General features: G+C 33.4%; 16 protein-coding genes and 1 pseudogene across 18 annotated transcripts; 16 read left to right on the top strand and 1 right to left on the bottom strand.

The window, feature by feature from the left end:
- Window positions 1–798: 798 nt before the first annotated feature.
- Window positions 799–4,460, top strand: LOC113495164 (collagen alpha-1(II) chain-like). The gene is made up of 3 exons (XM_026873773.1): window positions 799–822; window positions 2,458–3,071; window positions 4,111–4,460. The coding sequence occupies exons 1-3, from the start codon at window positions 799–801 to the stop codon at window positions 4,265–4,267; spliced, it is 795 nt and encodes a 264-aa protein (XP_026729574.1). The 3' UTR covers window positions 4,268–4,460.
- A 2,917-nt stretch (window positions 4,461–7,377) lies between these two features.
- LOC113495426 (larval cuticle protein LCP-30-like) lies at window positions 7,378–9,890 on the top strand. The gene is made up of 3 exons (XM_026874138.1): window positions 7,378–7,718; window positions 8,301–8,500; window positions 9,409–9,890. Exons 1-3 carry the CDS (start codon window positions 7,704–7,706, stop codon window positions 9,818–9,820), a joined length of 627 nt encoding a protein of 208 aa, XP_026729939.1. The 5' UTR covers window positions 7,378–7,703; the 3' UTR covers window positions 9,821–9,890.
- A 2,272-nt stretch (window positions 9,891–12,162) lies between these two features.
- On the top strand, window positions 12,163–13,574 carry LOC113494947 (larval cuticle protein LCP-22-like). Its single transcript, XM_026873487.1, has 4 exons — window positions 12,163–12,342; window positions 12,423–12,619; window positions 12,808–12,979; window positions 13,394–13,574. Exons 1-4 carry the CDS (start codon window positions 12,331–12,333, stop codon window positions 13,478–13,480), a joined length of 468 nt encoding a protein of 155 aa, XP_026729288.1. The 5' UTR covers window positions 12,163–12,330; the 3' UTR covers window positions 13,481–13,574.
- A 4,616-nt stretch (window positions 13,575–18,190) lies between these two features.
- Window positions 18,191–19,241, top strand: LOC113494944 (larval cuticle protein LCP-22-like). Its single transcript, XM_026873482.1, has 4 exons — window positions 18,191–18,276; window positions 18,390–18,661; window positions 18,744–18,915; window positions 19,037–19,241. The coding sequence occupies exons 1-4, from the start codon at window positions 18,265–18,267 to the stop codon at window positions 19,121–19,123; spliced, it is 543 nt and encodes a 180-aa protein (XP_026729283.1). The 5' UTR covers window positions 18,191–18,264; the 3' UTR covers window positions 19,124–19,241.
- Window positions 19,242–33,814: 14,573 nt separating this feature from the next.
- Window positions 33,815–43,443, top strand: LOC113494948 (endocuticle structural glycoprotein ABD-4-like). Its single transcript, XM_026873488.1, has 4 exons — window positions 33,815–34,078; window positions 39,713–39,837; window positions 41,454–41,628; window positions 43,198–43,443. The coding sequence occupies exons 1-4, from the start codon at window positions 34,070–34,072 to the stop codon at window positions 43,294–43,296; spliced, it is 408 nt and encodes a 135-aa protein (XP_026729289.1). The 5' UTR covers window positions 33,815–34,069; the 3' UTR covers window positions 43,297–43,443.
- A 1,932-nt stretch (window positions 43,444–45,375) lies between these two features.
- On the bottom strand, window positions 45,376–46,971 carry LOC113494941. Its single transcript, XM_026873480.1, has 3 exons — window positions 46,161–46,971; window positions 45,975–46,074; window positions 45,376–45,711 (listed from the first exon to the last, which is right to left on the bottom strand). Exons 1-3 carry the CDS (start codon window positions 46,838–46,840, stop codon window positions 45,517–45,519), a joined length of 975 nt encoding a protein of 324 aa, XP_026729281.1. The 5' UTR covers window positions 46,841–46,971; the 3' UTR covers window positions 45,376–45,516.
- A 274-nt stretch (window positions 46,972–47,245) lies between these two features.
- Window positions 47,246–51,407, top strand: LOC113494940 (putative uncharacterized protein DDB_G0282133). The gene is made up of 3 exons (XM_026873479.1): window positions 47,246–47,645; window positions 47,794–47,973; window positions 48,319–51,407. The coding sequence occupies exons 1-3, from the start codon at window positions 47,491–47,493 to the stop codon at window positions 51,221–51,223; spliced, it is 3,240 nt and encodes a 1,079-aa protein (XP_026729280.1). The 5' UTR covers window positions 47,246–47,490; the 3' UTR covers window positions 51,224–51,407.
- A 7,594-nt stretch (window positions 51,408–59,001) lies between these two features.
- LOC113494942 (endocuticle structural glycoprotein SgAbd-2-like) lies at window positions 59,002–63,778 on the top strand. The gene is made up of 4 exons (XM_026873481.1): window positions 59,002–59,211; window positions 60,944–61,227; window positions 61,839–62,091; window positions 63,075–63,778. The coding sequence occupies exons 1-4, from the start codon at window positions 59,200–59,202 to the stop codon at window positions 63,174–63,176; spliced, it is 651 nt and encodes a 216-aa protein (XP_026729282.1). The 5' UTR covers window positions 59,002–59,199; the 3' UTR covers window positions 63,177–63,778.
- Window positions 63,779–69,386: 5,608 nt separating this feature from the next.
- LOC113494945 (endocuticle structural glycoprotein ABD-4-like) lies at window positions 69,387–79,234 on the top strand. 2 transcript variants are annotated; one of them, XM_026873484.1, is made up of 4 exons: window positions 69,387–69,749; window positions 74,660–74,787; window positions 76,111–76,282; window positions 78,595–79,234. In XM_026873484.1, exons 1-4 carry the CDS (start codon window positions 69,747–69,749, stop codon window positions 78,745–78,747), a joined length of 456 nt encoding a protein of 151 aa, XP_026729285.1. In that variant the 5' UTR covers window positions 69,387–69,746; the 3' UTR covers window positions 78,748–79,234. The 2 variants fall into 2 exon arrangements, with proteins under 2 accessions (XP_026729285.1, XP_026729284.1); XM_026873483.1 differs by lacking the exon at window positions 69,387–69,749 and having other exon boundaries at window positions 74,578–74,787.
- A 10,512-nt stretch (window positions 79,235–89,746) lies between these two features.
- Window positions 89,747–93,445, top strand: LOC113494946 (endocuticle structural glycoprotein SgAbd-2-like). The gene is made up of 4 exons (XM_026873486.1): window positions 89,747–89,915; window positions 90,884–91,029; window positions 92,162–92,316; window positions 93,124–93,445. Exons 1-4 carry the CDS (start codon window positions 89,907–89,909, stop codon window positions 93,285–93,287), a joined length of 474 nt encoding a protein of 157 aa, XP_026729287.1. The 5' UTR covers window positions 89,747–89,906; the 3' UTR covers window positions 93,288–93,445.
- Window positions 93,446–97,992: 4,547 nt separating this feature from the next.
- LOC113495396 (endocuticle structural glycoprotein SgAbd-5-like) lies at window positions 97,993–99,868 on the top strand. Its single transcript, XM_026874095.1, has 4 exons — window positions 97,993–98,028; window positions 98,097–98,234; window positions 98,612–98,792; window positions 99,791–99,868. Exons 1-4 carry the CDS (start codon window positions 98,009–98,011, stop codon window positions 99,842–99,844), a joined length of 393 nt encoding a protein of 130 aa, XP_026729896.1. The 5' UTR covers window positions 97,993–98,008; the 3' UTR covers window positions 99,845–99,868.
- Window positions 99,869–103,596: 3,728 nt separating this feature from the next.
- Window positions 103,597–108,399, top strand: LOC113495166 (endocuticle structural glycoprotein ABD-5-like). The gene is made up of 3 exons (XM_026873774.1): window positions 103,597–103,704; window positions 106,147–106,277; window positions 108,192–108,399. Exons 1-3 carry the CDS (start codon window positions 103,597–103,599, stop codon window positions 108,397–108,399), a joined length of 447 nt encoding a protein of 148 aa, XP_026729575.1.
- Window positions 108,400–109,682: 1,283 nt separating this feature from the next.
- Window positions 109,683–118,755, top strand: LOC113495395 (cuticle protein CP14.6-like). 2 transcript variants are annotated; one of them, XM_026874094.1, is made up of 5 exons: window positions 109,683–109,834; window positions 110,587–110,691; window positions 111,198–111,287; window positions 118,217–118,329; window positions 118,409–118,755. In XM_026874094.1, the coding sequence occupies exons 1-5, from the start codon at window positions 109,739–109,741 to the stop codon at window positions 118,635–118,637; spliced, it is 633 nt and encodes a 210-aa protein (XP_026729895.1). In that variant the 5' UTR covers window positions 109,683–109,738; the 3' UTR covers window positions 118,638–118,755. The 2 variants fall into 2 exon arrangements, with proteins under 2 accessions (XP_026729895.1, XP_026729894.1); XM_026874093.1 differs by lacking the exons at window positions 109,683–109,834; window positions 110,587–110,691; window positions 111,198–111,287 and adding an exon at window positions 117,781–118,140.
- Window positions 118,756–120,947: 2,192 nt separating this feature from the next.
- LOC113495314 (endocuticle structural glycoprotein SgAbd-5-like) lies at window positions 120,948–122,020 on the top strand. The gene is made up of 3 exons (XM_026873985.1): window positions 120,948–120,993; window positions 121,324–121,448; window positions 121,728–122,020. The coding sequence occupies exons 1-3, from the start codon at window positions 120,985–120,987 to the stop codon at window positions 121,951–121,953; spliced, it is 360 nt and encodes a 119-aa protein (XP_026729786.1). The 5' UTR covers window positions 120,948–120,984; the 3' UTR covers window positions 121,954–122,020.
- A 4,275-nt stretch (window positions 122,021–126,295) lies between these two features.
- LOC113495441 (endocuticle structural glycoprotein ABD-5-like) lies at window positions 126,296–127,141 on the top strand. Its single transcript, XM_026874160.1, has 3 exons — window positions 126,296–126,350; window positions 126,462–126,574; window positions 126,860–127,141. Exons 1-3 carry the CDS (start codon window positions 126,342–126,344, stop codon window positions 127,083–127,085), a joined length of 348 nt encoding a protein of 115 aa, XP_026729961.1. The 5' UTR covers window positions 126,296–126,341; the 3' UTR covers window positions 127,086–127,141.
- Window positions 127,142–131,990: 4,849 nt separating this feature from the next.
- LOC113495409 lies at window positions 131,991–134,406 on the top strand. The gene is made up of 4 exons (XM_026874115.1): window positions 131,991–132,317; window positions 132,713–132,849; window positions 132,947–133,430; window positions 133,873–134,406. Exons 1-4 carry the CDS (start codon window positions 132,297–132,299, stop codon window positions 133,930–133,932), a joined length of 702 nt encoding a protein of 233 aa, XP_026729916.1. The 5' UTR covers window positions 131,991–132,296; the 3' UTR covers window positions 133,933–134,406.
- A 7,757-nt stretch (window positions 134,407–142,163) lies between these two features.
- The window catches only part of LOC113495365, a 10,281-nt pseudogene continuing 8,265 nt past the window's right edge, over window positions 142,164–144,179 (top strand).

Below are 144,179 nucleotides of genomic sequence, written 5' to 3' on the forward strand. Positions count from 1 at the left end.
TAAAAAAAGCCCATATTTTTTTTTCTTTATGCGGCGTTGTTATAGCTGCAACCTCATCTGTAAACCCTACAACTGTTTAGCTGCTTAGCAATATTGTATTATTTTACTCTCTGGTCTTGGACAAGTAAGAATATAAGAATAATTGTGATAGGTACGTGACACACTCATCAAATTAAACTTATTATTATCCAACATACTTGAGTTTGTCAAATAGGGATTACTATGTTCATTGCTCCTTATAATTCCTTTAGCGCATTTTTAACATAAGGCTTTACGTAAGCTTTAAAAAAATTAAAAGATAATAACTTAAGGTAAATAATGATACGGCTAAATAGGGTATGTTCGCCCACTTGTAAGTAACCGTGTCAGGGACAAGCCTAGATCTTTTTTCAATCCAAAAACATTCAGGTTGCAAGGATTATATTACAAAGCAATTATTAACGGTTAAATGTAACCAAAAAATATGTTAAATTAAGAAAAATTTAAGGCTTAAAACCTAAAGTTACATTTTACTAGTGTTAAACTTTTGCAAAACAAGGAAATCTATTAAACTATGAATTTATTAAACTAAAATATCGTATGAAAACTTTAAGACATTGCCAGTAAGAGTGAGACAATTTTTTTTTACATTTACCTAATCTTGAATGAAATGTGTTAAACTACAATTTAAGAAAACTAGTAATTCCAAAGGTTTCATTTGTATAATTTATTTTTCGAACAAAGAAAAAAGACAATCTCATTTTTATAGAGCTCCGATATACATTTGCCGTTATAAAGCATGGATATAAAAATAATAAAATGTATTTCGATACTGTGTCGAAGGTGAGTGCTCTCAGCATGAGGCCCTTGACCTAAGTAAAGAAAGGAGATGTCACCACGTATCGTATCTCTTCTTACCATTTGGAGAATCCTGTCGCCATCATTTAGCCAAGACAGTTTTATTAAATTTGTAATAATCTCTGAAAGTATGACGATAACTCTCTATTTTTATTTGGAACTCTCAATATATATCACGCCGGTATTGATATTAACTCAATGTACGGCCTTTCGAATCTGAGTGCGCAACGATTTTTCTTGAGTGTAATTTAAAACAAAAGTTTTCGTCAAATAGTCGGGTATAATAGTTTCCATTTATTGTAAAATTATAGGTCACGCAAGGCAGATTGTTAGACCATTTCTAAGGTTTTTTAATGCCAATTAATCGATTTTGAAATCGGTTAATTGGCACTAATCGATTTCAAAATTGATTATTTTAAATTAAATATATGATAAAACCAGCTGAAATAATGTGTAATGCAAATAAACATACTATATAAATTGCACTTTAATATTTAAAGCTGCAGAACTATGTTGATAATAAACATAACAAAGTAGGCAAACAGCTGGGCATTCACTAAAAGATATGAGAATTTTCACCAAATAAGGAAATAATCCAGATAAATAGTGAATAAGGTGTTAGGAACGCGCAGGGAACCATATTGTTGCGTTTTAATAATTTTTGTTTTATGCAAATCGATGTGTGAAGTGGATCTTCAAACATTCCATAAGAGAATTACGACTCTCTTGCAAGTCGGTCGTCTCGAAACTGCACGGGTATTGCTCAGTTAGAGACTAAATATATTTAATAAAAAAACGTAACACAAAGTGCAAAAGTGAATGATTAATATAGCTCATCCAAGCCGCATCGGAACTATTATAAATCTATAATCTATGCAAATTTGTATCTGACCTCGTCACACCTCGATTTAAGGATTGTGTTCTACTTTTGGTACGTTTATACAAAATTTATTATACATTTAAATGTTAATTAAATGTCAATGAAGAATTAAATGATTTAGACAATATAAATCTCTTTCCTGCAAGGTGCTAACCTATGACACGTTTCTGATCTAGTTTCAGATCAATAACATAATTTGTGGAGTAAGCAAGCCAGGTGGACGAAGTATTGGTATTTTTTGTCCGTGATTTTTTGCTTATCATGGGGAGTGCTTTCAAGTTCGTGAGTACCTATTTACTATTTATTTATGCAATTTAATTAATATGCGAAGTGATTTTTTGCTGAATAATGCTCATTGAGTTGTTATTTGGTGATTAATAATGGCGTGAAGCAGAACAATTTGTATTTTTTGTCATTGTGTAAGTGCACGGTGACAATATGGGCTTGGAATGTTGTAATGTAAAAGGTATTTTGATTTTATAGCCCTTTGAGCCCTAAAGTTGGGTTTAGGATTTATATATACCCAATTCAAACTTCAATTTCTATTCTTATTTTTACAAAGTGTGTTTCCGATCTCAAAATACCTGCATATTACTTTTATATTATTCAGAGTTTTATTTAAGTTTCATTCAAAGCAATAAAAATGACATTTAAAAGAAACTTTAATGTAAAATTTAAGGACTTAATAAAAATTATGTTTTAATCAATGCTTTAGTATATAAATATTTATAATATTCCAGGTATTTGCACTCTCGTTGTACGCGTTAGTACGATGCTCACCTTACGACGATGGGAAGTACAGTCCCGAGAAGTACAGAGTCTATGATGATGGAAAGTATTACAGACCGCTAGATGAAGGAAAATATATTCCTGGTGACGAAGGAAAGTACACGTATATATACCAGCAAGGGTTATATCCAGAAGATGACGGAGACTACAGATATATCCATCAGGTTGGACCCAACGGTGGAAATGGTGGGTTCGGCGGGAATGGTGGGTTCGGCGGCAATGGTGGATACGGCGGAAATGGGGGTTATGGAGGAAATGGAGGCTATGGTCCGAATGGGCCTCCGGGACCCAACGGACCTCCAGGACCCAACGGACCTCCGGGCTCCGATCAGCGTGCTCCTCACAAGATCGACTACATTGGCTCCAAAACTTACGCACACCGATACCCCTACGTTCACAAAGTGATTAAAGCATTGGTTGATAAATATGTGTCGCCGGACATTGTTGACTTCGGTGACGAATTCGACGGCTCGACAAACCATTATAAGAAAGTGTTCGCTGATAAGGAGATAGCTGTCAAATGCAAATACTTGGAACCTACCAACCAAACGGAGTTTGTGACGCAGTAAGTAGACAATATTGCAAATAACAAATTGGGCTAAGCAACACATATTTATAATAGGCGTTTGGAAACTACATTACAAAACGCCATGACTTCAAACTCTTGAAGATTAAATATAGAACTTTAAACGTCCTTTCTTTCTAAATAATATGCCTTTTGTAATTGCAAATTATGTATTTTATAATTTACTGACCAACCTCAACAAGAAAGGTAAGGTGGTTTAAATCCCTTTAGTACAGTCAGCTAAAAACAGTAGCTGCTATTGGTACTAAGTTTTATTGAACCGTAAAACTTTTACGTATACATTCAAATCATTAAAATATCCGTAAAATTTATATCTTTTAAGTGACAATACGATGTCGAGTAACCCGATCGAATTTTCATAGATAATAAAACTTTTTATGAGTCCGTAAATCTTTACGACATGATGAGAAGGTCAATTAAAGGTTATTTTATTGTTGATTCATAAGTTAATGAAGTTAAAGTTATTCTTTATTAATATTCTTTCCTAAATTGTGGTAATATGAGATGATGCCTCGCTGAGAATGATAATTGAATCTAACGATAATTTAGGGAAAAGTTAAATAAGGGACTGGTATATTTGGAATCAGGAACACGAAATAGATCCATAATTTAACTGGCCGGTTTGTCTAGTGGTTAGTGCCTCTTACTATTATACGAGAGGTCGTCGGGTTCGATTCCCATCCAGGACAAATGTTTGTTTTTGTATGTTATGTTGGTGCCATTATCTACTTTTTTTTTGTATCCAGAAATATTTATATACCTCAGTGTTATCAGTTGTCTCGTACTCTTAATACAAGCTTTGCTTAGTTTGTGACTATATGGTGTGTGAATATTATTTATACAATGCCTACAGCGCTAAAAATGGAAAAGATTCAATATTTTTTGGATTCATTTTCATAAACATAATGAAAAAATAAATATTGTGGTTCAACATGAGGTTATTTTTTGTAGAGCTAGTTTAATTGGCCTATGAATATACTTACACTATTTAAGCTAATTAACTTTTTTCTCTCTCCAGGTATCCTCCAACTGTGAAGCTTCCTCACGGAGAAAAGTTCGGGTCTTACTACAGTTTTAGAGGAACTAAAGTTCTAAATACAATTGAAAACTCTTTAACGCATAAGATAAAGCTGGAGTATGAAGTATTTGTAAGAGTCGTAGATACGTCAGAGTAGATTATATTAATGTATATTTTAACCGTGATATTTATATTAACGATCTGGCAATAATGTTATTTATATTTTTGTATAATAAAAGTATTATGAAACAATGTGTAGATTATTTAATTGATTATTGTGCTCTTCTGACTAAGTTTTGGGATTAGTTTATTTGATTATTTACTTTTTAACAAACAACTAAATTATAATAGGGATGATGACTGGGTATAAAAAGGAAAAAATCTCATTAGTCCTTCAGTTAGATAATTGAAAAGTATGTTTATTAGTATTGTTATGATGCTGTCTTCAAAAATAAAGTTGATCTTATTTAAACGACTTGTGACACGTTTAACTCTATTAGCGTAATATTTGACCTTGACTAGGAATAATAAGTGACAAGGAAGGAAGATTATAAAATTAATATTAATGACTATTCAATGGGAAAACAAAATGAAAAAACAGAAAATAAATCGGTAATGTGAGAAGCCCATAGGTAACTTTGACAGTTAGCTTGGACATCATTTATGACATAGTAATGACACTAATATGATAAATATGAAATTATGTGAATTTGTGTGTGTATCTTAATTTGTAAACTAATCACGCCTAGATTTAGTGTCTATGTGGCTGACATCTTATATTTACACATAGGTTAGTACTTTTATCCGAAGTCATCAAAGGAGCAAAACAATCTTGCCGCTCTATCCAAGAGGGCGAAGCCCAAAGCAACTGCTAGTTTTTCATAAACACTTAAAAGTGCTTCAATGAATGAAAGACGACTTTTCCTTTAATAGTCACAAATAGAGGATAACCAATTAGTGCTATACTTATTCTTTCATAGTGCAAGGAATTTTGCAAATAATCAAACTTTCACTAAAAATAAGGCTTAGCCACTATCTAAACGGATCAAAAATAACAAAAAAAAAATTGGCCGTATCTAAGCCACTCATTTAATACTATTATTTAGCCCTCTAAGTTATTGGTATAGCTAAGTAATAGGCAGTGTCAAGTTAACCAAATAATTTCTATTTTTTTTAATCAAGTGTTATCGTCGTAGATTCGCGCCTCCAGCTGTTCGCCGGAAGTACTTGTGACATCAAAGCTAACATATCTATGCATTTAATGTATTTGACCCTGTCCATATGACCCCGCCTCGTATAATCCTATTCATAAAGATCGCAGATCTTAATCATATGTATCTGTAACATTTTGGTACGAACTCGTTTATAAGGAATTTATTTTACGGCTTGGTTGCTTAAAGTTCAAGCTTAATCCTGTTTTTTTAAAAGTGAATCATATTTCCTAAGAAAATGTTTACCTAACCTTTTTAAATTAAGACTCCTTTGTGGTTGGCAGTTGTTTTTAACGATCTTTTTTGTTTCCATGAAAATGCACAAAGGTATTAGAGACACGTCACCCACTTAGTACCTTCCATCTAATGAGTATGCTGCTAAAGTTTGTTCTGTTTTGAAATCGTTTTGACAGTATTGAGACTAATGGCCTCATCTCAAATCGGTAGCAAAAAAAGCTATGACATATCGTGTTACAAAGTGAGTAAAGAGGGTTGTCTAATATTTTTTGACGCACTAAATTTCTAAACCAAAGGCGAAGACGTGGTCACCGGATGACAGTCTTGTTACTGACTCAAAATAACCAAAAAAAACTTTTATTGAAATATTTTTTTTAACATGCTTTACGTCAGGATACCGGCCTAAGGTACCAAAAGTATTCGTTTAAGAGGATAATTATTATAAATATATTGTGTCAGCAAATAAAATTACGGATTTATTACTATTTTGGTAAACTTTTGTTATTTTGAAATAACTTAGTGTATTGTTTTGATAGGTAGAAAACATTTATAATGTTGTTTAATGATGTTTAGCACTTATAACGCTTTTAAGCTGATTGTTATATCTTTATTAAAGCAATTTTATTAGTTTATGCACATTTGAAGTACACATAAAGATCACTATCAGTATTTTATTTAAGTTTTATTATTTAATGTTATAACTGATTATCGTTTAAGCGATTTGCCTTAGAGCTTTATTTACGGTAGAGCTTTTTAATGGGATAATGCAAGCCTTTGATATCCAGAGACATTTGTTTTGAACTACGCTAGTCAACAAGGAAACAATAAACAAACCTCTTTTTATTAAGTTTTAATTTCAACTGTGTGTTCTAGCCTAATACTTTAAACGGCTTCACACTAAACTTTGTAAGCGCCAATACCTGTGGCTAATATTTATGATCTAGAACGATTGGTATGGTAAAAGGAGTCTGAAATCTCCACAGATTTGAAAGCAACGCAATAGTTGAGGCATTTAAAAATAATTGGAGGGTTGTAATGAATGGCGTGATGAACAGTAGAATATTACAATTTACAATTGTCAATGTAATTTTGACATTCTATTTTCAAAGCTAAAATAAATACGTATATATATATAGGCCAAATTATATTTTATTCAATCTTTTAGGCCCACGCTATTTTTTAAGGCGCATCTATAATGGTGTTTTTTGTTTACCTTAGACTACTTTGAAATGGATATCACCATAACTGAGGTACAAGGTAAAGATAAAAAAATATATCTAATGTTATTAAAATCCTCTAATAAATATTTATACTTCTCCTTAAAACAGGAGTTCGAGATACCTTGTGCTCTATTAAACAGATATTTGATCTATATATTGTTCTGTTCTATGTAAAGTTACGACACCGGATACCGAACACCACGCTGCGTTTCAAAATTCGTACGATAGACGTCGGCAAAAAGGCTGCTAGGCTAAAATGGGATTGGGCGGGTCATGTCAGCCGCATGGACAGCGATCGTTGGGCCAAAGGCACCACACTATGGGAGCCAGCGGATGGACGGCGTCGCCGTGGGAGACCTAGGTAGCGGTGGCGAGACGATCCATGACGGTCAGAATAGAGAATCGTGGAAGGATTTGGGGGAGGCCTTTGCCCAGCAGTGGGACACAGTGGGCTAGATAAAAAAAATGTTCTGGTGTTTCTTTTTATTATTTTTTAAGACTACCACTATTACTACTTATTCTAAGACTTTTGCCGTTGTTGAAGCGAGAGGTTAGTTGTTGGAGCGGGAGTAATATAACCCTGATTTACTCAATTATTAACTCCATACTTATAGTTTATCATCTACGTAATATACTCAAAATAGCCATTGTTCCCAAGTTCCTTGCTAAGTGTTTACTGTAGGTGTTTTGCTCTTCGCGTGATCTAAGTATTCTAGTTTTGGGCGCGGTCAGTTGTTTCGTACATATATCACAAGGCGGCCCAAATAAGCCGCCTTAAACGACGCCTTCACAACTAAAATTAACATTTTTGCAATTCAAACCAAGCTATTGTTCAATAAATACTCCATTTTCGATTTTGACGACCGTATATAAAGAAACGTTGAACGGTTAGACTTTATTCCATTGTGAGTTAGCTGAAGGAAACATGAAAACGATCACTGTAAGTAATGAATAGGTTTATGAATTTAATAGATAACATATTTTATTCACATAAATTATTGTTTAACACTTAATATATCAAATTAATTTACTTACTAAACAAGATAATTTTCGAATTTCAGTTTTAAGTATCGTTTAAGTTTCCTTGTCCTTTAATTAATTTTACGTTTTTGTATTTGTATAATAGTTTTAAGTTTGGTTTTTGACAAGAGTTTTTTTTTATTACGATTAACGCAGTCAGAAAATTATTGACAGATTATGTTCGACTGATTTTTTTTATAAGTACCTACAAACATTCAAAGTTTGCATAGCAATTTGTTTTCTAGCGACAACCGACTTCGCACTAGGCACTTCTATGATTTAAAAGTAACTTTTCATATTAACAAGATAGGATTAGTAAGTAAAAGCTAAAATATTTTAACTAAAATAAAAAGTACAATCACTTTTATTTAATTTCTTCAACATTTATCGCCTCAGAAAATAACACCTATTAGCTCTATTCGGAGGTTAACCTTTTGACTAGGCGCTTTTATCTCAGCAAGTATTAATTATAATGTGCTTTAAATAATTGATTTTCATTTAGTTCGTAGTCTTGGCCCTGGCCGCTGTCAGCTTCTGTCAAGCTGAAGACGATGGGCAGTACCACCCTGAACTGTACGGTAATGGTAAATACCAAAGCCTTCTACAAAGGCATGGCAAATACTACAACTACCAACCGTACCAACCTTACTACCAGGCGTTGAGCAGGGACCTGTTGACGCCTTTGGTGAAATACGGCGACGGGTAAGAACCTTCTTTTATTTTCTTATTTTTTATGACCCTTTTTGTCTTAGTTGCCAGTTACGAAAGCTGTTAAATATTTTGAATGTTGTTTTTAAAGTTTCCTTCTACTAATTTAATAGGTAAACTTATTTCTCATGATTTGAAATTATGCTATTTGTTAATAATAGGACTGTTAAATACGCCTATAATGTAAAAAAGGAGTTGTGATTCTTTTTGAAGTAATGAATGTGTCATTGAATTATAATTAAAACCCAGATCTTACTAATGAATATTTCACCGTTTTTTAATAGTGACTTGTTTAATTATGGATTCTTAGTAATTGTTTTCGATGTTCAGTGTTTAGAGTAATAGTCATAGTTTTCCTACTAATACCTTGTTGGTTTTACAATTCTCATATTATTTATTAAATTTCTCGCTAAGATATTTGTTACTATTTCTGTGTACTGGCTAAAGACACGTAAACTCCATCTACAAGACCTGTTGTTGTTTCCATCTCATATTTTACCATTTTTTCAAACCACAAACTGCTTCCTTGAACAAAACTGAATCCTGGACCTATAAATTAAGAGATTTAAAGCTTTAGGCTTCCAGTTGGTACTGTTTATGTTAAACGATATTATCATGATGAATGGCAGATGTGATTACATCCGCGTCGCTTCCAGTCACACCTAATGTGGCCGTCCAAATTACCGATTATAGCTCAAGGACACCACTAGTTAAGAATGTTAAACTAAGGCGTGGGATTTTCCACAAATTAATCATTTTTATTCTTGATTAACCCAATTTATGATAGGATTAATCCCGTTTTATAAATTTATATAATACTTACTTCAAAAAAAACGAACTTTTAAATAATCTGAAGAACAAAGGTCGAATATTTATTGACCTGGTGTTGTTTTTTTTTCTAGTGTGGAGCAAGTTACCGCGCTCCCTTCCACCGCTGTCACTTACCGCACTCCGGTTCCTGTAGTGTCAACTTTTGCTCCACTTGTATACTCTACGCCTAAACCATTTGTGGCTAGCACGAGGGCTCCAGTCGCCGTCTACCACAAAACAATCGCTGACGGCGCCGCCAGCATCCTCCGTGACGACAGAGCCTTCGACGATAACTCTTACCGTTATGCATACGAAACAAACAATGGAATTGCTGCTGAAGAATCAGGAGTCGTTGATTCCTCAGTAAACGGTGTAGGAGGTGGTACCAGGGTACAAGGATTCTACGAATACATAGGCGACGATGGTCTTAAATACAGGGTGGACTACATCGCCGACGAAAACGGTTTCAGAGCGAGCGGGGCGCATCTGCCCAAAGCTCCCTAAACCAAATTAGACCAATTTAAGTTATCGATGTAAAATATTACGAAATCTGAAATACAATATTTTTATAGCATCCTGTATTTTTATTAAACTGGCCTTGCTCGCAAGCTTACTTTACTTTTACGGTTGCGTAGGTAGAGCTACAACATCTTCCCTAATCAGTGCCCAAATGTATTTAAACGAATCCTCTTATGAGTCATAAATTTAGCCGAATACGTTCAAATACATTCTACGTGTGCACATGTATGTAGTCTTTATTCGATTGAAGTGATTCTGCAGGAAAATAAATCTTTGTGAATCATAGCCTATCAGTTAGGTAGGTATCTAAATTTACGAACAGAGCACCTAATTAAGATCAGAAATTTATTATTCTAGGATTCCTATTCTCTGATTCATAGATATGCCATTTATAGCCTTCTTTTTGCATTCAGACAAACTGGAACCAGATATCATATGACGTAATGGTGTGCACGTGTGTCAAAACCTGCCTATGTTGTCAAAGTAGAGAAATGTGTAATTGTCATAGAATATATGAATTATGAAGTTACTGTTTATATTTTATCTTAAAATCAATCACAATCAATTGGATTAAAGCCTTTTTGTTTCTTAACCGCACGGTGCTTAAAGGTCACATAATGTTTCACCTACGCAGCCACAACACAATATTTCTATACCAGAGCAACATCTTTGAAGTAAATGATTTTGTAATATATGCTCTACAAAGGTTTATTTATACATAGCCTTGTTTGAATCTTAAGGTACGATGTAAAACAAATGACCGTAAATATACACCCACTTGGAAGCATCTTGTTTCGCTAGCACCAATATAACCGAACTGAAAAATAAGCAGAAGTCGATGCGTTGGTAATTTTAAGGGCTGAAAGGCTTCCAGAACCAAAGTATGAAATCAAATCAAAAAGTGGTACAAAAACTTAAGCGCTACAATTATCTCAAAACATTGTTGTAAAATCACAGCATGCAAAAACCAGCAAACAATTAAACAATAGTTTATCAGCTTAACTATTATGGACTAAAAACTGAAAAAAAGAAGTTGTCTTACGTCTTAATATAATAATAATACTAAGCGTCGGTTTAATTAAAAGGTAAAATAAATATGTGAAGAAAAATAAATGACACAAAATTACTTTGTAAAATAACAGTTATTGTATGGTATTATTGCTGCATTTGTGGAAAAGAGATACCAGTTTGACGACCTCCGTGGTCGAGTGGCGTACGCACCGGTTTCAAGGTGTCGCTAGCTCTGAGGTCCCGGGTTCGATCCCCGGTCGAATCAATGTAAAAATTCACATTTCTACATTGTCTCGGGTCTGGGTGTTTGTGGTACCTTCGTTGTATCTGAATTCCATAACACAAGTGCTTTAGCAACTTATTTTGGGTTCAGAACAATGTATGTGATGTTGTCCGCATTTATTTATTAATTATTATTTATTAGTTTATGCCCCGTCACGCTCGCACAACTCTTGCAGGCACAACTCTGGCAAGCTCTTGTAGCGTGTCTTGTAGGCCTCGTGTAGCAGATGGCTGTTAACAAAGTTGAGATTAATTATTCAATAGGATAATAAATTTTTTGCTACCTACCTATCTTTAGACATCCGTGATGAAAACAAGGAGTTCTTGAGTAAGTCATATAATATAGATGTACTTATAAATCATATTAATTTAAAAATCAATAGCTTCTTTAGATTACTTGTCAACCTTCATCATCTTCATTCGTTATATTGAAATTAATGTATTTATCTTGTCCAGCCAAAGTTCAAAAACTAGCTAACAGACTGTTTTAGGAACGTGTTTAGTAGGTACCTAAAAAGATGAAGATTAATTATTGTCTTCTGAGAATTAGAATATGCTCAGTAGACAATGACTCAGCACCAAATAGTTAACAAAAAAATGTTTTTTTTTCAGGTCAATGCCCTGTGCTATGGCTAGAAATAAAACCATGCTGTTCCATAACATTTTAATCTACACACAAAGAGAAGATAATAAAAGAACAGCTTGCTTTATTTTGTTAAGTTTAAAACCCATACGGTGAAATAAGCTAGTAATATTATAAAATCTTCAGAAGCTACACTGACGTACCTACTAATTTTATTCAAACATGCTCAAACTATTTTTATGAGATCAATTAATTATATTTTTAAGTATTCACCTAACGCAAGACTATTTCTATCTAAAAATGTAAACTCAAACACATTTTTTGTGTAGTTTTAGATAAATGGGATTAACTGGGGATTTAACTGTTTCTCTGAATTTTACGGTTTTATTTTTACAACGGTCATTAAAATATATTTGTGATTCTGTTCCTTTCGTTGACAGCAAAATGTTGCATCTTTTGGTAATTAATATACATATGCAAACATAATGACAATATCAATGCCGTCTTGCGTAAATGCGCTCGCTTGAATAGTATAAAACTAAAAAAAATCTCATCAATAGACATCAGTTACCAAACAGATCTAGTCTTCTAACAATCTGCAACAACAAATCAAATCAAAATGAAATTCGCCGTAAGTTTTCAACCTATATCACATAACCATATTCAGCCTTTTTTGTGTTGGACTTTCTTGATATGTTTTACTTTTTTTAGGTTGCTTTCGCCGCCGTCTTGGCCGTCGCTGCTGCCCAGTTCCCTGGCTTCACCCCCTACAAACAAGTGCCCCGTCCCAGTGCTCCGGCCCCCCGTCCCCAGGCTGTCGTGGTGAACCGCGTCGCCAACAACGACCAGGCCGCTAACATCATCCGCTACGACAATGATGTAGGACCCGACGGCAGCTACAGCTACGCGTAAGTAATCATACTTGAAATAAATTGGTTAATAACTCTTTAAAGTGTTAGGAGTAATCTTATTCTATACGAATAATTTTTTCATTGTTCATGGCCAGAAATAAGACACTGCCACTACCGCACTCCAAAAGGAAATCGTTCGCTTAAGCCAGGAATCAAAGCCTCATAACAAAATTTTTATTCTTCAGTGTGGAGACCGACAACGGTATCGCTGCCCAGGCTCAGGGTACCCCCCGTGACTTCGGAGGCAACCCTCCCATCGTCCCCGTCGTCGCCCAAGGATCCTTCTCCTGGGTTGCTCCCGATGGCCAGAACATCGCTATCAGCTACATCGCTGACGAGAACGGATACCAACCCTCCGTAAGTCATTACTATAAAAATATTCAAATCATAATTGGATAGTCACTGGGAGAACATTAGCAATAAATTAATAATTGAACTTAAAACGGATACATCTTGAACAAAATCCGAACTCAAACGTCAGAGCTTCCTCAATTAGCACTAAAAACGTAGAAGCCAAATTGATTAGTACGAGTTTGAGTACTATGTTCAAGAACAAGTTGATGACAAGAAGATTATCCAGTCAGAAATATGTTTCCAGGATTAAAACCAGTTGCTCAGAGTATCAATATTGTAAAATTTTCTGAAATTCGTTTTAATGTTGTTACATTTGCCTTAGCTTAGTTTCAAAAACCTCAACATCATAAAACACCAGATGACAAAGAGCGATGATGATCATATCCATAATTTACTAATTGTTGTTGTAACTTCCAGGGTGACGCCATCCCCACCCCTCCCCCGGTCCCCGCCCAGATCGCCCGCGCTCTGGAGTACCTCGCCAGGCTCCCCCAGAAGAAGTAAACGACCCAACGACCTTTGTTAATTCTGATCTTCTGTAAATAAAAACATACTTTAATCCTTCTATGTCTATCAAAAGAAATAATTGAATAAACTATTTAAAAAACCTGTGGTTTTTCTTTTTCAATGAGAGCGATTTATTTATTTATGTTCATTAAAAGAGCCTCTTAAAATAATAATAATAGACATCAAATCAATGGACTACTTACCGATATAGTGTAGTGATAATGATCTAAAACAGTCTGCATCATGATCTTTAATCAATTTTAAAGGCCAAAATTGTACAAATAACTAACCTTCGGATACCATAACAATTTAATAATTTATATTAATGTTCATAAATATGGGCAAACTAATTTGGACCGAATTATAATAAACATCGTATCGACAGACACCAAACTGTGATGATGTTCGACATTGCTGAATATAAATAGTTGACAATATTTTTTAAATTGTTTTAAATTAATAATTTATCGAGACTATCCTATTCACGCCTATTAGTTACATAATTATTTATTATAATTTGATTTTCTGGTAAATATCTTTTGTTTTGTTTAGACCTTAAAGTTTGTGGATATTCTAAATATCTATACTGATTATTCCTATATTCTGAATTAGCTTGGGCCGAATAGACACAAGGAAAGTTTTTAGACTTTAAATTTTCAGTTTTTTAAATTTAATAATTTCTTCATAAAAATAGATATAAATTATTAAAATTACTTAAAATTAAAACAACAGTATTTTAAACAACAATATATATCAGAACAAGACATCTGCATGGAGATAAATCATCTCTTGTTTCTTTTTTGCTTTGAAAAGCTTAGAGCTTTTCGTAATTAATCTCTCACAATTAAATTAATATAACTGTTAGACGTGGCTGTATGTCCTGTGCACTCGACAGGAGTCAAACTTCGGCGATGATGCTGCAATTAATCTAGCAAACTAGGATTTAAAGAAAGTATCTTGGACCAGGAAAGAAGATATAGGCGTTGTATCTTATAAATACAAGCGACACAACAACAACATTTTCTAAATATCAATAAGCGAATACTGTATTTCAAGAACCGTTAAACGTCTCAGGTCTCACAGATTACAAGCTTTTTTAAAAGAGGTTAAAAAGGTCAATATAAAATCATTAAAACGGTAAGACTAGTCTTAAAAAAGACGAACCAGAATAATGCAATAAAATAATATTTTTAGACCCAAAATTCTAGTTCACAAATTAATTAAGGACATTATCATTTAAATTTAGTGTCAAATGAAATCTAAAATACTAAAAATAGCTTAAAATGATTGTGATAAAAGGAAACCTGTTAATCGACTGTATTTTTTTTATAATTGAAACATTATGTTTCTAGTTACTTTTTAAATTATTTTGTCTGTAAATAAACAAATGACACTGGAGCGCAGAAATTAAACAAAATCTTGCTTTAAATTATTGTTAGGCTGGAGAAATTGACTATTTTGTTACTGCTATTAAATTTATGTTGGTAGTGTTGGTAGATTATATCGATACCTACATGTTAATTTATTTTAAGTAGGTACGCAAGCTTTTTTATTTGATAGCTGACTGATGGATGCGAGTCAATGATCAGCGCTGCCTATTGACATCCCAACAAAAAACGTCTATATGAAGCTTTAAAAACTTTTTAGGTATTGAGTTTCGGAATCTCCAAAACATCAATCTAATTACTTCCATAAAAAAATGCAATGAGGGTCCATTGTGTCGATATGGTACATAAATACAGATATTAAATTAAATAATTTTTTTTTTTTCTGAAAATATCTAGTTATAATTAATCCAGTTCAATCACTTTTAGCAAGCTGCACAACTCGACTGAATACAATACCCAGTGGCCCAGCAAAATAAAACTTTTCGTATTCTATTCGAAAACATACATGAAAGAGCCAGATATGACTAGACTCAGCATGTTTTAATCAGTTTCCTTGGAAACACAAGCATTACAATAACTTCATACATAATTTACAGAAATAAAATAAAAATCCGAAACCTATTGCGTAAACAAATCTGACAAGTGTGTGTAATTTGTGAATTCGATTAGCATTACAAAAGTTACTGAATATAGATCGATTTTATACTCTCATGTATATTCAATTTGGCTTCTTTACATGCGTTCGGTTTGATAGAATGACATAAATCACCGCGCAACAGACGGGTCTAGAAGAATTATATGATGGCCTCATCGCCAATGTAGCCCGAAGCGTTCGGTACCAATTATTATTTCATTATTGAAATCTTAGGTCATCCAGTTTAAAACCAATAAAAAGTAAGGTTCGTAATTGTTTAATGATTGATGACGATTCTGAAGTGTCTGATAACTCGCAAATCGCTAAATCAAATTGATTATTAATATGCCTATTAGTAAGTTTATGTACGCGTCTAACTCTTCATGGTGATTATTTTAAAGAGCTGTGTATTTATGATAGTGTTACGCGTAGATAAAAGGAAGATGCTATATATTTTTAAAGCTTGAATGATAAACTCACGAATGCATCTCTAAGATCGTTATTATTTCCTCTTATTCTCATTACTTTTCACGGCTATGTCACCGGCCGTCAATAAAGAGCCACGGTAACTTCATTTAATCTTTTTAAACCCCGTATTATAAGCGTGTCGTTGAAATTATTCCATGTATTTTTTTAGTGATTAGTAGAGGCCCAAAAACATCCTCTAAAATATTGCGGGAATCTATAATTACGGAATGTAATTTCCTAAGTTGCATTAAAAATCAAACGAATCGAGCAATTATTGCAAATTATATTAAAAAAGATGTTTAATGATATAGTTATCATGAAAATTTGACTAAGTTCTTGATTTATTATTTAAAAATTAATTGATTTCGATGTTTCCGCAACGGAGTTAAATATTAATTTAAATTTGAAACTTATATACCTACAGTTGTTCTGTATTCACTTGCAATGTTTAATAAATAAATAATTACTTCTGTTTTCACTATTTACGAAATACGATAAAAAAACTCATTTATTTTGTACTAAATACAACAAGATCTAGTTCCCTTCAATTTCACGATTTCAATTCCCGATTAGCTATGGAAATTATCGCATGTAAAATTTAAACTTTATCAAACAAGCTTGTGTTGGTTGCAATTTTAAGGCTGGTAATATGCTCATTTAGGTATGTTTATATAGATTGACATTCTCGTGTTTAAATCATGATAATGGTAACAATCAGAGGTTAACCAGGCATTGTATCAATTAGCCACTCTTGGTAAGTTGGTGCTCACTGAAGCTTCAAATTGCAATTAGACACAGCCATCGATATGACAAGCCACAATACAATTAGAGCGAACCCAAATGTTGCTTCTGACATGAATTATACAATTCAATAAATCATTTTAAATTAAAGTAATCATATTTTAATTTTATTTTATATTTGCGTATTCCAGATTACTTTAATATTATTTCATTGTTACTTATTGCAATTAAGATGGTTTGTCATCTTGAGAACCTTGAAGAAATTGAATACATGATAATAATTGTAATACCAGTAATTGTACAGCTTCAAATACGCATCTTAATTGCAAAGTCGGATATCTTTTTATAAAATACCATAGCTTACCAATGAACAACATTATTTTTTTTCCCCTTTTATACCTAAATAAACGTGGATAAAAAAATAAGCTATTAGTTCATTAGTAATAAAAGATAGTTACCTTATATATTTAATAAGTAATGAATGGTACAATATTTAAGATCCCGGTTATATTTTAAATTGGTTTCTATCGATAATCGTTAAAAATACAGGAAAACTATAGTCACTTGATCAACATTTGTATTATAACAAGCAATTGCTTTACTCAAAAATTTTATTCCGGTTCACGCTCTGAATTGCCAAGTTAAATAATTCCAGTGTCTGTTTTAACATCATATGCCCTTTTGCCTAAAGAAACAAAGCAGAAGGGGTTTCTGATCCATCTTTGTATAAATACCTAATCCTTTTTATTTCAGCGTAATTTTATTTTAACGGAATACTAACACTACAGATTTTGGTATTTATTGTAAATGTTTTTTTTTTATATTTCCTCCTTATGTATCACAGAACTTTAAATATTTTGGGCAAAACAACAATAAACTTACATACCTCTATAAACAAAATAAATAACTATGCTGCTACGTAACTACTTAAAGGTAACAGCTCCGTACTTTACCTTAGGTTAGTTTTCATTCCACCCCAACGTAATTCGTCACTACATTCAATAAATACATAAAAATAAACTAATATCTGTCACGGTAAAGGGATAGTACGCGTATATGTTAGAAAAACATTGGATAAAGTTCAATTTAAGAATAAACATCATCTACACTCATTCACTTTAAATAAAAAAATAGATATACGAAATAATCATGACTTAAAAATAAATCACTAACATTTTATCAGAAATATGTAAGTATCAAAATAACAGTCTAAACAAAAACTTAATAAGGAAATAAATGGTAACGGAAAAGTTCTAAAACCAATTAAAATAACGTTGAATCTGTAACACTCATTCAAGTTATATTAAAAGATCCTTTATGATTCCTAATTCTTGAAGATGACATTAACATGTTTATGGCGATTACGATGGATAGCCCAAGTGTTATTTATAAAAAAACGGTATCTCGTCTCACGTCAAATTATTTAAATGTTATTGCAGTTTGGCGTCTTAAGTGGGTGGTTCCTAGAGCGATATATAAGCCTGCGCGGATTTTTTATCCGCACACACAAACTAGTTCAACGTAGCTAGACAATCTTAGCATTTTCAAAAATGAAATTCGCAGTAAGTAAATCAAATATTAAAAATACAAATAAAATAAATAATTTGGCAAAATAAAATAGTGGTGATAATGTTAAAGTGAAATATTCAGTGATATAAGCTTTTTGCTAATTCAGGTGGTGATCTTGGCGTGTGTGGCTGCCGTGAGCGCCCAATACAGACCGGGACAGTACCAACAGTACCAACCCTACCGTGTCAACCAGTACTCGACCCCCAAGCCCTTCAGATACAACCCCGTCGTGTACAACCCCACCCCCGCCCCTGTCCCCGTCGCCATTGCCCCCGTAGCTCCCGTCGTCCCCGTGGCCAGGGCTGTCGCTGACGCCAGGAACGCTCAGACCCTCAAGTACGGAAACGAAGTCAACCCCGACGGCAGCTACTCTTACTTGTAAGTGTAAAGCATAATCTCGAGTTTGGACCTTATTGAAAATACTAAAGTGCACATTATAATAAATCACTTAATATTTCAGCTTCGAGACTGACAACGGTATCGCCGCTCAGGCCCAGGGTACCCCCCGCAACTTCGGAGGCAACCCCCCAGTAGTCCCTGACGTCGCCCAGGGATCCTTCTCCTGGACCGCCCCTGACGGTACCCCCGTCGTCATCAGCTACGTAGCTGACGAGAACGGATACCAGCCCTCTGTAAGTATCTACCTTATAAGTGATCTAAATCATTAAGATATAAAAATCATTTTTAGTGGATAATGTTCAAAGCGATGCGTTATAGTCATGGATTATTAAATTAATATGTATCTTGTTACAGGGTAACGCTATCCCCACCCCTCCTCCCGTGCCCGCCCAGATCGCCCGCGCTCTCGAATACATCGCCAAATACGGACAAAAGAAGTAAGAAGTTCAGCGAACACCGAGACTTACGCAATTACAATATAGGTGCATGCCTATAATAGTAATGAGATAGTACAACTTAGTAGTATTTGAAAATATAATAAATGTGATATATATTTTAACAATAACTTTCATTGAACAATCCTGCCACGAGTCCCTATTGTCATCATCAAAAGATTAATTTCATTTTGTATGGTGACGTGTTTGTAAACGTACTTGCAAAATAATCATAATTCGACATCGACATCTCGCAAGCTAACCAATCCAAAACTCAGAATAAGATTTTTCCAACTACTTAACATGGGCGGTAATTTGGGCGGAGTTGCGGAACTCCTAAGTAAATACATTTATGGGCCTCATACATATTTAAATGATCATAAAAAAGGCGTGTTTTTTAATAAACTGTGCCTTCTATATGCTTGGTGATATAACTCATGTGGGCCCAAGAAGTACTTCTTAAATTACCTAAAATAATTAATTTTAGAACATAGTAAGTGTCTAAGAGTTTATGGGTATGGGAGTTATAGTGAAACGTTGTGCTAAATCAAATTTAAAATAGAATTAATTATATTATTATCTGGAGTAAGGAAATTTAATGTGATAATTGAGTCTGCCTTATCTTACCTTTAATATTTCAAAACGATGAGTTATAATAAGGAGTTAATGGCGTGAACTTTTAAATCGATTATTTCGAAATTAACATTAAATAGATATCATTTTGGATTATTTATTGCTAAAGTTATTCGTAATTTTCAATGCCAGTGCGGCTACTATCATCGTTACGATATTTAATCGACAGATATTCGATTTAATATCGATTTTAATGTTTTTGTCTTGGGAAATCCTGTAACATCGTGTGTTGTAAGTCCGGAGTGGTTGTTGAAGTGCAATAGGAACTGGATAATTACAGGTTGTAATGTAAACACAACTTAAATGTTACGTAGTTTTAAAGGGCATTCGATGTTACATCTGGCCGGCCGTCAACGAGCTTGGGTTAAAATAATGTGCGGTTTTCAAAATAATAAAAGCCAACTAAATGGAGAGATTATATTGGTTCAAATAAACAGTTTGTTGGCTCAAAATCCGTAAAACGTAGTTTTATACCTGCAGCCCCAAATATCCCCAATTCAAAGTGATACAAAAAAATGATTATTGATTGGTTAAATGTGTTCTAATTTTCTGTTCACGCAATTAAGCGTACGGTAGTAGTTAATCCATTCATGACGCACGGGAAAATTTGAGATTTATGTCAGCTATTCAATCTAAGTGTGCCCTTTCAAGTTTTGCTGTAAAAATGTATTTAATAATAATATCTGTATTCAAGTAACATGTTCCTTCGCCTATTTCAAGCAGGCCTATATTTCTCATTTGATTTTAGGCCGAATTAGCGTGAGAATTAAAAATATATTACAGCAAATGTCACCTAGACACCCTTATTTGAATACGAGACGGTTATGGCTAGCGAGCGGTGATTTGTCTGCTAATGAGGCTATAAATCGATGAGAAGTCGATCGCATTGTCCCTCTGTAGTAGCGTCCTTGATTTTTATAGACGTACGAGTAACATCAGTTTACCACAGAAGGCAGGTGAGCCCACACGATTGCGGCGACCATCCATCTAACCATTACGAAATAACTTTGAATCCGATAACAGGTTTTGGAAGATTTATTTCTATTGCGACCACAGAGGATTCTTCAAACAGAGCTTTTTAACATCGCTCTTATTTTTATTGAGTCACCGCCTATCGTTGAACTTTATTAAGTGATCATTTACATTTCGCATATCAAAGTGACAGCGTGACTTAAAATACTGATGAAATTGATAGTTTTTTAATGATTTATGGTTATGAAAGTCTTGTTTTATTATATTTTTTGGAGACATGTTTAGTAGCAGGTATTTTTTGACATATTTTTTACGCATTTACGATGTTGATTTTGTTATTTATTTTTCATTGTATTATTCCACAATTCACGTAGAATTATTTCAAATAACGATTATGACCAATGCTTACGCATACTTCTCATTCATTAATGAATCCTGTATTTAAAAGTTATGGTGTCACACGGTTTTAAATCACACAAATGACCAAATTAGAAACTGGTTCGCTTCCGCAAATAAAATCTAATGGGTTTTACATAAATTGGTCCAATTTTTTTAATTAATTCGATTTAAAAATCATCGTTAAATTCCCTTCTTTATTAATCAGTTCGGCTAAATTAGGTTTATTTCCCTGACTTGATATATCATTTTAAGTGATATAATAATGTGTTCACTATTATTGACTTGACACTTGAGATCAATGAAATTAATTTCAGATCTCTTTGTGAAATGTGAAACACTTCTGTGTAAATATTATATTCATACACATAAATAATATTTATAGTATGTAACAATTTAACCGCAATTAACGATAACATTGACCAGTATAAATTGGAACACTGTCAATCAAAAATACATCAATTGCGACTTTAGACGCAGATATCAGTATATATTAGTCAGTTGACATTTGCCGTAACATTTTTAGACACTTAACTTATAATGATTGTATAATAACCGTTTGTTAGATAAAGGTATGGCATGTGATGCGCCAGGTGTGATCTTCACCTCTGTAAGGCTCTATCGTGATGTTATGCGGTCCGTTCGATCCCGACCTTAGCATTTGGCATGACGTACCAACGCTTCATAACAATACAAGCTGTTGTCTGCAGTTTTACTAGCTTATTTTGTGTTACGACCTCATTTCATGTAAAAAAATCTTCTATTATTGAAATAGGTAAAGTTTGTAAGTCTGTACGATGTAGTCTCTGGATTTATTAAAGTGATTTAAAAAGGGTTTAATAATGGAAGCATGGCTTTTGACGATGAAAGTGACGTGCGCTTAGGGGACTTCTAATACTTATTCAGCTCTTACGAGATTATGCCCATGGGAAACAACGATTTTCGTTTGCAGAGGTTTAAGCATCCAGTGTTTTGCATGCCTACACGTCCCTTATTTTGGCTATCGGGAAAATAAATTTCTAAGGGCGACATTTAACTTAGTTATGTTTTCAATTAGGACTGTGTTCTTTATACTGAAAACTAACAAATTAGGGCCAGAAGATTTCTTGTTTTTGAATGACATGCAAAGAGCATTCGTTCAAACATCAAGTTTTTTGCTTGTTAGTGGTAATTATAAGATTGCTATTTTGTAAGACATCATTAACAACGATGCCTTATTTGGATTGACGTTCTGTATACTGATGAACTAATTTTATATGTTTGTTTTTGGTCTGGATCATTCTGGCTTGTGATGTAAATGTAAGTAAATGTATGTTTTATTTTGATAAAAATACAAGTCCGTGATTACAGATCTTAAAACTTCATACCATACTACTGTTGTAGTCATATTTGTCGATGTACAAACAGACATTTCTTGCAGATGGGCTGATATATTAGTTTTATAGTTCACAGTCTCTTGATTAATATTTACTCGTTTAACCTACCTTCGCCCAGTGCTCGAGCTCAGCCGTCTTGCCCTTTGTTTTTATCGTCATAACTTCAATAATATGTTTTATAAATACTTTAACTGACACATTTTTTATGTATGTGACTTGAAACTCGTTTTGAATGAAAGTTGCATAGACACATATTGCGAAAAAAAAAACCATTCCAATTATGTATAAAATTTGTAAAGCATAAGTTATAATTGCATAGGTCCTGAAAGAACACATAGGTCAATTTTACAATGATACATATTGTAATCCAGTGTTTTAAATATTTGCACACTCAGTAAATAACAGGTCTGGTGCATAGTCATGAGGTATTCAATAAATTAAGTCTTTTAGTAAAATCCTAATTGATTTTACTAAAAGACTACGGTTTTAGAAGACAAAATATAATTTGTCTCAACATCAGCAAAGAACAATGTTTTTGATTTATCTTTACTTCATAATAGATATGCAAAGTGATGAATGAAATCTATCATATTATCATACGTGACGCACTTTACCTAGTCTGGTTTTTTTTTTGTATTCACGTGTCAATAAGGATCTTCTTCACTATTAGTATCCAATTTCGTCGCCTTAATAATCAATTGATTTTAACATAATATGTCTATTGAATAATGTTTCACATTGACGCGAAAATAAACATTTTTGATTTACATAATTAAGATATGTTTAGATTTTCTAGAGCTCTTATCATTACTTTATTTAAAAAAAAATTAGGCCTATCTGGTTTTAGACCGTAGACAAGTATGTTGGAATTAAGTTTTGAGCAAAGTGAGACAATTTGGCAATGCTCATCTGTAACGTTACTAGTTTTAAAACGTAAAGTTCACGGCTAAATAGATTACGCCTATTATTTATGAGATTATCGGACCGCCAATAAAGCCTTCTCAACGCCTCACCTCACACGTGGACACAGGGCGTGGCATCAAAGCTTCTTATTTCGTAATTGTATCATCATACAAATGGCACTATATTAAAATCTTTACTCCAAATAACTATGGATTGCATAAATACGAACATTCGATCATTCAAAAGGTCAGCTTGTATGGCCTATTGATCTCCTTCTGTTAGACGTTCGTAATGACATTGTACTGGGCTACATCTGTCGGTAATGTCACTTCTAGGTCGAGAAGATACTCAGGCTAAATGTATTTATTACTGGCAACATTCTATTGAAATGAGCCTATTAGTAAAGCTATTAAAGGTTTACTAATACGCGTTTCTTGAGAAATTGAGCTTGAAAATCAAAGTTGTAAATGGACGCATTTAAATTATTGAAAAAGAATTACAAGTTATATAAAAAAGGTTTTGTTTGTATAAGGTAACGGATTTTAACAACAAAACAGGAATCGAATTTCACCAAACATGGTTAAATGGTCTTTAAGCTCACCCACGCCCTCATCTTCTTAACTTTAAAATCAAACCCACAAATAACATCAACAGGCATTGTAATAACCATGATGGTTGAGAGTTGGTTAAGAAAGGGGAAGGTTCTTATTAAGTACATGCAATACTTGGTTTACCACATTCAATAGTAAATAGTAAGGCGCTTAAAACAATAATCTTGGCCCGTAAACACATTCTCGAAATTCTTTAAAGGCGGTTTTTTAAGGATTTAAATACACTGGGAAGTTTAGGATTTTCACCTCACTAAAACAGTTGGCTATCATCCGCACTAAGTGAGGGTTCCTGTTACCTGTTATAAGAACAAACAAAAAAGACTCTACACCTTCAATATTAATACCTAGATGGTGCAACAAACATTTTCATTAATTCAACTTTTAATGGCCCCCTAAAAGCTTACAGTCAAAAGTATTCGTTTGTAATTACGATCAACATGTGTCTGTATCAATATAACTTTGAAATCCCTTTTTATGAGATCGGTGTGGCGCCAATATTGCCTACCTACAGAACATTAACATTCTTTCGTTTATTCGGATATTTATAGCATTAGGGATTCCTTACAAGGATGTACCCAAATCCGGGTACAGTTCATTTAACTTTCATCAGGTAGACAAAGCAAAAATACTTGCACAATGTGTTTTATATTCAAGCAATTCGGCAATTCTATTTTATATGGATTGAAATTGTAAATAGGATCGTTCCGAATTCAATATTTCTCCTAATGTCAATGTTTTCATATTTGACATTTATTACTGAATCGAGGACGTCGAACATTAATTCAAGTTTAAGTAATTTAGGATTGTTTTTGGCATTCGTAAATGTTTAAATGTAGATTTTTTTATCTCGAATATTACAAGTTGGGTTCATCATTTGGCGATGACATGGTAATATCCTGACCAAGTTGGCCTAGAGGAAGCTAATACTATAAAATAAATGCTTTACTGATTTCTACATTATGCTAAAATAGCTTATTTTCGGAATGGCCATCGGATGGAGTGGTTTACTTCAAGATAGAGATTATAGCAATTGTAAAGAATATTTATATTTGTTTTATAAACTCTTTAAAAAGCTACTGGCATCAGTTCAAAATGATTAAGATTTTAAACGTGTATGATATTTTTTTTTTTATGGAAACCACAATATAAATAACAGTTTTATATGAGGACAAAAATAGCTCTACATTATTTCATTCAACTTTAGATGCTAGGAGGAAAACTTGATGAAATAAATATGGATCAATTAAAATATACGGTCTGGTACGAGCTTAGGGTTACGTATAAGAGGGCGAAAGAAAAACAAACACAACCATAGCTTTACCTCGATTTTTATTATTTGTTGTTGTAGCGGCAACAGCTATACCCAAACCATGTATGAAAATACTGTCTAGCCATCACAGAACTGAGATACAGCCTGGTAACACACCAACGGACAGTATACAGAACTATAACTAAATATTCTTCCTTCCCCTATGGGTACGGAACCCCACAAGTTTATGACGATCCCATTTGAATATCTAATTAGTTTCTCGTTTTGTTTTACTTTTGTTTAGGTTATTTTTGGGTAATTTGTTCATTTGAACGATATATTATTGATTACTTTATAGCTACTGGATTAATGGGCATGTATTTTTCTCCAGTTGTTTTTTAGATAAGTAGTTGGCAAAAAACGCAGACGTTAATAATAGTCTGATTGACTGATATCAGATCTATCTCGTAGCAATAAATTTATAATATATCTGACATATTGAAATTGACTTGTATTTATTGTTGTTTGATAAAAGAAGAATACAAATTATCTGTTTGTCTCGATTTAACAAATGTGCAATCAAAAAAACGCAACATGAAAAAAATACATTTTATTTTTTAAGAATAACTCGTAAAAATACTTACATCACACTTTGTAATTGAATGTTTTATTCAAAATCTAGTTCATATTTCAAACTATATTTTATACATAGCTACTATTTCTTGTTTAGAAGAAAAGTTATCCAAATTTAAAAAAAAACTTACGTGTCAAGATCAGTCATAAAAATATCGTAAAAAATAATCCAATGGATTTTTAATAAACCTCAATTCACACCTTAGAGGTCATAAAATATTTTGGTTTTTATTTCACGACTTAACATAACAATAATTAAACAGAAGGCTTTAAATTGCGAATGAAATCATTAACGGAATTCTATGGCTAAAGATTTGCGAATCAAGGTTTCTAGCTCATAACGTGACCGTAGACATGTAAGTAATTGTATAGGTAGATAACTGTGGTACAGTGTACGTATGTATATTGTTTAAATTAGCGTGAATACGTCAATCTTCTTTCTGGGTCGACCGTGTTTAGCACTTCTCGAACTGACCAAAACGGACTTATTCGAAACAAAAGCGCATCGCATGTTATGCTTTGGTAGATTATATTATGAAACGCTATAATTTATTTGAAATGTTAGTCTAGGGCATACAGTTCAATTCAGCAATAATAACCGTGGAACCGCTCTGAGGACACGTCGCAGTTGCATCCACGACGGGGCCCGGCGCCACACCACTACCATTAAACAAATGGTTTTGTAGACAAACGTAGTTCAAAGTTCACTTGCACCACACTTCATTTGATTTACTTAAAACGCCAAACACGAATCGCTAATAATACCCACACCATAAAATCGCCGAGAATATAATCCTCGGAACTCTCGAAGGGATACGCGAAAGAAGGTGGTTTCATTCCGGTAATGACGGTATTTATGACCCACTGTTGTAGGGCAACTTCATAAATTATACAATGATCGTAAAATCATCTTCAATCGCAATACCTTAGAGGTCGTGTTTTATGGGAATATAGTCAATATACGTACCTGCCTAATGTCTTTGAAGCTCGATGTAGGTTATACCTACTGTTAATGCTATTAAATATTACATATTATTGCAGCAGTAATCGTTAGCTAGTCATATCAAAATGTCAGTCGACTATTAAACTTTGTTGTTTGAGCCTATTAAATTTTGAGTAACGGAAAAATATCCTCTTGCCTTTGGTTTTCGAAAAAGTGAGGAAACTTATGGGAACCTATACAAATATATCTAGTTATTTTGTTTTCTAATAACTTTGTATTCTTATTTTTGTATTTATTATCCTCATTTATAATAAAACGCGGAATTAAAGGGCTAGTTAAATACAATTTTAAATCAATATTTCTAAACCTGTCACAATTTTGACATAAATATATTTAATAGTCAAGGTGCAGATTTCAGTTAATAAACTTTTTGTTAGGACTAAAGAATAAAAAAAGAATCACGATTAAAACTCTTTTTCTTATGCGCTACCGATTCCTACAGGCGCTAGACATTTAAAGTATTTAAGGCGCGGTTCGAATTCCTAAGACTGGATAACATATAAGTTTGTCACCAAGTGATGTCATTTGTAAAAACTTACTTCAGAAATGTCATAAACTGTGTGTAGTTTGTTACCTACAGACGAAGCATCCGCTTAGGACAGGTTCTCTAAAACTTGGAATATAACGACATTATCTAAATGACATATAACATTAATAAGGAACTGGGGATTAAGCGTATGAAAGATTGAATTTATTGGCTGTAATTCAAAAAGTACTCGAGCGATCCTGTCGCTGTGAACGGCGAGTGGCGACTATACAAAGTTCATTTAATAAGTAGGTATTTTTTGCTGTATGTTAATCGAATGTCTCTTTGATGTCACCCTTGTACTTAATGATGGTTTGATTGAATAAGAGTAGGCGCAGAGTCGTGCTGATAGTGTATGTGATTGCAATTTATAGTTTAATACACATTTGCTAATAATGTTCGAGCATGTAATGTGGCTCGCGTATAAATAACTCAGATCGCGGTTGATTTGTTTATTAATAGAAAAAAAAACTGGCAAAATGTAGCGTCTATATAAGCTTAACAACTTCGTATCAGAAACTCTAATCTGAGATAAGATTAGTGAATTTTAAAAAGATGTCACGTTAAATAAAAATTAGATAAGAAATCGGTGTCCCAGAAATAATAATAAAAATAGAAATTCGACATTTATTTTAAGTTCTTATCAGGTCTTCTCTGCATGTTGGACTAGTGTCTCCTATTTACTTTTCCCGTAAATGAAGAGGTACCAATGAATATAATTATGAATGTGCCCTGACTTATTTTCGCTACGACAGCTGGTGTTGTAACATCTAGTTTGTTGTCAGATGAGTAGAACATAATATAGTGCACAAGTACTGTCCAGACCAAGACTTTCCCTTACGCTCTTAGTCCGACACTACAGGAGAAAGGACAGGCGAAGGATCCACACTTGTACGTGCCTTCCAAAACGCGAAAGCTCAGATATTATTTACTATAGACACAACATTCCAAAAGTCAGTGCGTGACTCGGGATCGAACTCGAGACCTTTGTCTTGCCAGTCCTGCGATCTTACCACTAGCCTATCACAGCTGCAATTTAAACTAAGAATAGATACTTGTATACCACCGTATACTAATATTAATAGTCATTACGTTAATACATGTGTCAAGATCTGTCATGTCTTTCATTGTCTTGTCTTTTTTACTTCGTTAGAAAATGATTTGTTTCTAAGTTGCATTGTAAGAATAAGTCGTGTTCTAATTACAACAATCTCGATGAAAGCAATAATCGTGTTCGCAACATTCTTACTTCCATACTTAAAAAACAAGAATTTTGTTACAAAGATACCATTGTTACGGTTTTTATTGGAATCTGTCGGGTTTCAACGTAACTCCAAAATTGACGAGCGGTGGTTGTTAATTTCATTTATATATTATGCCTTCTGTTCTTTATAAGGGAAAAGGTATTTTTTGAAATGAGATTTTTTTCAACTGCCATAGAAATCACACTGCACATCATAATGTAACATGTTATAACATTACTACTACTCTTAACATTTTACGGACAATTTAGCAGAAAGTTTGAATCGTGTTAGCTTCTAGTTTGTGCATCAACTATTATGAAATTACAAGCCGAAAAGTTTAACATATGTATAATTAAAATTAAAATTAAAATTAATAAAAATAATATGAATTTATTACTCAAGGCCACTTTTAAATAAACGAAAAAATGATTTAACATCTACATCTGAATCCAAGGTTGAAAATTTTGGTTTTTTACCCACCTGAGTGCAATTCTTTGCATGTTATACTGTTCGTTTCGACACTCGGAGACTTTTTAATGGCCTGTGTGCTGGTGGGAGCGTGCGACACTGCCACTGCCGAAACATAAGGTGTGAGAAACTGTCCCACACAAATGATCCTTCTAATCGCCCATCTACTAAAGTAATGAGATTAACCTCCACCGGAATTCGCATACACGCTTACTATAATTGGCTTTTGTGCACGAAAACAATACTATAATAGTTTTATTGTTTTAATTTGGTCCGATGACCTGTTAATTTAATTCACAAGTCTTAAGCGGACTTTTATCATTAAGACATTAGTATGTGGGGCTATAATTAGCAGTGTTATGCTACTTTATTCACATAAGTATCATACAAATTGTGTTGAATTATCTAGTTATTAAGATGATTATATTTATAATCAAAGGGTTAATCAGCGAGAAGTTTGTTTCTTATTTTAAATATATTGAAGTATTGAACAATAGCAAGTTGTGTAGGAACATCTTTATATAAATATTGGTTCCCGCTGTAGCAACATTGAGAGTGGGCATGCCACAATAGTTCAGCTGGATAGGATTTGAACTCCCGACCCCTCGCCGCTTACTTGTTTTGCTATTGCCGCCTTTTAAGTCCTGTACTTATTTGATATTCAAGATAAAGTAACAAAAACATAACCCTACCTTTCTACCATAATAACCTCTAAGAGATATATTGACGAAGATAATATAAGATTGTAATGGGTATGCTCACTGCGACAGATGACTAGTTTGAAGCTGAACCAACTCCTCTAGCAAAACAAATTTTGAAGATCTTTAGCATTCATAAAAATAATAAGGTATGTACTGTATGTAGTCAAAGGTATAGAGGTGACAGACCACACATCACACACGTAATTTCAATACATCTAGCCATTTTCTAATAGTTCTGATAATTATTGAAGAGCTTGGGCTTAAGGAGCTGGTGGACTTATAATCATGATTTTCTGAATTTTCATTCATCATTCATGAATCTATACTAATATATAAAGCTGAAGCGCTAATCTCAAGAACTACTGGTTCAAATTGAAAAAATCTTTTTGTGTTAAATAGGTCATTGAGGAAGGTTTTATTCTATATAACATCACGCTGCAACTGATAGGTGCGAAGATACAGTGGAAAATGTGGCAAAAACGGGGAGAAATATTCATCTTCGAGGGCTTCCGTTCAATAATTCTTAACTTATAACTTCTAACCACGTGGACGCAGTCGGGGGCAACAGCTAGTGTATTTATAAATGTGCGGTACGGTTACTGTATCATTGTTTCCAGGTACAATACTCCGATCTATTTCATGTCAGGGGCAATTTAAATACGTAATACGTAGGGTCATATTATACCTGATAGGTCCGACGAGTTTATTATTATTATTTCAACGTTGTTATAGTAATCGATAGTTTGAAAGGAATTTTAAATATGTTCACATTGAAAAAGCCTAATAGGACCTAATCGCGTTAACCTCGAAATTGTTTAGTGGATAATGATTGATGATGTTTATAAGAATTTTATTTGCTTTACAAAATTTATTGAAAGATTTTGATGTGTCTAAAATTTACCATTAAAGGAGTTAAAATTATTTATTTATATTTTGTCTACGGCTTCGCCCGCATAGGATTCAATTAGTCAATTACCACGTCAACCTTTTTTAGGGATTAAAGCAAGGAGCAGGTTCGTGAATCTCCAAAAAAGGTTTAGAACATCAAGAACAGTACAGTATAAATAATTTCATACTCTACAATTAACCAAGTTTCATAAAAAGTGAAATAAACAAAGTTGCCTATGAATTCCAATCACCAGTGACAAAAACAACAATTAACAAGTCTTAAAACGAAGTATCAATTGAAACAGTAGGTAATGTACAATCTCTTACAGCCTTAACTACGTTGACACTATCTGGATTTCATTTCAAATCACTTAATAAGCTTGTTACTGCAACATTAATGAACATGTTTTGTACTTCAGAAGTGTTAAAGTTATGTAATGAACTTCTTCTTTAACACGTGACCATATACGTGAAGGTTAAGGAAACTTATTATACCTACTTATTTCAAAAAATAAACTAAATATCATATATGCATTCAGCACAATACCGTGTTTACCATACAGCTAACTGAGAAAGCTCAAATAATGTGGCCAGACATATTGAAAAGAATATTATTGACCTTTTGACTCCTACTCTCTTCTACTATTTTTACTCCTTCTATAAATTTAACAATGGATTTTTTTCAAAATTTTTGTAGGACAAAAGGGACAAGCACGAACATTTCTTGAGGCTCCTGACTTGACTAGTATGAACACAAAAAGTCACTCATCCTCATTCCGACCGCGGCGAGCGCTGTGTAACCTTTCTGTTAGGTTAAATTATATGGCATACACTTCGCCACGAGCCCCTCCCAAATTCAGATAAGTATACGACCTGTTTAAGCATCTTAAATTAGCATTTGTCACTATAACAAAGCTGTAAAATGACTATAAAAAGCTCATGAAAGTTGAACCTAATATTAATGACACGGAAATAGACATGTATCAGAATATTATGTGTTTCATAATGTCTATGTATTATGTAGCCGTATCGAGAGATAACCATTTAATTGTGTTTTGTAATAACACAATTCATGAATCAGATCTAAATTGTTATAATAATGTTAAGTTATGGATAGTTAATTCAAGTAATGGATAAAAAATGATCCCGATTTCAGTCAGACAACTTAAAATGCGTGCTCTAATTTATTTGCTAATGAAAGCCACAAAGCTTTCATTTGCAAATAAATTAATGACTGAAATATATTGTAAGAGAACCTGCTGGCGATCTTTAGGCAACCCAACTTATGCATTAGCCGCAGGTAAATGCGTAAATGTTGGCGAATAACGATCAAATGTCTTTGCATATTATTTAGTTAACGTATGTATGTGTGTTGGTGTGTCAAAGTAGTTAATAAGTTCCAAGTTGGAATAAAATTGTAAAATGCCAAGCGCAGTGGCATCTTCGCGGCGCAATTTGCAATGCATTTGACATAAAGCGTGCGTACCATTTAAGTGTCGGGTTGGCCGTCGTTTTACGAGGCTCATGATAGTTATTCTATTGTACGTGAACGAGATAATGTTACAAGGGGACGGACTTTAGGTGACACGCGTCATGTTATAAACGCATAGTTATAATTAGAGACCCACTTAAAATTATGAGTATTACAGCCAAATAATGAAGCGTCGGCCTGTTTGCTGTTAAATACCATAGTAAAACTACACATTATGTACGTGTCTTTGAAAGTTATCTGTTTCAGTTTTTAGTAGATTTTTGGGGTTTAGGGCAAGGGTAGTTCAGAACTTCTTCTCAGTAGTTTTAACCGGTCAAAGTCCGGCCATAGGAGGTAGCACGAGGATTTTCCTGTTCAAAAAAGATTTTATAAAGGCTCATCTAAACAAAGCATCTCTGAAAGCTATATGTAATAATGGTTTTGGCTTTTAACTAATTAAATAATAGAGAAGAAGTGTGTCAAATATTTAATGATATCAAATCAATCCTTACCAATTTTATTGTCCGTTAAGTACACCTTGTAAAATTTAATAGCTTAGAATTTAATGTTTTATTGCACCAATATAACTATAAAATTAAGTAAAGCCCTTTGTAAATAGCCGATAAAATATTGATATGCTCTTCGATGAACTTTAAACAATAAAATCAATGCCACTCAATAATTTATAGCTTATTTAAACAATAAAGACTAGCGAACCGTAAAAATCAAATTTATAATGACACTTTAAAAATAAAAATGTTACAGCGTCACCAAAATTGAGCAAACAACGTCAACATTGAATAAACGCCAGGAGACTCAGCGGGTGGCTTCAAACTCTATTATTTAAGATTTTTAATAACCCGTTATTATACATTAAAACATAACCACTGATTTTTTTATTATAATGCATATTATTAAGTCTTTAAAATTAGCCTTTAATGGCAATTAAGATGAGCAAGCATGTGTTAATTTATTAATTACGGCACCATTTGAAGATAGTATCAATTTCCTATTTTTAACAATATTTTTACTGAATTATGTTTATTTTTTTAACAATGCATAAATTAAAATACGATATTGAAACTTCGTCCAATTATATCATTTGGTAAAGAAACTGTTTAGTGAAGAAACTTGGACATTCAGTTTATCTACTTCTTGCTAAAGATGAAAGTATATTACATCTTAAACATCTCCTGTTTTTTCATTTCTTTAACACTTTACAGAAGCATCCAACTGATGGCGGTTATCTTTGGAGTGTAAAGGGCAAATGTGAAAAGGGCGTGTATTAGGCTATTGCCACTTTCGCACTATGGAGATCGTGTGTAGCAGAACTATATTGAAAACGAGTTTATTACTCATTAGATTGATCAGAGTCGAGGATTAAGAATTATCATCGTTTTGTTTAGCTTTATTTAGCTAAATTTCTTTACCAAAATAAACGAGGACCTTGATCTTCAAAATCATTATTTCCTTTATTTTGATGAAATATGACAATATCTCTATAAAGTAATAACGCCTATGGTGATTTAAAGGAACATGGTTTGATTGATCTAAATAAAATTCACCTTTCCAGGAAACGGGACCAACTGGTCATGCAAAAAACTTAAATAAATGTCCTTTAACATTTTAAAGTTCACTTCAACCATAATTGTTAACTATAAGTTATTTTAGTAATAAAATTGAAAGGTCCAAGTACAGCCCTGTACTGTGCAGCCAGTGCAGGCTCCCCCGGCCGCGTGCAATGGCTAGACAAATCTGCGTCTCTATAAAAGGGACAGGTGATTAGACGAGTAAGTACAATCGGGCGCACACGCCGCCTACCGACACATGGGATATTATCACAGTTGCTTATCCTGAATTATCAAGTGTTACCTACAAAATGAAAATGGTGAGTTTATATCTAACTAGTATTTTGTTTTTACTGAAACTTATATAAACCTGTAATTTTTTTTTTACTAAATTTTAATAGTAGTCCTTGTTTTTTTACTGAAACTTAAATAAGTTTGTATTTTTTTTTTCCAAATTTTAATAGTGTTCCTATAGGTCATGGTTTTCCTTGCACCTAGAATTCCTATATGTGTGCTATTTTGAGTAACTTTAGTTTTAACTTTTAGTTATAATTATGCCAAATATTGCATTTAGGAGTTAAGGTACATAAATTTTGAAACTTAAAATTTCTCTAAGTTCAGTTAAGGGATGCAGTAGAATAAGCACCTAGACATTATATGGTTTTTTATAATTATATATATAATTGCTACAAGATAAGATTTTTAACTACATACGTTTGGTATTTACTGAAGTAATTCAAGTTATCCACTTTATTTTAGCGTTTAACTTTTTATGTACATCGTAATATGTTAATCACATGTGCAGGGTATTTACAAGGGCTGCTTAGCAATAACCAAATGGTATCTTCTCATATTTGTAAAGCGTGTAGACGTATGTCGTAGGTCTTATAAGCTCTTCTTATAAACCTCTCTATCAATCTTGGGCAATTCAGCTTTTTATGAAGCCGGTAAGTGCTAGAATCAATTTAGCCTATCCTTAAACGGACGTAAATTATTCTCTCAATAATAACCCATGCTGGGATGTGAACTCCTGACCCCCGCTGTGTAGGATGTTGCATCTTAACATTTAAAGCAGAAGGGCATCTTCGCCTTGATAAATACTTGTTTTTTTTTCATTTGAATATTATAATAATTTCAATAAATCATTATTTCCTTATTTCGGTGACTTAAATACGATTATTTATTAATAATAGGCCCATTAATCTTGATTGTTCTTCCGCTAAATATTTAGCGTTATATTGTCACAGATTTATTTCAATTTTATTTGAAAATAATAAATCGGTTTCTAGTAGAATCGGCAATGTTCTTACTACTAAAATTTAACTCCTTTTACAACTCAGCTGATCTTAACCCTTGCTAGTTAAATCTTGAATACATTTCAGATATACCTACAGTATCATCTCTAAATGAAAATGACAAAATAAAGATAGGCCTTTTATTATACATAAGCTATCCACCTATAAATATTGATAGTCAAACGCCTACGTAGACATTTCGAACTGCTCAAAGTGAACAAGGCTATCAATAAGTACTTAAATCAGAGATTTATAGGGAGACAACGTACAATAACTCCTTTAGATGAGTATAAGCAATATGTGGCCAGCCCAGCTATAAACTTAATACCTACCCTTATATCAAGAACGAATACAAATGAAGTATAGATGTAATATTTAAACGGTTCTGATCAAAGCTTTAGCGTGTTATTACACCCAGGTCAAGATACGAACTTTGACTCTACCTAAAAACCAAATTAATTATAGTATTTCTTACCAAAAGACCAATGACATAGTAAGATAGATACTAAATATCTGTGATTAGCATAATTTAGACTTGAAGCCGCCAGATACATGGGATTGCTTGCTAAACTCAGGCAATTAGGCAAATTATTCCTGTTCAAAAGTTGTTTGACCGCTTAATTAGTATCAAGACATCTTTTAGCCTTTATCTCGGTAAGGACGTGACCAAAGTGGGTGCATAGGGCATAGGTTCACTGACTACTTATGCAATGCGCCGTGCATTTATTGCACCCACAATACATTACCTTTGCCGACAACTGCGCTGCTAAATTTATTAACGTAACTGGTTTTACTGTCAATTATTGTCTTGCTTTAAATTAGTCTTTGAAGTCGTAAAGGTGCACATACATAGAACAATTAGTAACGCGATAACTGTAGACTGAAAATTGCAAAAATCTGAAAAGGTTGATAGTGAGCGGAGACATACAAACCTTTTAATGGAAAATATCAATTACGTAGATATCACTAGTTAATTTAATGTGAAAATAAAAATTATGAATAGAATAAATTAACATTTGTCAAGCCATTCTTAGCCATTATAAGAAAAGTATCTGACAGATCGTTCATAGATAATCAGTATTATTAATTTATAAATAACAGTAGATATTTAAATTTAATTACCCACATAGATTAAGTTCAGACAAGGTCATTTGTTCGGTTCACGCTATATTTTAAAATTTAATATCTTTATTTGCACGGCTGAGTTGTCATCGGATTTTTTCTCGTACTGTAATTTAAATTAATATTGGTGTCAAAAATGTTCTGATAATAAAAGAAAAAGGTGATTTAGTTGAAAGATGAATAAGTTCAGATGAAAGGTTGTTGACTTTTAAATAATTGCTTATTTTATTAATGTTAAGAGTTGCAGCTTAATTAACAATTTACTTGTACATTATAAATTGTTTTGAATATTTTTAAATATTTAGTAAACAAATCATTCCCAGAATTTAAGTATTAGTAAGAGTCATGGGTACAGATTTTATAGGTGCAAAATGATTAAGTAACACTCAATTACGTAATAATATTAAGTAAATACATAACATAAAAAAAAATGTTGTAGTCTGCTAAGCAAAATCTGAAATGATAACTATACTTTTATTTCCATTCTAACAATCAAAGTAGTGAAACAAAAACGAAAAAATATTCAAATCCGTCCCTGGATTTCTTTGGAGGCGTGCGAGCGGTTAATTAGGTGCACACCTTTTGTTTTTGCACGCAGTACATTGTGTTTTCGAGGCAACTCTCGAATTCTACGACATATTCCCACAACTCAATACACTTGCAAAATAGCAATGCCGAAATCTGCATACTGACAGCATCCATGGTACAGGTATTTAGGCGGCGCTAATAATAGTTTGTGGGTGAGACACGGTGACATGGAAATCTTTTGTGCGTGGTAGCTTGTGTGTGGCCGGCTTTTGCATTAACGTTATAATAATAATGTATTTATTATGTTTTGATGTTTTAATTCAATTGCTTTTTAAATTCCACCGTTTCATACGTTACGTAATGGGTAAATATGCTGTTTATTACAGTATTTGTCCACAAAACGAAACTAAGTGAAATTACAATGAAAAATTAACTTGTAGTCTTTCTTGATAAAAGTAGTAATTTTAATGATGACCTGGGCTTTACTGTTGGATCAAAAAGTACAAAATTGATTAAACTTCAGATTCTAAACGCATATTTACCAATCACAATCGTCATCGGTGCATGAAACTTAATAGATTAGGATTTTGAAAACGATTTAATTATGTATTTTAAAATATATGATCTTTTACATGCAAAACACTTGAAAAGCCTTAGGATGGACTAAATTAATTCTTATTTTACAAGTTCTTTAGGCATTTGTTACAGTTCCGATATTATTTTGTCTAGTTCCCGACATATGCAATAAAATATAATATATCATGTCAACGTCAATTAGTTGGGTTTCATGTGACGATATAACTTACCTACTAACAAGGCGACGTTAATGGTGCGTGAAGCGTATCAACCTTCGTAACACTAGCTCACAGGTAATCCACACGCAACGGTTAAGTAACAATGACGGACATTGATTTTGGTACTGATCGTTCTTTGAAAGAGGCCATCTTGAAATGTCCACTTTTGATGTTAAAATTAAGTTGGACTGTGTTCAAACTATTTGGAAGGTTTACTTTTTAAGGAGCAAGAAAAGGATAATTTGGCACATTACCAAGGAAAAAGGAAAATGCTTTTTTAATATTTTTAGGACTCAGATTTGTTTCCTAAATAGAGAAATATAAGTTAAATAAGAAGAGAATTTAACTCATAGCTTTACATATATGCAGGCATTTTTTCTAAGCCTTAATTTACCAAGCAATGTGATACGTTTTGATTTAAATCAAAGGCAAAGCTACAAAATCCTTATAAATCTTTATCGAAACCGGTCTAATTAATTACTTCAGGTAATTAAACACAAGCTGCGCTTACAAAATTTATCATGTCGGTCCGATTTAAAACTGTAAAAATTTACATATCTAATAAAATTTTTGATGATTTTTTACATAATAGACGTTTTATTTTGACATCGGTCAAGAGGTAAAACTGTTTAAAATAAGTTAATTAATTGTTATTAATCAAAATTCAATATTTGTGCATTGACATGCCAATTGATTTAAGATATTTATTTGACCTTTTAGCCTGGTTATCAAATTCAAGTCTGGTTTCTTGCTAACCGAGTGGGAGAGACCTGGAATCCCAGAGACCAGGGATTCAACGTACGGGAGGATTGAACAAGTAGTGTTAACGGTATATAGATAATGTAGCCCAACACGCATCCCATCCGTTCCAATACAAGATACTGTGAAACGATGTTCTAGCAAAACATCATGTTTCGGGAAGCTGTATACCTACTACACCCGGTCAGCTGTGAAACAAGCCTTGTAACTGTGTGCGAATATCTATTTTTCTATACTTACCTATGTTACAAGGAATTTTTGATAATAACTTTCATTTGTTGTTTACTCTCACGTACATATTTATCGGGATAGCCCTACTAATTTCGGATCTAAACGGAATCCTTAATCATGAGCTGTCGGGGGGCGAGTCGAAAGCGTTCGAGAGTAAACAGTTATCAAATAAACAATTATAAGAATAGTTTGATTTTTTTGTTGGTGATGAATATTCTCTCTAACTAATAAATCTATTTAAAAATTTAAGGTATTATGGTAAATTCCCTTTGTATTTCCAAATAACGAATTATCTCAACCATTTTAATGTATTATTTTAACTATCACGTTATGATTAGTAGTTCTGTTCTTATAGTGGAAGTGCTTACTATATGGTGTGTTATTTAATATCCATTATTATTTCTGCGAGGTGCGTGTGTCATTTGCGTGATGAGATCATGAAGGCTATGTGCCAGTGACATCGACTGAGATTCTAAGTTAATTGTATTCATTCCTTCATAAATACAATTAGCAGGTGTATTTACATTACTTACATGTTTATTGCTTGTACTTTTGACCTGAAAAAACATAGCAGATGATGGTTTGCGAATTACGAATGAAGGTTGTAATCGACTATAAATAATATTGCACAGATCTGAAAACTTGATTTGTAATAAAGTATGCATCAATAATATTTTATACATATCACACATTTTTTAATTACTGACATTTAAATTTTAGATGTTGTCAGTCTTACCGCTAAATTACAAGCCAGAGCCAATCTAATAGCGCATACAATAAATTATTTAATTAAAATAATATTCATCTTACCCATATCTTTTTTCATTAGCACAAGTTGTTGTTCGGCTATAAATCTTAGTACGAAGACGAACTATAGACTAATAAGGTCTTATGCGTTGACGTCCTTGTGCCTCTAGGCCGACATATAAATTTAATAACCTCGTTGCATCTTTTGATTATTGACATTTTACAACATGTGTCCAAGTAAATTATAGCTTGTTTATTACAAAACTGAGCAGCTAAGAAGGAAAATTGCGATAGAAGTGCCTGTTAATTTTCTTAGAGCTGCTCTTTTATATTTGAATTTGGTTTTCACATTGAGCAGGCGTTATAAATTACCAATACTAACGTTGACTACCCAAAAGGGTGTCCTTACAGTGACTTGATATATTTTTTTAAATGTTTTTATTTCACTTGCAATCAGGTCAATATGTTAATGTTTCAGAGGGTGTTAGTACTGTTGGGAGTGGTGGCTGTAGCATTATCAGCGCCACAACAGCCTGGTGAAAAAGTCATAGCAATCATCGCACAAGATTTCGACCAGCAACCGGATGGATCCTACCGATACAGGTAATTATAACCCGTCTAACTTAAAAAATACAATTTCGTTTTCTTAGATTGAAAAATACAGTCCTTTTGATGCAGTCGGATAAAAAGAGTATTTACTAGATACTTTTAAGCGGCCGTTAACTTAGTAGGTGCGATATTCAGATTTTACGCCACCTTTTAACAGGCGATTTTTTGTTCTGAAACCGATCTTCATAATTATAAAACACTAAACCTGCCTAGTATGTGTAGTATTGCTTAATTCAAGATCTTAAATTACAGTTATGTCGTCTTGTTTGTGGCACTAGAGAGAACGATATGGCCCGAATTAATCTAATTATAACAATTGAATAAGCAAACATATATCAAGAAGAATATATTGACGTTTTATGTTACGAAGCAAATATTTGACATTGGCACCAACAATACCCAGTCTTTAGGTGTTAATCTGTAATATGAATATTTTTATGCAAAATATTGTGTCTATAGAGTGCGCAAGGTCCCGTTTGCCAAAACCTTTGCTATGTTTACTACGTTACCAATTTTAGGCCTATAGAATGCAATTTTAAGGTTTAATTTGTTTTATATAGTCTAAATAAATTACTTTGAAAATAATTGATGATACCATAAAACTTAAGGTAATTAAAGTTCAAAATTATAAATGAGTAAATAAGTAGCCGTCAATTGATATTGTTAACAAATTTAGGTAAATTAATTGTTAAAAATCTTCATTTGTTGACATTTTATTAATTGTTCAAATTTAACAGTGCTCTTTAAAATTACGTCTAAATAATATAATTAAATGAACACGAACACAGTTGATAATTAAGAATACAGTATTACATATTTACGTCAAATTCAAAGGCATATTACATTAGCAAGTTTGTTATTGATTTGACCGCCTATAGGTCAGCCGCAAATAAAGGTCAAGAACTAAAAATAATTATGTGAGAAACATTTATCAAATACAGCTACACCTTAAATAGAATGTGTTATGTCATGTTTACGTATTGGAAACTTAGGTCTTCTTTCTTTATACTGTACTATTAAAACGAAGTACATATTGATAAATATTGCAATGAAAATCTTATATTTACTTTCGGTATAACAATAATTCTTTTATTTAATAAACCTTTGACGAAGCCTATCCAACCTACATAATATCTGAAACATCATGTTATCTTTAGATACGTGCATTTAATAATATAAGGGAATGCATTCAGTGACCTTCAATTAAAACTGCAATTAAAATTCTTCTCGTACACATCTTCAAAACAAAATCATGGAAGAAGTTCCATGTTTTTGTGTAAACTTTTTTATTTGAAATGCACTTGATTCCGGTATTTTTGGATTTATATATTATGTATTTTTTGACAAATTGTTGTATTGTTAAATTAAATCCCTCTGCGTTTTAGCCCTCGTTTAATGTTACAGTCATTTCTTTAACTTAACGCCATTATTATAAGAATACCCAGCCGTCATGTGCAATAATTGCAAATATTTTTACTAACGGGTTCATATTTTAAATTTATGCGTCAAATTCGTCTCTTGCAAATAGCATCTGGCAATTAGATAATCCACAATTGGGTCTCTATTCGTTAGTAATTCTGTATAATCAATTTGTATCTTTTGTTGTCCAGCTACGAGACCGAGAATGGCATCAAAGCTGAGGAAACGGGCTCAATAAAGAAGGCCAGTAGTCCTGAAGCGAGTGACGTCATCGTAGCGCAGGGCGGGTTCAGCTACACGGCGCCAGATGGCACTGTTATCAACCTGAATTACATCGCCGATGACGACAACGGTTTCAAACCTGAGGTAAACATTTTTTCATTTAGTTACTAAGTAAGTACATATCTGCACTTTTACTCAAGTAGGTTCTATAGTACAGGAGTCCAGGAGTCTTACATGGATTATAGCTGTGTGTCTCTTCCACAACTGCCGCTGTTTTAGCTTAAAGGGTGGCAATAGGCTCCCTAGAAGGTTAATAGGTATTTTCATTAATCAACTTTATGGTACACTGATTCATCTGAATTGTAGGATCTTGGTATTCGAAACCAAGTTGCCAGTATATGCCAGGTTGTCGCCGTCGACGGACACGTCTAGGAGGACATCATCATCTGAATTATAGCAATGTTGGGAATTGTTGGAATAAGATCAATAAATTAACAATAAGCTTAACAATCTACAAGTATAGTCTTAATATTTGTTTCTTACTACAAGTTGCATTGAATTCGGTTTCGAATAATTTTCTTTATAGGATCCTGCATACTTTGTGATGTTCGGTCCGCGACGCAGGTCACAGGTTAAATATTTTAATTGGATGATTCTGCTCAGCCTTGATACAAGTAAAGACGTTTCTGAGCTTGAAATAAACGCATTTTATTACATGTTAATATTAACGTTAGCGAGCTCCTCCGTGTTTCGGAAGGCACGTTAAATTGTATGTCCCGGCTGTTATTCCTGCATCTTTGACAGTCGTTACAGGTAGTCAGAAGTTTGAAAAAGTCTGACAGCCAGTCTAACCAAGGGGTGTCGTGTTGCCCAGGTAACTGGGTTGAGGAGGTCAGACAGGCAGTCGCTTCTTGTAAAACACAGGTACTCAGCTGAAACCGGTTGGACTGGTAGCCGACCCCAACATAGTTGGGAAAAGGCTAGGCCGATGATGATTTATATAATACAGCAGTAACAAATTGGAAGACCGTACCTGAACAAAGGGTTGGTACTTTTAATGAAATAGAAATGAAGATATTTAATACAAACTTCCACTTATTTCGATTTGAAAATACAAACCAAGTGTAAATTATGTGTTTTTCTTAGGTGAGGAATAAAATTATTCATAAGAATAGGTTGGGATTCATTTAACCTTTGTTTTTTTGTGTTAATTCGGTCATCGCTTTAAAATAGCCTACGAATACATGTCATACGGGTGATGTCATTAAGATAATATTATTATCTACCTATTATAAATTTTTGTTTTAATTCTCTTAGTGCCATATATTAACTTATAAATCTTGAAGATATACCCAACTTAACAGAGGTGCAAATGTAGAAAAATTGATTAAGTTGTTACATTTATTTAAAATTGATACAAAACGTGAAGATATCTTAAAAAAAAAATTTAGACAGATTCCCCAACATTTATAATTGTGCAATCATGGGTTCGGAAAGTAATTCATTAAGGCTTAGAATATGTGGTTCTTATAATTATAACTAATCACAATTTCCTCTTTGCTGTGGAGTTACTGTTAGATCACTTAGAAAGCGATGAAATGTCGGCGAAACAGAACGCTGTAAAATATAATTTTGACATCAGAAGTACTACTTAGTAACCTATGAAATGGTGAATTTTAATTTGATTTTCATTGTTTGTTGTTTATGTTTCAGGGCGCACATCTGCCGACTCCTCCTCCGATCCCGCCAGCAATCCAGAAGGCTTTGGATTACCTAGCGACCCTCCCCCCTCCGCCCCCATCCAGAACCTAATAACTTGAGACGAGCCCGACGACCTGATCATCTGAACATCCAACGTACCTGTTACCCTACGAATACTCCATGCTATTCCGAAAACAGAATTTAATCATGCTCCAAATACGAAAATAAAGTATCTGAACCAAAAAGTATTTACTCGAATACTTGTTTTTAAATCATCTAGAACTTCTTTATAGTAAAGGAGATCTTGTTATGCATCCTGCAATACTAGTCTCTTTTAGATAAGGAAGCGTCAATTAAATATCATGAGCATGTTTAAATTCTGTTTACGAAACAGCAACTAATTACATTAAACCAATATAATATATTAAGCAAAGAAAAATATATAAAAAAGAATGTACAATGACTGAACTGTGATAGAAATGATTGAACAATGTAAAATGTTTGTATATTTATTAAAATAAAAGCAAAATCAGTGCCAAAGATGCATTGCAAAATGTAATTTGTATTTTTTCTATAAAAACTGATTTCCAAATAATGACCTTTCCTAACTTTTATTAAACCAAATAGATAAAACTTCCGTAGGTAAGTACCTGTTTGTCAACACTGCGGTAATAACATAAATGACTTGGCCAGCAGTTATAATGAATTCGTAAAAATATAGGTAGCGCGATAGGTATACAAGCTACATCCTTCTAGGTTTTTATCATACACATAGAACATTAAAATATCAAGGTTTCAATCTACGTTGAGATAAAACAACAGGCTGTAACGAGAATTCTATTTAGCATGTCATTTTAAAACAATCTGTCACTCAAGTGTTAAAAAATGTTGATGTCATTTACCATATAAATATTATTCAATTTTATGGTATGATTTTACCAAAGACTTAGTGGTTTCTTACAAGTTGCGAGGGTTTTGTCTTAAGAACTAATGGAATGACGTTATTTTTTTTATATTTTTACTATTGATAGTCTTCGGTGGAAATGTGTCACGACGCACGTCGTTTAGAAAACTAGTAAATTTAGAGGTAGAATAGATTCATGTTGGTACTCTGCGAGTATACAAACTCTCTATCGCTTCTTATCAATCCTTTAGAGAAGATTTTGGTGATTGAAAAATGTTTCAGTAGCAATTCGCAAGTTTGATTTTATTTTGACGACAGTAAATTTAATAACGATACCAATAAATAACAAACAAAACTTGAAAACAAAAAGTAGGTTACGAAAAATAAATTTGAATAATGCGTCAAACTGAAGTACTGTGTAAACAAGGAAATTAAATGTACAGACACTTAAATATTTTCAAGAAGTCCTTTAACACAAACATAGTTATTATAATGAATGCTCGCAAGTAGATGACTTGTTTTAGCTTTATCATGCAACTGAATTTTTGTTTGAATATTTACAGTGGCGCCGTGCAATTACAATAAACAGTAAACTGGTATTTTAAAATACAAAAGAAAGAACGAAACCAAGAATTTTAAACCAAATACCATTGTTCATACGATCCAAATTCATAAAACACTTTCATAAATATGCCGCGAAACAATATTATTGAAAACGTTAGTGAAAACATAAGTTTCAATAGAAAGCAAAAGTGGTTTCAACTGTACTTGGAGTACAACATTCTTCAATAACCTGTTAGATAGTGAGCGTGATCTCAAGGTCAATGATGAGAACGTAGAACAATGCGTCGTATAGACATAGATCTATAACTTACTAGATATGCCATATGAGTCTACTAAGATTAAATTATTTTGTGACAATATGATCAACTTAATAGTCATGTATGATTTAGTTCGAGACTATTTTTTGTTAATCACTTATAGCTTGATTTTATTTCTGTGGCTTGGGTAATTATTTTTATTTTGCAGGATCACGTTTCGGTCTAGATCTGTTTACGGAACTAAAATAAGATAACTCCGATGTTAAATGTCAACCAGTGGCTTTACGTACAGACGGACATCGTAGTCCTTTGTTCCTTTCCATTTGCGATACAACGTACTTTTTAGTTTTATTATGTTTTTGGATATTCAGTTCTATTTGAACGAAACATAATCATTGGGAATCAAGAAACGTTTCTACTATTGATGTTCTTTTGGTTTCAATTGTTAGAGATTTACCGGACTTGGTAAAATGAAAACTCATCTTTAAAATTGTCCGGCTCTGTTAAGCTTCGGATAGAGGCGTATAGTTTATTATATTTACAAATTGAAGAATACAGCATGGATTCCTTAAAATCTAAAATTATATCGACGAACAGTCATCGATTTTAAATGAAATAGCCTTGTTTTAACAAGTTGATTCTCTCAGTATTTGGCTCAGGGGTGGTCTTGGTGGCGAGGTACTCCAGGGCTCGTTTGATCGCTGGTGGAATAGGAGGGGGAGTCGGTAAATGAGCTCCTACAGGCCTGTACCCATTTTCATCTGCTGTATATGTCAGGCTGTAGTCGTTGCCGTCTTTACCCTGGAAATGTTTCAAATATGCAATTAGTTTCTACAAATTTTCAAAAATTATGTCATTGCATTGATTTATGTATTGAAAGTCTTGATAGATAGATATAATAAGAAATTATTAGACTTATCTCTAAATCATAAAATTATAATAGAAGAACTGAAGTGGTACTCAAAGAATAACCCACAGTTTTAATATTTACTGTATAGCATATTTCTTAAATAATAATATCCAGATGAATTCATTAAAGAGTTGACGCAAAAACTTATACTTACGATGTAGGAATAACTTCCTTCAACAGCATTACCGGCACCCCCATTGGAAGTTTTCAATTCCCCTCGTTCCGCAGCTTTAGTGCCGTCACCGCCTTCGTAGCTGTAAAACATTTAACAACACTGCCTTAGTACTATAGGGATTTTTAAATTTGTCTATATTATATAAATAACGGATAGCTATGGTACCTGTAATGAAAGTCTCCTGAGTGAGAGAAAACATAATTTTCTGATTCAACTATTGGCACTACGGGTTCACGTAACCCCTTCCTTCTGTTAATACTGGGTTGGTTATTTGTTCTTGTATGAGCTTGATTAACTGTTTGTGTCTTGACTCTCTGGACACCTTCTTTTACGACACTTTCAGTTTCATTCAAAGCACTTTCGGTCTTGTTCACATATTCATTAAGTTTATTTTTACTTACTTTAACTCTTCTAATTTGGGACCTTCTTCGATGTGTCTTAGGTGCTGTATCTATGTCAGAGCTGGAAGGTACTCTTTTAGTATTTTTCAAGTTATCAATATCCTTTAGATTGGAAACGGTCTTTTTCTTACCATTCACAGATCGTGCTTTTTGTGGTAATATTATTTCTGATTCGTAATCGTTCATTGACATAATAAGGAAAGGGTCGAATTCAACAGATAACTGCGGATGGTTTATCTTTGTATCTCTGGAAATTGATTGTTTTTCTTGTTCATCGAATCCCGAAAGGTTGTCATTACTATCCTTTAATGGTGGATGGTTCGATTTAATGCTTCTTATCACTTCAGTACGTCGTCGTGGAAAACGTTTATCTCTATGTTGGTCAACACTAATAACACACGGTACTAGTAACACTATGGGTACTATCGATAACGAAAATAGCATTTTTCCAAAAATCGTAATTTACAACTAATATGATCCTCCTCAGACGCGATTAAAATAGCGAATGAAGATGACTCAATAGCTTAAGTCATGTTGATATTCTTCGTAATCTATTCACTGGTTTGACAAGAATAATATTTTTTTCTTGGTTATATAATTGTACATTTAACAATCATCTCTACGTAGGCACATTATTACGAATGTCAATATTTACAACAAAAGTTTATTCAATTGAATATTAATTTAATGATAGTTAATTTATGTAAGAAAGTATAACAATTCGTCACACTGTTTTAAAACATTAGAATTTTTCTTGTATTATGAAACCCATCATGTAAAAAACACTCATTCTTTGGAATAGGAATTCATGGGAATTTATTGTTATCGTTAATTCACGGTTTATAGTCAATCGTTCAGTAGATTAAGCACCCAATTGTCGTCGATCATGTCTGATGGTTGACACCTAGGCTATTGTGCAATTTCAGTTTCAAAGAACATTTCAGTCAACCGTTAAGGTTGAAGCATTTAGCGTCTCGTGAGGTTCGCTCTACTGAGAGGCGGGGGGAGTCGATAGTGTAAATAAATCAGTATTACATATAAGTGGTCCGAAAATCTGGAGTATCACTCATCTCTTAGGAGTGCTTTGAATAGATATGTTATTAAAATTAGTTTATTTCGGTTGTGTAGCAACATGCGTGTTTTCCGCACCAACCACAGATAAGGTTCCATCGGAAAGACCACAGCCTAAAGTGATACGCATTGTATCGCAATCTGAAGAGCTTGAACCGAACGGAACTTATAAGTTTAGGTAATTAATTACCTTTAAATAAAAATTGATTTAAAATAAACATTGAATTGGTTTTTATCCTTAATTTTATGTTTTAAATTCAGTTTCATCAAAATGAAATGAATCAGTTGCATTGGTTGTTAATAAATAAACACCTAATTGATTTCAGTTATGAAACGGGTAACGGAATCCATCGTGAAGAAACGTCATTCGACAAAGTGTTGGATGGGAAAACAAAGCATAGTGACTGCAGCAATGAAGGAGGTGAAGACGATGACAGTGGAGAAATTCATGTGCAGAAAGGATCATATTCTTACACAGCACCTGACGGAACTCTTGTTAGTGTGAGGTAAGAAATGTTAACAATTAAGTTGATCATTTACAGTGCCTGACCGAATGCATTAGACTGATAGCAAAGTATTAAAGGTTTTACTGCTTGCCACGACTGGAATTATAGTTTTTTCTATTTGAGTTTTCAAAGTAGGTATATTTGTCGCCATTTCAATATTTTATTTAAATTCATTAGTGAACTTCCGTCCGGCTGGTAAAGTAATATAGAAACTTGGTCAATGAATTCCTGTTCGTTCTATGCCAACTATGTATATCTATTTAGATTAATTTCTTGCTTGGTGTTGTGAATAAATATATTTCTGTCTTCTTATCTAAATTATTGACTTACATTATTTTTCATCAGTTACATTGCAGATGAAAATGGCTTTAGACCTTTTGGAGAAGGTATCAATATTGGACAGCCTCCAGCAAGTACTACTAAATCTTCACGAAAACCTAAATCGAATGAAAAAAAATCTAGAACCGATTCATCAGAAAGTTCTGAATCAGATGAAGTAATCACTCCAAACGATGAAGAATATGCGAAGAAAATTCCAAAACTTGATCAACGTATAGGTTCAGACGATCATAGTACCAATAACAAAAACAACGAAAAAAACAAAACAAACATCTCTTTGAAACCAGCAAAGTCTCCTGAGAACAAAAAGAGTACTCAGAAAACAAAGAAGCCATCAGAAGAATCCAGAACTGAGTCTGAGCAAACTGAGAATAGAAAAAAAGATAAAAATGAAAAAAAAGATAAAGAAGCTATAGTTGGGCAAAACGAATCAGAAAAATTGACAAATGTCACGTCTGCTGACGGAAACAAAAAAAGTTTACAAAATGAGAAGAGTCTTCCCTCAACTGAACAAAATGACACTGAAGCTGTTGGAGCGATAAAAGGGAATGAAAAAGCAGCTGCAGAAGATGAGCACGTGGCTAATGATGGTAAAACTCTCAATAGAAACCAGGTCAATCCTCCGGAAGAAATGAAGGATAAAGCAAAAAATCCTGATAATAAAAAATCTGACCTAATAAACAACCCAAAAGCAAAAGATAATGAACTAACTAAATCTATCAGTGAACCTTTAAATGCTGATATTGTCGAGAAGGGAAAAAGTCCTACCACAGACCTAAACAAAAACGACGAAAAGGCAGAAAAAATATCGGAAAAGCTTATTGAAAAAGAGGAACCTATTAAAAGTGATGACAAATTAGCTAATAGTAATTCAACTTCCCCTAAGGAAAGTAACAATTCTGCTGAAAAAGACAAAAAGGATAAAAAGGGAAAGAACAACATTTCTGAACCTGTTAAAGACCAAAACCAGACAGAGACAACTGGAGATGAAAGTAAAGAACCACAAACTACAGATTTAAAATCACCTCAAGATACAGAAAAAGACCAGAGTGAAATCAATCCAGCAGAGAAATCTGACCAGAAACTCAATGATAAGAAAACAGAATTAACAAATGGTAACAAAACTGTTGCAACTAACATTCCTTTCAACGATTCTGAAAAGCCGTCAAACGAAACCGCAACTAGAGCGAATACAGCTGAAAGTCTTAACAAAGAAAATGAGAACTCCACAGATGGCACTAAAAGTGCAAAGGAAGATGAAAATAAAACAATTAACATTCCAAACAAACAGGAAGCAGAAAATAGTTCACTTGCTAACAGTTTAAATGTACCTCAAACGAACAAAAGTGAAAACGAGGCCGATAAACATCCCAATAATAACGACAGAGAACCTAATACCAAAGATGTCAAAGAAGCAAGCGATCTTCATCAGAATCCACAAACGAAAAATGATAGTGTAAGTAAAAACATTGAAGGTCTAAATAAAAATGTTAGTATACCAACAATATCAAGTGAAAAAATAGAAAATAAAGAAAATTTAACCAAAGACGCAGAGAAGAAAGAATCGCTGGAGGAAATGCCAAGCAGTGACAATCAAAATACAAATAAAAATGATAGTTCTGATAAAGATAATAAAAGTTCTGATGAAAACGACAGCAAACCAGTTAAAGAGACTAAAACGATAGGAAATAACGTTAACTTAACCAAAAACGCCAAAGACGACAAGAAAGATATATCAAGTAGTGCCAATCAAGATCTAAACAAAAATGTCAGTGCAACCAAGCCTAATGAAAATTCTGGTCAAAATGTCAGTAAATCACTTTCAGAAGGTAAACTATTAGACACTAAAGATAACACTACCAAGAGCATAAAAGAAGAGGCAAATACGCGAGAAATAGTACCCAGTAGTGACAGTAATAAATCAAATACAAATGATAGTGTGACTGAAGATAGTAAAAATACTGATAAAAATATCAGTAAACCGAATGTACAAGGTGAAGCAAAAGACGGCAAAGACAACTCTAACAAAAACATCAAAGATGAAAAGAAAAACCAAACAGAAATACCAAGTGACGGCCACCAAAATGCAACTTCACTTAATGACAGTGAAAGTTCTGCTAAAAATGACAGTAAACCGTTTGTGCAAGATGATGAAATAGCCAAAAAAGATAACGTTACTAAAAATACCGAAATTTCAAATACAAAAGTAGATGACAAAAATTCTACATTAGCAAAACCAAAAGATTCCGTGAATTCTATTAAACAAGCCGAGAAATTAACGAAACAAGCTAAAAGCGATGCCAGTCATGCGTTAAAATCCGCCAAAGATGCGGTTCAGCCGGCAAAAGATGCTCTTAAAATAGCTATGGACGTTGTTAAACGTATTACAGAACAAAGGAAAACTCAATCTAAAACTCCCGTAGCAGATGCTGTTAAACATGCAAAACTAGCTGAAGATGCAGCTAGAGAAGCTTTAGAGGCAGTTCAAATTGCTGGTGATGCTGTAGCAGAAGCTCAAAAGGCTGCAAAAGAAGCAGGCAAAGCAGTTCAGCTTGCACAACTTTTACCGAATGCAGTAAATGGAAGTGATTCACAGAAAAAGCTAGATAATCTAAACCAAAATCAGTCTAAAATGCAAATGGATACAGATAATGCAACAAAGCCCGATAGTCACGCTGAAGTAAATAGTAAACCTGAATCTGAAGATGATGATAAGGTAAAAAATGAAAGTGATAAAACTGGAATGAGAAAAGATGCCAAAAAATCTGAAGGTGCAGATGAAAAAGTCGACGAACCGAAGAGTGTAAAGCCTGAAGACTCTGGCAAATCCTCGAAGAAGGATGATGAATCGAATGAGAAAACGGGGCAAAAAACAGAAGCACCTACTGAAAAATCTGAAAAGCAGGTCTAGAAACTCATTTGACTTATGATGAAAGTGAGTTCTGAGTTTCTAATAAAAAAGATCTACTTTTGATTCTTGATGAGACGAATAATACTTACATAGGGATAATTAGTGCAATTTATTTAATAGATTAACAATGTGTGATATGAGTCTGATGTATGTTTTAGAAAAATAAATGTAAGTTATTTTCAAACCATTTATTTCCGTCTTCCAACACAAAAATAAATGTAAAACTGTAAACAATGAATGAGCATATGTAAATATAAATTAGTAACAAATATATTCAGTTATGTTATATACAAATTATATTATAATACCTCTTTGTTACTACGCAAAGCAGTTTTTGTACCATAAGAAAGTAACAGGCTGTAAAAAGTGTCAGTAGGTACATAATATGCTCGTAGATTACCTGAACCCTGCTACTTTTTTCTTGAATATTTAAAAACCGTTTTCTTTTTTGTGTGTTCAATGCCACAATGAGTTTACTGTAATATACCTAAGTCTCAAATAAGACCTGATTCCGATTCCAAAATTTGCTTGTGTTGTGCTGCACTTAAACAGGTTTATTATCACAGGCTTATTGTTGTTAATCATAACGCCTACACATTTATCATTTGAACGCAAATTCTGTGTGCCTAAAAATATTTTACACTATAACTCTATCGTCAGGCGCTGATTATATCACCTTAAGTTTCTATACTCATTTTAAGCTAATTATGAAATGAAGAAGTTGACTGAAACGAACTTACCCATAGAAAAAAAGTGTTTCTCTAACTATAATGAAGTTTTTAAGTACATGTTGAAAATGGACAATAGCTATTATGCTACGTAGAATCTACATTACACGATTCAATGGCTTACGTGGTCATTGACCTGCACGTGAGAGCCTGCCAACTATGTCCAGTAGATGCAAAGATTAAGTAAAATATTAAATTTGATATTCATTAAATAGGTATTTAAGCGATATGAGGGTAATTAAGCGACAATTAGCTTAGCGATGTTCTAAAATAGCTATTGGTGTTCAATTAGATTAGAGATTTTTGTTTTTTTAATCTGAGATATCTTTCTATACTTACAGTCCGCTGTTTTGTTGCGATAAAACAGCATTAAAACTACCCGTATACAAAAATCAACATTTTATACTCATTCTACAATTGGTGTCTACAAAACGCTTGACAAAGTCAAACATACAATCGTGGGCTACTTCCGCTACTTTTTGCTAGGCGTCGATCTAGAAACTGTTACCTATTCGATTTGATATCTCTATCTGATAGATATCTGGGCAAAAAGTAAAGCATTTAAAATATTTGGAACGAGTTCGCATCAATTTATCTCGAATACATTTTGCTCAGAGTTATACCACACGTCATGAATTTGTATCTCACGCAACAAATCACAATTAAATTGTAACGAAACAAATGTTATGGAATATCAAACTCAAGCAACGTAACCGATGCACATTTATATAATCGTGATCATAAAACAAAAAAGAAAGTACATGAGTAAGTCTAATACACCTTGCATATCGTACTGAGCGATGCAAATTGAAATATCAGTTTGATTAAATGTCAAGATCAGTTCAAGTGTTTGACGCATGGCAGGAGAAGCCCTCCTCTCACTTTTGTTGTGAAACCAGTGACGTTTATCTCAGTATTAGGTCCTACTGATCTGATTTTGACTGTGATTTCTATTCAAAGTTACAGAATAAATTGAATGATGTGTAGATTGAAACGAGGAACGTGATGTAAGTGGTAAGATAATTAGAAATGAAATTTGACTAAATTAAATGAATAATAGGTAAACAATTAAATAAAAAGCACCACCTATCAAATCAATTAAGATATTGGACTGGTAATACAAGTTTGTAGTTGCTAGACTTGCTAGAGCTTGTAATTGAATGTATCAAATGTAAGTACCTACCTAAACGAGACATGTTTGGGTGCACTGCCAACGTTTTTGGTAAGTAGGCAACAAGCTCGCAAGTCGCATGCCACTTGTTTTTTACCATATTAAGGTCAAACAGATTCTCCTTCTAAATATTTAATTGATCGCATTATACCCGATTACGGTGATGCTATACGAGAATTATGAAATTGACCTTGTTTGCATTGATATCAATATGGGAGTTTTTAAATGAAGATAAATTTGCTTAATTTGTTTAATTGATTGGATCTTTAAGTAATCACAACTTTTGCTACAAACAAACTCTGAAAAAACTTCATTTAAGTATTCATTTAATTTAATAAAGTCTTAATCTTAATAAGCGCAGTATTTTATAACGGCAGGCAACGAACCGAGGAGCCTTGCATGTGCTCTCCTTTAATAATTATCGGATACGTCACAAAGTAAATATAATAATGATTATCCGATGAGCATCGAACTTAATTGTCTAGAATTAAAGCCTTCAGTCGATTGATCTGTGTTATTAAGTTTATTTAAAGTACGTGCTCTAATTTAACGTCACTCAGTACGTCAACAGCGGTCATTCTCCTACTTTTTGAAGCAATTCAGTTGCAGTTGTGGAAGGGAGATGACTCTTCAAAGTGTCATGCTTTGTCTAGGTTCAACATCTGCAAAATCATAATTATAATAATTATGAATTTAGGCAACCTATGCTATCGGCTAAAACCAGTCTTAGCTTATTCACGTGGAAAAGTGACAGGTTAGAATATCGGAAATATAGCTTCTGAACCTTTTTTTGGTTATGAGGTTTTCAGAATACTCTAAACTTTCTTAACTATGTACAAATTGCCATGGAATAAATCAACATGTTAGGTTATGCTTTACCCTAAAACATCAAACAAATATTGACGTGGTATATGAATAGGACAAGCCTTTGCTGAACAAACGCAAGGACATAAAAAACAAAACATCTTTAATATTTGATTTTATTAAATGCTTAGGTGTAGCAGTAAGTCGTATGACAATGAGTAAGAACCAATAACGACAACAAAAGTACAATATTGAAGCTTATATATCTAGATACCTGCATACAACATAAACAGTACTTACATGCACGGTTGTAAAGAAGTTCGTAAACAACACGTTGCACTGCTTCAACTTTCTAATAACACAGGATAACAAGCGAACCATTTGTGAAGCTAAGACTGCAAGGTCGCACTTGAATGAGCGAAGTACAAGTCTTGAATGCATCTGAACAGATAGTCTAGATACTGATGAGATATTTAAGTTGATTGTAGTTTTTAGAATTAACTTAAACATAAGATCAAGATTCGTCCATGTGCGTACCTATAGCATTTGTAGTTATACAGCTGCAGTAGTTAATATAGAACACAGTTTTATAGCATAAGGGATATTTATATTGTGAAACAAGTAACATTTCTATACTTTTATATTAAAGAGTAAAATTAAAAAAAAATGCGAGGTTTTCTCGTTCCCTCAATTTTATTACAATTATGTATAATCTTAGTTGAAAAGTTAGCTCGAAGAAAGCCGACAGTAAAATGCTCAACTCATTACCAACTACAGTTAGGAGCAAGTATACTTAAATGGTGTACATATCTACTCTTAGCTTGCCAAGGAAACATGAATGGGAACTAACTATTTGTACTATAGTGTTGTAGTTTACTACTATTTTACAGTCTAGCCTTAAGGTTTTTGCAATAAATGTGCGAAATAAATAAATACATTCCTGTGCCAGTCTATCGTTGGAATTGAGGTTATGTCGTAAGCTCAGGCGCGTCAAATCTAACCTATGGCCCCTAGTCGATAAAACAGTCGTATATGTTGATAAAAAATGTTAATTATGTTGCGAATACCTGGCTCATTGTTAAGGTCGTCAGATTATTACTTAACACAAGATATATCGAAAATGAAAACCAATGAATCGGTGTTACTCCAAGGGCGTTCCTTTATACCCATAAAACAGTGCATATTTTGTTATAACTTAGATCAAGTATTAAATAATTAGACTCTTAAAACTAGAAATCAAAGCCCAAATAGCTTGAAACAAGAAACGAAAAGTATTGCACATTTTTTATAAAGTTTTTGTAACCTGAGAAAGTGTAATTTTGATGGGTAGATAGAGCTAGATAAAGTCAATCAAGCATTTTATTAAAATGCTCCTATTAGCATAACATATTATGTGATAATTGTTATATAATACTAAATATGTAGTAATCATATTTCTAGTTTTAAGTTTCTGCATAACAGTAAACACGACTGTTGGAATTTAATCTCACGCAAGAATGGCTCTTCAATGAAAACGTTCAGTGTCTATGCTATTTTATTGTTTTGTATTGTTCTACTATGTACTATGGTATATATGTATATCTAATAGATACTTATTTCAAATATGTACCAACTTACCGCGTCATATTAAGACTATCATGATTATAATTGATATTTTTTTCATTTGCCATAAAGCTATTTACCAAAGTAAGATTTAGGTGTCACAAAATGTACTTTCATCGTATCGTATCGCTAATCCTCCTATTGGCCATATTTTATTATAAACTTTGAACCGCAACAAACATGATATAATTGATATAACAATTATGAATTATGCATTTGAACAAAATAATTTATGGTAAGCTCAATCGGCGCGAGAAGCTTGAATTGTAAATTTTCTTTAGCATTGACTTGATGTCACTGTCAAGTAAACAAGGCGAAGACATGAACTACGCTTGAACTGACGTTGATGAATACTTAATTAACAGACTTCCTTGCAACACTCGGATGAATAGCTATTGTGTTTTATTCCTAGACAAGCACAGACAGTATAGGTTCAAATAAGATGCCTATAGTGTGAGGCAACACTGACAAAATACCTTGACACAGAAAATGTAACAAACAAAAAGAAATTCTATGTTATGTCGTTATCCAATGATGTAATGTAAATTATATGGTTGACGTAAAAATCTTAGATAATGCTAGCGTTATTTCTGTTTACAGTATTCATATTAAATCAACACGCATACGTAAAATTAAGTGTTTCTGACTAAAAATAGCATCAGTTCATAATTTAAGTCGGCTGTTCTAAATATTATAGTTTGAACTACAACAACTAACAACTGTCACTTTCAACTCAAATCAATCAAATATCTTATTATTTTTATCACCTCGACGTGTTAGGTGCCCAACCTGCATCCAATCTTCTCAACCTCGCCTGCGTATAGGGTAGGTAGAGAATGGCACATCATTACAATGTCCTTGCATACCTCTTTTGTTTCGCCTACGTCGATTAAAATCTATTCGATCGCATACCCTTCATGTGGGTGCTCTTCACTTCATTATCATACTAATACTTATCCTCAAGTTGCGTTAAATATTGCGCATTATTCATCAAATGTTCTCATCTTTCTCCCATTAACGCAGTTGTTAAGCAAGTGGTATATTAGTACAGTGCAGAACTTAGAGATCCAAGGTTAAAGTGATCAAATAAGAGAAGGACCGCACGCACGCCTAGTTTCGTCTAATAGTAATGCACGTAAGCGGCGGCAATGACTAATGAGTGCAAAACATTTAGAATTGGGCGCTCCATGCGGCACGCAGCAGTGTCAGTAACCTCAAAAGCGCAGCCGCACCTTACGTAACGAACACATCTCGAGACCGACGAAAATGTACAATTGATACAATATGACAGAATACAAACTGTGAATAGACGATAACGATTACGTTACGAGATATCATATACTAATTCAGACATTTGTAAACCTTATTGTGAAAGTAATCATAAGTTTTCGTAAAATCTTGTAGGTTATTAAGTTCCGATTACTAGAAATGATTAAATTCTCCATTTATCTCTAAACCAGTATTATTATATTCTTTTCTTTAGTATCAATTAAAATAAAAGCACGTAGCTTTTGAGATAAAATACCAATAGCCTTCAAATTTTAAAGCATTTAAATAACATTGCTCGATATATTTAGTGTAACTAAGTTATGCAGTAAAAACAAATCGATGCGGAATGCATTTATCATCCGTTTTATGATTTATTCATGTGCATTAAGCGCAAAAATGATCGGAAATGAAGCGCATCGCGGGCGTGCCTTCTTTCACGCATACTCCCTCTTGCGACTATTGCGTAAGTCGCCTTGATAACTGATAGTAACGTGTTGCTACACTGACAAGCGAAAACAACGCCTACAATTTATGTAACAGCGACTACTGGCAACATAAACGATGCCCCTTACACCATGTCTTTTAAGATAACACCGGTGAGATGAAAAGAATGCCATTCACAAAGGCTGTGCACGAAAGTCACTCCATGGACTCACAAAAATGTTGTCTTCTATTCTAACTTTAAGGTATGTATGCATCTAGGACATATGTTAACAAATGTCACAAGGAAGCGGTGGGTTTCGACGAAATAAGCAAATGAGAATCTTGGCGTGGTTGATAGAAATCTCGCATAATTTTATCTGAATGCAGGTGTCTCATCACCGTGTAGGTGTGCATGCACTATTGTGTAAACAATCTTGTAAGGATTGCGTTTTTTAGCAATGTGATGGAGCAAGGAACCAACATTATAATAATGTATTTTTCCTATTAAGTCACAAGCGTTTTGATTATGTTATGGAAATAATAAGGAATCACTTGGTAGGCACTGTATGTAAGATGATTCGACATATTTTAGTTTCTAAGATGGCATTTTACATCTTGGTTCTCTCAAGGACAAGTCTCCTCTTAAAAGTAGAAATACCATCATTACATAAGAGCATCTAGCCACGCAACTGCTGAATACCAATTCTTTTGTTCATATCCTGTATGACGGCATAACATACTTTTAGAAAAATAAAGTGACTAACGACTAGCTTACTTGTTAAAAATTGTTTTGTAGAAAAGATAAAAAATCAAATTAAAAAAAAATGTTTTACGTATTCAATTTAGAACTGATACTGTTATATTTTAAGTAATTTGGACAGTTTATATAAAGTAAACAACTCGGTATAATAACCGTAAAAAAAATATTTCTTATGTTTCTTGATTTAACACTATACTGATAAATATACAGATCAACGGAGTCTTGGGATTTCCTGTTTCGCTAAAGATCTAAAGAATTTTCTGTTACAGTAAATGGAAGCATGAAACTAGGATATCTTCTGGCAGTTAATTAGAAAAATCGCTATTGCGTTATTTCACCCTATCTACCCGGAGGCTGTCTAGCTAGTAATCGTGTTTTAAGTTAAGTTTTCATTGACCCTTTAAATAACTTTATTCAAATCAAATATTATCAAAAAGGCTTTTTATTTAAAGTGGGCCTCAAGCCCTAGTTCCTCGACAAAATATCATTTCTATGGAGAAGAACTGACAAAAACTCACTCTTATAAAAAGTGATTTGCTAACTTGCTTTAACCATGGCCTGGATTTTCGAAAGAAGAACATCTTAAATCAAATTTTAAAGTAATTGTCACATAAAAAGCATCGCAATGCAGGAAATCGCATTTCTTTTTAAATTTTCTATAGTTAACAAAAAGAAAAAAAAATATGAAGAAAATCAGGAAGTAGGTTATTTACCCTCAGAATAAAGTATAATTAATACATACACTATTTCAAAAAGTCTTGATTGATTTACAGATAGTTGATTAACAAATATCCCTGTTTATGTGTTGTAAGTCTTGTAAGCTTTACGGAGAAAATACTTGTTTTACATGAATTATTTATTACGGCAAAGTAACTACCTCCTGGCATCATAGGAACAATATACTTAATTGATTAGAAAACTAACGCCGTTCAATATTTAATCTACAATATCAGTTATCAGAAAAATGAAACAGATGAACAATGTCATGTTTTTTGATAACTCAATTGAAATCGAAAATCTCGTCGTCTCATCGTCGTCGGCTTCGATCGTGGCTGCACCGTATTGCAGCGGCAAGTCGGCTATGAAAGTGAGATGGCTCCGACTTCGGATAAGTGGCAGGGGTGCGGTATAAAAGTGAGCGCACAATTACCACTCTGACATAGTTCACGACACTCCACGTGCCACTTCGCTGCTGCACGTCACATCACACATAAACAAAATGAAACTGCTGGTAAGTACCGCCATTCATTCATTCTCCTTCATCCCATTTCTTTTAACTTATTTTTTTTAACAATAAATTCAATCCTTAAAATAAATCAATTACACTCCTTTCACAATTCTCCCCAGTGAAGTAATCATAGAAGATTGTGCTTATTATAACGATTTGAATGTTACGTTAATTTCCATGTTTCCATGAAGGATTGCCTGCAATCGAGTGTTGTGAGAGGCGGCACAGAATAGGGTCGGCAGATATGTCGACGACTGAACTTTGGTATTTAAATGTCTTCATCTTTAAATTCCTACGTTTAATTATACTATTTATCGGTAATCGCGAGTGCAACGAGAACAACAACGGAGACCTTTAACTGAAGTTTTATTTGTCTTGCAACATAGGTACTCTTACAATATATCGCACACATAAATAGTTCTATAGGAATTAGGTAATCGTGATTTATGTCATTGAAAATTGATTTTAGTTTAGACTGTGATATTTTAAACCAATTTAAATAACACAGATTCAATGTGACGTTTAATAAAATGTTGTCAAAACGTGTACAACGTTTATTTTTTTATCAAACTAGGTGATCGTAGTTAACAGTCTTTGTCTATATACTTACATATTTGTTTTTATTTTCAATGGATAAATAAGTAATTCAAAGCGTAACATACTTCATTGAATATTATAACATTTCGTTCGTAACCGCTTTGTTTTTCATCTGCGATAATGTAACATCACGCAATCAGGCAAACGTATTTACGATTTAAACCAGATTGGACGAAGAAAGACTCATTATATTAGCATATAGTATAGCAACAAGAAATTATTACTTTACAATTGACAGATACAATCTCGTTGTAATAGACTTTCTGTTAGTCGAATGATCTAGTTTGAACCTTATATAATACTCGTAGATAGGTATATTTTTGGGTCATACTTTTTAAAAGGCATGCGTAAGTCGCTCGTAACGGCATTTAAATTAAATATTGATCGTGGACAAACAAAAAATATAGCGATCAATTAGTTTTTTTTTTTATAATTCATGATCAGTTAATTTTTCGCAAATTATAAAAATGTGGGTACACGAAATATATTTTGTAAGCTGCAAACCGAACGAAAAAAAAAATCAGTAAAAATGACATCTTAATCAAGCAAGTAATCCGATATTATGAGAATTCTTGCAAGACGTGGTTGTTAAGTGAAATGTAATAACTTGTAATTGGTGAATCGTAATTAGTTACATGATGATTGTAATCGTGCAAGTAGTTACGAATCTTCAATTTGTGTTTATGCTAATTTCGTAGATGTTGCTAAGCTTTACATAATAAATAATAACGCAAATTAGCATGTTTTGTATATACTGTGAAATATTTGTCAAACTTAGTCACATAAGTTGGTCAAACTATTTAAGTTTGGTTAACTTTTGTCATAAAAAAAGACATTACATAAGGTTCAATAACAGATGGTCTTTGTTAACGAAGCAGAACTAAAAGATAGGATCTCAATGAAAACAATGCCATGCTCGTCGACATGTAAGTGCCAATACATATTATGTCGGGGCCCACTTTCGCCCAACCTGCGTGTCGAATGAGCCGGTTTCACAAGATGCTGCCTATTGTATCCGTTCCATCTTATCTTACGACACTTCGAATATGATTAAGCTCTTCTGTGACATCATTCCGTTGTTAATATGTCCCCTTAAATTTAATTTGCATTTATTTATGGTTTGATTTCGTGATTTCAGGTCGTGATTTGTGCTGTGCTGTCCCTCTCGACAGCTCTGCCTCAGCGGAGACTATCGTTGAAGCCTGAGCAGCCAGAAGCGGACGACCAGCAGCCCGCGGAACAGAACTACAACAACTACCAGCAACAAGCACCTGAGTTCAGACAGCCCCCTCCCCAGCAGGAGTACAGACAGGCCAAGCAGATCGATGACTTCAGACCCAAGGTTCAGCTGGAAACCACCACTTTCATCCCCATCATCCGTTTCGACAAGGAACAGGGTACCGACGGCAGCTACAAGACAGCGTAAGTACACATCTAGTACATCCTCCAAGTATAATTACTACACATACTGAAGTTAAGAGGCAAAAGTTCAACGGTCATAGTGAACCAGTTTGACTTGTCTGTGTCAATGTTGACCATTAAATTTAGCAATAACTTTAAGCCCTCGTTATGGTTGGCGATTATTTGAATACGATTTTGGATTTATTTTTTCCATTTAAGATGTTATAGTTTTCTACTTAGAAGTTTACGACCGGCCTTGAATGAGATTTGATGATGTTGATTTTACATAACTATTCATATTTGAGTAGTTAAGTAAACTTGAATAAATTACAAGGTTTTAACATATTCATTAGGTGTAGTGTAGGTAGGTACCACTTTGTCCTTCACATATTTATTTTGATGAATTACTTGATATAACTTCTTCATTAGTAGGATTTGTAATTATTGAAATTACTGCAACATTTTCAGAGTAAAACAACAAGTTACGTTGATGTAGTGATATACTTAGATAATAATAGCCATCTGTGTAGATAAACTTACAAAAAAAAAATATCTAGATTTCTCTTCTTTGTTTCCTCGTCTTCGTCTCAACATCCACAATGTCAGTAACGTGTATCTACCTTCGATTCCAGTTATGAGACCGGCAACAACATCCAAGCCTCCGAACAAGGTTTCTTAAGGGCTGTCGGCGAGGACCAGAACGCTTTGGTGCAACAAGGTTCCTACTCCTACACCGCTCCCGACGGCCAGGTCATCACTGTTGAATACACCGCCGACGAGTTCGGATTCAGGGTCAAGGGCGACCACATCCCCACTCCTCCTCCCGTCTCCCCCGAAATCCAGAAAGGTCTTGACCTCATTTACGCTGGAATTAAAGCTAACGCGGTAAGTTTCATATTAAAACTCGTTTTTAACATAACTGCAGTTATTTAACGAGAGTAAAATCGATCCAGTTTTGGATCTGGTAATGACTTTACAAGGTTATATCAAATTGGATATTCTTAATTGAACATTCAAGAAACTTCGAAAAAGATCAGTCGATTATTTTCGGAGAATCGTGATGCGAAAGAAATTCGTCATAAGCCATTGCCAAACACCGGCATTGTGTAATTGACCTTCTTTATTCAGGTGAAGTAAAGTGCTTTTATATTGTTTTTGGGAGAATGAATTGATGAAATTATTTTCTTTCTTATGCATAATGTTTGAAGGCTATATTCGCCTTCAAAAATTTATCGAACATTCCTGATCCTAGAACTTAATTGACAGAAAGGATTAAAACTTAAATATTGTTTTACCATTCTTATTTAACTTTACATAGTACGTCAAAGCTAGCTCAAAAATCAAGACTGTAATGACACGTTTAATAATTAAATATCTTTCGTATCTTCAGCAACTGTCGAACAGGTTTAAAAGCTGACAGTCGACAAGTACTTAAATGATCAATTACAAAGGTCGTTAAGGCTTCTGGATGATTCAACTCGCTTGGGAGGTCTCCCACGCAAGTGAAATTGTTACGCAGCCGGCTAATAATAATCTTTACCGTAGTTACGAGTTCCATTACACCACTAGCGACGCTAAATTACGTATTAAGTAATACGAAACTACTTTATCAGGCGAATAGGGCTGCCTTAAGTTGTAACCGATGTTAGAAACGAATTTAAACCGCACATGTGAGAATTCAAACCATAGGCAATCAGCAATTTTATTTAGATTAAATGCGTGAAAATATTAATATTTTCTGCGCAACATTACTCTGATTTTTCGGTGTGTTTCTACCTAGTAGTAGCCTACATCGGTTGATCAGGAGCTCGTGAAGTCGTAAAAGTGATTGCGAACGTATCTACAATTTCGTTCACTTTTGTTTCCAGGAACGCGATGCCCTCGAAGCCAAGAACAACCCTGAAGCTGCCGCCAGACAACAGGAAGACAGAGCAGCGCTAGACTACAAAGGTACCTACTACCAGCAATAAGTGTGTGCAAGTGACTCTCGTGCTAGTACCGTGAACGTTCTGATGGCAGGGCCTCTAAATGCCATATATTTTAAGACTAGATAACGCCTATCACACATCATGTCATACAACAGCTATTCAATCATAATATAAACGACCTCTAATAAAGATAATCGTGAATCGTGGTTAAATATGCTTTCACTGCCGTATACAGTATTCACATGATGTGGCTATAGGCATTAGTTTTAAGTTAAAGAAATATCGAATTGTTATTTTACAATTTAAAATAATACTCAAGATGTCTGTCAAGTGTCTACGTTATGATTATTCTAAGTACATCAATAGATATTTTGGTATTTTACCAGACTGAAATAAAGAGTTGAATGAGATAGGTTCCTCAGATAAATTAACTCCCGTAGACAACAAATCGTTGTTCATAAGCAAACCAGTTTTGACAGTATAATTACTGCCGCCCTTCTATTCTTTCTATGTGATACTTCACCAACAAAAAACGTGTTCAATTATATTTTTATACTTTTGTAAATAACTTACCATCGTAATAACTTATCTTTGTATGTTTGATTTTTGAATAAAATGTTGTAAAATATATTTTTGGCTTTTGTTGTCTGTGTTTTCGTCGACAAAGATTAACTACTGCTATAAATTTAATTTAAGACTAACAAACGGTGGAGGAAAACATAGTATTGATTGACCTGGATTGGATTGCAAATATTGGAATCTGAAATCGCTCACCCACTTGCTCGCTCATCTCTAAAATCGATCAATGCTCAGAACCTACCCTATACATGTATATGTAACTCGTAAAAAAATCTTAGTATCCTTACTCAAATCTACTTTAAATCTCAAAAGCTGCAAGGTTCAGATTCGCATCATGGTAACATGTTGGCTTATTTATTTATTGCTTCTATTTGGTTCCATAACTACTGACACGTAACCTAGGTGATAAAAAAACTGAAACAAAAACCAACAAAGAATGCAGTTCAAATATAAGAAATAAAAACTAAACGCATTATGCTCCCGTAACGAATAAATTCATAGTTAAATATGATTAATGTTGTTACTTACATATCAACTAGTAATACGAATTTCGTAATATTAAAGTAATAAAAAGCACTGAATAGTAAGAAGTGACACTTGCTTTTCAGATAGAAAGTACGGCAAAAGAATGTTATTATACAATCGCAGGATACAAAGTTTAATAGGTTACATAATACTCGTCTGGACACGCGCCAGTGCTTGCTATTTAGCTGTCACTCGAGTGGAGAAGCTGAACCAGTTTTTCCTACATCAGGTGAAGTGATACTTTCATTGTATCTACTTAGACACACTCACGGTTCGTTTAAAGTTTAGTAGTAATAATGAGGATCTATTTCATGCCTACAAGCATTAACATCAAATACCCTCTTTAACACTGTGTACGAAAGTAAGATGGTAACTTAATGTTAAGCTGAAGCCTTCTTTATAACTTTGTCTGATTGAGCTCAATGAACTAGTGATCTCCTCTCCTCTTTCAAACCTACCACGATGTATATCGGTACAAATACAACGAATATGCTAATGGAATTGGATTATTAAAATTACAATTTAATAAACAATATGCTTGATAACGAAAGTTTCGAATTCTATTTCAATCAAATTGAAATGCAGTTGGTACTCTGGAATGCCTTAATCTGTTTTATCCTGATAGAGAAATATGAGCTCTGAAAAATGACGAAAAACTCAGTACATAGAACAAAATTCTCTATTGGAAAGAAGTTAACACTTAAACGTGCTTATGCATCTTGGTTTTTAAGTCAGTTTGATTTTATTGTATTTATTCAAGAACGGCATCAAAATAAAAGCAAAACTAAAGCTTGATCTAGGGGATACGAGATAAAAAAAAATACCGATTAAGTTTCTAAAGTCGGGAAAGAGCAACAATTTATAATACCGAGTCAATAGTTATAAAGTTGAAAGCCTGCTAAAATTTACTAGCAAAAGTTTTACGATGGAAGAATAATTGAGATGGCAACCATCAATATTTTAAATTTGGGCCGGATTTAATGTTTTATACACTAAACAGATAATCCTATTTTATTAAGTACTTCATCTTTACTTTGAGGAGTATCACAGGTGTTAACCTTTAAATTATTCATAAAATGTTTAAAATGAATAATTACAAACCACTGTGACATCAAATATATTCAGGAGTTTAAAGTTGATTAGTTTATTTTATTGGTTTCATCAAATGCCACATGTGGAACTGGCTTCACGGGGGTCAATGCGTGTCGGCAAGAATCATGTACTTATTTCACAACAAATTCAACGGCGTTTATCGGACATCAGCCTGTCTGATGCTAAGTCTAGAGTAAGTATTATAGGATGACGACTTTGTGCAACTCTAGCGTAAGCACAGACCCCTAAGAAACTTGATCGGTTTACGCAAACACTTAATTAAACCCATGTAGTATCATCTTTATTCACGGCAGATTATATTAATGATATTACACTTCGTTACGGAGAAAATATAGCGAAATACAAGTTGCTAATCGTTGGCAGGTATTACACGCACAAATTTTAATGCCATGGATTAAATTATACGATGTAGGTACTCTTGACGAGTCACTGTGAGTGTTACTTAAAAATCAATAAATACTAAACTTTAATGGAAAAGTATAGCAATTTCTTTTTCAGATATGAGATTATAGTTACCTGGCCTACATTAAACTTAAAATGCGACTACACAGGCGTGTGAATCTAGAGTTTTGTTTCAGGAAAAGGCTTTGCTCTGAACCCTAACAGCGTCATTTAGCAACGTGAAATTTTTTGTGAGAAAACAATAATATAAAAGGTGTATCATTATTGCTCAAAAATAAGATGATGAATCGATAAGGCGCTTAATTTAGAATGTTCCTCCTACAGGGACGTGTAGCAAAGAAAGTGTTTTTGAAGGCAAATGAAGATATTTTATTGGTTCTTTTAAAGCATCCTTTTGCTTTTCATCCCTTAAAGGCACTTTGAGGGATGAGAAGCAAAAGTCTTGGTATAAGTACCATAGAATTGCCTTGACTTTAATGGGGCTTTGTCATACATACATATTATCATGATTGAAATACTTGTAAATAGGATTAAAAATGATACCACCCAGTGCTAAAGTTCAACTTACTTGGACTTGGAACCCAAAACGAACTTATACAGATTTGAACCAGTAAAAATTTGGTCTTGTCTTTCAAGCTTATTTTATATTAATTCGGCCTTAACGCGTGTAACAGTAGATATCATAGCGTGTAATGTCACTTGTCTAAGGGCTGGCCACCCGTGACTACGTCAATAAGCGATGTTTAGTACCTTTTAGTCAAGTCACCTTTAAGTTTAACGTTCGTTAGGCTCATTCTGTTAGATTTACGTTATGCTGTATCAACTTTAATTGCCAAACGAGTTTAATGCATAACACTAATGATTTTAGAGGTATTAAAACTTATTAGTCAGAAATTAATTAGCATGAGCTTAATTATGTTACTGTTAACTGGTTACTCTGCTGTAAATAAATAAATGGTAGAAAAAACATTGTTTTACTGCGCAGTTCGTATTTGTTTAAATCAAGTATTATGCTGAAGTTTATTCACTATAATAACTTTAATGTCTCCGTTCTAATGTTTACTTAAAGGTCCGTTTCACTGACTGCATTCAGCACTTCATAGCACTGCGGCTACGTAAGCTACGTAAGTGGAACCAGTCTCTGTACTAAGCCAATTAATTCCCTCACCTATACGCGAGCTGATAAATCATTTCACATGAATTATTCAATTTGTCACCTACTGCTAGTACGACGTCTTATTATTTATAGCTACATCTCAATTATACTAGCAGCGATAATTTTATTAATTTTTTAAAATAGGTTTTGTTAATGAAGATAAATGTCAATTCCAAACACAAGCTATTTTTGCTTATTTATCAGAACACATAAGTACAATTATATAAAAAGAAAAGAAAATATGAACTGTCAACTATGTGGCGACTAGCTGTTACCCGCGACTTCGTCCCCGTGGGTAGAAGATATAAGTTATTATTAATACCTGCCCTGTTTTTTTCACATTTTCCATTGTATCTTCGCTCCTATTAGTCGCAGCGTGATGGTTATAGCCTAAAGCCTTCCTTGATGAATGGTCTATTAAAACACAAAATAATTTTTCAATTTGGACCAGTAGTTCCTGAGATTAGCGCGTTCAAACAAACAAACTCTTTAGCTTTATATATTAGTATAGATAATAGTATATAGGTATAGATAATAACGCACTTTATTTTTATGCTGGGAAAACAATCATTCTTTGCGCTCTTAGAAATATTACTTGTATGAATTTCTTTTTAAGAAATTAAACATGGTACTTTCACCTGTCCCTTTGTCTTTGAGCGAATCTTGTTAAACTTGCAAGTTTTCGACCTACTTAGCGGCTTTTGAACATACTAAAAGATTGCCTAAAAAGTTTGTCAAGATCCTATTTTAGCCTTGTGAGAGGATCTACCTTTATCTGTAGAAGATCTTAATACCTGTTCATATTAACGTCAACATTTGTAATCACCATAAAAACAGCATTTTGTCATTCATGTCAATCTTCTATTCCTCGCTAATGCCAAGTAACGTGTGCCGATTTATTTATCAGCAATAGAGACGATTTTGTATGGATGAAAATTGAAAAATCGTAGGCAAGTATTTTTGCCTTAACCAGAACAATAAAAAAATAATAAAGATTAAAAGTGACGCTGATCTATTTACGTTTAGGAGACCGAAAATAGTATCCAATATGAAATATTAAACTACATAAAACTTTCAAAAGCTACTTCTTATTCCTACAAAGCATGTCCTTCCTCAGGCTCTAGAATACCTATGTATGAAATTTATTTAAATTGGTTCAGTGGTTCTGTCACGAAAGCACGACATCCAGTCAGAGTCTTTCACATTAATATTACATTAAGAATTTAACAAGGGAATTGACAATATCCTTCAAAAAAGTAAAGATTGACACTTCTTTGAGTAATGCCAATAATTTAAGTTCTGCGGTCAAAGATTTATGAGTGACGAAACATTTAACACGAGTGTTTGAAATTGTAAAGTGTTGACATATGATTAAATATGTAAAATATTGCTACCTGGATAACGTAAGAACCTGTTAGGCTTATTGTTTTAAGTACTACTAAATACTTGTGTATTTTTTTGTTTGTAAGGACAACGAACAGCGAGCGTCGTAAAATAAAATACCTTAACTTTCTGCACGCAGAAAAATATCAAGATGTAAAAAGATATTTAAAAGTTTCTCTCCAAGATTGCTGAAAACAAATCAAATAAATTCATGAGAATAGGTCATATTACGTTGGCAAGAAGAAATTTAGCCGAACTCATCGAAAACGTGAATGCTAAGAAGGCTTCTCTCTGACCGGAGTCAAACTAGAAGTGGAAATAAGAGCGCCAGGTGTTGTTGCTATGTAAATAGGGGGTCCTAAAATTAATAAAAAAAAAATGACCAGCTGTTGGCAACATATCAAGTATGTTGGCATAAGCTTTTTCCCCCGAAAATAACAGCGCTAAAGTGATTTAAAAGAGACTGTAAGCTGCAGGGCTTATGGTCCATCTTTCTTTAAACTGTGTTGGTAGCCTTACAGCTCTTGTACATTTGTCATCCTTCGTCCCAGTCTACATTACAAGTGCTTCTGTACATTAGTCTATGCACCTTAGGCAGACCTTCAAGATATAGCCGAATTAAGTTTAAGAATGTAATATTGTCAGCGGTTGTCAGTGATAGTAGAATGTGAAACTTAGGTACATTGTTGTTCCATGTCATCGTACCGTAGAAACGAAAGGAAGGAAGTTATTCAATGAAATTAGATTGTTCATGCATATTATTAACTCTTTACTGTTGCGGTTTTTTGTGTTTTATGATAATTCGCTTATCATTTATCAAATTAAATACCATATTTTGTCTGATTTTTGTTGAATCTTGTAATTGAAATTCTAATTTTGATTACCTTTGCCCTTTTGAGTTAATAGAGGAAATAAGAATGTTTTGTAGGAATTACTTATGCCATACGCAAGAATCATCGCAAAGGATGTGTGAAATATAATATTTGTGAGACTATTAGCTGTACGAAGGTCTTATTTTAAATTCAAAATGTTAAATAAATTATTATTAGTTAGTCAAGAATGATAGTAAATTAGTTACTTCGATAAGGTTTTAAATTGCATCTTGAAAATTACAATTTTGACTTGTGTCATGGCGTCTAAATTGGCACGATATTAGCAAAATTATTGATATAATAGAATAAAATAATTCTACAAGAATTCAAATTGAAAATTATTTAGATAATTCTATTATTCGATTAGTATCTGATTGTTTAGCATGCGTACACGTTTGTAAGTGAGCGTATCGCGTCACTGAGATGCATCGTCGCCGGGATGCGCCCGCGCCGGCGTCAGGTCGCACGAAGTTCATAGGTAAACACGCCGGTATATAAACCCCATGCAGTGTCAACGAGCACACATTTGTGCCTGTGATTGCATCCAGTCCCTTTGTGAACCCTGCCCTCCATCCTAACACAATGGTGAGCAAAAATATATGTATTATCTATTTTTTTAATTCTCTGCAAGCTTTAAATTGACTCGAAATACGTCTTGTTGTATTGTTATTTTTCTCAATTCTCAAAAGAAATAAATATTTTTAAATTTAATAATTTATTTAATCATCTTTTCATTGTTTTAAACGCGCTGAGTTGTAACTGAGGTACGTTATAAATTAAAAGTGAATTAATTTAGACGGTTGTGAATCTTTTTGTACTAGGTACTTCCTGAGTTACGATTATGGGTTTTCAGTCTTTTAGCTTTCTTGTCAGTCTCAGTCAAGAGGAGTCAAGAACTCCTGCAATTTTCAGTTTATGTTGAATTCCGTTACACAAGCCGATTAATTAGTTGTCCTTTAATGCATGTAGTTCGCATGCATTAAAGAAGAAGTATGAACTGTAAACTTGTAGGTTTGACTTATCGTACACTCTTTCATTGTTGCCAATCAAGCCATAAATACCAAAATAAATTACAAAATATTTTTTTAACTGTTTGAAAATGTTATTCGGTTAGTTTATGTTAGGAATTTTGTTTAGCTCGTAGTGTCAGAGTGTAACAAAGGCCGTTGTGTGACATCAGGGCCCCAATTCTGCTATTAACAATGGCCGATGAATGAATGAAAATTGGCTTAAAATGTAATTTTTTGTATTTTTTCCTGCAAAGTAATTGAAAATTCAGTATGGAACAGTACACCCAATGTTAACACAATTAACTTCCAATTATTTTATTGGCAAAACGCTTAAGACAGAGATAAAGATAAGAATAGGAATAATTTCAAATTTAATCCGATTGCCATTGATTAATCGGCCGCTGTAAAATAGCAGAATCGGGGTCCTGACCGAGTCGGATGCGAATTTTATAATTTATTATAATTCTTTTTCTTCCTTCCCAGTCCATTATTCTATTTGCACTTGTACTTCTTTCTCTCCTCCCATAAGATTCTAACTATAAAATGTATAAGATTTTGCATTCTCTTGAGTGATTAATACATAGAGTAAGAATGACATTTTAGGTAGCACGTATCGAAATCGATATAAAAAACTTTTTGATTTTGATCGTAAAGAACTTATTGGTTAAGAACTACTAAGCAATTATATGTAATGACCATTTATTAACGTTATATAAATAAATACTACTTGATTAACAAACTAATTATCTTGAATGTCTTGCTATTATATCCCTAAATAAATCCTGAACAAAAAAACTGCCGTTGAAAAATAAGATTACTTCTTATAGAAGATTACTTCTATTTATTCTTATTACGTTATATGTTATTCTCATAGTATTACTTGTAAAATATTAATAGGGTTCTGATTACTAATAAAAGTAAATAAACTTAATTGAGCATAATCGCAATGGTCGTAAATTTTCCTATGAAACCGGTTCTATTTTGCAGATTTTACGATAAATATTTTCCAAAGCTAAAATAAAAGCTATTTCCGTAAAAGCTTTTGCAATTTTATATCAAACAATGGTGTGACGACTCCGCAATAGTTGCAAACATAAAATCATTTTATATGTCAAAATCAAAATGTCAAATTGTAATACGTGCGTACAATGTAGACACTAATAGTAATATTTCAAACAAGTAATGGAACCCGAAGAAAAAATGTCAAAGTCGTAAGGAGTGGGTCACATAACAATAGGTTGTAGATTAAACTAGGCACCAATATGTCCAAAGGTTGCCAATACTTACTTCGCTTAGTTTGTAAAGCGCAAGTTATTTCTGTTAAAACGTTTAACAGAAATAACTTGCAATTCATTTGTACGCTGTTACTTATATTGCTTAAACATTTGCTAGAATCAAATAAATACTAATTAAAATGATGATAATTTTACCTACTGCATCTAGGAACTAATATCTACAAGAAACTATAATGACGATATCTGAATGCCACAAGTAGGTCAATGCCCGAATAGTAGGAAAACGCTGAAGCTTTCTTTCCCCGCAGATAACTTTTAACAACTCAGTATTTGAGTACCTAAGTATGCAAATTTATTACCGTTACCTTATCGCGGGTCAGAAGTCAACACGTGTTTCATAAACGGGAGTTCACAATGCAGCTCAAAGATTGTTGTCGAATCACGGAATCCTTACTTTCCTCAAACCGACAATTTCTACTTTACCTACCTCACGTTTTCGAGACGAGTACTACTTCCTTTATGTGTAAACTTTGCACAATATCAATCGTAAAACATAATGTAGTCGTCTTCAAACAAAAGACTTTTGTAACTGACGCATGAAGCGCATGCATTGCCCCGGTAAGGCAAGTTGGCACGTGCAATATGTGCTTATCCTATACCTCGAAGCATATGTGCACTACACAAAGCATATATCCAAAGCGGGATATATTTTGGAACATCCTATTTAGTCAGGATTTGAACTATATACAACTACACACTTGGTAACTGTAACTGTTATAACTGTTATATCGAGTGTCTTGTTTAGCTTCGCTACATTTGCAGAATTAGAAAAATGCTAAGGATTTATATAGTACAATTGATAGTCTTCATTATAATTCGTAAATGAAGGAACAAAAACAATGCAAAACTTTTGTTTATATGGGAATTAGGTCAATAGGTCCAATACATTAGTCAGCAAGATGCTATTGTGATTGATTGATTAAACGTATACTATAAAAACTAAGGCTATATTGAGATTGCCAAGGCCTCAATCTGCTAGAAGCTCATTAGCAATACTATTAACGACCTATTTGACATTACAATTTTATTGACAATAAAATACATATATTACGTAACCAGATAATAATAAACATTAAACACATTGTGATTTATTTTAAGTTTTTCTGACCTAATAAAGGCCTAATACATCAATAACTTTAATTATATACTAACACTCAGTGTTCTTCCTCCTCTCTCCTACTAATTATGTTATATGCGACGCCCGACAGGGTCCATAATTGTGACTAAATATCTAGATACCAACAACCTGTATATATTATGGTAAGAAATAAAGAATTGAGAATTGAGAACTATAACAATAAAATTAAGCTCAATCATAATTATGCGAACAGAATGGACAGCAAGAAATTTGAATAGTTGTGTACCTCCCCTTGCAATACAAGGAAATGTCGGCAATGATTAGTACATTCATCTTGGTAGTAAAGACATTGTTAATATATCAACTATGTAATGTCCCTTTCAATATATGATTGCACAGCTTAGTCGTGTACGTTGCCGGCATTCGATGAGACGGCAACTATAGTGCATATTGCGATTGCAATGACCGCGCAAGCTAATTCATTGAGAATCCAATCGGTATGGCTTTAACACTAGGTGTGATTGTACAGAAATATCGTCTTGAGATGGGGATTAGCACTGCTGATAATAATCTTTACTTTTAAAATGAAACGTCAAGGGAAGAATAAACAACACAATTTGCAGCTTCCAAACGTAGAGTTACGGAAGGGCTCTACAATAATATCCATAAAGTATTTACTTTTGAAGTTATGTTTTTACTCTTAATTTTCATGTATCACTTAAATATCCTATTTCATAATTATTAACTTTATTAAAAAATACCTTTTTTCTTTCAAGCTTAAATAAGGATAGTAAAAGTCGGGAGATGCATAGTGATGTAACACCAATGCATGTGCACGATATAAAACTGACGGTGCATATAAATCAGTGACTGTGGTTAGCGGTTTCAACACACGATTTCTATAAACTTATTTCATTGTTCACGAAGAAAGCACTTTCAACTCCCTACGTATCTTCCGGCATACGATATATTTGTAGGGATCCATTTGCATATTCGTGAGTGTTGGGATGACTTCGATGCTTTACACAATAGTATATCATCATCATATATCATCGCTTTTGCTATTGGATTTATTGAGTAAATCATTTAAGCTGTAATCAGTTTTACTTTTTTATTTTCTTTTAAATTCATTAGGGTATCCCATCAACATGGATACGCCAACCTCATTGGATGTTATCAATTGCACTATTTAAATTAAAAAGCATTGATTAAGCCGTCGTACAAGGATGCGCTAAAATAAGGCGAAGTGGCCCAAGATCTAAGAGGTTTCAACCAAAATCCTTAATCAATGATTCTCCACTTTACCCCGTGTATAATCTGAGCTTTAAAGAAGGATAGAAGGATATTCCCCTTATAGAAGGATAATCCAATTTATTACGCAACCTTTCAGTATTAAAAGTGTCAACTTAGATGATCTTAGGTAAATTCAGGAATTAATTCTCCATTTCAAATAATAAGGTGCCAGGCCTAATTAAATTAGTTTTTAAGTACTTTCAAGTACATGAAAGTACTTAAAAACTAATTTAATTAGTTGACTAAGCATGTTATTTGTAATGTTTTAAATAAATAATAAATTTTGTATGTGACAAAAGTCAACAATCTTTCTAGTCACTTGCGAATTAAAAACTAAGGCCAGCTAAAACGCCTGCGGGGCACATAGCTATAAATGTAGTTTATAAAAAACTATTCCGAAATGGCAGGCGCAGGTTGTCAAGTAGGAGTTTCATTGATTTGTTTTTTTAACATATTTAAAACTACATAAAAATATTAGGTATACTGAAAAGTTGTAAGTCTTTAATGTTTTTATTTGTCACATCAACAAACAAAGCGTATTCTACCTCGCCTTTGTTCGTTTTAACTTAAGGACTTACCTTCGTTTGCACATCTGCGTTAAGTAAACTTTGTAGATCATTTAATATCTTCTTAGTTATTTTGTTACAACTTTCATATACGACGACAAAAAACCGGTTGAATATTTTTAAATTTAACTTTAAAAAACGAATGTTATAATGACATTAAAACTCGTCTCCCATTTGTTTTATTTTTTTTCTACTGATTTTAAATAAACCTTCTTAACTGCCAATAATGTTAAACATATTCTTTTTATTGCAGATCTCCTTAATCTTCGTTCTCCTTGCAGCAGTGGCATACACGACAGTAGAAGCGCAGTCTACTGCCCCTATTCCCATCATACGCTACGAATCTGAAGGGCCCAACGTTGATGGATCATACAAATGGCTGTAAGATAAGTTGACTTTATTTTACTTAATAATTTTATTCGAAAGTTTTCTAAAAAAATATTATTTGAAATGGTTTATTACAGTTTGAAACTTTTTATTAATACTTTCTTTCGGGTAACCTTAAAGCCAAGCAAAGCCTTAAAGCTAAAATATTTTTTGGAAATAAATATTTAAATAAATTAGTAATATCACCTTTTTCTTCACCTCTCCGTACTTTGCTATTTTAATTGACACTTGAAAGTAAATTCAGGTTTATTTCTATTAGCGACATGTCATAACGATGGATTCAAATGTGAACAATGTTATGGATCATAAAATCGTCTTCGGTGTCCCGCTAAATGATTGTAGTTATCACATTAGTATAAAATGCCAAATATTATGTAAAGACTATTCAGGTTTTGTATCAGCATGGGTCTCATACTATTCCACATTTAATTTGTAGAATCTTTATAAATTTGTTGCGTAACAAACTTTCTTAGGCATTCTAGATAATGAATGGACAGAGATGATTGGTTGCCGTTTGTGAGAATTTTGATAAACATAAATTATATCTGCCTTGAATGTAAAGTTGTTATGAGGTAAGCCGATTAAGGAAACTTGTATAATATTGAAAGCAAAATAAAATTATTTTCTATTTTAGTCACAACTAATGATTAATATCTTACTACTTAAATAGGAAATGGAACAAAATGGTCTTGTTTATAAAATCCATATGTACTATACATATACTAATAAAGAAACTGAAATATTTAGTGAGTAGACGTCATATATTTAATACTATTTTTTTTATAGACTTTTGCCTGGAGTGACAAAAAACTTTATTGCATACAATAATTTTCCTGATATCTTCAAAACTCATCTCATCTGTAGTTCTTTTTAAAATAACATGTGTTTAACGGCTGTTTTGTATCTTGCGTATTGTCTCCGATTTCGGGTAAGATTATAAGGTGGTAAACACATGTCGGTAAAGTTCATAAAAGTTCCATAAAGTAATGTACGTCGTCGCGTCAACTTCTGAATAAAATATGAAATCTTAAAAGATAAAGATCGGTTCTTTAGGTGTCGCAAGGTAAAATATTTTTCAATGTCTGTATAAGATGATGATGTTATTATTTTCGGATGTACAAATTGTTGTATTTTTTTCCGGAACGTGTTTATGGCTCTAAGGATCTATATGATATACTGTAGTTTATTAATTGTGATACTTAGTTTTACTTATTCTAATGGCTATTTAAAGTTCTATTCTTATAAATACAATTTAATCCTTATCAAAAAATATATTTCTTTAAACGTTAAGTCTCAAAAAACATTTCCTTCTTCCAGTTACGAAACGGGTAATGAGATCAACGCTGAGGAGTCTGGTTACGTGAAAAACTTCGGCCAAGGCGAAGGCAAGGAGATACAGACTGCGGAAGGCAAGTTCAGTTACAAAGCTCCCGACGGCACGCTCATCGCACTCACGTACATCGCCGACGAGAACGGATTCCAACCTCAGGTGACTAAACCTCTTTACAAATGTTGCACTTCCAAGAAATAGATGGAGGTACTCAATTCAATTTTCCTCCTTTTTAATCTGATCGCTCTTATGTTGGGATTTCGAGAAACAGTACGCGTACTGTAAGCTCTTCAAGAAGCATTATTGCCGATCAAACACTGTCTTACTTTAACAACGATAACTGTCCACTTTTAATAACCCATAGGCACATCTAGGTATAGGCTTTTTGCTTACGCAATATTAAGAATTCTTTAATTGTTAACTAATAAATTTGATAATATTTCCAAGACTTAACAAAAAACCTTTTATAAGACTTTCATGAGTAGAATAAAAGCGTTGCATATACTTAATTCCATATAAGGTTACGACGAGATTGACGCATTGTTTCATCAATTGCGCAATAATACATAAAATAAATTGACTTCTTACCACCTGTTAATTTCAATTACGTTTATAGGTGTTGCCGTCAGTAAATAGAAGCCTTGACACTTTGTTGGGAACCACAATACGTTTTGTATCACTTTGTCGTACAGAGGGAAACTAGCTTGAAGCAGCACAGGTTCTAAAAAAAAACTCTAGGAAGCTAAATTCCTTATAAAATGACAAAATGTATTGCTCATCGTAGCCTCTGAAATAGATTTCAAAATCAACTTAATTACACGATCTAGACTTGTTTTTATTTCAATCGAAAGACATCCAAATCTAGACAATACCGGCGAAATCAACATTGACCCAAAAACCAGATCCAAGCAACTTTTTGCACACTATAAGTCATTGAATCCTAAAACATATCTCTTTCGTAAGGAGACAGTAATTGTCCATTTCGCGTTATGTAATCCACGCCCACTGATAACTCCAGATACGTGATACATCTTTGTTTCTGTAATGTGTAGATTGATTATATGAATTAAAATGTCAATCCAACGATTTAGGTCCTCGTTATAATACAAGCATGATGAAATATGTGCCGAGATTTTGTTGAACTCCGCGCGCCTATTGGGTGTATCCTGTTGTTACTTTATGAGCTAGTCGTCCTTGTATCTAAGTCCGAGTAAGCCTTAGTGCGGCAGAAAAACCTAAAAGCACATAGATCATCGGTGTCTGTGCCATCACAACTAAATGTAGGCAAAAATCTGCATTAACTTAAGTTAATACCGAGATAAAGCAAGGAGTGGTCCGCATGTAGGTATTGTAAATACTCGTAAAACGTCTCGGGTCGAGCCTGAATCATCATTGCGTAAAACTTTAGGAAGATGTCTGCGGTGCGCCGTTGTGGCGTAGATGTGGGTCTTAGTTAGCCAACGTATGTGCAAATGTCGCTGTAAAATATCAAACGTCGACCCGTGACCCGTCTTAGGAAATGGGAAGGCTTCTAGTGTCGACATTGAATATTGAGAACTTTGCCTCCTTTACCGGTCTTATAATGTGACTCATTAACGGTCTAGTATAGCCGCGTGCATAACCTTAATTGACATACTACTCGTAGCGGTTATATAATATTGAATACCTGTTCGCTGAAATGGTGCAAAGCAAACATAGTATGAATGGCAATAATCCAAAGTTATGTATGATTAGCGTACGCAATTAACCAGTTCCGTTCAGCAAACATAAGTAATTAATTGATAAGTGATCAGATTAGTAATTTATTAATTTATAGGCTTTATAATCGTACTTCATAATATTGCCTGAAACCAAATACATTACTCGTATGTTGTTCTAAAATAGTATGAACTTTCTTAACAGTTACTTATGCATTTGGTGTTGAAAGTAATTCAAATGTTACATCAAAACCACTCTGTGAATAATGTATGTTTAAAACGTGATAAAGTCAATGAATGAAGTTGATCTAATTATGTCAATGTTAATAGCCAGTTTGACGTAGGTTTAATGTCAAATTATCAATTTCATAATAAAATTAATTTGATATTATATACGTAATCAATATTATACAAAGTTAAGTATAGAGACTAGAGGGTAAGGATTTAGCGAAACTTAAGCGTAAATAGATATGTACACTTATCATATGTCATGTTAAGTTAAAAGTTGCTGGTAAAATATTTTTTTTTACAATATCAATTTACCGATTTGAATCAATTTACCGGTAAGAAATTGAACTTTACAGAATTCGCTAAATGCTTGGTATGTCACGTATGCCAGCAGTAACGTATTAACCAATCACTGACCCTCATTCTTTCTTAAAATATACCGACAATTATCAAATTATGTTTCGACTTTTGCACTATTACGTAGAAATAGATAGGTTTCGTTCTAATACTTATTGATGCTAAATCGTGTACCGTTTTTGTTTCAAGGGAGACCATTTGCCGACGCCGCCGCCCATCCCAGAGGCTATTCAGAAGGCGCTGGACTACTTGAAGACTCTCCCTCCCAGCAACGAAGGAGCTTCGTCAAACATCAAGCCACAATACCAAGCAGCACCCTTTAAAGCAAGACCAAGGTTCTAAGTTTCGAAGTAACATAATTTTGTATACGAACAACGACTAATTCTCGATATCGAGTGATTTTGCACATTATCATATCCATTTGTAAATACAGAAATTAAATATTAATAGATTATAAAAAAAATCTTAATTTTTGAACGGTGACATATTGAGATCTGTTCGTTCTTAAGGTTACTAGGTGTTTGACGTGTAAATAATATTCAAAACGAACAATACAATTAATTAAAAAGATACGCAATGAGACAGTTTGAGCTAGTTTGACAACACATTTTAGGGAAAACCAATTAAAACTGCGAAGAGTCTTGTTAATTGACCCGAACAATACCATTCTAATTGTATGAGAGACCGTCACTGATGACCTGTTTGATACATAAATTTAGAATTATAAATACCTATGTTAAACAATAAGTAGATATACTTTAGCAAATAAAAGTCATTTTGTATCATAATAAATGCAATGTTATAAATTTCAATAAAGGTATTGAACGTATTACCGTTACTTCCTTATTTCTACCCAAAAACTATTTTTTATTAAGTATATATTTTGCGCAATTATATCCCAATGCACATATTCATAGAATTACAAACTTTACCTATAGTTAGGAGTAAAGCTCTTTATTGCTCCTTATCACAAAGTGACCTAAGTTATACCAGTAACTATGGACGAAAATTTATTTAAGTAACAGTTTCTTTTTTTATTTTATTTTTTTACATTCTAAGGCAGTTTACAAAGGGAACGATAGTAAATTTTTCAATAGACATTTCAAGGAAATTCAAATTTGGACAAACTGTCATAATAATGTTAAACAGCGTTGACAAATGTATTACAAATAAGCTGTTTTTATAAAAATAAGCTCCAGCATCCCATTATTCACAAAAGTAACTGTCAAAAGGTTAAGGTCGAACACATACGCATGTTCTAATTTATTGAGCAAAATATGAATATTAGGCTACCGACGGATGATGAGTTTGGGTGTGACACCTTGGTTTCATCATAAATGTAAGAATCAATCTTATTGACACACGCTGCTTATCTTGTTAACCTTGTTTCTTTTAAATTTCTTAACAAATGGCTACGTTATGTGACCGATAGCGAGTTTTATTTCCCCTTATACCAGAATGACAAGAAAAAGGGAAAATTCCAGTAACGAGTTGACGAAACATACCATTAATTTTTAGCTATTGATTCGGCAGTTATATGTGACATTTTTATGTTGTAAATAAATTATGAAACCACATGTTTAAAATCTTATTTTAATCATGTGTATACATATTATTAAGCAAAAACCGGACAATGTATCTTTTCAGATATACAAACCTATTTATTTCTGGTGATAGATTAACTCTCGGATACACGTGCAGTCGACTATGAATCATGGAATCATTAAGTTTGTAATATTTTTTTACAAAACTTTAAGTATTAAATTACTTAAATTGCAAACGATTAATCAAGATTGTGATATACTCTATTCTCATTAAGGCTATACTGGTTACAAAACAATCACTTAATTTAACGTAAATCATCTAAAATCAGTGAAGCAATAACGTGCGAATGTAGAAATTAATTTAGTTATAATCCGCTTAATCAATAATGGTACGATGACGCATGGTCTCGCCAATCAGGTCCACATTGAACACCTGGGGAGAACCACTACCTCTTGAACTTCGTCTGGGCGGTTGTGGAAGCGAAATAGCGCGCTATACTATATAGTGCGACGTCTCTTTTTAACGTAACAAGCTTATTTTAATAGGCTCACAAAACAGTATCGTCACTAACCTGCCTGATATTAATACATAGCCATTTCTTACGTATTCATTGCTTATATTCGGTATCAAAGGACAATGAATAAAAAATATATATTTAGTAACGTTTTAAACCGTGAACAATTTTTGTTTCTATTAAATTCAGGAATATACTTAAGTAATTTTATTCACAATAATGTTTGTATGTAATATTTCTACATTTATATCACTTTTTAGTACGTAAGTTAATTGTTTAGTTTAGGGCCGGTTGCTCTATGCTTAAACTCTAAAAAAATATTTTGACTGAATATGTATGTGCAATTTTTCTGTTTTTTTTTTATATATATTTTATGAGTTATTGCAAATCTAAGGTTTAAAGATTAAAAATCGATATCTCAAAGATGTCATTCAATGCTTGTAAAGATTGAAACGGCAAATGTGTTACAAACAAGCTTGATTAAAATAATGCTATCCATTATAGCGTCATCTCCATTTTTTACGTTTCTCGGTTTATTTTTTATTCTGCGTAATATATCTTCTTATTTTTGAATCCCTGTATTTATTGCCGTATTAACCTTGTCATGTTTTTCACAATCAATCACAATTTTTAACAATAAATGATGTCCTTTCAAACTTTCGTCTTAAACCTCCAGACTTCTTGAAATAAGATGTCAATAGTGACATTAAATAATTGTGTTCTTTTGTTTTTATTGCGCGAAATATGTGTTTAAATTTTGATTCCGCATATACTCATAAAGGTACATTTGTTGTCCTTGATAAAGCCAGTTGTAGATTATTGGATATTCTACATTTTTTGCAATGTAACACTGTCATCCCCACACGCTATATAGGACCGTAATATTTATTTATGGATTATCTAATATTTGAAGTTGAAATATAACATTAAGCTGACTTGAAATCAATGGTATACGACTGCAATATTCAAACAAAGTGAATTTGCTAATTAGTGTTTCTAATCCAAAACAAGTGCCGATCGATTACAAATTGTAATTGCTACGATTTAATGGATTTAAACTACTTAGTATTCATGTATATTTGTTTTATCGATGCAATTAGACACGCATGATGGCAAAATTGATTACTACCCATTAGGCATTCGTTAAATTCGCAAATATAGCGAATTCACATTGTTATTGATTCATTTCTGCGATTCATTGTTATTTTATGGTCTCTACATTAAAAATAACGAGTTGCAATACAAATATTTGTAATGTCATTTAAAGTCACGTACACACTTAAGTCAAAAAAACAATATAAAGGCCATGACCAAAATAAATAACGTGGAGTAAGAGAAACAATTGCAGACGGGTCAATTTATCAAAGCTTATGTGAAGGACGAGCGGAGCAATGCGGAACATCGCGGTATTCTGTGATAAAAATCAATCGCGGATCAAGATCACTGGCTGTAAAATATACTTAAAAAAATCTGCAACAATTTGGATTTGTTGCTTTATACTGTGGCGATTTTTAAATAGCTAGCAAAGGCCCGGGCTTTGACTACGTGTAAACATTTTCCAATGTATCTTACAATATAGGTAACAAGATTTGTCAAAGTTAGGTTGGTGTCATTTAAGTTTTGAAGAATTATTTTCTATTCTGTTAGTGTGGATTATACGAAAGCAGAACGTAGATATAAATACAAAAATATACGTGAAGCCCCTTGAAGAGGTGATGTAAATATGTTGATTAATTATGTAGTGCTAAGGTGTTATATCAAGACTTGTATCGAAATTATACGAAACATTGACATAATACACGTGTTTATATAAGATACTGTCCAAACTATGTGTTGTCTAAATATTTTACATTTACAACGTTGTTGGACGTTAACAAATTTTAAACATTGTTTTTAAGACATCCTTTTAAATTAATGTGCGTTAGATTGAAATCTGAGGTTTTTAATATTATGCTCAATCATTTTAACTTTTTTTTTAATTCAAAGTTTTCTATAACAATATTTTTTTTAAATTTATTGCGGCTAATTTTATCTGGGTTACGATTGTAAAGTTCATTTCATAATCAGTCGATTAATTAAGATTTTTGATAACTTGTATATCTTTAAGATGTTGTTATTTGAAAGTCACTGCATCATAGCTTCCTGAGAAAAGAGACGATCATATTTATTTTTAAACAATTGCAAACAGTTTTTATCTTGTCTCATGAGTTGAATTGTGTGCAGTAAGATTAAAAAGGACACCAGTTAGGCAAGAAAACAAATGCAAGCAGCACTTGGGTCTATTCCATAATTATTGTAAAATTTTACGCACGTTAACTTTAATTTAAACATGAACATAAAGGTTACCCATGCATATTGAACTCGGACCATTACATTACTTTAAATGCAAGATGAGTCTAAGTATTTATTATCTCGTTACATATTACTGTTGTAATAATAGTTGCTTTAATGAAACTGGCTACCGGTCTAAGGTACTGTCGAAAACTACATAAAGGTTGCAACGATCAAAAGTTATTTTTTATTTTAGCATTATTTTTTCAATAGGAGAAATATAGGCTATTACAGAAAATGTCCTTTAATGCTGTAAAAATTAGATGTGTTGTTGCGTTAAGAAAATACTCAATAATAAAATTTCAGTAGAGATAAAGCTCTGCGCTTAAGGTAAATAAAGTATTGAATAACAATTATACATCAAGCCTTTATTTATCTTATCAATTATATCTAAGTAACCAATAATACAGTCTTAGTATTTAACAATACCCACTCTAAGGCGTATTAATATCGCAATAGCTCTGAAGTTGCCGATGACCTATCCTAAAAGAGCATTATAATAAGCCATTACCCTACTACACACAATTTACGTTTGAGAAGATCAACCAGTTATGCCCAAATTGGTGGAAGTTTATTCTACTTGAGTAAGCGCAAAAATCTAATTTCTATGTTTGTTTATCTGTAAGTAAGTAGGTCTGTGATTTAAAAGAGGCTGAGAAACAGTTTTTTATGGCAATAAACTTATTTTTTTTTTCAACGTCTGTTCTAATATGAGAATAGAATGTTTCCTGGGTTCCTTCATGCATGCAAGTTTTTTTTATCGTTTTCTTTGTTTTCTTGGGGTGGATTGATTGGGAAATGTCGTACTTCCACCAACTATGTAAACCCGGGCAGGCAACAGCCTAAACCACAGTTATAGGATCACCCGCGCACATGTTTGCCTGCTGCCATACCTTCTAAACGCCTTAATTGATTTTGATGTGTGAAAAATCATGACATTACTTCTAGTCATTCTCATTATACACACCTTACAAAAATATTTCGCAATCGTTTTCCATTTTTATGTAAGCTTGCTTTTATTTTAATTATGCACATCATCAGATGAATTGAAAACGTAAAAAGCGTTTACTTTTCATCAAGTGAAAAAACGTTGCCATTTTTAAGTCAATTATACCTACTACACTTCTCCACAATAATCTATTGTTTTTTGGCAAACAGTTCAAGCCCACACCAAATAAGCAATAACACAAATTGTATTGTAATTGGTTCCTATTGTGCGATGAGTAAGTATAGCAATAAGCCTTATACTAAACGCCTCGAGACCTTCAGTCTGTCTGAGGTTTACAAATAATAAGGCATTTGATGCTTCACACATGTTTTGGTGCGTCAAATGTACATTCACGGTATTCATTTAATAAATTTGTTCTTAATTACACGTATTTATATTATAGTATAGAGTTCTGTAGCATTTGGACTTGCAAAATTTTAAATTTTATTTATAAAGATCACATATTTACACATATAGATTACACTTATGATGAAAGTATATGTGTGTAATACCTACTACATCTATTTCTATTATTGACAGATTGCGTGTTCTGTGTAAAATATTTTTAATGGGTTACGCCTCTTTTTGATCTTACTTTTATTTATTACCTATTTACTTGACCTTTACTCAAATAGTTTTAGGATTGGCTTTCAATCTCACCGGATGTGGCTAAATACTGTATCTACTTCAAAAGGGAGGCGGATTTCAATTTGTCTGTATTTTTTACCCCAGAACTACGAGAAATAGCAGTCTTTTAGTCCGGTAAAATTTTATTGTGAATTCGGTTATGTGTTTTGAAGTCGTATTGGTCATAATTATTACAGTTTATGAAGTTTGCGTTTGCTTTTCTATGTATAAATAACCTGAAAAGATAACAGAGGTCAGGCGTCGATGCCAAAGCAAAATTATTTTGGCAGATGTATGCAAAATCTGTATGAATCGTAATCGTAAAAATGAAGAAAGAGAAAGAGAAGAAAAAGGCTGGACATACTTCACAAGATATTTGAGATTTTGAAAACCCTATAAAACATTTGTGACTCGGTTTTCGTAGCTCGACTACTAAAAATGTTTAGGTTTTTAAATTCTCAGTTGTCCCAATGACCCAGTTCCCAAAAATAAGCATTAAACTTTGTTTTGAAGGTCATTATTACAAAGAAATAACGTCGCTTATACCTAACAATCTGACCGCAGATTCAATTTGAAACATGTGAATTACTTAATGTTCTTATGTTGTAGACGAAGCGGAACAATGAAGATTTAACTAAGTGACCAAAATTACATTTTGTCGTTTAGAAAACCGCAAATCAGCTGTTATGCTTAACATTGACGGGACAAGACAACGGGTTGAAATCATTTGATGGGTCGGCTTCCATTCTAAGTGGATGCAGCCAGTGCCAGTTTTTTAAAAGGAGCGTCTGCTTGTCTGACCTCCTCAACCCAATTACCTAGGCATCACGATAAGTACCCCTTAGACTGGTTGTCAGTTTTTTTAGGTTCCTGATTGTCAAAGCTTTATGAATAACAGTCGGGACCTATGATTTAACGTGCCTTCTGAAACACGTAGGAACATGTTATGACATCGATGGCCACCCATCTACGGAAAAAACCGATTTCCTCCTTGATGTTCCCCATAGTTATGCATAGAATCAAAAAATGTCCAATAAGCATTCTTCAAATAGAAGTGTGCACAAGAAGTAATATATCTCTAAGATAATCGTAGAACAAAAAGTTTTGTTAGAAAGGCGAAACTAATATATTACCTAGGCGTCTGCAACTCGACAGTTTTAATGTGCCAGTAACTTATTACTTGGTAATTACGGCTATCTTCGTACCTTGTTTATTAATGTTGCTTTTGTTTTATGTAATGCTATTACATGACCTTTCAGAATCGACTTGCGCGAAATTAGTGTTTCGAAAATACGCATGTTGCCAGTAGTACAATGAAACATTACTTTAGAAAACAGTGTGTGGAGCGCTATTGTCCTATAGTAATTTTATTCTTATACCGTGAATCATGTAAACTACAAAAATATGTCTCATAATAGTTGGTGCGATGTAAAAGGCTCCTTAAGCCCAGTTCCCGTTGGGCGCCATTACTCAGTTACCACAATAGTTCACCACTCAGGTTGTGCCAAAAATATAATACAGGTTTGTCATCACGATTCGCGAAAAAACTCGTACGAATTATTGTAATTTTTACTACCGTCCATTTAAGTGAGTAATTCATACATTACGATTATCGCTTTAATTGGACAACTATCATCACTCAGTAATAAAATATTCGAAACAAGATTCTTTACTGACAGCTTGTATTTAAAGTAGTCATAATCTGTTTTAAGAAACGAGATGTTATTAACTTTAAGTGGGGCATTGATTAATTAATTAAGTGTTTTATGTACTGCTATGAATTGTTAAATTAGTGTATTATTAAATTAGAATTTATTAAACTAAAAACGAGTTTGTAATCAAAAGTTAAGCAACGTCCAGGCACCCTTTTTCTAAGACTCCGCTGTTTGTTCGTCTGTTCATCTTCTAATCCGTCCATTCGTTTCTTATGAACCCTGATAGCGACACAGTTGAACAACTAATAATGAAAATTAATAAGAATCAACCAATATTTTACGGAGCCCTCAATGTTGCGAGTACGACTCGCACTAGAACCGATTCTTACTTTATTTAAGTAACATGTGAGACATATTAAATCGCCCACTAAGCTACGATAATACAACAATTTCAAAATACCTGATAATACGCAAGAAAGTGCGTGTGACATTAATAAAGTGACATTGGTACTGTCCAGATTCGAACCGACCTTGCAGATCCGGTCCGTAACCCTTTGGGCTACCGCGACCCTACATTTCAGTTACAACAACGAATTCTAATATAGCATTATTATAATTGGTGTACGCAAGCAATTTGTTCCACTTGTGACACCTAACTTCAAGTGATTAATGAGCATACGTTCAAGTGTTAATATATTTGAACACAATCGAGATTTTGTGATAACTCGACGTCGAAGCATCTTTAATTAGATGTCAGAATAATTAAATAAAAAATCTAAGTTGAAACAAAACAAATGTCAATTACGGAGTTATTGATTGTAAGGTATTGGTGTAGGTGGCTATTTAATTTGATATATTAGAAGCTTTACGTGCAAATAGAAACTCTCTCGTGAGTTTGTATTCAAAATATATACAATATAATTAGAATAGAGATTTTTAATTGGAGCATGGTGTTTTTACAACATTTTGATTGCTTTTTCTTCAGCTTATTTGTACGTAACCCTCAGTGGAGCACTTGACTGGTCATCGTGACCAGGTCGTGGAAGGGCATAGTTGATATTGCGATTCCCTTAGTAAATAAGAAAAATAGGTACAGTCCACCATTTACAAGAAAATATACTCTTGTAAGAATAAAAGTAAATAAATAAATTATATTTTCAATGTACACTTCGTCTAATTGATGTCTTCCTGAAGCAATTCAAGTTTTAGCAGATTATAAATTATGGTAATAATTTTATTACTTTGATCCAAAAAATTGTTACTATAAACTATGATCAATATAATTGTTTTGCACAAGGTGATGTTATTATAACCATGTAATGCTATGTTATGTTTTTATTTAAGTGGTAATTTATTTCACAAAAGTATGTATGGTAGGTACGTGATGTTGTATCGATTGTCGATAATTTAAATCAATGAATATTTTTACACCAATACACGTGCATCGATCGATGCATAAGTTCTCTTGAATTTTTTGAGGCATGTGATGATAGCTATTGTAAGTCGGATAAAAAAACGACTCATTTGACTTAATCCTTGTATCGCAAAAAGACACCCAGACTCAGAATAAGTGTTCGTGGATCACACAAATACTTGTCCTGCGTGGGGATCAATCCCGCGATACGTAACAGTATGGCATGGTAAACTGCACCAGTCGGCTATTCGTGCATTTAGTTACAAATAACTGCTGAATTGTTGACATTATTTACCGGTTTCTATTTTCACGAATGAGCCTGGGATACAAACAAAAATCAATGATACCTGACAGATATGTGCTTTAAAGTTATAAAATAGAAAAAAAACATGCTATATTCTCTGTTACAGATAGACTAGTTCGGGTCTTCACCGAAACGTATATTTATAGCTCTTACGAACCTCCCTGCCTCATTAGTAGCTCACGGTCAAAATATGAACTCGAATACAACCGCGCAGACTCATAAACATGTCTCAAAATCTTCTTTACACTGAGATAAAAAACTATATGTCATATGCGTGTCGGACCACACGTATTGTAAGGTTAAGTAGACACCAGCCAAGGTACCAACACGCGTGTATGAACTTTTTTCCCTTTAACTGTTCACTAAAACAATTGATGGTCCATAAGGATTACTGTGCTCGTTTTCGTAACCAAAGGGTAAAAGGGTAAACTCTATTACTAAGGCTCCAATGTCTGTCCGTCTATCCATCACCAAGCTGTATCTCAGGAATCGAGGTAATTAGACAGTGGAAATTTTCAACAGATGACATATTTATCTGCCGATATAAAAGCGGATAGGATCTACAAATAAAGAACCTTTATTCGGTGCATGCCTTGGGATCGAACTAGAGACCTGCGACTTTGCAGTCCTGCGGTTTGACCATAAGGCTACCTCGATTGCAGTGTAATTATTGAACAATGTAATAGTGGTGAATTATGCGAGAATAACTGGAACCTTTCCTCAGATGCCATCGTAATGAAACTTTGTAGCTAATTGCGGCTAATACTTGAAAGGGCAACTGTCCACTAATATTTACTTGATTAGTCCTCAATTCAAGCAAACATACAACTTCACGAGGTATCAAGATTATTGTAAGGCATAAACGTCAAGTATACAACCTAATTATATACACGGTTAAGTGTTAAGATCAAATTTGCGAATTGTGAAGAGAGAATCTCGTGTTTCAAGATGTTTTAAAAGTCTACCAACCAATGACGTAACATCATACCTACTTAGTAACTTGTACTGATTAAGTAAATTTGAGTTTGTAGAAGACTCGGAAGAAACACCAGTATATTCACATCACTAGATTTCTAGGTACGTTAACCTATTTATAACCTTACCAAAGCATTTTATTACCAACAGTAGCCGCTCCTATACAAGCAAGCTAAAGAATACAAAATAAATAACTGACAATCGCTAAGACATATCGCAGTAAGACAATGGTTTCCTAAAACATGTCTGTCTGGTTTGAAGACTATCTATCATCTCATGGTACACCACAAAAAATATTTTTTTTAATGCACATTTTTGAGTGCCAGACCTTGTTGGAGATAAAACTTGTTACCTAGTTAGGACTGTTTGCAAACTCAGTACTTGAAAAAAGTTTTAGGAAAAAAGATAGTATGTAAAAAAATCGAATTAGAAAACTTTTTTTTATTATTGATTGTTTTGCAACTAGTTTTGTTTAAAAGCTTATGATACTTTGCGATAACGGCACATAGAATGGTCTTCACAAATTTTTATTATTAAAACATTTTGATCGTAACTTCACTAACATAAATCAAAGTAGTCTCCCCAAGTATATCTGTTATTCAATAGAAATTAAATCAGTATAAACATTCACAAATGTGCTAATTTTAATGTTTTGGATTGGAATATTGGACTGCTAGCTTAAATGTCAATGATGCATATACACCTACATATGGATTTTTAATTTAGCGTAAGCTACTATGAAAGTATTCCAACCATATTAAATAAGTAGTTCTCCTTGACCTATCTTAAAATAAAGCAATACGCAAAAAAATCCCAACATTCTCAGTTCTTAGACCGAAAATAAGGAACTTATCTATACAAGACTAACAAGAGTGAAAGGGGTACAATAATTACATTTACAGGTTATTAATAATATATTGATGTGTGCGTTGTATAGGATAGAGTGGTCGACGCATGTGAGGGCGGGCGGCTACGCGCTTTGAAGTGTCCGTAAGAGCCTGCGTCGCGCCCGCGTACTCCAATTTCACGAGGCGCGGAGCCGGTTCGTATAAAAGCCGCGGCGGTCGATCTCAATAATCATTCCAGCCACACACATCTACCGCAGATCATCACCTGCACATCAATCTACATTCAATAAAACCAACAAAATGAAATCGGTAAGTGACCTAAGAGTAATTTTTTACGGGTCAGTTTTTTATATCGGTTTATCAGGACAATTTTTAAGATAATTAGTTTATTGAGCTTTATTTTACATACATTTAATTTTTCAATTGGAAAATAGTTACTTTTTAATACATTGATTTGATAAAACCAACAAGCGTATAACAATGGCAAAACATAATTTGGTTATAAAAATCCTTTTAATACCAATACGAATCCTCTTGCAGAATAACAGTAAAATCGTGAAATATATATTTGTGAAATTTTGCAATTGTTGTCCTAGTTTATACCTATACTACAGTAATATTCAGTTGTAATTAAAATTAAAATGTTTTTGTTATGTTCTTCCACAGAAAAATTGTGCTTAACTACCAATTCTCATAAATTTGCACAATCATCTTTGTATGGGATTTTTTCGAATACACAGTTGCTTAAATGTGATTTTTGATGAAAAATATGTTTCACGAAGTCAAAATGTGAAATCTATAAAATACGATCATTAAAATGATGATGATATATCATTATTAATTGGTTGTTAATATTCTCATTCGCGTAACGCGTCAACGCTGTATGAACTATTCGATATAAGATAAAAACAGTAAACTCTCACCCTGTTGGTCTTTTTATTACAATTTCATCAGAACTAGTGTTTCTTATATTCGGACATAAAAATGTAAATAACCTATTCTGTTGTAACATGCGGTCTTATACCTGTTGTAACCGCTGCTGCCAAAATTTTACGGGTATCTATCTCAAATCTAGGATAGATCTAGGATCTGTAAATATTCCCCTTTCTTCCCCTCAATGATAAATAGCCATTTTTAAACCTGCGTATTATATGTCAAGTTATTTCAACGAGAACCATTATAGAAATTAGTTGAATATCTCGGCAATTGTTTCTGCTCGAGCAATGTGTTAAACAAGGTAAAAAAGTTAGATAACATTGTTTTTGTTTTTCCAACAGTTCATTGTTTTGTCCGCTCTCGTCGCCGTCGCGTTCGCCGCCCCCCAGTTCCAACAGTACCAGCCACAGCCGCAGTACCAAGGACAGGAGATCCCCATCCTCAAGCAAACCCAGGAGATCAACCCTGATCGCTCCTACCAGTACAGGTACTGATCTCACTTTTCAGTTATACCCTTCTCAAAACCTTTAATTTATGGCATCGCAAAATTGCCATGACATAATAAATACGAATAAATGTTGTATTAATCTGACACAAAGATTCATGGAGGCTATAAAATTAGTAATAGACTACCACAGTCAATACAATATACAAAAAATATATTTGGTCAATACTTTTACCTTTGCAACAATATGTCCAGATAAAGTCAACAAAACTAAATTTGTAAAATAATTATTTCCCTAATAAGGTCATAAATTTGGAATTTTATTATTGGTAGAATCTTGAATCCTTAAGGTTAACAGCCACTGCCATTTCAACACTCTCTCAATGTGAAACGTAAAGTGATTAACATATGGATCCATATCAGTCAATGTTAAGAAATATCCAGGCAAGAATGATGTCATAAACGGGCATTCCTTCAGTGTCAAGTGAATTAAACGCAGAATTTGTGGGAGTCATCTCTGTGAGCGTTCACAGCCAAGCCCTGATTACGCAACAAATTGGCCCAGGTGTTGTACATGAGCACATTGATATTTGTGATTCACCTGCATGCTGTGCATGTTCTTGCAAGACTTTATTAGTAACACAATATGTCAGGGGATCATCTATCAATTTTGATTGATGACATTTACAGTATAGTTTCCTTTGGTCATCTTACTAGTTTTTGTTTCATAAAAAAGCAAGAATGTTACAGCTCATTAGGCATCTAACAACTGCCTATCTAGTCTTAGATTTATGATATAGGTCAAACATCTTCAAGTTTTCGCAAATGCCATATTCATATCAAAACGTGTTAGAATGTTGTAACAATAAACTTGACGAGCAGACAAAAGATTCCCAAGAGATAGATTGACAATGCTCTGTGATGGCATGACATGAAAACGTTTTACCGAAACACATCATTATATTTGATATTTTCATGTTTCATTGCTTTGGGCAAAACGATTCTTGGATTGATTTATGCCACTCTTCATAAATTACTTTTTAATTTCATAAATTATTATTGTTTGTTAATTCAATACGGGCTGTCTTTGCGTGTGAATCAAAAGTTATGCTCATCCGACATAAAAAGATGTTATCTGCATTGCAAACAATGCCAATTTGAACTCTTTTTTTAGCTACGAGACCGGCAATGGCATCGCTGCCCAGGAACAGGGCTACCTGAAGAACGCTGGCGTGAAGGACGCTGAGGCTCAGGTCGCCCAGGGATCCTTCTCCTACAGCTCTCCCGAGGGTGTCCCAATCTCTGTCTCCTACATCGCTGACGAGAACGGTATGTATACAGATACAAACAAACGATTTGAAATATCTTTTTTTTTATATTTTTCAAAGTTTTTTGACTGAAGACCTCAAATAACTTTAAATCTTTTTGGTACTAATAGGCTTAGTGTTATAAAACACACCAAATGTCACCAAGTTCTTTTAGCAACATTTTATTTTACTTTAAAGCATCTAAAGTTTTTTAATTGGAATCTTAAAGTGTCGAATGATGCTTAATATGGTACTTTTTATTGTGTCTCTCAGTAACTACGTAGGTCACAGACTCACAGCATAGCAGCATATTGATTTCGAAATACTTGAATATGGTATTTAAAATAAAATTTTAAACACTTCTTTTAATTCAAAAATACAATATTAAGAGCGATATAATACAAAACAAAATTGGAGTATTATTGGTGATCATCTCATCTATTACATTAACCTCAATAAGATTCAAAATGATCTCGATATAGTGTTCAAAACTGGAACGTTTAATAGGTGTTAACTATGATGCAAAGAGAAACTATGCTAAACACATAATCATGTGTTTATATTCTTTCGAGAACAGATATCTGATCTGGTTTTAAAAGTATTAAGAATATTAAATTTGAGTGTTCTGCCTAGTATCAGTATGTAGGAGTTACTAACAAAAAATACGTGATAATATATTCTGAAGAATCACCTCATTAACAATCATCTAAAAGCCGCGATCGTCTGGCTAAAGGTGTAAAAGAGTTGATTGACTGAATCGACAACCTATAATAGCTCACCCATCTACAATGATGTCAAATATTACGACTAACAAATCATTTGTTTCCAGGTTTCCGTGCCGAGGGCGCTCACTTGCCCACCCCTCCCCCCACCCCCGAGGCCATCCTCCGCGCTCTCGCCTACATCGACTCCAGGCCCCAGCAGCCCCAGCAGCCCCAGTACCAGCAACAGGCCTTCCAGCAGCAGGGCTTCCCCCAGGGCTTCCGCGGCTAAACAAAACATCATCGCATCGAGAGATACTCACCGCTAAACTGTACCTATCATCACATAGTTAATATGTACGCGTAGAATAAGTATCTGTAACGATTTTTACATACTGTGATTTATTTTTTTTAAGAACCAACATCGATAAGTAAAAAATGTTTATATAATTTGGTTGTTGTCTTTATATCCCTGAAAAAATGATAAATATAATGACTAAGGTTTGGAAAAAAAGAGTCATTATTACTATCATAAATGAATTGATAAACTTAAAGGGTAAAAACAAATACCTTTTAGGCTCTCGATTTCAAAATCAATTAACATATCAGATGTAACAATTTATTTCAATCACAGTTAATTAAAATTCTGCGTCAATGATACACGTAAATATTAAAATTCATGGACAATAATGGACATCGTCTACACTTTAACCGAATACATTGTAGAAAAATATAGGCGTAATAAAATTAAATGGCTACTTAAGAAAATAATCCATTAAATTACAAGCTTGATACATTTGTATGCTTGCTACATGGGTCATTAGGTTGGCCCACACACTTATCACATATGCTAAATAAGTTGATGAACCCAATGCATTTCATTAAGCTGCATCTCTTACTATATGCATAGGATTATCACACACATTTTAGTATCGAATGGTTTCAATTCACATTACTTCACATCTAATGTTAGGAGTTCTGGCTATTGGATACGTAACGGTTGACACCTTCACTTCAGATTTTAGATTGCATACATTCTGTTTGTGTCACTTGTTAACACTGTTTATCACTTGTTAGAAATAACCTAATCAGCACCTTTTAGCTTGCATACAATTTTCATCTTTTATCAAATGTCACAGGAACGTAATTTTTTTAAAGAATACCATACGAATTTTCTTTTTTATAGTAATTTTGTAACTCTGATATTTTTTAGTGATACCGCCCGCCGCGTGATACTCCCCTAATTTTTTAATCAAATTTCATTTATCTTTCTGAAGGGATAGGAAAATACACGTTCAATTCGCATAATGCAGCTCGACTCCGAAGAAGCATTTGTTTATCCTATGGGGGGATCCACCAGTCCCCTTAACACTTGTCAAACTATCAATACTGCAATCTAATAACTGAAACAGTCTTTGTTAGACCATTGCAGACAAGACCACAAGCTTTGACCGCAACTTACATAAGCATCTAGTCATATTGTTGCTGTCGCATAAATCACTATAAACCCGGCCTGAAGTTGACCAATGAATCATTTGTATTTATTTTATACTTTGACAAAGGTAAAATATATCGTATGCTTATTATTTAACATGTTGTAATGCTTTGCATAGGAAGTTATCCTTGATCGGAAAAAGCCTGTCATATGACCTGACAATACGCTTTGAATGTAATTTACAAAATCTGTAGTTAATCAGAAGTATGTTTGAGAATAGGAATAGATATTTAGACACTATCTATCTGGTGATTACTGTTTTGATTACTTTCCATTTTAAAATGCATCGAGCAGTTAATATTAAAAACGAATCTGTTGTATACATAGATAGTTAAATTAATTTTATAAGTGTACATACTGCAATAGGTGTTCAGTTTACAAAGTGCTGCATTTAAATATTTATTAAAGGTTAGAAGTTTGAAGCCGTAAGAGCTCCTCAAAATACAACTCTTGCAGTTGTAGAAGCTAGATGCTGCTCTACAAAATTATACGCCGTCTCGCTTGGCCCGGTGCTATCTTAAATGTTATGTTACTTGAATTATCGCTGGCATTATTAACATCAAATTTAGACAAGTTAACTTATTTGTGCTCATTGAAATACATAATTATGCGGTTATTTATTTTATAGTAGCATTACTTAGATGCGCACGACAAGGTAATTTTATAAAATGATGGACTTAAAGCTTCTTTGATATCTATTATGTGTTTACCTTGTTTATTAAATAACTGTCCTGAGATAACGATAGAATTTATATCAGACCATTCAGAATAACCTATTTTATAATTTGTCTTGTAAGTTCAAAGTGATTAATGTTTCCTTTTTATCTTTATCTGATGAGCACGTAGGACATCTTAATTGAAAAAAAGTTTAATGCGAAAAAGATATATTTTATGTCCTAGACTCAGGACAGGCAATCGTGGATCACATAAACACTTGTGCTACGCGGGGATCGAACCCGAGTCACGTCACACTCTATGGGAGTGGCTTGGTGACCTCAACCACTCGGCTATCCATAGCATCATTTGGGTATGACCCTAAATTTTACATGCAAGATAAATCAATAAATAAGAGAACTAATTAGGTAATAAGAAGCTATTCAATAATATAATATTTTAAGATATCTCTTAAATAAGCAACACTTACAGATAACAATTAGCATTTATGATCGCATATAAAAAAACAAGACCAGATTCTAATTTATTTTCTGTCCAAATGCTCAAACCTAGGCTGACATTACATGAGGGCAAATGTAGAGAAAATGTAACCTGTAACTCTATTTAGAGAAAAAGTAAAAAAAAGGATTGTTTTTTTATAAAATCTGTTTAAAGCTCATCTGAGCAACTGAAATTCGCTTAAGTATTTAAGTTCTTCAGCAAAATACACTACGTATCATGTTTTTACGGTATTGTATTCAGAGCCATCTATGTTCGCTTAAAGAAATTCGTGTGGAACAGGTTCTCGTAAAACAGGGTCATGATTGAGATGTAGCGTTAAAAATCAATGTGGGAAGACAACTACGACTGGTTGCGGGTAAAAACCGGTAGATGGAGCTTTCAATTTTCAATAGCAACATTTATTTGTCTTCATTCTATAGTAACGGTTAGCAACTAAACATGATTCATAGCGTAATTGCTTGCCCTAATCTAATCCATTCAGTATTTTATATATTTTAAATAATTCACAAATTATTGTTGTACTGTTCATTTGACCTCAGGTTTTGACGGCTTCAATAGACCAGCATAAAAGCTAGAGTTCCTTTAGAATAGCCATACTCAACCTTTTTTTTGTTTAGGTTAGGTTCTGGGAATCCTCATAGGGTAGTGTCAGACTGACTTACTGACTAAACCGCCGTGCTACGCCATGTGCGTTTTTGTGTCGGTGTATGGCAATGCTTTGCAATCCTTCATACATATCTATACTCAACGCGCAGCCTATATGAAGTGTGGGGGTGAGGGTTGAAATGGGTGTTCATGGTGACTCGTGTTCATAGCACCCCTACTAAGAGGAAGAGGTTGGGTCTGGATTCTTCAGAGCTCAAGAAATTTCTTTATTTTCTGTTTTAAGTTATTTTAAGTTTGTCCTGAAAATTCCAGACTGAAGATAGAGGCCAAAGGTTGGTCATTTTTTTTTACTAAGTTCGTACGACTATCTGACATTTTTCCCAGGTGTCAAAAAATAATAAAGCAACAAATTTAAAATCTTTCATTATCAAACAATCACATACAAAAACATTTGCAATTAATAAGTGAATTGAATTCAAATCATATATTTTCAACATACATTACCTATACAGTACCAATACAATGACCCTAATACCCGACATCGAGTTGGAATAGCTCAGATCAAATGATGCAGACAACATAATTACAGTCCACAATAATTGATACCCTTTATGAAACAAGCCGTGTGTGAAATACTGGTATGTAATCCAATCATGAGACGCATTCACCGATGCCGATGGGCCAGTTACCTTTGGTCCGCCATCTCATCTGTCAACTTACATAACTATTACTGTACTAGCCGAACAATACGTGACGTTGCTTGCACCATCATTATGTGACACATCATAAATCAATTGTTGGACATCCCGTTAAACAACGACACCTGAACTTTAACTAAACTTTTACGTAATTATTTGTTACTGCAATGCTTTTTGGTTTTGGTTTAATTATTATTACTTAGGTTTTTTCTATGAAGGTTTTAGCTTATTTGTTTTTTAGTCATACTTACATCGTTGATCATATTTGTCAACATAAAAAGTTTACACCTAATTTATTTGAAAATAATAAAAAAACTTTCTTTTCATAGAGTTTAGTCTGCCTAGCTAGACAAACCATTCAAATGACATGTACCTATGCACAAACACAATCACAATAATTTGTCCTATGCGGGGAATGAAACCACAACACTTCGCGTACAGTGTTCATTGGCGTAGTGTACTATACCTCACGGCTCTCCGCACAGGCAATGCCTTGAGTAGCACAATTAGATAATAATTATCCGACCCAGTCGTGCCGCTACATAATAGAAAAATCATGTAAAATCCTTAATAAGATTTATGTGTAAAAACGATAAAATTATAGATAAGCAACACAGGGGAGTTCAATTCACACACTTTAGTAATTTAACGTCTTTTTTATAAACCGACCTTTCAACATAATCTCAATGCAGCTTAAGAATAAAAAATTCTAATCTATTAGTGATGTTCGCGTTCCAACAATATATCGATTAATCATTGCATTCGGTGGTATTCTAATATTAATGTGATTATAAATAAAAGTTTATTTTAGAACGATACAAAACTCACCTAACTTGAAGTTCAATTTCAACGGTCTAACTAAATAGCGTATTTAATTATAAATCTATTTTAAATATTGATCAAAAAATATTAAAAAAAAAACAAACAGAATAAAGAACATCCCTAAAGCGTGTAGTAAACAAGAAAAATCGTGCTATAATTAGTACCGAAGTCGTATATAAAAGAAGTCGGAGTCTTAGGCGCAGCATTTGAATATCCATGAGCGTTAAACTTGTCAGGTAAAAAAAAAACTGAATTACTTTGTTGTTAAGTTGTTTTGGTTAAACGGTTGTGTTTGTGGTTCAAGGTTCACCATGTATCGCATAGTTGTCGTCGCGTTCGCACTTGTGTCGCTGACAGCCGGCGCAGCACTGCCTGATGAGTCTCAAGCAAGAATCATATCATACGACAGCACGAGTGATCCAGACGGGAGCTACAATTTCAGGTATGAATGAATATGCTTTTTTCATTTATTGATTTATTTTATTTCAACGTTGACTGAGCGGATAGCTGAGTTAGATTGATGCCACCACGCGGCGACGTGTCGCAGGTTCGATCCCCGCGAAGGGGATCTATGAATGCTTGTTCTGATTTCGGTTTTTTTCATGCATGTTAATTGAATGTTTTTAAAACCCAAGGACTAAAATCCGTAGTGCGGGAGTCGTATAAAAAAAAGGAATTAAAAATAAATATACAAGTCGCATAAGATATTAATTATAACTGCATGATAAAAATATGTTTTGAATGTGAATTAAAACTTCGTCTAACATGTTTGCCAATTTAAATACTATAAAATTAATTTCAAATTGAATTATATTTCAGCTACGAGACATCCAATGGCATAACTCGTTCAGAATCGGGACGTTTAGTAAATGTCGGTCAAGAAGACGAGCATATTGAGGTCTCAGGATCATACTCATACACAGACACTGATGGCAAACCAGTCTCCGTTTTTTACACAGCTGATGAAAATGGATTCCAAATTCAGGGACCAGTGCCAGTGGTGAGTTTGACTAAAACCTTCATAGGTTTAACTTTTCTGTAATATTTTTATTGATTGGTGCAGCCAATATTAGTAACGGTTAGCAATTATAAATAGATTTCAATGCTATCAAAAGACCGGTTTTAAAGTTGAAGAATCTTAATTAAAAACACTTCATATTTTTACGAGGTCGAGATGTACAAACTGTTCAGTGCAAGCACAGCTACAGTGATACCGAGATGTAATCTTGACATTGACAACTCTCTTTGTTTCAAATAAGTACTTATTTAAGTAATCCTTTTTACCACTTTACGATTCGTTACTGGCTGAATTGGCACTTTTATTGGACCTGAATGTCACCATAAAAACCATTAACTATTGTAATAAATTTTTTATCGTACAAATCCACTTTTACTAACTCTTTAGTAAAGAGGTCCAATACTTGAATAACTTTTTCATTTTCAGGGATTGCCACCTGGTGTTGTCGCTTCATTATTAGGATAATAATTAGACTTTATATGAATATCGAGATGATAAAAAATACTTCAGTTTAGATTATCTGTTTAAATAAAATTTTATTATTAAAAGATGTTTTTAAACACGTTTACTGGTTAATTTTTTTTGTCATCTACATTTAGTTTACAACTAGATTTCTTTCGAATCTTAATTTAGATTCTTTATGACCTTATAAAGCAATACATCTCTGCATTATTATTAAGGTGTCTAAAAAAAATATCATGAGGTTTCTTTACAAATTTCAGCTTACCCCTGCAAGTCTACCAGCAGGTGTCGTGGCATCTCTTTTAGGAAAATAAGTTATTGAACAAATAAATGTTGATACCGTATTATTGTTTTTTCATTATTATTTTTCTATGTAGCTCTGCACCTAAGTCGAAATTCAAACCTAACTGAAACAGAAACGGTACAAACATTATGAAGAATAAAATATTAAAATTTAACATGTCTTGTAGTTGTATCATAGTGCAACATCTAAATTGTATTATTTTATTTGTTGTCAGAACCGAGACCGATACTTCCAACCAAACGTAGTAGCCTCTTTATTGGGAAAATAACGGCCAGCAGACTTAAAAAAGCAAAAAAAAAATAAACAAATTAAATGTACATAGTGTAAATTAAGTTATTTCAATAATTTTAAGTAGTGCAAAGGTAATAAATTTATTGAAGAGCAAAGATGGTAGTTTTATTTAATAATGATCTATAGTTTTTTCGCGCATATGCATTTGTCAATTTTCTTAATAAATAAATCAAAATTATTACTTTTAATTTTTAAATCTTGAATGAACTTTTGTTCACATATTTGGGGTCTAGAAGCCAAAAACCCGGGTTATTTTTTATGCCGTAAATAAACGTTAAGGTGAAAAAAACCCCAATATGATATAATTTATGCGAAAGAACATCATCTCAATCATTAAATAATAATATAATTTTAAGTAGTGCATGGTAATAAATTAATTGAAGAGTAAAAACGGTAGTTTTATTTGTTAATGATCTATAGGTTTTTTTGCGTATGTGAAATTTGTCAATTTTCTTAATAAATAAATAGTAATTATTATTTTTATTTTTTTAACACTTAAGTACCTATTAAGATATTCTGAATGAACTTTTGTTCACATATTTGGGGTCTAGAAATAGCTGCTAAAAACCCGGGTTATTTTTTTATGCTGTACATCATACATTTATGTGACTAGTTTCATATAATTTATGCGAAGGAACATCTCAATAAAATATAATATTAATACCCACTATGATTTATGTTTTTCATAAGGTCAATATCATAAACAAATTTGAACGCATGATACGAGTGTATGTTATAAAAATAGGCTAACAACTAATTAATTAATTCTGTAGAACAAAATCAAATATTTTAATAATAATAATCTAGAAGGCCTTAGTCGGATCCTTTCGAAACGTAAAAATTGATAACTCTTTTTAGGACACTCCATATTGATCAAAAAAAAAATCCGAATATATATTTACAAAGCAAGTAGTACAACAACTGAAGTTAACAAAACTTAGAAATCCCCAAGTATCGAGGAAAAATGTGAAAAGCCTATGAGAGACAACAAAAAAAAACAATCTGTACATTTCACTTAGATTTATGCCATTGATGGGGTTTTTTATGCTTACTAGTAAGTGAGTATTAACAGAATCTTACTGAGACAAGGTATATCTATCAAAATATGAGTAGGAAGTAGCCTCAATGAATGAAAAAACTGAATTTTATGTGCCTCCTTTTTTATTTCAGGCACGTGAGCTTTCCTTCAATCCATTTATTTTCCTAGTTGCCATGGCACTTCTGCAGTAAATTTCACAAAGATATAAATAACTCATGTCATAAACCATAACGCCTGAGACAAGACGTATAGAGTTAAACAAAATTTAAGTTCATAAAATTCATACTGTGTTTAAATCTTCCAGCAAATTGATTGTCAAGCCAGTTAAGAAACTGGCATAGTTTATTGTTTGTTTAAAACTGAGCAATTAAAATTAACATATCTACCAATACACGCGTGGAACATTACTCATGCTTTTGTAACTTTGAACATGATTGCAGCTCTCGGACTCCCAATGGCATAACTCGTGAGGAAACTGGATATGTGGTCAATGTCGGCAAAGACGAAAAACATCAAGGGGTTTTCTACGCTATTAAAATATACGGGACAGATACTTTATTCGGAAAATGATTTCCATAATTAAACCATCTTACATAAATAACTGCACGGATAGCCCACGCCAATCCCACTGTGCGCGACTTGAGGCCGCGGCTCCGGTTCGATTCCTGCGTGTGACAAGCGTTTTTATGATCCACGAATGCTGGTGTTTGTGCATGTGCCTTGAATGTTTGTAGAACCCTGATGGTTGCGTACACGAAAACATAAACAAATGAAAAACTATTATTTAAGTACCTATGTTTTTTCAGGATAGCATGTCGACCGGCTATGATTCATCTAAAATTGATAATTATACCATACCATCATCTGCGAAATAAAAATAACTAATTAAAAATACGTCAATATTTTTCTAATATTAAGTTCCAAATTAATAAAAAAAAACCTAATCAATAAGGCAAGTATGTAAATTATGCAGAACATCTTTTTTTCCGTTCAGGAACCTATTTAAAATTCGTTCCATTTATTTAACTGAACCAACATGTAATCAAATTATCTAGCTATAGTTTTTTTTGGTCAAAATTGTAACGTGCGTATCTTCAGTTCCGTAATCTGAGGTCATCACACAACAAAGACGTCTACATTATATACACGACGTGTTTGAACATACCCTATTATACCATATTTGAAGTAATTATTTAATGAAAAAAGACATTGAAATGCTGGGCAGTGCTCCTGAACAGGCTTCTTCTCATTTAGAGGAAATTTGAGCTTTAATCACATTTTCATTTTTCGTCATACTTAAAAACAACTTTCAAGAATGCGGTGAAGTCAAATATTTTTTAGGGTTCCATACATAAAGCATAAAGAAGGAACACTCATTAGTGAAGCTCCGTTTATTTATTTATTTATAGCTAGAACGTATTTTTTGCAGATAATGTATTTCTGATAGTGCTAAAACAGTACATACCAAAAATAAAGGTAAGCGGCAGCAGCAGCAGGTTGACTGCATGGATAGCCGAGGGTTGAGGTCACTACGCCACACCCAAATTGCACGTCGTGTCGCGGAATCGATCCCCGCGTCGAACAAGCATCTTGATAATTTTGAGAATTTGATCGTTTTCCTGAAGACAGTTTTTATTCTAAACGTACGGGTTTATTTAAAATTTAAAAATGATCAAGGTCTGCTTATGCTTGTTTGTACCCCTTCCAGATAATAAATATCCTACTGCGTTAAATTGGCAAACAGGACACTGGAAAGTTTAAATCAAATAAATTGTGGACTTACAAAAACTATTTACAGTTGCTTTAAAGGCTGACCATTAAAAGACCTGAATGGCAAGGAACATTTATATGAATAACTCTCCTTAAGCCGCGTGAGATCAAAAATAAAATGTAATAACAGCGGCAGTTTACATTTTATTGCTGCAGGATTACTCAGTTATCTACAGCAAGAAACAGTTAACAATAGTCAATTTTTACTTACTCTTATATCTGTAGAGAATTAAATACTATCTGTTTGTGGGTATTTTATAGTCTCAGTTATTTATTTCCCATTTTATGGAAAGCTTTCATAGGTAGTAAAAATTGTTTAATTGATCGGCTCCTCTGAAATGGCGTCAGTAATAAAATACTAACTCTTGTTTAATGTATTGATAAGAACGTTACCAATAAATATTACAAAGTTCAAGGCCTTGTATTAATTTTATGGTATCTTATATTATTGTTTCACTGATACATAATGGTGACATGGACCCAGAGCAACTTTCAGAAGACAATTAAGAGGATAAGCAAGATTTCCAGCACGAATTCCACCTTTTTTAAATTATGAAATAAAATGTTTAGATTTTTAAAGGTTTCAAAGTGGTAGAAAACAATTCCTTTCGTGTTTTCATGTTCCTTAGAGAGGAAATTATATCTAACCGCATTAGCATACGGTATTGTATTGGTAATATTAAAACTGCTTCGTCGCCACTCTCGCCATCAATTTAACCGTCTCACTACTCCGTTGAAAATAGAAGAACATATCGATAATAATATTGCTGGCTGCCACTCCAATACAATCCGATAAAACGGGAGTAAATAATTACGAGGTGTAGCTGACAGTTTGTCAGTTGGCGAGTCCTTCCCACGTTTGCGTAATAATGCTAGTGTCAATGACTCCTTAAGTCCTTGACGTGGCATTGTCCTACGGAATGAAGTCCAGACATCACATTCTTGAAGAACTGGATATAAAGTGTGGGCAGTTGTCTCCAAGTCACAGTCAACTTAGATACGCTCTGATGAAGAACGCGCCCAATATGGTAAGCAGAAAACAAGTTTCATATATGTTAATAGGTTAAGACATTACGTAATGGGTCGTAATATAAAACTATAGATATTTTGATATTTGAGTTTCGAAAACTCGAGAATTATCAGCGATTAATCCTACTTTGAAGGGATTGAGAAACTGATGGACCTAAACTAACGCTAAAATGACAACTGCACTTTAAGGGTTCTGAACCCAAAAGAAAAAACACCCTGTCTGTGTGTCAAGCTGTATCTCAAGAACCTTGATAAGACAATTGAAATTCCCATGTGTTTCTATTACCGAACAACAAATTCAATAAAGTTAACTAACAGTACGGTAATAAATATGTTGAGTGACAAATAAAGTAGGTTAAACTTGTACGTGTATCCTACTAATGTGGAACACTCCGTGTCGGTAGTACTACTACGCTAGTTTTACTTCTGTGACATCCAAGAACATTAATGTTTTTGGTATCACTGTTCAATATCAAATCATAATATCACAAGTTAACGAAACAGAGCTGTTGACATCGCCCACAAACAATATGATACGACATACGCTACTACAAAATTTGATAAGTATTCAGCCAAACACGCTCTTAATTTAATTAATTCAATAGCCACTAATCTAATATTACGTATGACGTCAATTGCTAAATTATTAAAATTTCCATACACTTTCATTGGCCTACGTACAAGAAAACTGGTCGTACTTGTCATTTCACAAGTCTTTAACATAATAATTACAAATCAAAAGTCGTGTAAGTTGTTTATTGTTGTAATTCTAATACAACCTCACCTAAATCTGTCACTTTCTTATCGATAAGGCGTTTAATGGACAAAATAATTAAATATGTGTAATGTATTTAAATATATTGCTCCAATTGAAGTTAAGCGCTTGTGGAAATCATAACTACAGATCTGAACAACGTTTGAAATAACTGAGGATGAAATAAGCAGGTTTTTTTTAGAGTCCAATCTAAATGTGGAACCTTAAATTGAGAACTATACTTTGCTTTAATTAGAATAATAATCTGTTTATGAAGCCCCAAGTTAAAGAAAAGAATGACTGTGTTTTATTACTTATGTTGAGAAATAAAATAAAATGTAAATTGCATTGACTATGTGAATATCAGTTATAATCGAATATAAAGCTTTGTCCTTTAAGAATAAAAATACAATTTAGCGGTTACATGGTTTTTATTTTTTAAAACACATTTTATTTATTAAAATATCTACAGGCTTATTCTATAGTTTTATCAATTAAGCAGAATAAAACAAAAGCAAAAAAAAACAATAAGGTTAAGTGCCCATACAAAAAATCGTATCTTACTTGTTACGGCTAATATCATGAAATTGACTTTGCAAACAACGAAATTATCGTTAACCGCAAACGCATGTATTAGCTGCGATTGCGGTTGGATGAGTACGAAGCACTTTTAAATTCAGTTCATTGTCATTGGTCAGTTGAAAAGCTCTTTCTGTGGCGTTTACCAACTTTAAATGTCTAAAAAGCGTATTATTGTCATGGATATCGGTTAGTAGTGCTGCTCTAAGATCGTGTCATCGGTCGTGGTCTCGATGGATTTATAAATGCGCTGAGAGCGTTTCTCTCTGCAACCTCTGCTGCAAAGACCATGGAAACTAATGAGAGACTGAAGATGTCAAGCTTCGGACAATAGCGTTGTGTAAAATACCACTAAATATGTACATTTTGCAAGTCATGTGTATATTTCAGAGGCATCGTGTTCTTTCAATATAGTAGGTAAACTTACAAAATAATATTGGTGAAAAATGTTTTTCACCAATATTTTGTTGTCAACCGGTTAAGATATTTTTTATTAATACTTAAGCTGTGCGACTTAAACGCTTAAAAATTTAGCAGGTCTTCAATCACAATTATACCTAACTAATTCATGGTCAAACCCATTAAACTCGGATCGGCAGAATTTCTGTGTTTTGATCAGTTTTGCGTCGAATGGTGTATAGTTTAAAAAACTAAGTTGTTGACTACAGGCCAGAACTAACCAAACTATATGATGTTATTATTTTAAATACCACTTTTTGGCAACCTTAAACCCCTGATATCTGTATAGTTTACAGTTTTTAGGACATAAAATTAATATATTCCTACTTATATTTTTAGGGAGACTCACTTTTAACCTTTTAACAGCTATTAAGGATTTCCCCTCCATATACTTTGTGTACTCGTACTAATTTTTGGCAGTATAAACTATGCTGCTTAGTACAGCAATTACCAATATTACCCCAAATTTCTAAACCTTGCTTCAAAGTTAACTAATAGACGAACACGTGATATTAAAAAGAAAATCGCTTTAGCACTTGTTCATCATTATGAATGATAGCCAGCGGCACTATGCAACTAGTATTATTATAATGAGAACCGTAGTTCACTTGACCCGCTGCCCTTGACATTATGGTATTCTGTTGCGCAGGTAAAAGGTGCTCATCTTCACGTCCTGCCTATCGCCTCCATGGTATTTGTCACTGTACTGGCCGGTTGCCTTGGAGCGCAAATTAAAAAGTTCGTCTACAACAATAATGGATTTGGCTCCTACAGTTTTGAGTAAGTAGTTAGCCGAAATAATATACCTACGCACACACGGTTTATGTTGATGTGATTAAAAATATTGGAACATCCTTAAGTAAATGGTTTTGTGATTTTGCATGCTAACTTTTGAAAAATAATAGTAAAATAGAACCGCTGAATAAGAATTCAAGATTCAGAGAAAAATATCGTTACAAAGGTATATTTTTAATATCATTTAATAAATTAAAAACTGCTATATCATTAGTATAACCGGTTCGATAGATCTTAATAAAATTGTTTTTAAGTCCGCCTTACATATTGATTTTCTAATCTCTAAACCTGTCACTATAATAACCAACGCGGAGTATAAAAAGTAACTTACTGGAAGACAAAGGTGATACAAACAAGAAATAAAAACAATATTATAGATGTGACTTTTATAACACTCTGCTCATTATTTGCAGACTATATTTGTTGGATTTGTAATCGCTGAATCATAAAATAGGAATTTTACTGTCTGTTAAAACATGTAATTTTGTAGTTCATCGTTGTAGGTCTAAAGTATCATTTCAGAACTTCATTTCATTTCCATTAAGTAGTAGACAAATCGATGTTCAAAAGTAATGTCGTCATATGCATTTATTAATGTTCATTTTACGTTACGAAATTTTATTTGAATTTATTATTGACCTAAAATTTGTAATATTATGCGAATTAGGTACTTAATTGTTTATTATTCAGGTACAATTAACTTTTTACTTCATAAATAATATCTGTGTGCTATCAAAACACCCATTATTAACATAAATGCGTTATTTTTTTTCGTAAGCACATAATATGTATTGATTAACACATTAAGGCGATGAAAGCTGTTAGCTTCAATATGGCCTTTGTAGTAACGACTTGAATTATCCGATAATAACACTGTAGTACGATATTACGATATATGAGTTACGATAATAACTGTATAATGTTACCACTAAAAGACTCACCGTGTTATCTTTTGACTCTACAGAGCTTATACGGCGACATTATTCATGTCATCACTAGCGCCACGCTGTATAAAATCTTAGCTTAGATTGATTTAATTACCAATAGATTTGCATATTAAAACGTCATTTCGATGATGATGAGGATTTCATTTGATATGTGTTCATTGCCCATGAATCTATGATCGTTGAGTGGCCTAATCGCCTAAGTACCTTTGTTGCGTCAAAAAGGACTTGACATTGTAGCTTCTGGGTGATTCTCCAGAAAAAAGTAAAACAAGTTAAAAACGTCATTATCCTCACCACACTTTTGATACTGCAGATTGATGTATTCTATATTATTTTTATCCAAGTTCGTAAAGTACTCAGACTACTAATAGATGACTTAAAAATTTAAACAATTTAGTACTACAGTTACTTAGACCAGTTGGTGAGGATAATGACGACGTTAACTTGTATTATTTTTTTCTGGAGAATCACCCTTCTGCTTACTTATAAATATTGTGAAAGATTTTAATGTGGAATTAAATAGTTAGTGTCTTTGCCTCTACATTTGATAATGTTTTTTTAACGCCTGCCTTAAATGTAATACAAATTGCATTTGATCTACTGCTCACCAAATACTATTATACAAATTAAAGTAGCGAGTATTGTTATTATAAATGTGGGATGCTGATTTGACTTCATTGATAGCCGAGTATTTGAGGTCACCACACCAAACTCACTGAGCGCGAGTGTCGCAAGTTCGATCCCCGCGTATTACAAACATTGTGTGTTCAACGAATGTTTTTCATGAGTATCAAAAATGAAATCTCCATGAAATCTTCCACGACACAAAGGTAATGCTGGAGTTGGTTTTGAAGTTTTAAAATTTCAAGTTCCAGTTACTCACAACCTTTCAACAGTCATCTCCTTAAAAAAGTTGTCTCAGAGGATGACTTGTAATAATATCCTGTTCCAGATATAAGACATCAGACGGCAGTTACAGAAGAGAAGATGGTGGTTTAGTACCATCACCTGATGGCAGTTCGCTCGTAGTCCGAGGCGAATACGGCTATATAGACACTGATGGAAACGCCTTCTCAATGAAATATGTAGCGGACAGAAATGGATTCCAGCCAAAAGTAAACGATGATCATACAAGATTTAATGACAGAAGAATAATTTGATTTATTTATTTATTTTGATGGTTATAAAAGTGTAGATAGATCCATTTTACAATTAAATTTATTATTATTCAATGTTTATTTATTTCATATACTTATGTTTAGCTAAAATCCTTGGACATTTTTAAGTTAAATATTTACATAGTACGATTCGACTGGATTTTCTCTTCAACAGATAACCTGACTTAGACTTGACATCCATTTGTCTCTGAGACTTATTCTACGAGTCTTAAACAAGGCAAAAAGGAGTAGCCTAAAAAAATCAGTCAAACCTTAATTCTAGAATGAAAATATCGTGAGCAAAGCTTAATAATTGCGAATACAAATCATGAGAACACTGCAATAAAGAAGGTGGAACACAGGCCAAGCATACCCTCGCGTGTTGGTTATCAACAATGTATCCTTGTACACTTGTACATCTTATTTTATTCGTCCGAACAAGCAAAATAATTGCCGTCAACAGGCACAATATCCGATGATCTTATCAATTCGAAGGTGTTAAGCAACTTGTCGAGTGAAAACAGAAGAGGATTTATTTTTGAATAAAACACTTAGGTGAAGGTTTAGAAGACTATTCAATATTATATTCCATGAAGATGTATCGTAGAACTTTTATAATTTGAACAAGGCAGTTTCCTTTTTAAACTACAATTTATCTGTATGTGCATCTGCAGACGACAGACGTTTTGTGAAAAGATAGTTTGATCGCGCTTAATAACTAAAAATGTATTCATAGTTAGTATTCAGTCGTTTTTAAGGTCAACCTTTGCCAGACTGTCTCATAAACCGTGATAGCTAGACAGTTGACATATTCACAGAGGAAGTCGTGTATGTAAAAAAAACAAAAATCAAGGAAGGCAATGATTGATTTAATGCGAGACCATTTTTTTTTAATTTAGGGAATCCGGTTCGATAGTCTTTCGCCTGCCCTGAAAAAATACGGTTTAGACCAGCCTGTAAAAAATCTTATTATAATATCACTTGCAATATCGTAAAACTAGCCCATAACAATTGTGCAGTTTATGGTTTATTTCGCAATCCAGCGCGTGTACCTCGCACCAAAATATTTGTAGGACGTGTCATAATTACAATACTTTCTAAAACATCCTTCGTGATGTTAAAAATAAATAGTTGTTTTTCTTTGTATGTTGTAAGTTTTGTGGTTCTTAGCTCTGACCTTAGAACTCGAAATAGGCTTGAAAAATAATAACTGTTATTTTATTTCGTAGCTTTTGTACTGTCTGGTCAGAAGATGTCACAGTGTTGTTTATACATAGTAAGTGATATAAGCATAATATATATGTAGTGTTATATTTGTATACATGTAGTTTTTTTTTCAAATATGTTTGGTTCCAGTGAAGACATTGAGCTACGGCGGATTTTTCCTAGTGAGTTCCCTCAAGATACTATAAGAAAGAGTGGTTCTATGGATCCAGAGGTAAATAAATGGTCATCTCTACAAACTTAGTTAGATATAAACATGGTTTAAAATGTTTCGTTACTTAGCATCTTTATAATATTAAACCGAACACGATAAATACACAGGTAAGTTACCTCCTAACCGCCTTTACTGGACAATGATAAATGTTGGATAATAACAGTGTTTTACTTGAGATGACATGAAACTAGAGTATTTGTGTTGGCGTCTGACACAGGGTCAACTACGCATAATTATGAAAGAGGCGCCGCTGATTTTATAGTGGAGACAATTTTACATTATGTACCGCATTAGATAGCATAGAAAACGAATGGAAAACTTAAACTGTTTGGAAAATGACTTCACGTTCGCCAGTGACTTGCTGGTTCATTACATTTGAGTGTTTTTTTTGCGGTTATCGCTAAGGAAAATGTTACCTATGTACAGGCCCTTCTATGGTTTCCTGTAGTAAGGATCTGCTTCCAAAGTTTCTCAAGCAAAACAATAGAAGACTCGCTCTCCATAATTAATTATGTTGTGTATCTACTTAATTTGCAATGTGGTTAAGCATTACAAGATCAGTGCCGCAACAATCGTAATGAACTATTGACAAAATGGCATTTTGTATGCAATTTTGATTACAAAGATTCTCACGAAATAATAAACAAAGTTCTTTGATCAAAACATGAAATCTTTGACGCAATTTACAATTGACTCCTGACAAAAACTGTAGTAGTTTAAGTACCAAAACATTCACAAGTTTATGTTTCCAGCACTTAGGTCGTTATGGGGAATTAAAAAGCTATTTCAAATATCCAAAAGCCAAAGTAAACAGTCATTTTGAAGAGCTCGTGTGTTATGACAGAGATGATAGAAAGGTATGTTATTATACAAACATTTGCTTTTATATATTAAGCAATATATTTCAGTAAAATAATTACTCAATGCATCGAAATCCGAAAATTAAGTCTCGTTTTACGTAAAATAAAGTTAAAGGTCATCGGTGAGGTATTGTGTTGATAATAATTTTTCTGACACGGATCATATATCTAAACTGACTATTATCGCACGCTATGATTAGTGCCATCATATTTGTTGCAACATCTCAGTCGTATCGTGTGAGCACTAATTTCTACATTACAAAAACATTTGGTGTGATTCGTTTCTGCAAGTTCAATGATTTCTATAAAAAATACTTACGTACTTTCGAAAATTAGCGTAAAAAATATCACTTAGGTACGTAACCAGGTCAAGAACGAAAGAAAACCACCTTATTAATCCAATGAATTTAATTGTGCCTTATTTCTTTTAATGACTGCTAATAAAACCATAACAAACTCATTTCAAATATTTCTTTACACTTTTAAGTCTATTCCTGTTCTAGTTATGCAGAATAGATCTAGAGCGTTACTCTCCGGAAGAGGATTCCTACTACATATCCCCAGTGTTCGATAGCCACGTGGACCGGCGCCGGGTCTACTGCTTCATGCTGCTGTGCTTCACAGAAGATGAACTGGATCGGGTGGTGGCTTCCTTCTAAATGATCACGATTAAAACCTTATTGGACCTACAAATGTTTTATTTTGTGCTTTTTGATATAGGTTTTTCTACTGTTGATGTCTATTCAGGGATTCAAAGTATTTCAAAGGTGTGGTAAGTTTTTAGAGTTACATACCCAAAAGGTAAAAACGGTACCCTGTTACTATGACTTCGCTGTCGGTCTGTCGGTCCACCCGCGTGTCCACTAAACTGCATCCCATGAACCGAGAATGTATTTCTGTTGCCACTATACAGAAAATGCTGAATTTAAAATTCTACGTGTGGTACGGGTCAAATTTTGTTTTCTTCTGCCTATTAATACGTACCCTCAGAGGCGACAGTAAAACTAGCACTTGACCAGTTTTATTTCTCCAAGTTTTGTCCCATTCATCTCCTTTTTTAATCACGTAGGATTAATTTGTCAATAAATAACGTGATTAGCATGCCGTAATTTATCAACGCGCCTTAACCCTAATTATTATGGACACTACATGGACATAGTAATTTGTAAAACCACTTTATTATACCTTTGTTACTTACTCGTTGTTTTGCTTAAGACATTAGATTTTTATCGTTCACGCCTAGACAACACACGATTGTTACATCATTGAAAGGTAACCAACAAGTCGTGAATCCTCCTTTTGTTTTCACCCAAATTATAATTTGAAGAATCGTTTTATCTCAACTCTGACAAGAGTATTACAATACGATTGCTTCCCATGACCAATAAGGCGTATCTTCGCAATGGTTTTAATGCGTATACATCGCCTGTGAGGCAACCGATTCTTCGCAATAGAAAAAGCTAGATGGAAGCTCCGTAAACGTCCGTGCATCTGATTACGAGTATATGGACGTACAAAGTACTTTACGAGATCATATCTGTTAACAATATTGGTATAACGAAGTGACATAACATTATATTGTGTTCGGATCTCTGTGACTGTAACAATTCTGTCATCAATGGCTACAGTAGGTACCTTTTTATATTACAGAGCTATGTGATATCAGATGACATTTTCACCTTAACAAAGCGAAGAGATTTATATCTTTTCTAAACATATTTCTTTGGATAATGTGTGTTAACGCATATTTATTACATTCATTTTAGCCATTAATAATTACGATTTACTTCAACTAAATTTAAACATTTTTATGTTTTAGAATATGTTTATAAAACTTAATGATCCGATGCATAAAACTTGACCCACTCAACGGTATGCAAGCGTCAATAGAGTTATGTAAAATAATGAGGTGTCATATACACACCGAAAACTGTTATATCATCTTAACCTTGTACTACATACCTTATATTTAAATGTAGATAGAGATTTAATATGAATATGTTAATTATTGTTTCTTATTGTTATTTACGGATCGTGATACTTTCGAAGTCGGACTTCGAGACTTATTCTTGTAAGGAAAGCGACGGATGTCAGAGTTCAACAGCGCGGAGTCTTCGGTTCAACAGACTATGATGTAAGCCGACCGGTTGTGAACTAACCTCCACCGTCGATGAGGATAGATTTATTAAGAACTTTTGTAATTTACCTACTTTCGTTGGATGTGACATCTCGCCATTTTATTGTTGTTTGTTTTATTGTATTGAGCAATTTTGCTTTATCTATTCTTTGCTTCATCTTAATGATGTAATAAGTAAACTAATGAAAAGTATGTACGGAATCATGAAATAGCTACACAGAAACAATTAATACTATCGGCTCGTTTCTATATAGCTTTTCGTAGAAGTTTGCTATAGCTAAGTCTTATAGATACCGTTTCACATATAACTTTGGGATCGCGACAAAAATCAATTTGATACAACGTTAAATAGGTACAACTAAATAAGTAAGACCTTGATCTTTTCTACATAGACTTGACGTTGTGGCTTGTTAATTTACTGTTTAATAATGCACATAATTTTAAACCTTATACCCTTGTTATTAAATATCATTTTATGAGAAAATATTAAAATCATCTTCAAAACAACACCGGGTAATGAAAAAGCTAAAGGCCGAGTCGGATGCTGTAGTTGATTGAAATTACCATAACCTTAACACTATGACCAAATTATTGGAATTCTTATTGCTTTGTAATTAAAATACATAGCAGTTATTATCCAATTTAAACCAGTGCTAAATAAAACTGAAGCAACAATGTAAGAATATTTTATATTTTTGAATTTGTAAATGGTTTTGTAAATTTGCTACTGTATTTCGATTTGTTCTTTTTGTATCGTCTGTTCAATGTTTATTGCAAATTTCAGAAACAAAACAAATAGGTACCTGGTCTTTAAGCGTTGCAGAATGATGATGCTGTAGTGACCTGCTCGAGGCGAGCACAAACACTCTATTAACCTTTAACACGCCCAGTTAGTCTCAAAGCCGCCACTACATACACACCACTTTTGAGATTTTATAACAAACATCTTCAATTTTGCTAGTAAACAAAACCTATTTGTCTTCTAGACACGTTTTTGTTAATAGTGAGTACATACAAAGGTACACATGAACGGGTTAAACATATGACTTTTTTCATTTAGGTATATTGTTAGAGAAGTAAATAACGAGAAGGTAGCAAAAATAGACCAAGAAAGGACGTTTCAGTTAAGAAAGCAAATCAAAATGAATTACACTACATTTTTATTCTAGCCATACAGTAGGTCATTCGTTAAACTTGTTATATTCGACCAGTAAGAAGTACAAGCATCGTGTATCAATAACATTGACATTATTATAGTTTTTGTACTAATAAGCTTGAAGGTATCAACCTAAATCTAAAATTAATATGGGCAGCTTAACATTATAGTCAACCTTTGCGGTCAAGTGATCAACAAAGGTCAAGTGCGTAGAACCTTCTCGAGAATCCATAATTAATTAATACCAAATATTCGCAACATTAAGGTATTCAGTCAACATCGCTATTGAGGGGGACTTATTGGTATGGAGAGCGGCGTACACAATATCTTTATGATAATAGTAACGTTCGGGAATAGTTTGGAGGGAAATGAGAGAAGTAAAAATAATAAGACCGAGAAAGGAGGTTTCAGCAAATATATCAAATGATAATGAATGAAGTGACTCCACGAATAGCAGTCTTGTGCTTCGGGTAGGCTTGTTGTGGTATTTTCTTTTCAAGGGTGTTTTTTTGTGATGCCGCTAGAATATTGCGAAGCAGGTAGCTGTTTGTATGATATTGGTTGTCGAAAGTGTTGCACTGTGAAAATGAATATACCTATACATTTTGTGTTGATAATCAGTGAACAAATAAAAAAAATAGGCCCATTTCAACTAGCATGTATAAAATACTGCCCAAAGTCATTCTTCCATGCGACAGAAGTCCCTGGGCCCCGACTCTGCTATTTTACAATGGCCGATGAATGAATAATAATATAAATAATAAATGCGGACAACATCACATACATTGTTCTGAACCCAAAGTAAGTTGCTAAAGCACTTGTGTTATGGAATTTAGATACAACGAAGGTACCACAAACACCCAGACCCGAGACAATGTAGAAATGTGATTTTTTACATTGACCCGACCGGGGATCGAACCCGGGACCTCAGAGTTAGCGACACCTTGAAACCGGTGCGTACGCCACTCGACCACGGAGGTCGTCGACTGAATGGCAATTGGATTGAAATGATCCCTTTTCTCTTAAGCATTTTGCTAAAACAATAATTGAAAATTAATTATATTGTCCTTGATTATACCTTCCTATACTAAATTTGTAATTATCATGTAGGAAAAATACTTAAGAGAATACGAAAAGTGAAGTTTTGAGCCAATTTCCATTCATTGATCGGTCTTGTAATAGCAGAATTGGCATCCTGGCATACTTGGACAGTTTTAATTTTTTTATAAAGCGATGACCAGTACTCGAGAATAAGCTTCGAGAATCAGCACTTACAACAGATTAGGTAAGTGAACGGTCTTTATACTCTGGTCTGACATCTTACACATAAACTAATTAATGTCCAAGCTTAACGATGTCTCATACATTGTCTTTCTTTGAAAAACTAGACGAGATTACAGAATGAGTTCATAGCGGTGATGTTGCATAAAAGTGTTTTCGAAGTGTCTTAGTAGAAGATGTCTTAGAAGCTAGCAATCTTCGAAAAGATCATATTAGTGCTGTATGCAGTGTTAGAGCCACACTTTATTTTTTCTAGTAGCCCTTTAAAAAATTTGAGAAAGAGTTCACGAGACATTTTATTCTAGCTATGGAACCCTCATGGACACCCATCTTGAGAGCATAGCTAATCTCAGACTCTTACTGACGAAACTTAAGCCTCCCATCTCCTTATTAAGTAGGTGCGTAACAATGCACCCCAATATTTAAAATACATAATTAAATAAAAAGTAATATAATAAGTAAACAGACACTAGATATTTTAGACTATTTATTGTTTGTGTATTAATACAATAGCGGCAGATATAATCCCTTGCACGTATAATTATATAATAATTAAGATAAGATGTTATGCATTCATTAATCGTCGTTGTGGTGAAATATTCGGACTGAACCCAACGTCGGTAATAAAGATATTATCGACTACTTAACGGTGACGTAGCGTCTAGCAAACGTAGCTTTAAAACTCGCGTTACATCGTCAAGGGTCACAAGATATTGACCTATTGCTTTTGGCCACATATCCAGCCACCATTCGTCGCGTAGTAGGTCAAACCCAATCAGTAATTCATTAAGAATGCCATCATAAATGACAATTTCTAACGTCATAAATTAGATCCTTTACGACAACATGACATCAATGGTTTTCATCACATTTTATGTAATCGATTTGTTATTCTATTATCACTAAACAATAACTTGGAAAAGGAAAAAAAAATGTGAAGACTGAAATTTCTATATAAGAAGGTCAATGAACCGATGTATATATCTTAATATTTGTCATGACATGATTAAAGATAGATCTAAGATATAGGGTACAAGAGTTCAATTACGGCTAAGAAAGAGCAGAGTCGTGGGCAAGAGTCAGTCTTACATAAATATATTACAGAAGACGCCATCGTGTAATCCTGTCCATTTACTACACTCGCCTTGCATTGTGATTCATAACTGAACATGAAATCTTAAATAATGCATTAACTTTGTACGGAATAATAATGTAAATTAATGTTTTGTGAGTGCTGACTAAAGCAGTTACAACAGGTACAAGTAGACATTTAATTTGATTCTGCTACCGTTATGTAATTTTTATTCATGAACTAACATAGTTTCCAGGGCAAATGTTACTTGGCCATGCACCCACTAATGCTATTATGTAGAAATATAAAAACAAATTAATTTTATCGTTTGTAGAATATTCACCATCATATAATTTATCTGAGTAGGAAGTGATATGAAAATGAGTACTAGATTTCGAAATATGCTTCTTGTGTTATAACTAAAACTATAGTGCAAGTAAAATAATATAATCTAGCACATTTAATTGAGCTAAATCGAAAGAAAGCTTCTTCAAGCATTATTCCATAGCAGTAGGTAAGAGCATAGCAACACAAACATTGACGTAACCGACGATTGACGGATGAATTGACAATCACAGCTGATATTATCAGCGTACAAAAAGATGTCTATTCTAATGATAATTTCGGTCTGTGGATTTCGCAGTCGTTACGATGATGAAGGTACTCACTAATAACATTCGTAAACATGTCTACGCACTCGAATTACACACCGCGTTATCTATGCCACTGTCACCTACTTACTTAACAATGGTCACCAAAATATGACATTCTTTGCCATAAATAGAGGCTAATTTAAAAAGAAAAATGCTCTTGTTCAAGAGAAATTAATGATTGGGATAAGAGGTGAATAATTTCTTCTGGTTCTGATTTCAATACTTCAGAATAAGCGTTTTTTTACTTGTACAAGTTTCGAGGATCCCGTAACCTTACAGATTTTTACAGTTGATGGATACATAGAAAACTATAATTAGAACCAAAATTATAAAGCAAACATGGAGCGCAAATAAATGTCTAGAAAGCTAATAGTAATAAGTACTTTGCCCACATAGAAAAACTACAATGTCACGTAAATAATGTATGCCTAATAAAATAATATATTAGTTTCTTAATTGGAGTCAAATTCTGCCAAAAACCCCATCAAGACCAACTTACACTGTATTCTAATTAGAAATTAAATGTAGGTAGAAACTACACATTTGTTGTTTGAGCTTCCACTGTTCAAGCTTTTCAAATATAGCACTTGGCATTTCAGAATAAAACTAAATTACAGCAAATTAATTTTAGAAATAAATTCACTGAAATTAAATAATGTTTGCGAATTGTTAATTAATTTAATTAAATGACAAATAAATGTAGTTAAAAATAATGCCCTAAATGTGAAAATTAAGTGAGCACATACATGGTTACAACAATAAATATTTGAAAAGGTGTTACTATCTTATAGTACTACTACAATAAGAAAAGGGATAACCTTTTGCAATTCGTTTTAACATTGACATTTGTATGCCTATTACACTTACATAACTAAAATTGCATGTGTCAAATTAAATGTTTACAAAACATGAAACGTACTGACACGTCTACCAATACTTTGTTTGCTGGTGTCGACTAGGACAAATGCCGTATCTAGTGCTATACGGCTTTAAGAAGCACCTAACTGGCCCAGACGAGTGTTGCAACGCGGCATTAGAAGAAATACTTACGTTGGTATATAAGAGAACCGTCGGTACACGTAATCATCCCACACATCCACTGTTCTCTGAAGAAGACAGCCGCAAAAAGAAAACAAAAATGAAATTGGTTAGTACAAGTGACGTCATCAATAGTGTTGTGAAGTGAAATGTGAACGAAAACTAACGGGAAGGTTTTGTTTCAGTTTGTGGTTCTTGCTCTGGTTGCCGCCGCTTGTGCCGCTCCTCAGAACCCTCAGGATGTCCAAATCTTGCGCTATGACGTCAACAATGCTGGACTTGACTCATACAGTTTCGCGTAAGGATCTATCTGTTTTAAAGTAAATAGGTCAACTGTTATGTTTTTTGTGATCTACAGTTTTACTGTTTGTTTCTAGATGGGAATTATCGGACGGTTCTAAACATGAGGAACAAGGGCAGCTGAAGAACCAGGGCACAGAGAACGAGGCTCTGTCCGTGCAGGGTCAATACGCGTGGGTTGCTCCCGACGGTGTCACCTACATCGTCTCCTACGTCGCCGACGAGAATGGCTTCAGACCTCAAATCCAACAGGGACCCGGTGGTAGCGTCCCCTCAGGCGTCATCGAATCCCTCTTGGGACAATAAACCTACATAAATTCCTCTGGAATTCATAGGTACCTGTAAATACTCCTACGTGCATATAATATTTATATGCCGTTATTATAATAGTATTGTTAAGAAATAAATATAGTTTTAAAATGTATTCATTTTTTTTTTCATCTTGCTTCCTTACCTATTCTCTTTTTAATTAATGTGCAAGAGTGAAGTGGTTTCTGCATCAGTGCAGGAAATATATACATTATTCGTAGCAATATCATTCTTATTATTTTTAAATAGGAAGAGAAATCGGGAGAAAATACGTATAAAAAAGTTATGAAATTTGGAACCCCTCTCTCCTTATACTTTCAAAACAAAGGCCGATACCGGAAATAAAACCTTAAAAATAAGCTACTACTAAACACGATATGTTTATTTAAAAGCTATCGACGTTACGGTATCCGCAAAACGGATTATATTCATATTATTTGAAGCATATTCATAAAGATTAATTTGCATAATTTTAGAATAACTATAAGGACCCATAGACTTGTTAAGTATAATTTTTTATCCTAAGCTATTTGGTTTTTTAGGCCTTGAAATCATCCTGATTACAATTATATCTATTTAAATATATTAATTGGTTATTAACGCAACCATCTTTGTAGGTCGTGAAGAGGTCGAAGGATAAAAAATAGGACATAAATTTATTTATGTAATATTAAAAATATGGCCACTATTTTGTTGAACTAGCTCAAAGTTAATCTTAGGCGGCAAACTAATAAGGTTAATACACTCATTAATTCAATTGATATAACCTTGGACACAAATTAATTAAATCAGAACACGAGTACATGATTTATTGATAAACAAAGACAACTTTTTAAGGTGCAGCAGTTCAAATATTTTCTTAGGATTTTAAGATGAAACAGAAACTCACCACTAAAAAAAACTACTTTCTGGAGTTTAAACTTCGACCTGCGTGCGGTGTACAATGAATCGATATGCATTGCGTCACGCACCTACCATGTTGCACGGCAGTTTTAGTTCGGTCTGTAAGAGTCTGACTGTAGAGTCAGACTTACAGATAGGAGTAAGCGGGTAGCCGCTTTTTCGATAGTCCGTCAGGGTTACCATGGCCCCTGTACATGAATTGCAAAGGAAGGAGCACGGGTGGGCTTAGTCAGTAGAAGTCTGTAACTCCCTTAGGCTCAACCCAAAGTGGAAGGAGTCATTAGATGATATCCCATTAAAAAAAGGTACCAGGGACCAGGTGTTTTAGGTTAAAGAAATAAGAAACATACTTATTACAAACTTTCTCCTAGATATTAGTGTACTACTACTACGTTATGGTACCTAGTAACTTAACCTAGTTTTCTTTGCCATGATCCTTATAGATGAAAAGTAAACGTTTAATTGTAAGAAATGTCATAGCCATGAGGTAAATAACGTAATCATATAAAACTACTGAAATCTTAAATAAACGACAATTTGGGCTGTACATTATGTATTGTAATTTCCGTTGGATGTATAACAATAATGAATGCGTGTTCGATGAACGTACAATTAATGTCTATAGGTAATCGCAGCGTGTATTGACATATTGAGATGAACAACACCTACATGTATCCTACAAACCTTGTATCAAACATTTGCTATCTTAGATCAATTTGAACAAGTTGTATCGTTATAGTAGTACATAGTACTTCATGGTTTTAGTACTCAAAATAATTGCTTACCCACGAAGATGAATAAGTCAATAAAAAGCGAATTCCTTAATACCCCCGTACCTACTAGTTTTGATCAGTTTAATTGGGAAAGAAAATATATTTCGTGTACCCACTATTTATAATGACTATAAAGTTGTAAGGCTGCATAAATACTGCCGATTAGAAACACGCCATGTGAGGAACCCTACAGACCTGAAGAGGTGAAAACCAATACGTACAAAAACCACCAGATGTGTCACGTTATGTCACGCTAGAACGCTAACGAATTTAGATGAACTTGTTACGCAGATAGTTTTCAACCTAAAACCTTATTATTACCGATTTTATGTTCCCGTGGGTTCATTTATCGTCCAAAAATTTTATAATAAACAGAATTCTTTTTTCAATTTACCTAACAACATAAAAGACAAATACATAAAATGAGAACTCCATTAAGGGTTTAAAGAATTAAATTACTAAATATTCTAAAGTTGACATTCAAGTTTTGCGTAATGTTCGTTAAAAGTTTTGTATATTATAGTAGATTTCAAGTTGTTCACCTTCTACCGGAGCCCAGCATTAAATCAAATTAAATCGAATTCAAACCCGTATTTAATATAAAAAGCGAATTTGGTTGTGGAAATTTGTCACTTGATCACATTCATCGGCAAAAACAACACTTCAAAATGAAACTGGTTCGTTCTATTTGTGATTGTGTAAATAAGTGTAGTGAAAATAGAAATTACAACTGTGAAAAAAAATTTAAATTTCGAAGTTTAAAAAGAGAATTTAAGCTTTTAAGTTCATAAACGAATGTTAAATTTCTTTCACCAAAAAGTGAAGTGACATTACAACACTATTTCTTTTTTATAAACAGCAAACTTTGAATTTAGAATTTACGATTTACCAACTTTTGTACCATTCTTTCTGCACCAGAGGAGTGGAGTTATGCACTTCACATATTTCTTCTAGTCCCTTTTCGTACTGTTTATTTCAGTAGAATCATTTAAATTTTTCGTTTTCAGTTCGTAGTTCTATGCTTGGTCTCTGTGGCCGTCGCCGGTCCTGCTTCCAGGGCTTACTCTCCTAATGACGTTGAAATTCTCCAATACGATAACGACAACATTGGACTTGGAAACTACAAATATTCGTAAGTTGACATTGATATTATTCTATGATCTAATTTAGATTCCTGGATCTGAAATGCGCTACCTATTAAGCGGGACTGATTTTCTCTTGAATAGTTAAATTAGAAAGAATCTTGAAATGACAAGCTTGATAAGACCTAAAAACTCATCATTCAATCCTCAAGCGGTAACTCAAATATATCTTTGTAGCATTATACTAGTCCTTCAGTTACAAAGGTAACTGCGACAAACTTCTAATGGATTTAATAGCATTACAATAAAGTCAAAATTACTTGTTCCAGTTACCAACAATCAGATGGAACAGGTCAATCGCAAGAAGGTAAGCTGATCAACGAAGGTCAAGAGAACGAAAGCCTGGCCGTCACCGGATCGTACACATGGGTTGGACCTGACGGCGTAACATACCGCATCACGTACAAAGCTGACGAGAACGGCTACCAACCCGAGATCGAACAGGGACCCGGAGGCGGTATCCCCCCCGCACTTGTTGCTTCCCTCCTCGGTTAAATAGTTTTAGATTTTGATGTTATCTTACCAAAAATAGTACTTTAATAAAATATTACATTTTAAAATATTTTGTTTGTATTAATATATGCACCACAAAGCCTAGACGGTGTTCCATCGCATTAGCTCAGTCACGAAAATAAAACTTAAAATGTATGGAAATTACATTCTATTTTTCGAAAAGTGACGTGACTTTGACTTGTCAGAGGGCCTAAACAATGTTACTTCGCATTAGAATAGCAAACAAATAGGAAACTTCACATGAATAGGAATGACATTCCTTTTGGACAAGTGACGTGACTTTGACTTGTCAGATCAATACGCAGGAGTGATTCAGCAGCGTTAGGTTAGAGCTCAAAGAAATTGAACTTCTGCACAGTTTTAGTGCAAAACGTTTGTGGGATTTAATCAGCTTTAGGTCTCTGCAAATGGTATATAGGCCCTAGTATTGTTTAGTGTAGTTTCTATTAATATAGACATATTTATAGAAACTACACTAAACTGGCTGCGTATATTACTAAACGCTTCAGTTTACATCTTTTGGCGCCCGACATACGACAGGCCCGATAATGCCGATATATTATAAGGTCGCTATGCTTATGAATGAAAAAAATCTTTAGTGAGGTAAAGTATCGATGCAAAACATAAAAAGTTTTCATAACAATAGGTTTTAAGTGCATGGTATACCAAAAGTATTATAAAATAGTATGAGGACAAAAAGATGCAACGTACAGTACCTACGTACAGTTCATTGTAGAATATTGTTTATTATATTTTACTTATGTCGTTACAAAATTGTTTGTTTTTTAGAAATTGTTGCAAAGAATGAACTGCGAAATCGTTTTATTCATGAAACATATGGTTGACGTTTTCGACGTGGGCTAAATCAAGAGACGCTAACTGCCTACGTAAATACGAAATCTGCTTACCGTTTTAAGGTCATAGTATTGATTGTCTTTAATTTGCAATATTATATATAGTACTATATATGTTGTTTGTATACTGTTTCGTTGAGGTATTAAGTATTAAATCATAATAATCGGATCGACGATGTAATAGTACTAGCAAAGGGATCAAATGTCATCATATATATAGCTTGAAAAAGGCCCTTAGCCAAACAAGAATGTTATTGTGTAAACGGAATAAGTTAACGTTGCCCAGAAGCTGCGCGAAGATTAACGGTTTTACTTACGCGACATAATTGTGTCTTAGGCTCATTGTCTTAAATCAAATCCAGTATATGCAAACATAATATTATTATGTGTATAAGGGATATTGATAATGAAACAAAATTCTTTATTGAATACAACAGCTATATCAATAGCCCGCGACTTCATCTACGAGTACGTAGCTATAATTACACGAACAGCCGAGGAGGTATGGCAGAGGCAAGCATCAATCGTTATTTGCCGTGGTAGCTTAATAAGTGAAGGGTAAGGGATCCCGAACCTGTGAATTCTGCAAGGAGGGCGTTGCGTATAAAAATCTGACCACCAATATTTTGATCTACACAAGATCATCAGGGTCAGGTCTCTTCCCTAGCAATCACAATATTTTAACTCATTCTGTTAACATTTTTCACCATTACAAAGTCCATCTTTATCTACCCCGCCAAATCCTAAATCAACCCGGGTTGCGGCACTTTGTTTACTCGCGGTTTCCCTTCATTGATTGTCAGTGTTATCTTAGAAATTTAAGAAAGTGCATGACTTGTATTTTCCCCAACTGAATCAAGTGATTGTAACCAATTCCACATTGTATCATCATAAAATCGAAAACAACGTCTACAACCCATTACAAACCGATTAATATTATTAGCCAATTACAAAATCTGGTCACAGTACCTTTATTATTTATGTTTATTCATTCACAGATCAATAGATAAAGGTATTTCATAAATATCTTGTTAGTAAGTGATCCAGTTGTAATCACAGCCAAATACGTAGGTGCGTTGCGACAAATAAAATGCGTAAGTTGCAACATACAATCAACCACACAGGTCCCTAGTACTAAAAATTTGACATTAATATCACTCTTATTGCTAAGTCCTCTTGGTTTATTTTCGGTTATCATTGATTTCCTATAACGCGTGGTCATTAAACATGAGGTTTTAATTAGGTAAATTTGTAGAATGTTGATATACTTAGGTAATGTACTTTGTAAATATTCGAATTACAGATATTTCCGGAAAACCTATAATTTTAATAATTTATCATGCAAATGAGAGTATTATGGAACCTTTCACTATATTTCTCATAGTTAATTTGTGTAATGTATAGGATATGAGTGTAATTTCTCGTTTGATACTATTTTAATTTCAATATCCGTCAAAACATGGACCATTTATTACATAACAGCCCTGATCAAATTTTCCACGTCACATGTACCTATACGTAAGTGTAACGTAACATGCGTCTGTTACGTAGAGAATACGGTAAGGTATTATTAAGAATAAACAATTAAATTCGTCAATGACTTAATAATTTCTTATTAAAAAAAATGAATGACAAAAAATCTAATATTAAAACTAACATACCCTAAAAAAAGCACTGCTGTCAGTGTCATTTGACATTTCAAAATTTAAAAGCAAATCAGCTAACAAAATTTTTAAAAGTAAATACTCATCGGTGTATGAAATAAATTCTCCTTAGTTTTACTCTTACTTTTTTAACTTGTAGCTTCAGCCACGACAGACAAGTCTCATCTCAGCAAACACTGAATCTTTACTACCAATTATAACAAATCATGCCTCCAATATATTAGTTCGAGGAAGATTCATAATTTACAAGGGCACTGCCTCAGGCTAAATAATATTAACTCTAACATTAAATAACTGAGACCTCTTCAAATCTAATGCAGGTCAAGGCATCGTTTAACGGAAGATTTGCGGTTGTGTTTCCGGATTCGATAATGGACCAGCACAAATTACATGAGGAATCCATTTTAATATAAGAATTTATTTTAATTAATAAAATAGTTATATTTTTTACCTTCGACTCATCGTCTTTTAAATTTTATGACGTGGTGAGAGACGCGCTGGATCGATATTGATGGAGATACCTTACCTTTTATCCACTTTTTGTCCCTAAAGGGTAAAAGCGTGACCCTATAACTGTCTGTTTTCAAGCTGTATTTCAATAAACGTATTAGCTACACGGTTGAAATTGTCACAGTTAATTAATTTTTCTTGCAGCTATATCAACAAATATTAAAAAAATCCTATTTGTACACAACACTCTCAGTATCGCGTTCAGACTAAAGAACATTGTTTTTTTGTTTCATTTTAGTATCAAATAATCCAAAGCATTACAACTAACCAATATGGTCTTAACCTCTGCATAATTTTACCGCGTACCGATATTAAATACAGCAATCACTTGTCAAACATACACATCACAATCTACACATCCAACGAATCTTAAAGCACTGATACTTCTCATCACGAGGTTCAAACCTGGGACACGTCTCAGTCGTAAATAGCGGGAATACTATTCAGCAACATATTGCATTCTAGTATGTTAATTCCAAACAACCGATCAGCTGTAACTTTTACCTAAATCTAAGTTAAAATTAAAAGCGTTTCTTATTTTATATGCGTTTTGTAAACACTAGTAAAATATCACAACGTAAATCAGCGAACAAAAATGACGAAAGCTAATCATGGAAAATAACAAGTGCGAAAAATTTGCAATAGAAATAAAGTAATCTTCGAATAATTAATTATCCACTTGCTAATACAATATGCGAAACGAATTAGTAAAATCATTATCTTTATTAGCCCATCACGTACATACCCAGCACGTATTAGAGGCCAAAGGTAAATGTCATCTCAGAGGTATTGATTACATTATTAGAGAATAAATCACGAACAAAATTGGATGATATCTGTAAACTAATTAAATAACCCACAAGACATCTATTACTGAACTACCAGTTTACAAAAGACACGATTTACAATTTTGATGTCATCCAGTAAATTAATCAAGAATCCAATAGGAAATGTTGCTAAAATACGCAAGCATTGATTGAGCAATTATGTACATCTGATTGCAAATCGCAACATCCCAAATGAATCCATAGCGACATCAACGGAATCTCTGTTAATTGATGTCCATCATACAAATTATGGTAACATTACTCTACGTTTGCATATAATTAAAATCATCATCATCTCGAAAGGTCACCATCAAAGATGTCCTCAAACGTTTCGCGGCTTACCTTCGCCATGTCGTAGGAGTGGTCAAATACACAAAACATAGTAACGAGATGTGCGTCAACTAATAACGCTATGTTGTAATGCAATATTCGGAATAGTATAAAACATGAGTTAAGATAACTCATGAGCACATAGTTCAAGTTAGCTCGATACGGTAAACCGTTTAATCGTGATCATGAAACTGGTCAGTACATTGTAGTTAAATTCAAATACGATTTTAAATAAAAGTTTTATTCGCGGCGTTTAAGCTTTTCCTGTGAATATAGTAATAGTGTGGTTTAAATTTTAATTTCAGTTGGTGGTTTGTGCGTTATTTGCGGTGGTGGCGGCTGCGCCCCAGGACGCCCAGGATGTCCAGATCCTGCGATACGATGCGGACAACGATGGACTTGGAAACTACAATTTCGTGTAAGCTTAACTGTAGAATTAATCATAAACGAGAATTTACTTAAGGGTGATGATTGTTTTCTATGCATTTTTTTGAATATTTTAAATAGGTTTTAATTATTATAAATTATGTTAATTCAGCGGTAGTGTAATTAGCGGCATGTAATTTAATACCAATATAACATGACAATTTTAAATTAATTACCATGTCATTTGAATATCAACCCAAACTAACGAACTATAAGCCCATGTAAAAATATTTCAATGTTTATTAATAAAAATTTTAATAAACGAATTAATTTTCAGGTACGAACAGAGCGATGGATCAAAACGCAACGAAAATGGTGAGCTGAGGAATGCTGGAGCTGAGGACGAGTTCCTCGTCATGAGGGGATCTTACTCGTGGGTCGGTCCCGATGGAGTCACCTACACCGTCAACTACGTGGCTGACGACCAAGGTTTCCAGCCGACCATCGAACAGGGACCCGGTGGCGCTGTACCCGCAGCTGTCGTCGCTTCTCTCCTCGGTTAAACAACTCTAGAATAATAGCCAAATTTGTAAAATAAATTAACGTAAGGACAAACTTATTAACTGTTTTTCATCCAATCCTTCACTTTCGCCGAATACTGAAAGGATCGCAAACAAAAACAAGGCTCCCATCTGTGGAAAACGAAGTTACCTTTGTTTGGTTATTAGTCTTTTAGTCCTTCAATCACGAGCGAGACTAAATTTTACTAAAAATATTTAGGAAATTTTAAAAAATGCAACAGAATCTTTTATTGTAAATACCTCTATATATTAAGCCACTAAATCATTTTGAAAAACGACAAGATTAGGAATAATTGTCAAATGCGTATATTGTGATTTATGGGAATAATCATAGAAGATAAAACTATAAAAACGTTAAAGGTGAACCTTTTTACAGATCACCCACAAACTGTTAGAACTTTTTAATATTTGCTGCCTCTGTCAGCGAAAATCTATTGGTAAATGTCAAAAAATTATATTTCCCCAGTATTTGCTAGAAATTACATTAAAAGCTACGAAAGCTTATATTATTAAAATTTGGAGTAAATATCATGTTTTATACGTGCTCGACAGATGTATTCTTTCTGTAGCCATACATCATATTTCGACTTTTAATAAGACTGACAGTAAGTACGCATAATTTGTCAAATAGTTTCAATATAATAATAATTTAGTTCCTTGTATTTTGGCTTTAGTTTAGGGTAAGTGACCTGTACGAAACCATTTTGTACAGCAAATTTTAATAAAATACCCATAAAGGGCACCTCAAAATGTGCGAAAATTTGTGAAGACTAGAATGAAAATAAGAGTTGTCATTCAACGCCAAAAATATATTATGTAGTTACCAAGAGAACCGAAATGTGTAAATAAACATTCACATTTTGAATCAAGAGTTGAAATATATTCGCAATGTGTAAGAAAATCACTTAGGTGCTACTACTACGTACGCTACTTGCCTGAGAGGTTATAAAATAGGAACTGCTGTCTTTTATTGCACTGACAAGCCTGCTTAAATGGCTCGAGAAATCCCAGTTCACACCTTGTACGAAAATTACAATCTATCTTCAACCTAAGTTATAAACCCCTTACATATTTTGAGTACATGTCATTTCTATGCGTGGATAGCAACAATTTTGTTAAACAACAAACACGGTTGCTGTCACAGTCACAAATGTTGGTCACCACATACAACCTTAGGTCCCCTGATTATAATTTCATGTAGTCAAGATATTTCTTTTTAAGAACAAATGCAATAATTAAAAAACGAGTGGAGCCGTTGAAGCTCGATGCATATTATAAGCAACATTACAATACATTTTAATATAATTAGATTAAGTCCATGCACAAGGACCGAAATTGTAGTTAGGTACTTGTCATGAAAAACTAATTCGACTCCACTTGTACTAATTTACTGATGCTTGCAGTTGAGGAAACAAAATGGTTCGAGTAGGGGCATTAACTTCGAATGTGAACACAGGAGAGATGGTACTGTCAGCCATCAAGAAACTTATGAAAAACACAGGATGGACTGCGCGTACTATCATCAAATTTATTCGGATGGAGTACCAAGTTGGTGATCCAAAGATAAGCCGGAAAGTTTCCAGGTTAAAGTTCAAATAAAAATCAAATACCATACATACATAAACCTTAAAAAAGGTTTTATATTCTGCGTCAATAATGCATCGCCCTTGCATCCACACAACTTTGAACTATTTATGTTTGACATATTCTTGTAGTCTTGACTTACGAGTACTTATAGCGGTGTTAACACAAGAGTTAAAAAAACAACGGCAATAGGTACCTACTATGCATGTTTAAAGGTTGAGATACAACTGACCATAAAGGTCAATAGAAGCATTGTGAAACGACAACGCAATGCAGCTAAAAATATATTGTGAAGTCTCATCGCCAATTTTATACGTTAGTAGAATGATTGACGCCGTAAATGGACAGATTTATTTTGGGGATTTGTTATTGTAATCCGGTGGAGCAATGAGGATCACACACTTTAAATTTATTTTTTTACCTAATTTTCCGGCTTAATGCTAAAAAAAATAGAAATTTAATCCACTTATATGCTAGGGAAAGCCGAAATGCATTAGAAGCATTTTAGAGGGTTTTCACCTCTCAGGTTTTTTACTAAACTTCCTTCTTTATTAATTCCTTGTTTAAAATAATTCATTCATTAGCCGCATTTTTTGTTTAACAACATAATTGTTTCCTTCAATCGGAATTCGCGATAGTCGTGCCTTAAGTATTAATTAAGGCACGTGTTATTAATCATGTAATGTTTTTTTTTATTTTGCCAATTTGGTTCACTTCAATGTCACTGCTAGCTAATATTTTGTACAAATAAATATAAAATTAAATCGTCGATATAAAAGCTACAAGTGCCCATCGACTTTCCTTTTTTACTAAAATATGTATTAAAATGATTACTAAATAGCGCAGAGGTTATTATAAATAGCTAATCCGTCTAATAGTTTAGATAAAAGTGAATATGATCATCCGCTACACTCAACAATGGCCTTGTTATTTAAAAAAGGTCTCACGCTTGTTTCGTTCTCTTTAAGACCGAAGCATTTATGCGATGTTAACATATTAAGTAAAAATAATAATAATCAAGATTCATGAAATTTAAAAAATGTGTTAATTGTATTTATAAATAGCATCTTTTTAATTGGCCACCACCAAGATGATTCTTTGAAATAATTACTGTTTTATTGCATTCCTCGCAAACAAATCAACAAATTATACCTATGTAATGTGCATTCAATTTAAATATATTTTTTTCGACTTGCAGAGCACTTAAGCGCGGAGTAAGACTGGGCCTTTTGCAAATGGATCGGGGTCGATACAGGCTCAATGAAATGTCCCGCTTGGCGCGGCCAGTGACCGCGCGGGAGATACGCTTGCGTACTAGAGCCAGACAGCGGGAGCGCCCGTTGCGAGTACGCAGCCGCACACCATCCATGCGCTCTAGGTTGGCACCAATTAGACCAAGAAAAAACCAATAACGCCCCGAAACTTGAAATGTTATACTAATAAATATGCAAAATATGTAAAATGATTTTCTGTTGTAGTTAAAATAGCCTTTTTCTGGCTGGGAATCATCAAATGGCCTTGGGTTGTACGGAAAGAGTCAGATGCTATTGACTAAAAACCCCTTTGTTCCTTTCTTTGCCCTTCGCGTACCGGGGCCACAAAGTCTGCTGACAGTTGCATTAGGCTGAAATACTAAACATGTAGATCTTTGTCCTGCAATAGAAGCTCTATTGGCCTGCCTGTCACTTAGTAGAACAGAAAGGATATAAATAGGCTAGGTAGATATTGTAACCCATAGTTGTCTAGACAATGTTCCACAGGATTAATTTTATTTGTAAAGTCGTTAAATGAATGTTTTGGACTTAATTGAAATTTATTTCAAACATACTTCTTTATATGCCATTTAAAAGTGCCTACGAAAATAAACATAGCTAGCCGCTACTCGTAGTTTAGAATGAAATATACCATCACGGTGGCGCCTTTGGAAATTATTACAGTCGTCCACAATCCACATGATTAACGTATTGCAATAATCTTAAAAGAAGGAGGTTTGACATTATACCATCAATAAACACACCCTATTCGATGCCTAGAACTTCTAGTGTTGACTGATTTGTTGTTTGCATTTCCTCTATATTATTAATATCTGTAACATAGGTAGTACACGTTAAATTCTTTATTTTTAGGACTGCCAAAATCTTAAAATACTATTTTATATCTGTTTCTTCACCTATACATTTTGTATCATCGTCTAAGATGACGTTTAAGGTGTCAGAAAAGATGAGCATATCATAATTTGATCTAAATTTAGTAATAGTTTCAGATAAAACAAAACGTGACGCCATGGTATTCGTTCGTCAATAGTAGACTTTCAAAGGCACAGTGGTGGGCGTTTGTGACAAGTTTAAAACCTCTCACGAGTGGACCTTCGAACTCTTAAGAACTTACATACATACTTGCTGTGAGGTCTTCCGCTACTGGTGTAGGGCTCGCAAATAATTGATGACAATATCTAGTGTGCCGCGTTCTAATATTGTTCTCCATACCAAATTTCGTCAACATTGGCTTAGTCGTTTAAGCGTGAAGAGGTGACAAACATACATACTAACAAGTTTCGATTTTATAATATTACGGTGACTTCGGTATGAAATGAAGGTTGAGACATATGATTGATATGGAGTTTCTTGCTGGTTCTTCTCCATAAGAATGACATTTTAGAACCATGCACCTATATAGTCAATATTGTAACCTTTTGAAACTGCCTAGAAAACGGCCTACTTGAAATAAGAACTGTTAATTTTGATTTTAATTATATAATAGCAGAAAAATGGCTGAGATGAACGATAGCTGATACGACGAGCTGATAAGAACATGTTTAACATTTACCAGCCTAAATACCCTGGTTTTCTAGGTTCCGTAAACTGTTTACCGTCAATATTAGTATTGTTAAGACAATAAACACACTTAAGGAAGTCAGTGAAGTCGTGGATACAATGATTGGAATTTAGTCAACCCAAGTAGATAGCAAACAACGAGGTATAAACATTAGCTTTTTATAACAAGCAAATGTTTATTCGAGTAAAAAATGCCCTCAACCTCCGATCGCCCCGCATCACGACACGAAACGCGACGATGAAGATGTCTGTCGTTAACTTGATGCGTCAATCAAATTTGAACCCTATTACTTTGAGAAAACCTTTTAAGTTACTATTTTCAACTTTATATAATTACGGGGCCCATTTAAGGCTATCGCCAAGCTCTATTATCATTTCAGTATTTCTACGCCGTCGAAGGTGGTGACTTTTCATTACTATAGTAAATATTTTCGTGGAAGCTATCTTTCCACAGTAACAGTTCTTGGAACTGATTACGTCTTTGTTGTTTGCCTTTTGGAAATAATTGCGAAGTATAAAAAACAGTAATAAATAAATATCGGTACCTTTACCTAAACACAAGTCGTGAACAGGAAACATTCATTATTTCGAACTCATTCGCGGATAACACTTGCGTAAAGTCATATCGTAAACACTATTATGCGGTTCAAATAATATTTTTCTAATATATAAATAACCTTATAACACAGAAGGCTTTATAAGACTGTGCATTGTGTTGTGATCTGTTTATTGTCTAATAATTCATAACCTTCGGTAGTGATTCCAAGACCACACCATGATTAATGCAGTGGGAAAGGTGAGTTTGTTTTATAACGGCAAAAATAGAGAACCTATTTACCCTGATTTGTGACCGAGTCTGAAGTTTACAAAATTTTTGGTTTTGTACTGTGATAAGTGCAGTGCTCTCAAAGTCTATTCGACAATTTTCGTGCCTGCCTTTTGGGGCAGACTAGTGCGGATTTTTATCGAAGTTATGTTTAGGCGAAGCTTTGTTATTTTTGGAGTTTCATACCCAAAAAATAAAAACAAGACCCTTATACAGAGGCACCGCTATCTGTATACTTTCACCACCCTGTATCTAATGAAACGTTTTCACACAAAAAGTATTTTTGATCCCGCTTTGATAAGTGACCTTTTTTGCATAGGTTTATCATTATGTAAATATGTCCTTTATATTTTTTACTTTTTTAGGTGTGCCTGCTGTGTTTACTATGTGACGTAATGGGACCGGTATCTAGTTTACCTCTGAACCCATTGATATCGGATGCACATTACAAAGTACGAACAAAAAGATCACCAAACAATTTTTCACTCTTTGGATATCAACTGTAAGTTACATTAACGAGTGTTGATTTTTTCATCGTAAACTAGTAACTTTACTGTACTTATTGTAGGTACATTAAAGAATATATTTTTTGATTTTAGCCCCTTCGCTGTCCCGGATCCCAGTGAAAAAGTTACAGAAGCTATAAGCAGTTTCAGAAACATTTTTGTGACTGAACGAAAACATACAGATACTCCGGCTGCAGGTGCATTTACAGACATAAAAAATATGAATAATAAAAAACATAACGAATCTCATATAATGTCACTAGTCGACGAACAAAAAACAATCAAAATGCTAGAAGAAATAAAACCCATCCGGATATCTAATCATAACTTTTCAGAGTATCACATTGACAAAAAGTTAATTGACGACATTTTCAAAGACTTGATGACCGATAACACACAATCTGATAATTTAAATAACATAGTACAAGAAAATTCAGATAAAATAATCGAGCAACAGCTTAAACGTATTATGAAATTTACAAGACATAATAATAGCAGACAAGAAGAAATACAAACGACCACTGATCCCATAGAAACAGATACTACCGATGTCACTGACACTGATGAATACGAAACTGTAAGTTAATTGTTGAGTTATAAATACCGCTAGAGAATAAATGTTTATATCGTAATAACTAGTCAGTAACGGGCGCAGCATTTCTATATTCTAGCAATCGATGATTTTAACTGTAATAGATAGATTTTTTATGTATTTTGATAAAATCACAATTAGAATATTGAAAGCGGCCATAAGAAACTGTGGGCAAAATCATCGTATTGTTAATGTATTTTTTTTCTGTATCCATTTAATAAATATCATCATCCATATAAATTGTGACGTTCCCTTCGAAGGTAATCTAAATTTCTTGGAAATCGGAAAGAATTCGTTGGAATTATTTTTGTCCCTGCACTCTTCTGTAAACTAAAGTAAATGACGTGCGAAGTACCACTTAACTGTTTTATGGAACTAATCTTAGTAAACAAGACTATATTTGTAATTTTATGATGCTTTATTTCAGACCACAAATGACGACTTCTATCGGATTGATTCATCTGTCCTAGCGTCTCTTTTGGGATAACTTCAGTCGTCTTCTAGAGGGCAGTAATTGACACAAATTTCTATGTTTAGAAAAGAACCGAAGAAATTCGATACGTCTTCCAAGTTTCTCATCATATAATCATATATTCTCTGTCTATCTGAGCCGTATTCCACGTAGAGAAGAGTTTCGACTCTTTTATTTTTGCCTACCGCTCCTTTTCCACTAGTCTTTTTTTTTGGAGCTCGCAATGCGTCCGGATCCATCCTGTTAATTATTACAACGGATTTCTTTTTCATTGTTGAGTTTCCAGGTCTTGTTCCATTTAATGTTACTCTACTAGTATCAAGATACCTGCAAAAATATATTTTATAATGATTAAAATATTAGGTATTTGTTATTGTTAGTAGCAGTCGAGAAATTGATTTTGTATTCAGATTAAAATTAAGCAGATTATATCTACTCGTGTTTCATATATTATGTTTGTGCGAGAAATAAAATTCTATGAAAACAGAAAAAAAATCTTAAATTATTTTTATCTACCAATATTTACTTTTATACCACATCTTAAATAAATGTAGTTAAGCATAAATTGTATGAATTCCCTTTATTTCATTATGTACCCGTTTCTAAATTGCTACAAACACACACAAAGAGCAATTTCAATAAGAAATTACAGATACAGACTCTTTTCGTTTGAACCTCCAAATTACTAGTACTAGCAATGGAAGGAGAGAGCGCAGCAGTAGAGCAACATAACACTGTGCTAGCCGCACCAACACTGCCTGTTTTTAAACCCCGCCGTAAAAAACTACGGGGTGTTATTTAGTTTGACGTGTCTGTATGTTTTTTTGTACTATTTTGTTTGAGGAAAATCAGTCCAAGACAGCCTTAACAAAATGCGGAGGAGTACATTTTTCGCAACTTCCTCCTCGAGAGTTTTGTAAAAGAACAAGAATACTTTTATACAATAGAACACTATTATACAAGTCCAAGAAGCGCTGCTGTATTACCACCTACACTGACGTATATAGTGGCCCACCTTTTTCTCATTTTAATAGATATTTGATGATATGTAATTGTTTATACACAGTCTTAGATTTTGCCCGACCTGTAGTATGTCGGCCGGCATAAATTTAACAATAAGCGTAAGGAAGAAGCATTGCATTTGTAGTCTTATACTTGGTTGTTCAAATATTATTATGTATAGTGCATGTTGTGTGTATAAATATAGATTTTCGTATTTATTCGTACTATTTTTAGATAATACTCACAGATGGACACGAGGTCTTAGTGTATTAGTAAAATTAGTTTCATAAATTTCTTCAAATTCGGCGCTTTCATCCGAGTAGTCGGTTTCATTAGATGAAGCCCTTGGATTCATTATATCAGTTTCATTAGACGCATCTGTCCCGCTTTGTATTCCCACTTCTTCTGATAAATTCGTTTCATTAGATGTATTTGAGTTATTTGTTTCAACTGTTCTATTTGTATTTGTTGTATTTGTTTCACCGAAGACTATCACTATAAAAAGACCTAGTATCTGGAAATAAATAAGGAATTATGATTACCCACAAAATTATAAATTAACAAAAAAGGATTTAGAAAAAAACTACTAACGACTGAGCATTTGAAAAACATTATTGTAAATGAAAAAAAATGAATGTCATATTGTTGTAAAGCTAATTATGTCGTTAATTACAGAGCTCATTTGAGTAAAACGAATAGGCAGTAAACACAAGATTGATGTCATAAAAATATAATGAAGTCAAACATGGGGCCATTTCCTTTTTGGTGTAAGAAAGTCAGACATTTTCTGTGTTTTCATTAGAGTCTGAAATTATTTCCGTCTCTAAATCAGCTGTTTAAATTTGATATAAAATATTTTTCATTTTATTCAATGCTACTTTTAGCTCTTAAATCATGTTCTCTACGTATTTATTTGTATAAATGCATTTGATTCGGAAATAATATTTGTATAGCAACCTCGCATCTCACTGTTTGCTCTGAGTTAAGCGACAGGCGATTATAAACGTATTGAGTCTGGTAAATAACAAGCATGTTTTCAAGACATCTAATAAAAGACTTAGGTATTATTAATTTTTCTTTGAAGTCATGCTTGATTGCGATAGGTTTTATTCCTGCTTGGCGTTTGTTGACTAAAGCAATTTGAGTAAGAAACAATAAATATTCTAATAACTAAAATCAATAAATGAATGATAATTACTATACAATACAAACATATTTACTGCATAACAAGGAACAACATTGATGGGTTTGCTTTAAAAATCTAATAATAAAATTGCCAGTTATAATGCACTTTACTAATAAGTATATTCTCGCTTTGAGCAGCATCTTACGTTGTAATTATGGGAGGGTTAACAGACACATATCATCCAAAACGGGAATAACGAAAGTCAGTACACAACGGAATACAATATCTTGTACCGTACCATAAACGTCGCGACCCTTACTGGGGAAAGTTTGGCTTAATAACAATACAATAACGGGGGCCGACCACCATTCTTGAAGTACTTTAGACTTCTGTAGTTTTGAACGAGAGAAGCTGCTTTACGGCATATAGTGCTGTCTCTCTTCGACAATCTTAGTGTTACTTTCCTCATTCACATTAGTATTATTCGGTAGGCCCCCAGCTCATCATTCTGCACACGTTGTAGAAGTCAGCGGAGAAAAGACTTTATTACATTGTTACGTTCTACTGTTAAACCTTTTCTAGGTTGTATACTAAAGTTAAAACCTTATTTCTAGAAGCGGTTTAGTTACTTCTTAAACTTTAGTTTATGCAAAAAGTTCTCGGTATATTTTGTATTTTTTTTTTTAATAACAATGTGAACTTATCCAAATTATTATATTAATTTTCTATATTTATACCCTGTGATTATATTTTATAAAAGTTTGACGGATGAGATACAAGATAATATATTATGTAGGTTACGCTTCGATCATGATCAATAACCGAGTCTCTGTAATATGCGTTTAAGATTAAGTTTCTTGGGAGATGACGTCAGATAGAAAGGTATGGAAGAAGAAGATATGTTGCGCCGACATCAAATAAAGTAATTGGGGTAAGGGCAGGGTAATGAATGTGTATGTAACCAGAAGACAAATTATACGTTAATAACTAATTAATCACAATCCACAGAAAGCGATGTAGTTTGATCCCCGCGGAGTACTTGCGTTTGAGAGATTTGCAAGTGCTTGTCCTTAGTCTGGGCGTCTGTGCATGTGAATTGAATGTTTTTGAAACACCCCGCAAACAAGCATTAAATTCCTAAATGCGCTAGAGTGGGTGGAAGTTTTTTAAGAAGAAAAAAGGAAATAGCAAATCAAAATATAGGATCGGCAAATAAAAACGACGCATTACCTACTTAAAATCCAACAGTCCATCCATTGACCTTTATGAGATATTTTATGTAAAGATAAAAAAGAAGTTTATGAATAAAAATGAAAATAAAATGACTACTGACGACTGACTACGGCTCTCTTCTTCCATAAAAAATAGCCTCCTTATAAAACTAACACAAGTCAATTGCTACGTAGTATGATCCTTACCTACTCTGTGTACTCACTATCAATGGAACTTTTCTTTTGCGTAGTTTATTGTGTAACTCGCTAGTAAACAGAACGCGTAAAACGTATGCGGCGTTGCCAGTTTTAATAAGAATATCCCTACTAATATTATAAACGCGAAAGTAACTCTGTCTGTCTGTCTGTTACGCTTTCACGTCTAAACACCTGAACCGATTTTAATGAAATTCGGTACAGAGATAGAGTTGACCTTGAGAAAGAACATAGGATAGGTTTTATCAAGGACTTTTGAAGAGTTCTCTTGGAAACACCATATAACCGACCTCAACGCGGGCGAAAAGCTAGTACGTTCATAAAAACATAACGAAAGAACGATAATGTTTTTTGGAAACCTTTAGTATATTTTGCACACAATAGAGTGTCAAGGACATGTCACAAAAAATTTGAAAATCCTCGAATATTTAGAAATCTTTGAAATCTGAATATTTTACAATAAGTTACTTTAGCACAGGACCTGCTACATTTGTAATGGGTATTCAAGGTTTTTATCTTGATTTATTCCTTAAGGTACTTTCACATTGACCTTGTTAAGCGACCGTCGGAAAAACCAACGACTGAATTATGCGCCGGCCCTTTACTTATGTTCGTACTTTGACACCTTTATTCTCGGAACGCTTTAAAAGTATTGAGTAAAATGTGGAACAGTAAAAGAAAGCAAGCAATAAATAAAATATTTAGAAGGAAAAATACCTAAAAAGATATTCATATTTTGGTCACGTAGTTACCGTATTACTTTCTTCAAAAATACTTTAGTGACACATCTTAAATGACTATAATATATAACCTTTTACCGGACTTTGACCTCTGAGCAAATATGTTTCGATAACGCAAACATCGACCACTAATTGGTTGCCTTATGTAGGCACTAGGATTCTGAAAATCTGCAATTCAATATTACGTACTATTTGACATATTCATTATTCTTGGTTATTGATACGAAAGCACTCTAAAATAGTTTGTCTTCATGCTGGGAAATTTTGTATGTATCATCATGAGTCACTCAAGCATTTAGCTAATAAATGTGAAAAGGAAACAAATGATATGCAAATTACTAGCTCGAGATACGTAATAATGAATAATAATTTACCCATCGGTCTTCTTGAACTATTGTTCATGTAAATATCCGGGAGTTTTGCATTATAGCGTAGATGTCTTAATCATGATCAGGATACCACTCGGCGATCCTTGCAATCAGAGTATCTTCTCTAAATCCTTACTTTAAGTGCTGAAAACAAAAGACAAACCGATGTATTAACTGTATGATTTTCGGCGGACATGTTTTCAAGCAACGTTCCGGTCAGTTATTTTGAAGTTAAAGTACCCTTTTCATTGTAACAAAGAAGACATGTCTCATGTTTATCGCACGAATTCATCAATAAGATGAGTTGATGCGGAAATTCCCGTGAGAACTCATTACATTATTATATAATATTATAATTAATGCCAGAGAAAGAGATGTTATAGTACAAATACCTGAAAGAACCTCTAAAACACAGAATTAGGGGTCTACTACTATCTCTTGAATAATATCTCAGTTGTGGATGAGAAACATCGGTCTACGCCGTGAATAACACTGTAATTTTCATGACTCCAATGGAGCAAATTTTTGGCAAGGAACGAATGAACGCATTGTGCTATCTATATAGGCCGGAGAAAGAATTCTTACAGAGAAAACAGAAAACTAGTATTGCAAACCTTTACGTGAATATTCAGTTAGGGTTTAATCGGTTGGTCTGAAACTACTGCAATAAATTTGACAAAGAAAACATTCACATTGTTCGAAGATTCATTAAAACACGATTAACTAAGTCTCAGTATCTCAGACAATATTACTGTAAATTAGTCGTGATTGTAAAAGATTAAAAAGCTACCTATCCTTTATTAATAAGAAAAAATGAAACTGTTAAATATGAACAAATAATCTTAGATAAATAGACAAAAACAAATCATAAGCCAGTCGGCGGGATCTCGTGTTAGATGTGACATAAATATTTAATAAACGGTAATAAATAAACGTTGATCTGAATAATTACGTAAAGTTAAAGTTCAAAGAAGTTACAAATGTCGTATGAAATGACAAATAAATCAATCAACAAATATTCAAATATTTGATCCTTTTTTTACCATTATACACAATCATAGGTCAGTTTTGCATAACTTTTACATATTCATAGTTGCATTTTTATTTAAAACAGGAATAATTTATGTAATATTTTGAAACTGATTTGTACTACATTAATATAATGAAAACATCGATGAATTAGACATTCTGAAGCAATACTAAAATATGCTGAATAGGCTTTTTTTTAGACTTTCAGGTTCAACTTTAACGTGTGCGGCGGAGTAAAATATTGTATAAGAAATATAAAACTTTAATTAAAGTTGTAGTACCAAGTATTGAAATACATAGAATAGAAATCATGATTAAATTATCGAGTAGTAAGCATTAGGAAAGCGGTCAAGCACGAGTTGGCCTATCTCTGTATTGTGCAATTAAATATCGAGTATTATAGCCTAGAATATCCTTAGCTAATAGCCAACAGGAGCAAGTCCGACACCCAGCTGAGTAGGTATGTTATTGTTTCTATGCTATAATTTTCTACTTGCCTAAATAAAAGTATCATAAATATAATAATTACTTTAGTTAGAGTGTTCTCATACCATGCATTGGAATAATGATTTGTAGCTAACAATTTAAAATACGTCGAAAACGTTAAATAAATTCTGTTAACTTAAATCAACTTTTGATTTAGATTCGCCGTGCTCTCTGTGGGTCGCCAATTTCATATAATTTAATGTTGCTTTTTTTTCTTTCGCACAATAATTTTCTTTACTTTCATTCTGGTTTAGTACACTGATATTACCTTCATTAAATCCAACAACGTCAAACATGAATAAGGCACTGAACCACAAGACCATAATGGGACATGCTATAGGAAAAGTTAATAACCAATTTCACAGTTTATCCAGCATTTGTTTGGTTTTGAGCAAAAAAGAAAACAAGCAGTAAAAAAAAATGATCTTTATGATATCATCATATCGTCATTCATTCCGAACTATAGAAATGTATCACGAAAGGAACATTAAATTCACCATAAATTGTGATGAGATACAGTGTGCAAGTATGTGTTACGTACTTATTTTTAATGTTCATATCGCAGGTTTTCAAATGGGCAAATTTAACAACTCGAAAAAAAATCGTCGTATTTTTAAGATTTACTTAACTAAAGGAACTTTTTGGACTAAACTCATGAATAAACTCGTCAATGACTGTTTTGGAACTGAACTACTATTATAATTATCGATAAAGTCTGACAAAAAATCATGATCATCTTTAAACATCAATGGTATCCGCAAAACGATCAGGTTTTATACACAGGCCTTGTGCAGGACATAATACTGTGTAAACTAATTTATTTGAAGGATAATTAGTAATACTCTAATAACATATAATTGCTTAGGACTTAGACGTATTTATTAATTGCAGTCTGTACTCATAAAAAGCGTTATCGTGTAATGAAACGACGTGTTAAAAATAGTGACGTAATCTCATCAATTGCAGGATACAGAATAAATTTTAATGAATCTGTTTTCAAAAGAAATGGCCTTTCCCGTTACATGAAAGAAATCTTGTAAGTGCACGCGTTATCTTTTCACAACTTATGTGGAATTCGAGAGTGATGTATTTTATCTTGTTTCAAGACTTTAAGGCCAAGTATGATTTTTTTGTCTTTTGCTGTAGCCTGAATGTCAATAAAAATATTAAGTAAAATATTTCGGAGTTACGTTTAAGATGTGTCATAATTGATCACAATATATCAAAATAAATTGACATAATCTAAACTTAATGGGAATTCCGTGAATTGTTGCACTATGATAAAATATCTATTTAAAAACTATGATGACTTCAAACTATAGCATACCTAGGAGTACATAAAAATACTCACAGAAATAGCAATAATGTGTGTGTTAGAAAAGTTTCATCCTTTTTATGCATATCATACTATCATGTGCTTGCGGTTTTGCTCGCGTGTTGGCCCTTAAACGGAAGCTTATGTCATTTCTTGGGGTTCAATATATATCCTATATATCCTGGGACAACTCACACACGGTTATCTGATCCCAAGCTAAGCAGAGCTTGTGTTATGGTAACCAGACAACTGATAAACTTACTTATATATTTCTAAATACATACATATTATAGATAAATTACACCCAGACACCAGAACAAATGATCATGCTCATCACACAACATATGTCCTGGGCGGGAATCGAACCCACGACCTCCGGTATAGCAGTCAGGGTCACTAACCACTAGACCAACTGGCCCGTCCAAGTCTCAAGTGAGTTATACCAAATTTCAATTTGTTATTTTATTATGGGATTTCAGGTGTACCTACTAATTAGGCCTTATCAAATCTGTGAGTGTACAGACCACCATCGCAGCATCAGGTACCTAAGTCCTTTCATAATAAATTGCACAAACTATGCAATCCTATACACACTCGTACTTGTACCACTTTACTCAAGTAGTCTTGCCGCAGGCAGTAACAATTAGTCATATGAAGTAAACTATTGTTTACTATCGTTGTTCCACTAACAAAAACATTATTTTAAATGACTAGTCTTTACTTTCAATCCGCGGAACCATTTAAGAGTCCATTGTGTCTGTTAATATGGGTTTTACCTTGTTGCTCGGAGAACTGTAACCGTAGCGATCCAAGCGGATCCTCGGTCCATTCATGTGTCGATCTATGTAATGGCCAGCTAGAGTTGGCTCTGTTTCAGCGCAGGCGGCGCTCGGCGCTCGCTTGTATGCGGCCACCGGGCGCACACGCCGGCCACTCTTTATATATAAGGAGATCTTGCGAAACCGTTAGCACATTCGGACTACAACCTCTCCAGGAAGTCACCTGCTTCTTTTGTCATCTGCGAACCGCGAAAAGATGCTGTCGATTCTGGTAATTATTTTACGGTGGTGTTTTAAGTGACGGCTTCGATTGAGGATCAAAGTGGCGAAATATGTTATGTTTAGTAAATAGTGTCGATAAATTGTGTGCTTCGAACTGACGGCCTTCCTGTGATTGCGTGATGTCGTTGAAGATGTGTTGCAAAAACCGGCGCCTGCTGTATGCATGTCTAGTACTTGTATCTAATGTAGTTACACGTCTAGGATTCGACCTTTGCTATATGACACTTGCATATTATACATATTTGTTTTTATCAGTAATTTATACTTAATTTAAAATCTTTTTTTTCTTGTTTAGATTATGTCAATAATATTTTTATTTCTTAATTCTTAGTAACTTAGTAGATGAGAAATTTTTATTTCAAAAAAGAGAAACAAAACAATAGTATTAATGACTTTTGGATATAGTATACCTATCTATTTAATTGACTAAAATACAAGTATAGTCAGCGATATAAATATAAGAAAAATATGCTTGAATATACCACAAAAAAAGCTTTATGGTGACTAGGTATGTGATGTTTTACAGAAAAAAACCTTTTATTGTTTATCTATAAGGTCACATTTGACATCAAATCTTTACAAAATAGCCAAGACACAATAGACTTGTTCTTATTTTAAACTTAATAAAATCTTCAAAAACAATACAAGATCAAGGCCAATCATGCGTTCTAGATTCGAAATGGTTTATTGGCAGTAATCAAATTTCATTTGACTGACTTGTATGGAATGTTTAAAAAAAACTGGTATTACTTGACTAGCGGGTTAAAAGCTTTTGATGGAATTTATCGTTGAATTAATAAAGGAAGTAAAAAAAAACGTAAAACAAGTTCCGGCCGCGTGAGACGGGAGCATAATTGTTCATTACGTTAATACTGATTAATTTTAATTTATGTTTGCTTTTGATATATTTTCAGTTCGTGATCTCGGCCTTGCTGATGCAATTGCTCGGTGCTAGTCCTGCGGTAGACAACCAGTCCAGAGCTCAAATACTTCGATATGACATTGAGACCGCGAACTTGCCGAACTCCTACAAATTCCAGTATGTATATATTTGTTTGTTTATTTATTGAACCAATAAAACGTAGCAATTAAATAGTGCATCCGTCTAAGAGCTAGATGAAACAAGTTTCGTTTGCGTAAGAGATGTTTTTTCATGAAAGAGGAAAACCTAATTAAGTACCTATTAATATGATAGGTTTAGGGTTAAGGTACGCGTGTCACGTTTGTCACTTTAATTAAACCTTATAAAGGCTGTAGCGATTAAGATATTTAAGATTAGAACGAGATCGAATCAGTTAGTATAATTTGTATTGGTCAAAAATCAACTTTATGTAGATCACTACATTGATTTTAAAAATGTTGCTTCTTATTTCTGCATGTTCTAAATCTTGGCGCATATTATGAAAGACTGACTTAATACCATATTAGCATCGGCCGTGATATATATGTTTCATGCAAATTAAATGCATTGAATATTTCGATATGTTTATGAAAATGACATTTATATTCTAATGCCCTTGCACTAATAACCAAATTTATTAGTTTCACACTGCTCCTTGCATAACTCACAAAAACACTGCATTTTCCTTTGTTTTAACTATTTTCATTACTTTATTAAAATAGGTCGAGCCGTTTTCGTCTTACAAAAAAACAAGCATACACACATGTACTTACAAAGTTGTATAACATTAGAGAGCTAGTAAAATCA

Source organism: Trichoplusia ni, chromosome 6, assembly GCF_003590095.1.
Source record: "Trichoplusia ni isolate ovarian cell line Hi5 chromosome 6, tn1, whole genome shotgun sequence".
NCBI classification, from domain to species: Eukaryota; Metazoa; Arthropoda; class Insecta; order Lepidoptera; family Noctuidae; genus Trichoplusia; species Trichoplusia ni.

What these genes read in the sequence shown, in the direction of transcription:
- LOC113494948 (XM_026873488.1), top strand. An exon ending in GATGGATCCTACCGATACAG is followed by an intron (nt 39,838 to 41,453) that starts GTAATTATAACC and finishes TTTGTTGTCCAG; the next exon opens with CTACGAGACCGAGAATGGCA. An exon ending in ACAACGGTTTCAAACCTGAG is followed by an intron (nt 41,629 to 43,197) that starts GTAAACATTTTT and finishes TTTATGTTTCAG; the next exon opens with GGCGCACATCTGCCGACTCC.
- LOC113495409 (XM_026874115.1), top strand. Translation starts at nt 132,297, where the DNA reads ATGATTAATGCAGTGGGAAAG. An exon ending in TGATTAATGCAGTGGGAAAG is followed by an intron (nt 132,318 to 132,712) that starts GTGAGTTTGTTT and finishes TTACTTTTTTAG; the next exon opens with GTGTGCCTGCTGTGTTTACT. An exon ending in TCACTCTTTGGATATCAACT is followed by an intron (nt 132,850 to 132,946) that starts GTAAGTTACATT and finishes TTTTGATTTTAG; the next exon opens with CCCCTTCGCTGTCCCGGATC.
- LOC113494940 (XM_026873479.1), top strand. Translation starts at nt 47,491, where the DNA reads ATGTTATTAAAATTAGTTTATTTCGGTTGTGTAGCAACATGCGTGTTT. An exon ending in AACGGAACTTATAAGTTTAG is followed by an intron (nt 47,646 to 47,793) that starts GTAATTAATTAC and finishes AATTGATTTCAG; the next exon opens with TTATGAAACGGGTAACGGAA. An exon ending in GGAACTCTTGTTAGTGTGAG is followed by an intron (nt 47,974 to 48,318) that starts GTAAGAAATGTT and finishes ATTTTTCATCAG; the next exon opens with TTACATTGCAGATGAAAATG.
- LOC113495314 (XM_026873985.1), top strand. An exon ending in CTTGGAAACTACAAATATTC is followed by an intron (nt 121,449 to 121,727) that starts GTAAGTTGACAT and finishes TACTTGTTCCAG; the next exon opens with TTACCAACAATCAGATGGAA.
- LOC113495441 (XM_026874160.1), top strand. An exon ending in CTTGGAAACTACAATTTCGT is followed by an intron (nt 126,575 to 126,859) that starts GTAAGCTTAACT and finishes ATTAATTTTCAG; the next exon opens with GTACGAACAGAGCGATGGAT.
- LOC113495164 (XM_026873773.1), top strand. Translation starts at nt 799, where the DNA reads ATGTATTTCGATACTGTGTCGAAG. An exon ending in ATTTCGATACTGTGTCGAAG is followed by an intron (nt 823 to 2,457) that starts GTGAGTGCTCTC and finishes ATAATATTCCAG; the next exon opens with GTATTTGCACTCTCGTTGTA. An exon ending in CAAACGGAGTTTGTGACGCA is followed by an intron (nt 3,072 to 4,110) that starts GTAAGTAGACAA and finishes TTCTCTCTCCAG; the next exon opens with GTATCCTCCAACTGTGAAGC.
- LOC113495395 (XM_026874094.1), top strand. Translation starts at nt 109,739, where the DNA reads ATGTTTGGTTCCAGTGAAGACATTGAGCTACGGCGGATTTTTCCTAGT. An exon ending in GTGGTTCTATGGATCCAGAG is followed by an intron (nt 109,835 to 110,586) that starts GTAAATAAATGG and finishes TTATGTTTCCAG; the next exon opens with CACTTAGGTCGTTATGGGGA. An exon ending in ATGACAGAGATGATAGAAAG is followed by an intron (nt 110,692 to 111,197) that starts GTATGTTATTAT and finishes TTCCTGTTCTAG; the next exon opens with TTATGCAGAATAGATCTAGA.
- LOC113495426 (XM_026874138.1), top strand. An exon ending in TTGGTGAAATACGGCGACGG is followed by an intron (nt 8,501 to 9,408) that starts GTAAGAACCTTC and finishes TTTTTTTTCTAG; the next exon opens with TGTGGAGCAAGTTACCGCGC.
- LOC113494944 (XM_026873482.1), top strand. An exon ending in GACGGCAGCTACTCTTACTT is followed by an intron (nt 18,662 to 18,743) that starts GTAAGTGTAAAG and finishes TTAATATTTCAG; the next exon opens with CTTCGAGACTGACAACGGTA. An exon ending in AGAACGGATACCAGCCCTCT is followed by an intron (nt 18,916 to 19,036) that starts GTAAGTATCTAC and finishes ATCTTGTTACAG; the next exon opens with GGTAACGCTATCCCCACCCC.
- LOC113495396 (XM_026874095.1), top strand. Translation starts at nt 98,009, where the DNA reads ATGAGCGTTAAACTTGTCAG. An exon ending in GACGGGAGCTACAATTTCAG is followed by an intron (nt 98,235 to 98,611) that starts GTATGAATGAAT and finishes ATTATATTTCAG; the next exon opens with CTACGAGACATCCAATGGCA. An exon ending in TTCAGGGACCAGTGCCAGTG is followed by an intron (nt 98,793 to 99,790) that starts GTGAGTTTGACT and finishes ATTTGTTGTCAG; the next exon opens with AACCGAGACCGATACTTCCA.
- LOC113494942 (XM_026873481.1), top strand. An exon ending in GACGGCAGCTACAAGACAGC is followed by an intron (nt 61,228 to 61,838) that starts GTAAGTACACAT and finishes CTTCGATTCCAG; the next exon opens with TTATGAGACCGGCAACAACA. An exon ending in CTGGAATTAAAGCTAACGCG is followed by an intron (nt 62,092 to 63,074) that starts GTAAGTTTCATA and finishes TTTTGTTTCCAG; the next exon opens with GAACGCGATGCCCTCGAAGC.
- LOC113494945 (XM_026873483.1), top strand. Translation starts at nt 74,633, where the DNA reads ATGTTAAACATATTCTTTTTATTGCAGATCTCCTTAATCTTCGTTCTC. An exon ending in GATGGATCATACAAATGGCT is followed by an intron (nt 74,788 to 76,110) that starts GTAAGATAAGTT and finishes TCCTTCTTCCAG; the next exon opens with TTACGAAACGGGTAATGAGA. An exon ending in AGAACGGATTCCAACCTCAG is followed by an intron (nt 76,283 to 78,594) that starts GTGACTAAACCT and finishes TTTTGTTTCAAG; the next exon opens with GGAGACCATTTGCCGACGCC.
- LOC113495166 (XM_026873774.1), top strand. Translation starts at nt 103,597, where the DNA reads ATGAAGTCCAGACATCACATTCTTGAAGAACTGGATATAAAGTGTGGG. An exon ending in TGAAGAACGCGCCCAATATG is followed by an intron (nt 103,705 to 106,146) that starts GTAAGCAGAAAA and finishes TCTGTTGCGCAG; the next exon opens with GTAAAAGGTGCTCATCTTCA. An exon ending in TTTGGCTCCTACAGTTTTGA is followed by an intron (nt 106,278 to 108,191) that starts GTAAGTAGTTAG and finishes ATCCTGTTCCAG; the next exon opens with ATATAAGACATCAGACGGCA.
- LOC113494947 (XM_026873487.1), top strand. An exon ending in GACGGCAGCTACAGCTACGC is followed by an intron (nt 12,620 to 12,807) that starts GTAAGTAATCAT and finishes TTTATTCTTCAG; the next exon opens with TGTGGAGACCGACAACGGTA. An exon ending in AGAACGGATACCAACCCTCC is followed by an intron (nt 12,980 to 13,393) that starts GTAAGTCATTAC and finishes TGTAACTTCCAG; the next exon opens with GGTGACGCCATCCCCACCCC.
- LOC113494946 (XM_026873486.1), top strand. An exon ending in GATCGCTCCTACCAGTACAG is followed by an intron (nt 91,030 to 92,161) that starts GTACTGATCTCA and finishes CTCTTTTTTTAG; the next exon opens with CTACGAGACCGGCAATGGCA. An exon ending in CTACATCGCTGACGAGAACG is followed by an intron (nt 92,317 to 93,123) that starts GTATGTATACAG and finishes ATTTGTTTCCAG; the next exon opens with GTTTCCGTGCCGAGGGCGCT.
- LOC113494941 (XM_026873480.1), bottom strand. Translation starts at nt 46,840, where the DNA reads ATGCTATTTTCGTTATCGATAGTACCCATAGTGTTACTAGTACCGTGT. An exon ending in TCAGGAGACTTTCATTACAG is followed by an intron (nt 46,075 to 46,160) that starts GTACCATAGCTA and finishes AATGTTTTACAG; the next exon opens with CTACGAAGGCGGTGACGGCA. An exon ending in AAGGAAGTTATTCCTACATC is followed by an intron (nt 45,712 to 45,974) that starts GTAAGTATAAGT and finishes AAACATTTCCAG; the next exon opens with GGTAAAGACGGCAACGACTA.